This window comes from Choloepus didactylus, chromosome 12 (genome assembly GCF_015220235.1).
Source record: "Choloepus didactylus isolate mChoDid1 chromosome 12, mChoDid1.pri, whole genome shotgun sequence".
NCBI classification, from domain to species: domain Eukaryota; kingdom Metazoa; phylum Chordata; class Mammalia; order Pilosa; family Megalonychidae; genus Choloepus; species Choloepus didactylus.
In genome coordinates this window covers 93,942,600-94,058,036 of record NC_051318.1, presented here as the reverse complement: position 1 = coordinate 94,058,036, position 115,437 = coordinate 93,942,600, and the positions used below count along the sequence as shown (strand labels likewise).

Sequence of the window (115,437 nt, the reverse complement as noted above, 5' to 3'; positions counted from 1 at the left end):
TGTATGCTAACTATATAATGTTTCTAAAAGTATACTAAATGTCTGTTAAGACTGAGCTGAAGGAAGGAGAAATGGGAAATTTTTGCTGTTTATTTACAATGATTCTTAGCTGTTTTTAATTCAATGAACTTCTTTTATAATTAAAATTTGTTAACCCCTTTTTTTGACATTGGGCAGAAAAAATCAGTAAGGAGTTCATGTCGACCATGTACCTAACCTCTTGGAGTTAGTAGCAAAAACATGCCACTTCAAGTCTGCAGCTAAACTCTGGCGTATTTTACAAAATTCTTAGCCTCCGTCTGACCATAGTAACTTTCAAATTATATTCAGTTTCATTGCACTGTAGAATAGATAGGCTTTAACATTCTCAAGAGATTTTGCTTCATTAATCATAATTTTGCAAATATATTTCTGAAGCACTTTGCAATCCTTTATAGGAAAAGGAGTTGACTAAGTATAAGCTGTTGCCTCTCCACACTGCACATATTTGTGAAAGTTCTGATGATTCTAAACCCAAAAGGAACCCACATCTTCCCATTATAGTCAGGGTTACAAACATCCAAGAACTTCTATCACTAGTGGCTGACTTCATCTTTAACTTCATCACTAGTCTAATAATGGTGTACTACTTTATGGTGTTTTTTTTTAAACATAATACTTTGCATATAGTAGATAATAAATGCCTCTTGCATTAAAGAAGTGACCTACTGAGATTCACTCATTACTTACAGAGTTCTCATGGTAAGTGTTACCTTTTTTTTTTTATGCGATTGTATTGAGATACAGTCAAACACCATGTAATCCATCCAAAGTATATAATCAGTGGCTCACATTATCATCACATAGTTATGCACTCATCACCACAATCAATTTTAGAACATTTCATTACCCCCCCAAAAAAAATAAAGAAGAAAGTCCAAAACATCCCATACCTCTTAATCCCCCCTATTACTGACTCCTGGTATTGCTGTGGTACATTTATTATACTGTTGATGAAAGAGTATTAAGATATTACTGTTAATTATAGTTCATAGTTTGCAGTAGGTACATTTTTCCCATATACCCCTGTATTAACTCCATGTAATAGTATTGTACAATTTGTTCTAGTTCATGGAAGAACTTTTTTATATTTGTACAGTTAATCACAATCATTGTCCACCACAAGAGTCACTGTGTTATACAGTCCCATGGTTTAACCTCCAGCTTTCTTTCTGGTGGCATACATGATTCTGAACATCCCCTTTCCACCACACTCACACACCATTCAGCACTGTTAATTATTCTCACAATAATGTGCTACCATCATCTTGATCCATTTCCAAATGATTAGGTTCAACCTAGTTAAAAATTCTGCATGTATAGAACAACTCCCCATTCTCTAGTCTCATTCTGTCTCCTATAACCTAGTCTAGATTTTATGTCTGAATTTATGTATAATTAGTTTATATTAGCAAGATCATACAGTATTTGTCCTTTTGTGTCTGGCTTATTTCACTCAACATGATGTCCTCGAGGTTCATCCATGTTGTCACGTGCATCAGAACTTCATTGCTTGGTATGTTATCTTGACCTTGTAGCTGGAGAATCTTAAGGTCCCCAAAAGATGAACTGCTCTCTCCAGGTCACTAAGGATCAGTGAGAATTGGGATGAGATTACCGCATGTAGTATTTCCTACTAATCGCTCTATTCACCAGCTTTCTCTTTTATGCTTGAAGAAATCAAGCCGCTGTCAGCTGGTGTCCAGTTCCGGCTGAGATCAGTGGTTTTGAATGGATCATGGTACCAACAGTTCATTTAGCATTGCACATGCTTGTGGGCTTGGTTCAGGCCCAAGGGGAAGGATAAGAGACATTCGAAGTCCAACAACTGCCTGGACTGATCTTGAAAAGGATTGTTGAACTGCTACCCATCAAGCAGGTATTTTTCTTTCAACCATCCCATTCCCTAGGCCTCTACTCCTTGTATATAGGGAATGAGGCCAAATACCAATCATTGCAAATGGGTTGTTACAGCTGCTATGAAAAATGAAATGATCTAAACTTACATGATATCAGATACATTATATTAAAGACAAAGGTAATAGTCAACGTTCACTGCTTCCTAATTATTTTACTGGTATCCGAGCCCTTGAGGTTATTTACATCTATTGTATCTGTATGGTAGAAATATTATATAATGATGTGCTCCTGTGCATATTCTTCCCAATCCACATTGAGCGATGTCACAGTGGTAGCTTGAAATTAGCCACCTTACACCACAGATAACAACAAATGCCACAAATCAGGGCTTGTTTTCAGCCACCACCACCCTCCCAAGAGTTAAACATTTACCATTGTGCCTAATTTGCCATTTTGCAACATTGGCTAGGAGGGAAGGAAGAAATGATGGAGAAGATTCTCTGAAATTGCTCACCGCCCTGGAGGGAGCATGCTTATAAGGAACTTCACAGGATTGCAGAAGGGCTTCAGCTGCCCAAAGCTGAGCCATAAACCATCAGCCCCTTGGACACTTTGATAGGAAGGAGGCTCAGCCTCGGGTGATCACCACAGTTCTGCAGTCAGGGTTTATATGGGAGACCCGCAAATTCCCTGTACCGTGCATCTGCTGTGGTCCCACAAAGATCAGAATGCTCTGGGGACATGCTTGGCTTGTGGAATTAGTTCAGCCTCCAGGGAACCGCGATAACCATCTAGAACTGAGCTGACCTGTTTCCAAGCACAACTTTCCCCTCTCAGTTTTCACATTCTTCCCAGTTTTCTGTAGCCATCCGAAGACCAAATCCCAGGGCATGTAGAAAAATGGGAGATTGCTATTAGATCCATTTTGGCTTGGATGGAAACCCCAAAATAAGAATGAAGTTTATTTCTCTTATATAAAAGTGCAAATAACTGATCCATAGCAGCTTCTATATTCTAGGCAGCGGATGGAGCAAAAGACAGAAAAGTGAGCAAAGGGAATGCAGAGTTGTCTCTTACAGAAGGCTTCTGGAGCTGCCATATGATACTCGGCAAGAGATTAGTGACAAGGCCTTTCTCGGCAAGAGATTAGTGACAAGGCCTTATCTGGCTGCAAGGGATTCTAATGCTAAAAATTCTATCAGGGGTGATATATGGGGAGGGCGGGGCAAGATGGCAGACTGGTGAGCTGTATGTTTTAGTTACTCCTCCAGGAAAGTAGGTAAAAAGCCAGGAACTGCGTGGACTGGACACCACAGAGCAATCTGTCTTTGGGCATACTTCATACAACACTCATGAAAACGTGGAACTGCTGAGATCAGCGAAATCTGTAAGTTTTTGCGGCCAGGGGACCCGCGCCCCTCCCTGCCAGGCTCAGTCCCGGGGGAGGAGGGGCTGTCAGCTCCAGGAAGGAGAAGGGAGAATTGCAGTGGCTGCTCTTACCGGAAACTCATTCTACTGATTCAAACTCCAACCATAGATAGACTGAGGCCAGACACCAGAGACTCTGAGAGCAGCCAGCCCAGCAGAGAGGAGACAGGCATAGAAAAAAAACAACACGAAAAACTCCAAAATAAAAGCAGAGGATTTTTGGAGTTCTGGTGAACACAGAAAGGGGAAGGGCGGAGATCAGGCCTTGAGGCGCATATGCAAATCCCGAAGCAAGGCTGATCTCTCTGCCCTGGGCACTTTTCCTTAATGGCCCTGGTTGCTTTGTCTATTAGCATTTCAATAACCCATTAGATCTCTGAGGAGGGCCGTTTTTTTTTTTTTTTTTTTTAAATCCTTTTTGCTTTTTCTAAAACAATTACTCTAAGAAGCTCAATACAGAAAGCTTCAAAGAATTGAAATTTGGGCACGTCAAGTCAAGAGCAGAACTAAGAGAGCTCTGAGACAAAAGGCAATAATCCAGTGGCTGAGAAAATTCACTAAACAACACAACTTCCCAAGAAAAGGGGGGTGTCCGCTCACAGCCACCATCCTGGTGGACAGGAAACACTCCTGCCCATCGCCAGCCCCATAGCCCAGAGCTGCCCCAGACAACCCAGTGTGACGGAAGTGCTTCAAATAACAGGCACACACCACAAAACTGGGCGCGGACATTAGCCTTCCCTGCAACCTCAGCTGAATGTCCCAGAGCTGGGAAGGGGGAGCAGTGTGAATTAACAGAGCCCCATTCAGCCATCATTTGAGCAGACTGGGAGCCTCCCAACACAGCCCAGCAGCCCAGAACTGCCCTGGGGGGACGGCACTCACCTGCGACATAGCACAGTCATCCCTCAACAGAGGACCCGGGGTGCACAGCCTGGAAGAGGGGCCCACTTGCAAGTCTCAGGAGCCATACGCCAAAACCAAAGACTTGTGGGTCAGTGGCAGAGACAAACTGTGGCAGGACTGAACTGAAGGATTAGACTATTGCAGTAGCTTTAAAACTCTAGGATCATCAGGGAGATTTGATTGTTAGGGCCACCCCCCCTCCCCGACTGCCCAGAAACACGCCCCACATACAGGGCAGGCAACACCAACTACACACGCAAGCTTGGGACACCAATTGGGCCCCACAAGACTCACTCCCCCACTCACCAAAAGGCTAAGCAGGGGAGATCTGGCTTGTGGAGAACAGGTGGCTCGTGGACGCCACCTGCTGGTTAGTTAGAGAAAGTGTACTCCACGAAGCTGTAGATCTGATAAATTAGAGATAAGGACTTCAACTGGTCTACAAACCCTAAAAGAACCCTATCAAGGTCAGCAAATGCCACGAGGCCAAAAACAACAGAAAATTATAAAGCATATGAAAAAACCAGACGATATGGATAACCCAAGCCCAAGCACCCAAATCAAAAGACCAGAAGAGACACACCTAGAGCAGCTACTCAAAGAACTAAAGATGAACAATGAGACCCTAGTACGGGATATGAAGGAAATCAAGAAGACCCTAGAAGAGCATAAAGAAGACATTGCAAGACTAAATAAAAAAATGGATGATCTTATGGAAATTAAAGAAACTGTTGACCAAATTAAAAAGATTCTGGACACTCATAGTACAAGACTAGAGGAAGTTGAACAACGAATCAGTGACCTGGAAGATGACAGAATGGAAAATGAAAACATAAAAGAAAGAATGGGGAAAAAAATTGAAAAACTCGAAATGGACCTCAGGGATATGATAGATAATATGAAACGTCCGAATATAAGACTCATTGGTGTCCCAGAAGGGGAAGAAAAGGGTAAAGGTCTAGGAAGAGTATTCAAAGAAATTGTTGGGGAAAACTTCCCAAATCTTCTAAACAACATAAATACACAAATCATAAATGCTCAGCGAACTCCAAATAGAATAAATCCAAAAAAACCCACTCCGAGACATATACTGATCACACTGTCAAACATAGAAGAGAAGGAGCAAGTTCTGAAAGCAGCAAGAGAAAAGCAATTCACCACATACAAAGGAAACAGCATAAGACTAAGTAGTGACTACTCAGCAGCCACCATGGAGGCGAGAAGGCAGTGGCACGATATATTTAAAATTCTGAGTGAGAGGAATTTCCAGCCAAGAATACTTTATCCAGCAAAGCTCTCCTTCAAATTTGAGGGAGAGCTTAAATTTTTCACAGACAAACAAATGCTGAGAGAATTTGCTAACAAGAGACCTGCCCTACTGGAGATACTAAAGGGAGCCCTACAGACAGAGAAACAAAGACAGGACAGAGAGACTTGGAGAAAGGTTCAGTACTAAAGAGATTCGGTATGGGTACAATAAAGGATATTAATAGAGAGAGGGAAAAATATGGCAAACATAATCCAAAGGATAAGATGGCTGATTCAAGAAATGCCTTCACGGTTTTAACGTTGAATGTAAATGGATTAAACTCCCCAATTAAAAGATATAGATTCGCAGAATGGATCAAAAAAAATGAACCATCAATATGTTGCATACAAGAGACTCATCTTAGACACAGGGACACAAAGAAACTGAAAGTGAAAGGATGGAAAAAAATATTTCATGCAAGCTACAGCCAAAAGAAAGCAGGTGTAGCAATATTAATCTCAGATAAAATAGACTTCAAATGCAGGGATGTTTTGAGAGACAAAGAAGGCCACTACATACTAATAAAAGGGGCAATTCAGCAAGAAGAAATAACAATCGTAAATGTCTATGCACCCAATCAAGGTGCCACAAAATACATGAGAGAAACATTGGCAAAACTAAAGGAAGCAATTGATGTTTCCACAATAATTGTGGGAGACTTCAACACATCACTCTCTCCTATAGATAGATCAACCAGACAGAAGACCAATAAGGAAATTGAAAACCTAAACAATCTGATAAATGAATTAGATTTAACAGACATCTACAGGACATTACATCCCAAATCAACAGGATACACATACTTTTCTAGTGCTCACGGAACTTTCTCCAGAATAGATCATATGCTGGGACATAAAACAAGCCTCAATAAATTTAAAAAGATTGAAATTATTCAAAGCACATTCTCTGACCACAATGGAATACAATTAGAAGTCAATAACCATCAGAGACTTAGAAAATTCACAAATACCTGGAGGTTAAACAACACACTCCTAAACAATCAGTGGGTTAAAGAAGAAATAGCAAGAGAAATTGCTAAATATATAGAGACGAATGAAAATGAGAACACAACATACCAAAACCTATGGGATGCAGCAAAAGCAGTGCTAAGGGGGAAATTTATAGCACTAAACGCATATATTAAAAAGGAAGAAAGAGCCAAAATCAAAGAACTAATGGATCAACTGAAGAAGCTAGAAATGAACAGCAAACCAATCCTAAACCAAGTACAAGAAAAGAAATAACAAGGATTAAAGCAGAAATAAATGACATAGAGAACAAAAAAACAATAGAAAGGATAAATATCACCAAAAGTTGGTTCTTTGAGAAGATCAACAAGATTGACAAGCCCCTAGCTAGACTGACAAAATCAAAAAGAGAGAAGACCCATATAAACAAAATAATGAATGAAAAAGGTGACATAACTGCAGATCCTGAAGAAATTAAAAAAATTATAAGAGGATATTATGAACAACTGTATGGCAACAAACTGGATAATGTAGAAGAAATGGACAATTTCCTGGAAACATATGAACAACCTAGACTGACCAGAGAAGAAATAGAAGACCTCAACCAACCCATCACAAGCAAAGAGATCCAATCAGTCATCAAAATCTTCCCACAAATAAATGCCCAGGGCCAGATGGCTTCACAGGGGAATTCTACCAAACTTTCCAGAAAGAACTGACACCAATCTTACTCAAACTCTTTCAAAACATTGAAAAAAATGGAACACTACCTAATTCATTTTATGAAGCTAACATCAATCTAATACCAAAACCAGGCAAAGATGCTACAAAAAAGGAAAACTACCGTCCAATCTCCCTAATGAATATAGATGCAAAAATCCTCAACAAAATACTTGCAAATCGAATCCAAAGACACATTAAAAAAATCATACACCATGACCAAGTGGGGTTCATTCCAGGCATGCAAGGATGGTTCAACATAAGAAAAACAATCAATGTATTACAACACATTAAAACTCGAAAGGGAAAAATCAATTGATCATCTCAATAGATGCTGAAAAAGCATTTGACAAAATCCAACATCCGTTTTTGATAAAAACACTTCAAAAGGTAGGAATTGAAGGAAACTTCCTCAACATGATAAAGAGCATATATGAAAAACCCACAGCCAGCATAGTACTCAATGGTGAGAGACTGAAAGCCTTCCCTCTAAGATCAGGAACAAGACAAGGATGCCCGCTGTCACCACTGTTATTCAACATTGTGCTGGAAGTGCTAGCCAGGGCAATCCGGCAAGACAAAGAAATAAAAGGCATCCAAATTGGAAAAGAAGAAGTAAAACTGTCATTGTTTGCAGATGATATGATCTTATATCTAGAAAACCCTGAGAAATCAACGATACACCTACTAGAGCTAATAAACAAATTTAGCAAAGTAGCGGGATACAAGATTAATGCACATAAGTCAGTAATGTTTCTATATGCTAGAAATGAACAAACTGAAGAGACACTCAAGAAAAAGATACCATTTTCAATAGCAACTAAAAAAATCAAGTACCTAGGAATCAACTTAACCAAAGATGTAAAAGACCTATACAAAGAAAACTACATAACTCTACTAAAAGAAATAGAAGGGGACCTTAAAAGATGGAAAAATATTCCATGTTCATGGATAGGAAGGCTAAATGTCATTAAGATGTCAATTCTACCCAAACTCATCTACAGATTCAATGCAATCCCAATCAAAATTCCAACAACCTACTTTGCAGACTTGGAAAAGCTAGTTATCAAATTTATTTGGAAAGGGAAGATGCCTCGAATTGCTAAAGACACTTTAAAAAGAAAAACGAAGTGGGAGGACTTACACTCCCTGACTTTGAAGCTTATTATAAAGCCACAGTTGCCAAAACAGCATGGTACTGGCACAAAGATAGACATATAGATCAATGGAATCGAATTGAGAATTCGGAGATAGACCCTCAGATCTATGGCCGACTGATCTTTGATAAGGCCCCCAAAGTCACCGAACTGAGCCATAATGGTCTTTTCAACAAATGGGGCTGGGAGAGTTGGATATCCATATCCAAAAGAATGAAAGAGGACCCCTACCTCACCCCCTACACAAAAATTAACTCAAAATGGACCAAAGATCTCAATATAAAAGAAAGTACCATTAAACTCCTAGAAGATAATGTAGGAAAACATCTTCAAGACCTTGTATTAGGAGGCCACTTCCTAGACTTTACACCCAAAGCACAAGCAACAAAAGAGAAAATAGATAAATGGGAACTCCTCAAGCTTAGAAGTTTCTGCACCTCAAAGGAATTTCTCAAAAAGGTAAAGAGGCAGCCAACTCAATGGGAAAAAATTTTTGGAAACCATGTATCTGACAAAAGACTGATATCTTGCATATACAAAGAAATCCTACAACTCAATGACAATAGTACAGACAGCCCAATTATAAAATGGGCAAAAGATATGAAAAGACAGTTCTCTGAAGAGGAAATACAAATGGCCAAGAAACACATGAAAAAATGTTCAGCTTCACTAGCTATTAGAGAGATGCAAATTAAGACCACAATGAGATACCATCTAACACCGGTTAGAATGGCTGCCATTAAACAAACAGGAAACTACAAATGCTGGAGGGGATGTGGAGAAATTGGAACTCTTATTCATTGTTGGTGGGACTGTATAATGGTTCAGCCACTCTGGAAGTCAGTCTGGCAGTTCCTTAGAAAACTAGAGATAGAGCTACCATTCGATCCAGCGATTGCACTTCTCGGGATATACCCGGAAGATCGGAAAGCAGTGACACGAACAGATATCTGCACGCCAATGTTCATAGCAGCATTATTCACAATTGCCAAGAGATGGAAACAACCCAAATGTCCATCAACAGATGAGTGGATAAATAAAATGTGGTATATACACACGATGGAATACTACGCGGCAGTAAGAAGGAATGATCTGGTGAAACATATGACAACATGGATGAACCTTGAAGACATAATGCTGAGCGAAATAAGCCAGGCACAAAAAGAGAAATATTATATGCTACCACTAATGTGAACTTTGAAAAATGTAAAACAAATGGTTTATAATGTAGAATGTAGGGGAACTAGCAGTAGAGAGCAATTAAGGAAGGGGGAACAATAATCCAAGAAGAACAGATAAGCTATTTAACGTTCTGGGGATGCCCAGAAATGACTATGGTCTGTTAATTTCTGATGGATGTAGTAGGAACAAGTTCACTGAAATGTTGCTATAGTATGTAACTTTCTTGGGGTAAAGTAGGAACATGTTGGAAGTTAAGCAGTTATCTTAGGTTAGTTGTCTTTTTCTTACTCCCTTGCTATGGTCTCTTTGAAATGTTCTTTTATTGTATGTTTGTTTTCTTTTTAACTTTTTTTTCATACAGTTGATTTGAAAAAAGAAGGGAAAGTTAAAAAAAAAAAAAAAGAAAAAAGACAAACAAGGAAAAAAAAAAAAAAAAAACAAAAACGATGTAGTGCCCCCTTGAGGAGCCTGTGGAGAATGCAGGGGTATTCGCCTACCCCACCTCCATGGTTGCTAACATGACCACAGACATAGGGGACTGGTGGTTTGATGGGTTGAGCCCTCTACCATGGGTTTTGCCCTTGGGAGGACGGTTGCTGCAAAGGAGAGGCTGGGCCTCCCTGTATTTGTGCCTAGGAGTCTCCTCCTGAATGCCTCTTTGTTGCTCGGATGTGGCCCTCTCTCTCTGGCTAAGCCAACTTGAAGGGTGAAATCACTGCCCTCCCCCCTACGTGGGATCGGACACCCAGGGAAGTGAGTCTCCCTGGCAACGTGGAGTGTGACTCCCGGGGAGGAATGTGGACCCGGCATCGTGGGATGGAGAGCATCTTCTTGACCAAAAGGGGGATGTGAAGGGAGGTGAAATAAGCTTCAGTGGCAGAGAGATTCCAAAACGAGCCGAGAGATCACTCTGGTGGGCACTCTTGCGCACACTTTAGACAACCTTTTTTAGGTTCTAAAGAGTTGGGGTAGCTGGTGGTGGATGCCTGAAGCTGTTAAACTGCAGCCCGGGACCCATGAATCTCGAAGACAGTTGTGTAAGGGTGTAGCTTATGAGGGGTGACAGTGGGATTGGGAATGCCATAAGGACCAAACTCCACTTTGTCTAGTTTATGGATCGATGTGTAGAAAAGTAGGGGAAGCAAACAAACAGACAAAGGTACCTAGTGTTCTTTTTTACTTCAATTGCTCTTTTTCACTCTAATTATTATTCTTGTTATTTTTGTGTGTGTGCTAATGAAGGTGTCAGGGATTGATTTAGGTGATGAATGTACAACTATGTAATGGTACTGTAAACAATCGAAAGTACAATTTGTTTTGTATGACTGCGTGGTATGTGAATATATCTCAATAAAATGATGATTAAAAAAAAAAAAAAAAAAAAAAAAATTCTATCAGGGGTAAGTAGCAGTTTACCATAGTTGGATGCTATACATCTAACAGTAAGGGATCAATATTTTTGCCTAGAGAATGAGAAAGAGATTTTTGGTAGGGTTCTTAATTACTTACTTGTCATTAATCCTCAACAATTGAAGTAACTAACCCTGAGAAAATTTGAATCCAGCAGGTCAGGGTGCAAAATGTACCATCTTTAAAAAAGAAATTATTTTTGACTGGGGAAGGCACGCATATGGTACAAAATTCAATAGGTATCAAAGGTTATGCAGTGAAAAATCTCTTACATCTGTTCTTCTCTCCATACACAATTTCTTTCCCCAGAGGTAACTATTGTTACAGTTGCTTCTTTAAAAAGAATTTTTCCAAAGATAATGTATGCAAATATAATCATATATATGCACCCAAGAAGGGCCATCATAGGGAAGAAAATGGGAATATTTAGCAAACAGTTATGCAGTCTACCACAGTCCTTATCATTATTTTGCTTCATTCATAGGCCTCTACACCAAGATTATAAAATGACAATGAGAAATGCTGCCATTTAAGTGGGTCCCAGATTTAAGAGGCCACGTGACACTAATTACACTATTTACACAGATATTGTTATCAGCAGCAGGGCCACCGTGGCAGACAGACTATTGTGACTCGTAAGGACCTTTGGTGGCGGATAATTAATCATGGTTTCCGTAAGAATGAAATAAATGGACAACCTAGTAAAATATCATTTGATCTACAAAATTAGAAAGCATCAGGTAAGCAGAGGTCTCATTTGGACCGCCATAGTCATCGTGGCTCCCCACCAGCTCCAAGACTTGAGCTGGTTCACAGACCTGGAGCCTTTGACACTGTCACTAGTCTGTACTAAAAATCTCTCCTCATCCCCTAAGGTTCCCATGGCCATGGCCGGGGAAGGAATATACTTGGATTCTTTGGGGACTGATGACCATTCACTTTGAATTGATGCTCATCTCTGGGACCTGTATGTGTCAGATTAGCCTTAGGTTATGCTTTAGTAACAAGCATCACCAAAAATCTCAGCAGCTTACAACAGCAATGTCTTTTTTGCTCAACCTGCGTGTCCCCTGCAGTTCAACTAAGGCTGTTTTCACTCGAAGATCCTGCTGTGGCGCAGCCTCTATCTGCAACACTGTCACCTATGTGGCAGGGAGAAAATACATCGTAGCAAAGCATACATTGACTCTCAAAGCTTCTGCTCAGAAGCGGCGTGTACTACTTCTGTTCATATTTTATTTGCCCAACCAAGTCCAATGATAAGACTGAATGGAATAGGGATGTGTGGCTTTTCACCAGGGAAGGAATCTGAATATTTAGCAAGCTGCAATACAGTCTCCCACCTAGGGGATTTCCTCTTACCTCTCCATTGAAAATGCTTATTTGACCTGTGCACAAAGCAAATGGGTTTGAGAGAATGAGACCCGTTTAGAGATTATAGTAAATGTAACCAATTGCTGCTGCTGTTCCAAATACATTATCCTCTCCATTGAAAATGCTTATTTGACCTGTGCACAAAGCAAATGGGTTTGAGAGAATGAGACCCATTTAGAGATTATAGTAAATGTAACCAATTGCTGCTGCTGTTCCAAATACATTATCCTTACTTGAGTAAATAATGTGGACCTTGGCACTTGCTGTGCAGCTATTGATCTGGAAAATGCTTCTTTTCCTTCTATGTTAGCAAGCTTCTCTGCAAGCTGGAGCAGGGACAGCAGGGCATGTTCAATATTTTGCTCTTTATAGAGAACTTGATGGTCTCAACATCCCACAAAATGTAGAACTGGTCCATTATGCATGCTGAGCAGGTGAAGTTTCCAGGAGTCCAGCAGTCTGAGGCATTTTGGATATCCTCATCTGTACTGGTTTATCTATTATGTCCCCCAGAAAAAGCCATGTTTTTGATGCAATCTTGTGGGGGCAGATGTATTAGTGTTGATTAAATTGGAACTTTGGATTAGGTTGTTTCCATGGAGATGTGACCCACCAACTGTGGGTAATACCTTTGATTAGATTATTTCCATGGAGGTGTGGCCCCACCAATTCAGCCTGGATCTTGATTAGTTTACTGGAGCCCTATGAGAGCTCAGACAGAAGGACATCAGTGCTGCTGCAGCTTAGAGATACATTTTGAAGACAGCCATTGAAAGCTGACATTTTGGAGAATGCCATTTTGAAACACAATCTAGGAGTAAGCAGATGCCAGCCACATGCCTTCCCAGCTAACAGAGGTTTTCCAGATGCCAATGGCCTTGCTCCAGTGAGGGTACCTTATTGTTGATGCCTTACCATGGACACTTCATGGCCTTAAGACTGTAACTTTGTAACCAAATAAACCCCCTTTATAAAAGCCAATCCATTTCTGGTATTTTGCAAAATGGCAGCATTAGCAAACCAGAACACCATCAAAGTGAAAATAAATCAATGCACTGTGTATCTTCCACACTAGAAATGAGTTAAAATACTTGATGGGCGTCTTTGGAGGTAACATATAGCACATTTGAGTGCGCTGCTTGGAACTCATTTAACGAGTAACTTTTAAGGCTGCCTGGAGCAAAAGATATGCAGCCAGTCCAGGATATAGTGCAAACAGCAGATTGGAATGCTGTACAGGGCTTCCAGCAAGCCCCATATTAAAAATCACAGCACAGACCTCTGGGCTTTTTTTGTTTTTGTTTTTGAGAAGTAGCTCTTGTCTTGTTACTAGACCCTGGTAGAAACTGAACCTTTGATAGTGTGACCTGAGCTGCCCATCCCTGAATGGGGTGCTATTGGCTGCACAAGTCATGAAATTTTGTGTGCATAGCAGCACTTTGCCAGCCAATGGAAGTGGCATGGTCTAGGCAATACCAAGCTTGAGCAGTTCCTGAAGGTGCCTGTTAGTTGCATTAGCAGGAAGCCCAGACTTCCATGGCCTGGAGTTCTGCTGCACTGCCCACCCCCATACCCCCCAACCCCCAAGGCACAGAGTTCTGTTGCACTGCCCCCTCCTATGGCACGGAGTTTTGCTGCACTGCTCCCTTCCCTGGGCCAGACCTATGGCACCATGAGACTGTCCCTAAAGCTGTATGACAGAGGAAGGAAAAACATGTGCCTAACTTACCTATGGTTCTGAGCAACATACTTGCATGACCTAGAAGTGGACTGCTAGAGAGTGACAGCCCCAATCAGGAGTGTCTCTGAGAAAGAGTTTGAAAAGAAAAGCTTCTATATTCAGATCTTCAAAAATACATATATACTGGCAGAGCTGGGAACCCTGAGTGAATATCATGGACAGGGTAGTCACTATCCATGAGCCCCTTCAGATCCATTGCCAGTCCGTGTGTGCCTTGCTCTGTGCTTTTGGATGCTGGCTCCACCTGTGCATTGTATAGCCTGACTTCTAGCTGGGTGTAACCTATGAAAAACTCCAGCAGGAGCGTGGGGGTAGGGGTGGGGGTGGAGATGGCATATCAGTCAGGGTTCTCTAGAAAAACAGAACGAATGGAACATAGGTATGTAATTATTAAGAGATTCATCTTAAGGAATCCAATCATATGATTGTGGAGCTGAAGTCTGTAGGGCAGGCTGGCAGGCTGGAAACTCAGGCAAGAATTTATGCTACAGTCTTCAGGCAGACTTTCTTCTTTATAGGGCAACTTCAGTTTTTGCTCTTAAGGCCTTCAGTTGGTTGGATGAGGCCCACCCACATTTTTGAGAGCCATCTCCTTTACTTACAGTCAACTGATTGTAGATGTTAATCACCTCTACAAAATACCTACACAGCAACACCTAGATTAGTGTTTTCCGAAACAACTGGGCACCATAACCTACCCAAGTTAATGGACAAGATTAACTGTCACAGAAGGGACAGAGAATGGGGTATTTTTCTCATGCTCTCCCTGCTTCACCACTAAGTCCCTGGCAGTAACCACGTCCCTCAATGATCACAGCTCCTGCCAAAGACCCCTCCTCCACAGTTCCCATTTCCTCTGGGGTCTGCTTCTTAACCTTATGCCTTTTCCCCCAGGGGTGGTAATAATTTCCCACAGTTGCTAGTCTCTAAGTGTCTCAACACCCATCCTTGGTCTCCTTAACTCTGCCCATAACTCTGTGATAATGTCCTTTATTAAAGTTTCTTCACTTGAACCATCCCAGGTAAATTCTGTTTCTTGGTGGCACCCTGTCTGGATACAACCTTTTCATTCTATCCACCATGTTTCTTAACCTCTCATATTTTCTATCTCCTTGTCTCATGCTGTATTTGGAGAAGTTTTTTTATATCTATTTTCCAGTTTACTAATTCTTTCTTCGACTATTTCCCCATCTATTTTAATTCCAGCAATAATGTTTTTCACTTTTAAAGTTCACTTTTAAGTTCAAAAGCTGTCAGTTTGACACCAGTTTGTTGGTTCTTCTGTGATAACTTTCTTCTATCCTCTAAGGTGATGGATGCTCAAGTCTGGCTCCTTGGGATGGATAAGGAACTGTGTGTGGGTGAAAAAACATTCTCTTAGTACAATTAACTTGTCCAAAACTGTGTTCATCATCCTCTGCTACCCTGTCTTCTTCTCCTGTGTTCCTCCATTGGTGAAGGACACAACCATATGTCCAAGCCAGACACCCTGATCATCCCTCCAGTTTACTTAACATTCAGTTAAACCTCAAGCCCTGTGCATTTTATCTTCTTAACTCTTCCATTCCTCCTCCTGTATCCATCTACACTGGCTCTCCTGAGTTCAGGCCTCCTAGATGACAGAAACAGCCTCCCCTCTATGCCTCCTGGCGATGCATGAATTCTTCTGCAGGTTGTGATGTTTCTCCAGGGCCAATCTGGCAATGTCTTCACTGCTCATTCTCCTCAGCATATTGTCACACCCTATTCACCTCCTTGGCGTCATCTCTTGTCACTTTTCCAACTACCAACCCTAACCATATTGTAAAATTTTGACTTCCTGAAAATATTCTATATTCTCACTTCTAGGCATTAGCACATGTGGTTCCCTCTGGCTTTAAATGGTTTCTCCTTCTCTCTTTTCCTATCAGTCTTTGTTCATTCAAAATATATTTGTTGAATATCTACTATATGCTGAGCACTGTGCTTAGAGGTCCTCTCCTCTGGAAAACCTACGCTGATCCCACAAGAATGAATTAGATGCTTTTCTTCTGTGCTTCCTGTGATATCATCCTACGCTAAGTTCAATGATACCACATCTTATGTTGTATAGCACTTTCCAGTATTTGTCTCTCTACCTTTCCAGATTTGTAAACATCTTAAAGGCAGATATTGTTCTTATTTAGTATTAAATCCTCAGACCAGTGCATAACCTGGCACATAGTAGATGCACAATAAATATTTAGCAAGTGAAGGAATTAATGAATGAGTAGGTAATTGGTAATTTTTTTTGAAGATAAAAAATCGATTCCAAAATCGTACCAAGCACCTATTACAATAAAGTAAAACAAGAAACAGTGGTGTAAGATCCGCACTGATTTTTCACATTTGATCAATTATGTGATCATACGCTAACTCTCTTGCCTTTTGTTTTCACAATGTGGTCGAACACTGGAGAAATTCAAGGGGCAAAAATGATGAGATTGTATATAGACAATGCAGCCCTGGAGAAACTAAAAGACAGTGTGTATTTTTTGTTCACTGTCACAATGATCTTGCTATAAATATTAAAAATATTCATAAGGTATGATTAAATTATTTTTCCAAATACAGAGTTAAACACTAAATGATTTTCTTAGTCACATTTTTGTTTTACTTTGTTCTCCCTTTCTATATATTGGACTGAATTGAGATCTAGGAAAGTAATGTATTATAGATTAGCCATACTAGAGCTCAGAATAGCTATCTTTTAGATCCTGCTTTTAAAATCCATGAACATCCCATTTCTGCTACATGGTATGCAAATAGTTTCCATCCTTTAGTTTCTTAGGAACACATTTAATTGTGTTCATGTGATTTTAACTATTTGTTACTTCATTTAACCTCCTCTTCACTTACTATTTTAACTCTTTATTGGTATTGGAAGGAGAAGAGAGAACTGACCTGGAGCTTGGACAAGCTTACTCTGTCCTGGGCAGGTAGGATGATGGAGATTGACAAGAAGAAATTTTAATCAGATAAACCTGACCTCCTAGCTTCACCACCAACTCGTGGTGTGTCCTTGGCAAGCTGCCCACCCTTTGGGAGACTTAGGTCTCTACATTCTATTTTTTTTTTAACTTTTTATTGCAGTAATTGATACAGAGCACAAAAGTTCCCATTTTAAGCACATTCAAGTATACAATTCAGTAGTATTAATTATATTCACAATATTGTGCTACCATCACTGACATCTATTGCCCTCCTTTTTCATTTCCTCAAGCAGAAACTACTCATCCATTATGTTATAAGTCTATCTTCCCACCCCACTGTCTACTCCTAGTAACCTATAAACCATCTGACTCTATGAAGTTTGGTTCCTCTAGGTATTTCATATAAGCAAGATCATACAATATTTGTCATTTTGTGCCTGGCTTACTTAGCTCAACATGATGCCTTCAAGGTACACCCATGTTGCAGTGTGATTGGTTATGTTTTGAGATCCTTAACACAGTACAACACACACACATAACAAACATATATAGGAATACTTATGTAAATATGTGCATCATTATAAACAATGCATATTAATTTAAAAGATTTTTTTAAAAAAAGAAAATACAAGCAAAATTTAAGCGTAATTTAAAATGACTGCCTAACAGTACATCAAGCAAATTTACCACAGTTCTATATGAAAATTATTTCCAAAGTTTTGTTGGTATCTGGTGAATGAATATCTTTGTACATAAACCTTTTTAAAAATATTTAAGATTATCAATTTATAAAAAAGTCCCAGAAGAGGAAGTAAAAATGTGAGCATTTTAATATTACTTATTTATATTCCCAAAAATGTTTTACCAATGTTTATTCTCATCACCCACATGTGATAATGTTTTTATTGCACTTGTTTTAGTTTTATTACCAGCAAAGATGCAGGTCATGGTTTTTGAGGTTGAAATCTTGGAAGATAACTATGCCTCTCTTTAAAATGTGCCTTGATTCTGAATGTCCATTCTAAATTGTAAGCTGGGGTCCATTTGTCCATTCCAGGGCAGTGATTTTTATTATTATAAAATAGTCTTGGCTGCTGTTTAAGTTGTCAAAATTTAAGGTGACATAAACAGTTAACCGATGTGTGAATGAGAAATTGATAAAGTGAGTCACCAAGGAAATAATGTAAAAAGGTAAACAGATCTCCAAACACTTGTTGAAGCTATAAAAAACCAACACCAAGAATCATTTTGATAATGGGCTGGAGGTTGTACATAAAGAAAGTCAGCAATTCCAAATGAACGAGCTCTGAAAATTCAGGAGGCAGTTGCAGACGTGCAGGTGTGCGTAAAAATATTTCCTTTTAAATTATTCCATTTTTTGACTTTAATGTGTTATAAACAATGAACTAAAATGGAGCCTGATCTGAGGAGCCTGTGTTAGGTGCCATGATTTAGTGTTTTAGCACTTCAACCACTATTGTAGTAGAATAGAAGGTAACAAAGTTTCAGGTCTCTTCCTCTCAGAGGTGTTCCTGTGAATCATTTATCCTTGCCCTTGGGACACATTTGCTAAAATATCTCTCACCACAAAGTACTGACAGGTTCAAGTATTCAAATTGTATGTCTGCCTCATGTAGCTCACTTTCCTTAACGTTAGCGTAGGTGGAAAAGAGAATGTCTTGTCAGTCATCAGGGGCAATCCCAGGTCTGCCTTTTACTAATCCTGGTCACAATCATTCAGGGTTCAGTTTCTTCATTCATTAAATGAGGATAATAGTAATAGCCACCAAATTCCTCCCTGGGTTAAGGCGAGAGGCGAGAGGTGCTTTGTAGACTAGAGCATCAGCTATTCTTGCTATGCCACCTTGGCAGCATGGATCCTTTGAGGGGTTCAGGTTTTTGTCCTTGAGTAGGGCTGTCAGCTGTGCCTCTTTGAATTACCCACTGTAAGGAGGTCTTTGGATCCCCATCTCCTTCCTGTTCTCCCTCAGTCCTTGCCCAGGAGCCCCATTACCCCTTGCCCCTCAGGCATTTCTCCATTTCCAAGGGGTCTTTTTCTAAGACATCAATGGATGAAAAGCCCTAAGAAGCCAAGAATGATTCTGGAATGTGGAATTTCAAGTACTTGGAGCAGATCATAAGGGAGTTTCACCACGGACTCTGCCTTACAGCAGCAAATAGTAGGATATAGAACAATCTTTCTCAAACTGGAGCCTGTGGACAGCTTTTTAACATATGTGCTTTTGTTTCAATATGCTCTGAAAAATACATATGCAGGCCTCACTTCTGGAGCCTGAGCCTTGTAACAGGTCTAAACCTCTGAGACCTTCTTGCCTGAGAAACCACTGAGAAACACTTGGAGAGGACCTGAGATGAGGTGAAGATGGAGGGATACTCAGCTATGCCCCAGGCACTGTGAGCAGAGTCACAAACATCAGTGAAATTCCTGACCCCCGAAATCAGGAAAGCTAGTGATAAAATGGTGAGGGTTTTAGGCTAGTGTGCTAGTTTGAATGTATTATGTCCCCCAAAACGCCATTATCTTTGATGCAATCTTGTGTGAGCAGACCTATTAGTGTTGATTAGATTGTAATTCTTTGATTGTTTCTATGAAGATGTGCTCCACCCAACTGTAGGTGATAACTCTGATTGGATAATTTCCATGGAGGTGTGGCCCCGCCCATTCAGCATGGGCCTTGTTTAGTTCACTGGAGCCTTATAAAGGCTCGGACAGAAGGAGTGAGCTTGCTACAGCCAAGGGGGACTCTTTGAAGAATGCACAAAAGCTGAGAGAGTAGCTGCAGATGAGAGACAGTTTGAAGATGGCCATTGAAAGCAGACTTTTGCTCTGGAGAAGCTGAGAGGACAAACACCCCAAGTGCAATTAAGAGTGACATTTTTGAGGAACTGCAGCCCAGAGAGGAATGTCCTGGGAGAAAGCCATTTTGAAACCAGAACTTTGGAGCAGACGCCAGCCACGTGCCTTCCCAGCTAACAGAGGTTTTCCGGACACCATTGGCCATCCTTCAGCGAAGGTACCCAATTGCTGATGTGTTACCTTGGATACTTTATGGCCTTAAGACTGTAACTGTGTAACCAAATAACCCCCTTTTGATAAAAGCCAATCCATCTCTGGTGTTTTGCATTCTGGAAGCATTAGCAAACTAGAACAGCTAGGATTTTTGGATTTGTTTTTAGGCAGCAATAGACAGCAGGAACAAAACTATCTCACTGTTGGCAAGCACTCACATTGTGTCCAATGTGAGTGTCCTATTATGTGTACTTTTTAAAATTTGCATGTGTAAATATTTCTCTAGTATAGATTCTCAGAGATAGACTTGCAAGATAAGGACTCTCATCTTTCTCTCTCTCCATTTCTCCAGCTTCTGTTTTGATGGTGTTGCAAATCTCCCTCTAGAAAGAGCATGTATCAACCCCCATCAACAGTGTATAAAATTGGCCTTTTCCCTCACCTTCCTGACTGCCTTTCACAATTCACTTCATTTCCCTGTGTTTCACTGGCTTATCTCTAAATGGGAGATCATAACCCCTACATATAAGACATCAAAGGTGAAATCTGAATAACATCTTACACACAAAATGCCATCTATGTGATATGGTGTGCTGGTTTGAATCTGTTATGTCCTCCACAAAAGCCATGTTCTTTAATGCAAGCTTGTGAAAACAGACTTTTTAGTCCAGGAACTGATTAGGTTGTTTTCATGGAGGTGTGACCCCACCCATTCCAGGTGGGTCTTAATTAGATCACTGGAGTCCTTCAAGAGAGCTCATGGAGAGAAGCTGAGAGAGACATTTTGGAGAGAAGCTAAGAGAGACAGAGGTTGTCTCTGTCAACCTTGACAAAGGTATGTAATCCAGAGGTTGCCCCTGGGAGAAGCTAAGAGCTGACACAGACCCAGATGCAGAGAGACACTTGGAGGTACAGACAGAAAGACATTTGGAGATGCCAAGCTAAGAGATGAAGCCCACAGTTTGTCCCACAGAAGCTAAGAAAAGGGTCCCCAGATGCTTAGAGAGAAACACCCCAAGAGAACCAAGCAGAGAGCTGAGAGAAGCTAAGAGAGACAGAAGCTCAGAGACATTTTGGAGAAAGCCATTTTGAAACCAGAACCTGAGCACAAAGGCCCAGCAGATGCCAGCCATGTGCCTTCCCAGTTGACAGAGGTGTTCCGGATGCCATCAGGCTTTCTTCAGTGAAGGTATCCTCTTGTTGATGCCTTAGTTTGGACTTCTATGCCTTAGAACTGTAAAATTGTAACCTAATAAATAGCTTTCATAAAAGCCAATCCATTTCTGGTATTTTTGCATAATGGCAGCTTTAGCAAACTGGAACATGTGGGGACTTTGATCATTTAGGGACGAAACCCCCTCCGACCTCATCTTTGTTCTGTTCCCGAAGTCAGTCTTAATAATCCCGCCTTCTTGTTCTGTCTGTTTCTCTCACACACAATCTGATGCATATGCGTAACTTGTAAGTGCATCTGTATAGATAGATGCAATATGAGTGTTTACTGTATCAATTTGAATGACTTTATGTGCCAGTTTGAATGTATAATGATTCCCAAAATGCCATTATCTTTGATACAGTCTTATGTGGGCAGATGTATTAGTGTTGATTAGATTGTAATTCTTTCAGTGTTTCCATGGAGATGTGACCCACCCAACTGTAGGTGATAACTCGGATTAGATAATTTCCATGGAGGTGTGGCCCTGCCCATTTGGTGTGGACCTGGATTAGTTTACTAGAGCACTATATAAGCTTTGACAGAAGAAGCAAACTTGCTACAGCCAAGAGGGACACTTTGAAGAATGCACAGGAGCTGAGAGACGAGCTGCAGTTTACAGAGCAACATTTTGGAGATGGCCTTTGAAAGCAGACTTTTGCTCCGGAGAAGCTAAGAGAGGACAAATGCCCCAAGAGCAACTGAGAGTGATATTTTTGAGGAACTGCAGCCTAGAGAGGAACATCCTGGGAGAAAGCCATTTTGAAACCAGAACTCTGGAGCAGTCACCAGCCACATGCCTTCTCAGCTAACAGAGGTTTTCCAGATGCTATTGACCATCCTCCAGTGAAGGTACCCTATTGTTGATGACTTACCTTGGACACTTTTTGGCCTTAAGACTATAACTTTGTAACCAAATAAACCCCCTTTATAAAAGCCAATTCATTTCTGGTGTTTTGTGAAAAGGCAGCATTAGCAAACCAGAGGACTTTATGTGAACAATTACCAGTACTTTAATGAAATAAATATATTGTAAGGATTGTACTAGAAAATTAGAAACTGTAGTTATAGTTGTCATTTCCTCTAGTGCTTCTGGGAATAAGTTAACTACCAGCTGGAAACTGGATGATATTTGCCTTGGAGTACAGATTATAAAAGTGCATCCACTATAAGAAATTTGTACTTTTTTGGGGGGGAATAGATAGTATTTGTCCATAACAGAAAAGAACACTAGATCAATCAGTCTGAAGCAGAAGGATTCAGGATATACTTTATGCTAGTGCTCTGCAAACTTAAAACACCCATACAAATTGCTGGTATTCTGTTTCATTGTCTCCCCCCACTACCTGCTAAAGGAGGTCCCCAGTGGCTTTTAAGTTCCCCTCAGTTTGTCTGGAAGCCTATGGTTCCTTGTTGATGAACGAGCCTAGGCAGGTTGTCCTGGCTGTTTCTGTTGTGTCCTGTGACATCACCAGTCCCCTCCCACCACTGCCCCCTGCAGAGGCAGCTGCTGACTGCTAATCCCCCCTTAGCTCCCTCAATTCCTTAATTCACGAATAGACTGGGTGTCATTGTGCTGTATATATGCCTTGCTTGGTCCTTCATTTGGGCTCCTGGCAGCTGATTAAACATCCAGCATCAGCCCCAATTTTCTCCATGGGTACCATAACCTCCATTGCATCTTTTTAGCACCAAGAGTCACAAGTGGGTGAAGATATTTTAAAGAGTTAAAAATAATGTTTAGAGGAAATCTGCCCTGGAAACACATTTTTGAGGGGAGAGAGATTTTATATTTGCCCTTTGAAGGGTGATGTCATTCAAAACTTCCACAGGATTAATTTTATTTTTGAGATTTGTGGCCCTAGAGATCAGTCTGGTCTTAGAAAGAGAAAGTGCTTTTTAGTAAAGACAAATAAAACAATAAATAGAAGTTCTCTAAATAGCCACAAGAGGACTTTCAGTTGTGTGATGGGGAAATGATGCCCTGAAGTAAGTTTGAATATTTTTTTTACAATAACTTTTTTTTGATTATAAATGTGAAACTCATTGCAAAAAAAGAAAGAAGAAAATAACTATCAGTAATCCCAAACATCTGTAAATACTTTGAGAGTGTTTCCTTCAGCCAATAGGATCATAGACTATTGTTTCATTCTTCTGAATTACAACCATTTTTCCAAATTGATAAATATTTCCTACAACATGATATTCTAAACTCTTTATTTGGAAGCAATTTTAAACTTTAGAGAAACTGCAAAAGTAGAACAGAGAGTTCAGGTATGCCCTTCATCCAAGATACAGTCATCAAAACCAGGAAATTAAATGCTGGTACAGCACTAGTAACTAACCTGCAGACTTCATTTGAATTGTGCAAGTTTTCCCATCGTCCTCTTTCTGTCCTAGGATCCAGTTCAGGATCCATGAGGCACTTAGTTTCATGTCTCCTTAGTCTCTCCCAAGTTACAACAGTTCCTCAGTCTTTCCTCTTTTTCATGACTTTGACATTTTGGAAGAGTACAGTTTAGTTATTTTGTAGAATGTCCCTCAATTTGAGAGGGTTTGATGTTTTCTCATGATTAGGGTGAAGTTTTGCATTTTTTGGCAAGAATACTCCAGAGGTCATATTGTGCCCTTCTCAACCCAGTACGCTGGAAGTTTGAGATGCTGCTGCTAACTTTGATCACTTGGTTATGGTGGTGTCTGCCAGGGTTATCCACTGTAAAGTTCTACTACTCCCCTTGGTAATTAATAAATATCTTGGGGGCAATAATTTGAGGCTATGCAAATTTCTGTTTGTTCTCAAACTTTCACCAACCAACTTTAGTATCCGTCCTTAAATCTTGCCAGGAACAATTATTCTTGTGGTGTTCTAATGGTGATTTTCCATTTCCCTCATTATAATTTGAATTCTTCTGTATGGCAGAGTTGTCTCTTCTCCCTCATTTATTTAATCAATCATTTATTTATATCAGTATGGCCTCACGGGTACTTACTTTATTCTACAGGCTGCGACCCAATACTATCGTTACTCATTTTGCTCTCAAATCCACACGATATAAATGGCAGAATAGTATTCCGATTGCATGTCTGTACCATGAATTAGTGAATAAATTCTTCAGTGTTGGACATTTAAGCTCTTTCCAGTTATTTCAGACGATTGATGATGTCTATTATATAAATTTTATGTGATTGCAAAACTGGTTTTCCAACAGGGGAATTCCTGGATGTTCGGAAAGTTTATTCTCATGGTTTTGATCAAAGCAGGAACAGCGTCAAGTCAACAAGGAATCCACACACTCTAGAGACTCCTCCCAGACTATACTGCTGTAAGCAGAAAGGCGACGGATCCCGGAGCTCACGAAAACCCGGGCCGGAAGGGTCACTTAACACATTGATCAATACCTAGAACAACCCAAAACCATAAAGTTATTGACGTGGAAGAAAACACTTCCGGTAGGGGCATTTCTACTTCCGCCCGGGCCTGCAGTCTTCACCTCTTACTTTTCCATTACCAACGGATGTATTAGTTCCCCGTTTAAAGCCACGTCTATACTGGCGTTGGCCCCGCCCACACACGAGAGAAGTGTTTCCGGGTCGGGCTATTCGGGCCGTCCCCGCCCCGCCACCGGTGCCGCGCTGGAATCCCCGCTTTCCCGGAAGTGGCCGGGGTCTCCCGGTTGGGGTCCGTTACACGACGCCGCCGCTGCGGGCCGCGGGGGCCGTGACGATGGCCGAGGCGGCGGAGCGGGACGCCCGGGAGAAGCTGGCCTTGTGGGACACGACGGCTCCTCTGACCGACCGGCAGATGGACTCGGTGCTGGAGCTGAAGGCGGCGGCGGAGAATCTGCCCTTGCCGACCGAGGTGAGAGGACGGGCGGGGCTGGGTGTTTTCCCGGGCGGGCCTGCGGGAGGTCTGCCTCTTCCCGGCCTCACCGACCCCTGCTTCGCATCTCTCTTGGCTGCTTCTCGGTCCCGGTGGCAGCTTCGGTCCTAGAAGCTGTCCCTCTACAGGCTGTCGTGCCTTGGGCCGCCCGCCCTCGCTGACCTTCTCCTCCCTCCCGGGATCGCGTGCGGGGGTGTCCGGCGGTTGGTGCCAGACGGCCCAGACCCTCCCGTGCGGCGTGGGACGGTTGGCAGGCGGCCTTGTCGATGGGGTCCTTGCAGTCGCCGAGTTGGTTACTTGGGGGGCAGCCTCCCATGGATTGCTCTTCGTTTAGCACCTTCATGAGCATCCCAGCTTCTTTTTTTTTCTTCATATGGAGGGCCTTGGAGAGACCAAAACTTCCTTTTGAAGTGCGGTTGCATTCATCACACATTGAGCATAACCTCCTCTCAAAAAAAGTGCATATTATGGAGATAAGATATTTCTGATCTGTTGCAAAGCAAAAAAATAAAATAAAAATTTTTTAAAGTTGGGTCAGTACGTTAGATCATACTGATTTTCGGTTTTAGGTCATACGTTTTTAATCCTAATAACCCGTTTTGTGCATTTTATTTTTCTTTTGTGTGATTTAGTTTAAATAGTTATCATAGCAAGAAGTACGTTTTATTATTGATGTTTGGCAAACTTTTTGTGGTTTAGAAGGATTACTTTATAAATGGAAATGGTTGCTTTTCATGTTGGAAGCATTCTTTTTACACGGTTTGGAATTGTGGTCAAAGGCAGTTGAATTTAGAGACTACCTTTTTTTTCTGTCCTCAAACTTCAGAAGCTAAGAGCTTTGATTTAAAAGTTCTCTTCCCTTTCACTGTTGCATTCTCTGCCATAAAATACAGATGCTCTTTCTTGGGTCTTTCTGTCTACCTTTAGGATGCTGTTCTGGAAATGATTCTGCAATAAATGAAGAAGCAGGCAGAGATTTCTTTGGCTCACTCTAACAGTCTTTCATGCTCTGGATGAAAGTTAGAAGTTCTGAGCATGACGGGAGAGGGTTTGGAATGTAATAAGTGGAATCTTTTTATATTCAGCCCATTTTCCGTATTTATGCAACACAGTACTTACCAGTAGGGTCACACGGTCATTTAACATATAGCATGTGCCTACTCTGGGCTAGGAATTGGAGATAGATGAGTAAACAAGATCCCTGGTCCCATGGAGCTGACATTGTGGTGTTGGTGAACATGTATAAAAAGAACAGAGAAGGTAAGTTAAGATAGAGATTCATGATATAAGGAAATAAAACAGGATGGCGGGCGTGACAGAAAGACATGGGGTGTACCTTTTTAGGTAAGGAGGGAAAGCCTTTCTAACAAAGTGAGGGCTGCATCATGGAAAGCAATAAGCCAGCCTAGCAGAGACTAGAGAAAGAACATTCTAGCTGCAGTCAAATGCAGTGCAAAAGTCATGGGTAGGGGGTGAGCTTGACATGTTCAAGGATCTAGCGAAGGTCTTCTGGTACACCCAGTCTTGGCATGGGATACCTGAGAGTGAAATTGGTAGCCTGTTGCTTACCTCTCCTGGAATTTTCAAGGGGAAGGTTCTCATTGCTTTTCAGCTTCCAGCAGCCCTCTTTTCCCTCTGTTTTAAGTTTATACCTCATGTGAAAACTTTCCGATTGAATTTCTATCCCTGCTACCACTCCTTTAACACTAGGGCTGGAAAAGGATGCCTCGATACTTTTCATTTTGTCTAGCCAGCATAGCTGCAAAGGATTTTCTGCAGTATTTCACAATTTTCACAAGATAAATTGCTTTCTGAATGACTGGAACTGGGCAGATTAGTTGAGTAGCAAGAGGCCAACTAACTCTCAGTAAATATCATAAATGTGTTAAGTTCTTTAGAAAACAGCTTTCTCTTTTATGAAGAGGAACTAGTTTTATCTTGGGAACATTATAACTTTTTGTTTGGTATTAGATAGACTAATTTGCAGTAGAGTATTAGGTAGACTGTTTTCTTGTACCTGGGGCTTTTTTTTTTTTTTTTAAGTAGTGAAGGCTGTTTTCTTTCTGCGGAACTTAGTGTAACTCTTTTTTTCCTTTTTCTTTCTGCTGAACTTAGTGTAACCCTTTTTTTCCTTCTTCTTTTTTTGAACTTAGTATAACTCTTGGTAAAATGCTAACATAATTTACCCTTAACTGGGAGGTAATACTGTTAGGGGGTTGCTTTCTTAGAGACTTTATGACCTTAGACATGATGTTTACTTTTTCTGAACCTCAGTTTTCTTCTTTTATAAAATGAAGATTATAATAGTACTTATGTCATGGAGAGTTGTGAGAATTAAATGAAATCATGTATGTAAAATACAGGTGGCAAGTTGTTTACTGGTGTTATATTATTAAGCACCATAAAATAATAGTTAGATTGCTGTCATCCTGAGCTGGACTAGGTGTCCCTCAGACCAAAGGTAAGAAAAAAAGAGGTTGGTACCCTCAGAAAGGCTCTGGGCCTCCATCCATACCTCTTCAATGGTTTGCTCCAAAGAGAGAAAGTAACATGAGGTTTCATTTAGGGACTGATTGATCTGATCGATTCTAAAAGTGATTTTTATTTCCAACTCACAACTGTGCAAGAAGTAAAGCTTGGGAGAGAAAGAAAGGTACGCTGCTTTTTTTTCTTCCTGGCCCTGCCCAGCTGGCAAAGCTTGATAGTTTATAGTTTATTGTAGTTGTTATTGAATATGCTAGTGCTCTGTGTGCATCCTGGGAACCTAGATTTGTGGAAGCCCCGAGAGACAGTGGGCAGCATTCCCTAATTGAGTGAGAGGTAGGAATAGGGCAGGGTTTGTGACTACACCACACTCCGTCTTTTTTGCTATTCGATTCCAGGTGCTTTGAGAAGAAAGGATAGCTGAGCAAATACACCTAAGGGTGGGGGGATACTTTTGCTTTTCAAAAGCAACTTGTTTTGCTACTTTAAAAAATTATTTATTTGAAATTGTTGCAGTGTGGCTTTTCTCTGGCTTGGTTTGAAAGAAAATGGTTTTCTGTTAGTGACAACAAGGCAACTGGAAGCCTCTTCCTGCTTCTGGTATTTGAAAAGTAGTTAGTATTTGCACTTGAAGTAATCAAATAGAATGGTCTTTCATAAATTCAAACCATTGTTATATTTATTCACAGCATCTAGATTACAGAATTTATCTGGAATATCTATAATAGCTTCTTAAATATTGAGTTTTCATATGATTCCATTTTCTAAAGTAAAGTAGAAAATTAACAGGTTTTGGTTCGAGGTAACAGGCCAAGCACACATGTAAGACACCTCTGGATCAGTTGGAATTGACAGTAGTAAATGTGTGGCATACCTAAAATTGAGGAAAGTATCAGTGGACCTGCAATTGGGGCACATTTCTGGAAGCCAGGAAGCATATGGTGCCATTTTAAAATCAGCCTTAAGACTTAATCAGAGAACAGGATGAAAATGTTATAAACTGTGACAATCTAAAAGGAAATAGCATAGGAGACAAAATTTGAGAGTAAATATGAAAGTATAGAGGTACTAATTTCTTCATTTTACGTAGTGGTAAGTCAGTAGATATGACCTAAAATTGATGAATTTAAACAGAAAAGCTATAATTCTGTTTTTTAAGAGTTGTGGAATAACCATCAAAAATATTGAAAATGGTTAAACTCGTTGAAAGTGGGGGGTGGGAGGGAATTTTGTTTTTTGCTTCTGATGATTTGGATCAAAAATTATATTCCTTTATTTTGAATAATTTTTGTAAAAGAAAGATTGATAAAAATTGGGAATTATCTATTTGGTTCTTGCTATCTTTAAAGTTCTTCATTCTACTCTGAAATTCCTTAAAAATATTTCCCAAATTATAAACATTGGTATGCCTCAGAGAAGAATTGTAAGGGCAGAGAAGAGGGAAAGAAAGGAGACTCACTTTTCACTTAAAGATCATTCTGTACTCTTTGGACTTTTTAAAATAATGAATCTGTTATAGTTTAATGACAGTTAAATATTTATGAACTAAAAGAGAGTAAATTCATTCTTTTATTTATATTCTGTTGGAAACAATTTGAAAACCCTGCAGGTTAAACAAAAAGAGCAAGGCATATATAGTATACTGTTAAAAAAAAAGGTGTACTTGTATACACATAGACTATCAGGAAGGATATGTAAGAAACTAGTCACTTTATCTGAGGAAGGATCTGGATGACTGGGGAATGGGTCCTGGGGAAGGAGACTTGTCACTGAATATCCTTTGAATTCTCTGCCATTTGAATTTATAACGTATTCAAATTAATAGATTTATTACAAATTTATATGATATTACAAATATTACAGATGACTCTGGAACAAGAGGAATTTTACTTTGTACTTGCAATTTGTTATATATTACAAGGTAGTACCAGAATTATGTGGTGTAAGGCCTCACGAAATCTGATAGGAGAATATAATTATTACATTACTTTTTTATAATTGAAATTTATATTGAGACAATTGTAGATTCACCTGCAGTTATAGGAAGTAATGCGTAGATTTCCCTGTACATTTTACCCAGTTTTCCTCAATGGTAACATTTTACAAAACTATAGTCTGTATCTCAACCAGAATATTGGCATTAATCTACATTACTTTTGATTAGAGATGGTTGTAGGTCTAAGTGGTAATAGAGGTCCTCTGTGTGTTTTCAGTTTTTTTAGTGGTTGCCTGGGGTCTATAATATACTTCTTTAATAAATCAGCACCTTCCTTTGAAGATTATAGCACATCATGTATAGTATAAGAACCTTACAATGGTATGTTCCCAATTCTTCCTTCTCGTCTTTTGTGCTATTGCTGTCATACATCTTACTTCCACATGTGCTCTAAATCCACAGTACATTGTCCCTATTTTTCTTTAGGTTCAACAGTTGCTTGTCTATATGACTACAGGTGAATTAATACCTGGCCTGTATTTAGTAGTGGAGAACTGGAAAGCACTATCGGTCTCCCTCTCATGGTGTCAAAGTGAGGCCTGGCCGGTGGGGCTCTTCCAAAACTGATGGGGAGCTCTGAAATTCCTTCTCTTCAGTTGTAATTTCAAAATTTGTCAGCAAGAAAATGTGGGTGAGGTATGCCTCTGTGGTGGAAATGGTAGAAGGAAGTAATGTTTATTGGTAGTTAGTTCTTGGGTGTGATTTGTTAAACTTGTTTTGGACTTTGAGGTCAGACTTTTGTGTTAGGTACTGGGGAAGGTGAGTGACTTTCAGCAGCACACAGTCTTTTCCTCTGCCTGGTGGAAGTTCACACGGGGTCGAAGAAAGAAAATGTGTGTGGATTAGCACAGATTTACCCCCATTTTTAGAAAGCTAATTCAAAAAGCATAGCTTACTATGGAGACGCCAGCATCATGTTTACACATGTCAGGACTAGCATTTAGCATACATAGTCTAGATATAAGTGTTAGTATTATATGCTGTGCATTAAGTTCAGATGACTTAATGGAAAATATTCTTTTCTCTTTTAAAACACCTTGAATGGAAATCTAACCTTGAGTTAAGTTCAGAGAATTAAAAAATTTCAAGTTATTGAAATATCTTTGTGGCTCTTTTTTTTTTTTTAAAGCTCCTAGTGGAAGACTTGTGCAGTTTAACATCCCAGTCCCTGCCTGTTCCACTGACATCAATAGTGCCTGAATCTACAGAAGACATTCTTTTGAAGGGTTTTGCTTCCTTAGAGATGGAAGAAGACAGGATCGAAACTGCACAACAGGTGACTGGCAGTATCTCTTCTAAGGATGTTTGATGTGTTTTAGATGTCTGAAGACAGGGCTAAAAAAAGGTCCTTGTTAAAAGTTCTGAGCATTTAAAACTATAGTTAACATCAAATCCTTCTAGAACTTTCTTGATTTTGTGTTAGTTGTGTTTTAAATCTACCTGTTGCCAATTATATTTGCAATACAGATATAAACATAAATATATAAATAAAAATATGATTTTCCAGGTTTAGATGCTGATTATTACATTTTTTTAAGTTCAAATATTTTATGCCCTTTTGACTATTTCCAGTGTATGTCTTTATTAACCTATCTCTGCAACACACACACACATACCCCTCTGCTTGTTGCTAGCAAATCCCCTTTTTTTAAACCTGTAAAGTTATTTTTCAGTAATGTAGCATGTGCAGTCTTCTCTTGGGGTTTGCATATTCCTAATTGTAAACTTAAAATGTATAGCAGTTTCTTCTATTGCCTCCTCTCTCTCCTCTTTTTGTCCTTTTAAGGATCAAAGCTGAGGCATCTACTAGGTAAAACATAAAGCAAACGTAATGGATTGCGTATATAGTAGGCTGAGAGAAGGCAGTGTTGCAAGATGGTTTTGAGCTCTGGTTCTTGGGTTAGGCAACCTGGGTCTGGAGGTTTGCTCCACCATTTACATCTTTGTAAGCTTAGCCAAATTACTAACCTCTCCAGTCTTTAGTTTCCTAATCTGAAAACAAGATAATTCTAGTACCTATCTCATAGGCTTTTCTGAGAATTAAATAAGATAATGCACATAAGTGCAGCATGTGGCAGGCACACAGTTAAGTGCTCTGTAAATGATAGCCAAGGCACTTGGCAAGCCTAGCATCTGAGAGAATAAAGCATACCCTTGACACTGAATCCCACTTGAGAACTGTAGAAGGTAATTTTGCACCATGACTGTGAACTTATTTGAACTGTTTTAAAAAAAGTCTTCTGGGTTGAGTTGCACCTGTATGTTTCTCTTCAAATTTTTTTAAAATCCAATTTCTTGAGGTATAATTCACATGCAGTAAAATGTACTTATTTTAAGTGTACATTTTGATAAGTTTTGACAAATGTATATACTTGTGTAGCTACCACTGTAATCAATCTATAAAACATTTCTTCACCCCCAAAAGATCTCTTATGCCCATTTAAGGTCAACTCCCCTACCTCTTTGTAGTAATTGATATTTTCTTGGTGGTATGGCCAGAATTCAAATCCAGGTTTAGCCAATGCCGGAGTCAGTGTTCTTCAATGACTGTTATATTATTGCTGCATTTGTCTTTTCACAGTTTTCATTAGATAGCATTAATGTTGGTATTCACCCAAAGCACTATGTTTGCAAATTTAGCAAATTAGCAAAAGGACATTAACTTCTTAGGAAGAAATATTTTCTTACATATTGTATCTCTCTCTCTCTCTCCTATTTTCCCATTTGACCCTGAATATGGACTGTGATTTTCATATTGTTTGCTTTTTCATTATATGGATAATTGAGTATGCAGGTAAATGATCTTCTCCTGGTTTTAAACTAATTTTTAATGTCTGAGCCCCCCAAAATAAAACTTTGTGTCCACCCTTTTGACTTGCTGTTCAGCACATAACCACTTTTCATTCCATTTGTTTTGGTTTTGTTGACAATTTAATACTCTTAATTTCCAGTTTTTCTCATGGTTTGCAAAGCTCCAAACTCAGATGGATCAGGATGAAGGCACTAAATATAGGTATGTGGCTCTTGCAGTCATTGCTATCCTAATTTTAAGGTCACAGTCACAAAATTAAGGTACAAAGAAAAATCCACCAGCGACCTTTTCTTTAAGAATAACCAGGGAGAGGATTTGAGCCATTCCAACTGGTATTGGAAGTTGTGCGATTGAAAAAAAACGGTATCATAATTAGTAGGTTAGGAGGGACAGGCATTGGATTAGGTAACTCTAGGAAAGATTGGGTTCGAGTGGGTGTTTTAGGTGAACTCTAAGAAGTGTTTGTTGCCTTCCATTAGAGAGACCCAAGAGACTTTATTCTTTAGGGATGGCCACTTAGACTGCGTTGTCCTGTTTGTGTATGTCGATGGCTGATTTCCTTTGTTGCTTGTGGTACCAGCAGTTTGCCTTCGTAAGTGTCAAAACAGTTTATGAGATAGCTTTTGGTACACTTCTGAATATAATCAACTCTGTGAGTAGATCAGACTTTCTTTCTGAAGTTCAAGCATTTGGGGGAAAAATGAGACTTTGTTGTTTATTAATGGTGCTTATTGGGGGAAAATATTGCCAATCCCCTTTTGGTTCTGTTTTCTAGACAGCTGAGGGATTACTTGTCTGGGTTTCAGGAGCAGTGTGATGCTATATTGAATGATGTGAACAGTGCTCTTCAGCATCTGGAGTCGTTGCAGAAGCAGTATCTTTTTGTGTCCAATAAGACAGGAACCTTACATGAAGCCTGTGAGCAGCTCCTGAAAGAACAGGTAATTTGGAGGAGAGAGGGTCAGTAATTGTATTTAATATTTTATTTTTACATAGATGAATACAAGTGAATTTTAGTATCATGTACTTCTCCAAATGTGTATTGAGCACTGCTCTGCCTGAGGCCCTTTGCTAAGCATGTGGTTTACACTTTGATAGCCGACTTTTATTCTAAATAAGCCGATGTGAACAGGGTAGAGCTTGCCTGTATTAGGGGCGGTTAAGAGCTCAGTACCATTTCTTAGTGAAGAGGGTATATTAGTTTGGTCTAGTATATCTGTTCTTCATTGTTGACACTTTTCAAAATGTCCTAGTGATTGCAGTAATGGTGGGGTTTCCGAAAAGATCCACTGACCTAGTTTGCATTTAAACGTGTGACTTAGAGATAGAATACTGCTATATGTATGTTTGTGTATTTTAAAAAAGTGGTCATTTATTGTTTTATGAAGAGAACACATTGAATTTACTGTAATTGTCGTTGCCTGTTTTAGTTCATGATTGAAAAAATCTTTGAGATTATTCTGAAATCTTGTGTTTAATGTAAACCCATATGTCTAATATAAATCTGTTCAGTGGAATTTTGAGACTGGAGTGTTAATTCTCATATTCTTATAATAATTGATTTTTCTTTTTTAAAACAATGCAGTCGGAACTTGTTGATCTGGCTGAAAACATTCAACAAAAGCTTTCCTATTTTAATGAATTGGAAACTATTAACACAGTAAGCATTGCTTTTTCCTTTTTGTAAAGTTAGTGATTTTTATTTTGTGTTTCCCTTTAAATATATAAATTGACTTGAGTGACATGCTAATTTAGCAGTTTACTTTGATGATGGATATTCTTGTTTTAGCCAGTAGAGATCCATTACCAGTTTAGATTTTTTCAAATATGATTTTATTATTATTAAAACCTCCTGGTTGGTTACCTATTTTAGAATCTTATTTGTAAGCTATGAAGAGTATATGAAGAAATAGTCAATTTAAATCTTAGTGTGGTTGTGTTACTATAATAGTATCCAAAAACATTTAAAAAAAATAACTAATCTTGTGTTTAGTTTTAGAAAAAGTATAGTTCTCATAAAGCCTACTTGTATCCCAAAGTATTAGTCCCAGTCAGGATTGCTGTATAAATTACGTCTCTATGTCTCTGGCTCATAAATTAATCATACTTATTATATGTAAATCATAAATTATAAAAATTACTAAACTGATCTTAACTATTATAATTTACCAAAGAAATACAAGCCAAACTAGTAGCTAATTAACAATGGAATGTAATGGGAAATAGTTCATCACCTCATCACCAAACTTTTTGTATATCAAGAAGTAATTGGATGGTAGTATTTTACTTTCATAACGTTATTACTAAACATTAGCTAATCCTTTAACCTTGAGAACATCTCCAGTACTTGAAAGTGGAAGAATTATGTATGGGAAAGTACTCAGAAATGGGATAGCTAGATACTTGATGTATTATTTTAATCTAACATTGTTCAGTGGCATAATAAAAATCTTTGCTAATTCACGAAGAGCCCCAATAAGAGTCATTAGGAATAAACTGAGTTGACTCAGTATTCCTTCCTGATTTTCCCTTCTTTACTGTTAAACAATGGGTTACATTGGAGGATATTTTGGGGACTACTAAAATATTTTGAAAGGCATTAATACAATTGGGTTATATCCAAAAAGTTAAATGTACTAATTCTAATACATAATTTTCAACTTTTATCTATATCTTTTTTGTATATATGAATTAAGATTGGATTGTTTTTTCCTTTAAAGAAATTGAATTCCCCTACGTTGTCTGTGAACAGTGAAGGATTTATACCAATGCTGGCCAAGCTAGATGATTGTATAGCATATATCTCAGCTCATGTAAGTTATGTTATTTCTGCATACTTTTAAGAAATCTTAACATCCCTATTATATTTCTCCTGCTATAAGGTAATTATTTCTTCTGAAGGGAAAGTATATCTGTAATATACTTAAAGAAAAACTGTAGTAAGTTCTTAATGGTTATCAGTAGTGGTGTAAAAAGCACTTTTAGCTCTTGAGGCAACCCCTGGAATAAAAAGGAGACCTGGCTGACCCAACTTTATCCCGCCTAAAAGTATGAGCCATTTTTGTATGTTGACCTCCTGATGTGCTCAGTACTTCTTTGGAAACAGAAAGTGTTACTTGGGGAGGAAATAAAGGGACAAGCCCTTTGATGTAATCACCCTCTGTTTCTATCCCCTCAGGATTTATGGCTGGATTTATTTCCCCCAAACTCAATTCTTTTCCTAGTTGGGCCTTATGTATTATTTGCCTTGAAGTCCTTGGGATGTTGAAAGTATATTTTGGTAAAAACTGCAAATACTTATTGAGCCCCTACTATGTGCCAGTCATGGGATTTGGCTGTGGACAGGCCGTTGCAGTATTTGTCTTCACAGAGCTACTGATCTACCTAAAACCTTCTTTGCATAAAGCAGTAAAAGTTTTCATTAAAAGTTTGTTTTGTCAATGTTTGTGTCTTCTTTTTAAATTATTCTCTTTTTAGCCTAATTTTAAAGATTATCCTGTGTATTTACTGAAGTTTAAGCAATGTCTCTCTAAAGCATTGCACCTTATGAAGACATACACTGTGAACACACTACAGAACCTCACAAATCAGTTACTAAAAAGGGTGAGTTAACTGGACTGAATAATAGGCTGCTTTTTATTTTTGATTCCTTTATCTTCCATAATCTTAACCTAAGACTAGTACTTTGTAATTCTCAAAAAACTTTACCTCTCGACTGCATTTCAGGTTTGTTTTTAATAGGGAAAAATGGCTGTATTATCTATACCCATGACTGTATTATTTTCAAAGAATATTTAGCAGTGTGAGAAGTGTCTAATACTATCTGATAAGTAATAAAGTAAGATAAGAACTGTCACTTAAAACAATTTCTTTTCTATCTTTTTAATGAAAATTTTGGAGGGAAAGACACCAAAATAATAACAGTGGTTCTATCTGAGTGGTGAGGGATGATTTAAATTTTCTTCTTTACATTTTTTTGTATTTTTCGTAATTTTCTACTTTTAACAATTGAATGCCTCTTAAATGCCTGGCAGTGCACTCGGAACTGTACAGTAATGAAAAGGAGCAAGCAAGATCTGTGCCCTCCTGGAGTTTACATTCCAGAGAAATAAGCAGAAGAAAACAAGCAAATTACTTAATTACAAATTGTAGTAGATGCCACATGGAAAATTAACAGGAGGTTAGGGTAGAAAATAAGAGTAAGTCTAGCTAGGGTGGTCATTGAGCACATTTCTTTCCTAAGAAAATAAAACCATAAAGGTCATATATTTTATTTTTTTAAGTTTACTTCCTAAGGAACATGGACCATCTTGAGCTTTCAATTCAGAGGCACTGATTTTGGGGTTACTTTTGCAACCCCCAAATATGGTATTCTACTCTTCACTTTTCTCTTTGCTAACACAAAAGCCAGACAATATAAGTTTTCTATTTTGCAGAATTTTTGGTAAGCTCAGGAAACTAATTATCTAATAAGTACTAGTACCTACTGTGTGCTAGGTGCTTTACTATTGAGCCACTCACAATCTCTATGAGGCCGATACCATCCCCCTTTAATAGAGCCACCGAATCCACTGAATCTCGAGGTTAGCAACTTGGCCAGTGTCCCACACTCAGTATGTGACCTGAAATCAGCTGTGTTTATCTCCAAATTCATGTTACACAAGGTAAATGTTAACTATAAAGGGGAGCAAGAGGGCAATTCTCCATAATTAAATTTATTTCTAATTTGTAGCAATAATAATATTTAATCTCTTTTCTAGATTTTCTCTCTGAGCTATTGGTTGGTATACAGGCAAGTGGTAGCCATAGGGAATGGTTAGGGTCATGTTTTCTGAATAATTATTTGTTTGGTAATTATCTTTGTCTTTTCCTTCATCGTGTTTCTTTAGGATCCTTCATCGGTAGCTAATGCAGACAATGCCTTTACACTATTTTACGTGAAGTTTCGAGCTGCTGCCCCCAAAATCAGAGTAAGTCTGTTGGCGTAAGTTGGGCATTACTTTGAAATTTATTTAGCCAACCTTTTGGAGTCCTATTGTATATCAGGCCCTTTGCTAATACCAGAGAAAGGAACATGAATGGTAGATAGACATGGACCTCCCTTATTACAGCAGTGTATCTTATAGGTATGTCCAAGGTGCTGTAAGGCCACAGAGCAGGAAGTACCTAGCTCTTCCTAAGGTGCTCAGGGAGAGGTCTAGCAGAAGATGATACTCAGCTTAGAAATTTCACCAGGAGACCTTAAGGGGAGTGATAAGGGTATTTCATACAGAGAAAACAGCGTGTATAAAGAAAGCGGTAGAGACATTAAATAAAGGCATTTTGGGAGAATTTTATATATAATTTGTTATAAGGGGATCAGGGGACATTAGTGGAATGCGACTGGAAAGAAGATAGGAAAGATGGTAAAGACCATCTCATGAGGGGTGTTACATATCATGCTAACTCAGGAAGAGTGGAGAGTGGAGAATCAATGAAGTATTTTAAACACAAGAGTGATAACATGAATTTCCATTCCAAAGGATAAGGTATGGTGAAAGATTTGAGACAGGGAGGTTTAATTAACAAGGACGATTTTGTAGTAGTTCAGAAATACGGGTTGAATTAAGACGTTGGTAGTATATTCCTTGAAGTTGGGCATATGCACCTTATTTATTCACCTTAGCATAGTGTCTGGTACATAAAGAAGTGCAAAAAGTATTTATCTTTGTTTAAGTGATTGGAAATGGAGAAGGGAGAGATAGATACATGTGTTATAAATTTTTATATTTTATAATACATCCAGGATACACTTGACTGGAGGTGGAACATGTCTTTTCTTTCCATTCATCCCTTCCTTCTTTCCTTCTTGAAAGGCAGTTGTAATGAGTTGTTTGGTTGTTGATTTTTGAGCTTGGAGAAGCTTAATTTTGATTATAGAAGATATGGAAGAAGAGTGGATAATTGGTGGTATGAGGTACAGATTGTACAGGTACAGTTGATTACTTTTGCTTATTAGACAAATACAAATGATTAATTTTTTTTTAGAAAAGAAATGATATAGATAAGGGGTCTTAGTGTGGTAGGTGAATATAAAATGAGTTTATAATTATTAGTGGCTATATACCATTAGTAACCAATTAGTATATGTGACAGAGTGCCGTTTATATAATTCATAGAAATACTTAAGTAGAAATAACCTTAATAGAAGTATAAGGATGAACAAAATGACAAAACCAGACAAAAGCTCATTAAAAAATTGAATAAATGGTAAGCCCATCTTCATCTTGTTCCTGGTTGGGGAGATTAAATATTTTTAAAATGACAATTCCTCCTAGTGCAGTTTATTGGTTGCAATGTAAACCTAGCAAAAATTCCAATGGGGTTTTCATTTGGATGATCCTAAATGATCCTAAAATTCTTCTGGGACAGTAAATAGAGAAGACTAAAACATTTTGAAAAATATGGAGATACTGATTCAAGAATCACTGACAGATCATTGGAGTAGAAAATTGTAGAATTTAAGGAAACATCCCAAACCAAAGAAGAAGGGTTGGAGTTTTCTACAGATAGTTTTGGGAACATCTGCTAAGTATTTGAAAAAAAAAAAAAATGAAGCTCTTCAAGACTTCATTATCAAAATATATTCTAAGTTATCTAAGGAGTTAAGTGCAAAAATGATAAGCAGACCATGCAAACTAGGAGAAATTACTGGAAAAAAATTACCAAGGAAAAGACTAAGGATATAAATTAAATGTTCTAAATTTTAAACAGTGAAAGAAAAGGCAGCAACTGGAGAGAATATTTACAACAGACAGGTCAGAAGGTTAACAGCTTTAATATATTAAGAGTTCTTAGAAATCAGAAAGATGAATGCTTAATGTAAAAATGACCACATTACTCACAACAAATGTAAATGGTTAATAAATACGGAGCATGTTTAACCTCATTGGAAAACATACTCAACTTAAGGTTAGGTAGCATTTTTGACCTGTCAGAAGTGGGCAGATTAAGTATTATAGTCAGTGCTTTTGAGGATTTGGTGAACCAGTGCTGATGGGGATGTAAATTGATTCCTTTCTGGAAAACATTTTAGGATGGATCAAAAGCCTCAAAAAATCTCTCTCTTTTGACCCAGTGTGTCCCCAAGACCACCCATCCCCTGGTTTGATGAGTCCCTGGGAAGTCTAGTCCTACTCATGGCTGTTATCTGTTACAACGAAGGGGTATGTAGCACAGTCAGCACGGGAAAAACGAACATGAGGCAAAGTCAGGGAAAACCAGGTACAAACTTCCAAGAGCCTTCTCCCAGTGGAATTGCACAGGACACACTTAATTTTGTTCAGCACCAAGTTGTGACATGTGAAATGTTGTCAACCAGGGATCCTGGCTGAAGACTCAGCGCCTGGGGTTTTGATCAGGGGCTGGCCATGTAGGTACCCTCTGCCTGGCATGGACACAAATTCCAGGCCCCCAGAAGGAAAGCAGGTGTTGAACATAAACCATAGGGTTTGCAGAAACAATTTAGGCACGGTGAGCCATTTTTATCAAGGAATGGTGGGAACTCACTTGAAGTCCAAGTTCCTACATGCCAGCCAAGGGCCAACCTTGTACAGGCCTTTCAAAGGATAGTAGTCTCAGTCCTGCTATGTTAACTTTTCTGCATGCTCAGGAATTCAAGATATTGGCACCTATTAACAAACTATCTGAGATCTAAACAAACAATAGTAAATACTGATCGCTTACTGGGTACCAGACACTGGGCTTAGTGCTTTACATATATTCTAACATTGAATCCTCACAACAGTCCTGGGAGGTAGGTACTATTATACCAGCTTTGCGTCTTCGAAAGTGAAATCTCAAGTGAAATCTCAGTTTACCTGGGTTCAAACAGCTACTAAGAGATAGAACTGGCACTCAAACTCTGGTGGTTATACTCCAGGCCCAGAGCTCTTAACCACTGGACTAATTTTTAGTTACCAACCTAGATGTTCTAACAGTAGAAGAATGGTTGACTTATGGTCTACTCAATGGAATATTATGTAGCCATTTAAAGTGATGTTTATATTTGTAATGATAATTCATTGCGTGTTTGCTAAGTGCCAGGCACTGCTAAGGCTTTCATCTAGTATTGGAAATCATTTAATGATAGGAAAATGTTTGTGAAATAATATTAATGGAGAAAAGCAGATTATAAGCTGGATATATAGTATAATTCCATTTTTGTTTAAAATGAAAAAAAGAGAAAACACATGCATATAAAAAACTGAAAGAAAATATTCTGAAATATTCAGTTATTTTTTGCTATTAGAAGTGATTTTTAGGGTCTTTTAGCTTTTTTATATTTACAGGTTTTCTAAGATGAACCGTTATAATCAGATGCTGTTATAATCAGAAAATTAACTAATTTAAAAAATAACCAAAACAGATGAATTTTTGTTTATTTTTCTTCATTCTGCAGACTATTATTGAACAAATAGAACAACGATCTGAAAAAATCCCTGAGTGAGTATGCAGAAGTTCTTCAATTTCTTAATTGCTTTCCCCTTGAAGAGCTTTTTCCCAAAATAGTTATGTCCATGATATTTTCTAAGCAATTACCTTGCATACTATGCAAGATTTTTCTTGCAGCACAATTTATTTTGGAAAGCATGGTCACAGACCTGACGTAGGGGAGTTTTCATGGCAGCTCTTTTTCCCATAAGAGGATTTCCTTCTCATTGGGTAGTTGTAAGGTTCCTACTCTTGAAAGATACATCTTTCTTTGAAAGATAAAGGTTTTGGTGCTACAGCACATTATGGTTTGTTCTGGTTTAATATGTATAAATATTTCCAGCAGATTTAATGTGGGCAAATGAGAGGTGACCATCCAGCTTTAGAAGTTTGGCAACCTATTTTGGGATTTAAGATCATATTTAATAAACATATTTGAAGTCTAGAGTTGATTCTCCAATCTCATTTGCTTCCCATCAGATACCAACAACTCCTAAATGATATCCACCAGTGTTACTTGGATCAGCGGGAGCTCCTTTTGGGCCCGAGTATTACTTGTACTGTAACAGAGTTAACCAGCCAGAATAACAGAGATCATTGTGCCTTGGTAAGTTTCTGCCTGTCTTGGTTTAATGTTAAACCTTCCTCTGAGCTATTTTGATACCCTAGAGCTATTCCTGGGCGAGGAAGTTTTGGGTTCCATTATCACCAAACTTAAAAGAATTTTTCTTTCAGTTATGATAATTTGTTTGGTAACTAACCTTTTTTAACTTGGCAAAATAGTCTCATCTTGATCTATTTTTTGAGGTAGGAAGATTACAAGTAAATATTGTTTCTTGAAAGATGAGGTTTCAAAGTATGTAGATACCTGTTGACAATTTAATTTTAACTTAGCTCTTGTTGCAGAAGTGTTTTTTGTTTTGTGTGGTTTTAATTTATACTGTAGAAAAATACAGAAAGTTTCTTTTTTTGTTACTACCCTCTACTCAACTAGAAAAAATAGTTTATATTCATTGTCCAAAGTTCAGAAAATAAAGCATTAAAAAATCACCTGTAGTCCTCTTATGCAGTACAGCATTGAAAACCAACTATTTTCTGTTCTTCAATAAGTTGTTTTATTAATATATATGCATAATCTCTTTACAAATGAAGTGTAGGGTTTATTTCATAAATGCTGGAAACGTGTGTCTTTAACAGTTAGTGATACTTGTTTACTGCAGGTTCGCAGTGGCTGTGCCTTTATGGTCCATGTCTGCCAGGATGAACATCAACTCTACAATGAATTTTTTGCAAAACCAACGTCAAAATTAGAGTAGGTGGTAAATGGACTCAAACGCTTGTTTATAAAATTTAATTTGCTAATGACCATAATGTATTATTCTGTAATTACCTGCACAGTGTTTTAACCAACCATATGAAGAACATAGCCAACTTACGTTTCTCTTTTCAGATGTTTAAAGTTTGTCAAAATACTTGGTATATGTCCCAAATACTTAGAGTTTTATTAGTACTATCTCGTAAGTATTCATGAATTTTTAAACTGTCTTTCCTGGGAAAATGATACCATTTGATTCATGGTGAAGTAGAATACAAAAGAATAATTAAGTCTACTAAAATATATATTTTTTATTGTTTTAGACTGGAAATGTACAAAATTGTTGCTGAAGCAAATAAAATTTGTAATGAGTTGACTCATCTTTTGGTTGGGGCAGCTAATTTGAATTGACTGTCAAGGATTGTTTATTGATTCTGAGCTTTTAAAGCAGAAAAGTTTACAGAATTACTCTCAACCTTTTACTTTTTGTTCTGTCATGCTCTCAGAGACTATTTTCCAGTAGATATTTACCTATTAATTTTAATGGCTAAAAGAAATCAGTGTGCCTTCATATTGTTAGAGAGTCCTGAGAAGATGATTGCTTCTAATAACTGTGTTTTCTTCCTTCTTTTTAGTGTACTTTTGGAGAAACTGTGTGTGTCATTGTATGATGTCTTCAGGCCATTGATCATTCATGTTATTCACTTAGAGACTCTATCAGAACTTTGTGGGATTCTTAAAAATGAGGTGCTTGAAGATCATGTGCAGAACAATGGTAAATGATAAATAGAAATGGTCTTTTAAGTTATATCTGTAGTTCAGATTGTATGTTGAAAACTAGGCCCCCTCTAAAAAATATTTAATATTTTTTGAAACCTAGGTTGAATTCCCTGCCCTTTTGAATCAAGAGATCTTTATTCTGTGACTGAGGGCAAAATTTAAATGGGGAAAGAATTTAATGTGTGGGGCAAATCAGTAATTAAAAAATTATAGTCACTTTCCTTTCTGGCATCTGGATATCCAGAGGGACCTGACCCTCAGTTTTAGGTTAGGCATTTCTGGTACACTAGGTACACTATTACCAGAATACATAAAGTGATTGACTGTAATGCATACTCTTGATTTAAAAGCAGGACTCATTTTAGCATACATGCAGAGTAATGAGTTATCTTTTTTTTTTTAAATTTCAAAAAGAAAAGTAATTTTCTGGAACAGCTTTACTTTATCCATCTGATACATTTCTCATTATTTGATTTAATTGTCCTAGAAAACGTGATATTCCTAATGATACTTAGGTCTCTTTATATTTAAAGGTACCCTTCTCATAATCAGTCATTTAACTGGTAGAAATCATCCCCCACCCCCACCCCCCGGCTTTCCTTAGGAGACAGTGTGGGTTTGTTGCTTTTCCCAAGTTTCTTGTACTGCTGCTTTTAGTTAATTCTAAGATGCACATTTTCCCACACTTTAATGCTTCTGAATTTAAGATGGCTTCCTTATTAATGTGAATATTTCATGTGATTGTATAGGGTCACCAATCTTTCAGTCCTTGGAAAGTTGTTACTGAATTACTGATGTGTCTTAATATTCATGGCATTTTAGAAATGAAGAAATATGATAGAAACTCATATCTTGTTTAACTTTTACTCATTTTTCTTTGGGAAAACGTTAAGAAGTCATTTAACATCTATGGACTCAATTTACTTGTAAAATGGAGATAATAATCCTATTAATGGACTGCCTTAGCTATCTCTCAGGATTGGTTTGAAGCTATAGAAAATCATACAAATAACTCTTACAAAGCACTCTTAAAATTGCGATTTTATTATTCATATTAATAATAGAAGTCATTCCACAGAGTTCCACCAAGAAGGTGTATGAGCAAATTTATTTCTCAGGTTTAAAAATGAGGAAATTAAAATGACTTTTTCTAAGCATTGAGTCCTAGTGAAATAGAACAGAACCACAATCTCTGAAACAAAAGTGGCTCCTATTATTTTTGAACAATTTAGTAATATTTTTGCTTGTTTAAAATACAGTGTTTTCTAATTTGAAAGGAATGGATGATTGCACCTTGTTTTTATTAGCTGAACAACTGGGAGCATTTGCAGCTGGAGTAAAGCAGATGCTGGAAGATGTACAAGAGCGGCTTGTTTACCGAACCCACATCTACATCCAGACTGACATCACTGGCTACAAACCTGCTCCTGGAGATCTGGCATATCCTGATAAGTTAGTGATGATGGAGGTAGGGTCTCCTTACTTGATCTGCCCCTCCCCCACAGCTTCTGGATGCTTATACTAGTTCAACTAGGATTTTTCTTTTTAATTATGACTCAGAATGTAAAATCAAGATAAACTTGCCATAATATCATAAGAAATGAAATTTTTAAAAAATCTGAATTTACTTCACAGAGTAAGTCGAACAGAAATATTTTGTTAGGTGGTCTTTTTTTTTTTTAATTTTATTTTGAAATAAATTCAAAGTTATAGGAACACTTGCAAAACAATACAAACCCCGTACACAGAACTCCAGCATACCCTGACCCCCCTCCCCTGATACCCCAATCCACCAACTTCAACATGCTGTCACACCGCCATTTCTCTTTCCCTCCCTCCCTCCCTATCTATCATCCATCATCTGTTGCTCTGTCTTCTGAACATATGAGAGCAAGCTGCACACATCCTTGAACAAACACTGTAATTCACATATACAATTCCCATGTACAAGAACATTCTTTTATGCAATCCCATTAAGTGCAGCTAAGATGTTCAAGAAATTCAACATTGATACAAAGCTTACCTTCTATATTTCTTTTTATTTTTCTTATGTCCCAACTGTGTCCCTTTGAGCCTCCTGTCCTCCATCCTCAGATCCCATCCAGGATCATCCTTGGCATTCAATTGTCATCTATTTAGACTGTCTTTTTTTTTTTCTTCAGTTGTAGAAACATATATACAGCCTAAATCTTCCCATTCCAACCCCTCCCTAGCATTCCATGAGTGGGGTTAATCACATTTAGAATGTTGTAATGCTATCACCTTCCCACCATCCATTACTAGAAATTTCCCTTCACCTCAAACAGCAACCCTACACTCATTTCTTAACTCCCCATTGCGCCTTCCCTCACTTCTCGTAACCCATACTCTACTTTTCATCTCTATGGTCATATTCTCTGATAATTTCCTTGTGTTTATTGTGGGGCTTAAAATTAACCTCTTAAATCCATAACAATCTTGTTTTTCTTTGATACCAGCTTAACTTCAATAGGACACGTAAACTATGTTCCTATACTCCTCCATTCCCCCATCTTTATATAGTTCTTGTCAAAAATTACATATTTTACATTGAGTCCAAAACCACTGATTTGTCATTAGAGTTTCTGTATTTTATATCATGTAAGAAGTAAATAGTGGAGTTACAAATAAAAAATTATTGACTTCTATTTGTATTCCATCATGGTCAGAGAATGTGCTTTAAATATATTCAGTTATTCAATTGTTGTTGTTTTCTTTTTTTGAATTTATTGAGGCTTTCAGCATATGGTCTATTATGGAGAAAGATCTGTGATCACTGGAGAAAAAAGTGTGTCCTGGTGATTTGGGATGTAAGGGTCTATATATGTCTGTTAAAATTCTCTATATTTCTCTCTTCTTTCTTTGTTTCTCTGTCGGTAGGGCTCCCTTTAGTATCTGAAGTAGGGCAGGTCTTTTATTAGCAAAATCTCTCAGCATTTGTTTGTGAAAAATTTAAGCTCTCCCTCAAATTTGAAGGAGAGTTTTGCTTGAAAAAGTATTCTTGGTTGGAAATTTTTCTCTCTCAGAATTTTAAATATGTCATGCCACTGCCTTCTCGCCTCCATGGTGGCCGCTGAGTAGTCACTACTTAGTCTTATGTTGTTTCCTTTGTATGTGGTGAATTGCTTTTCTCTTGCTGCTTTCAGAACTTGCTCCTTCTCTTCAGTATTTGACTGATCAGAATATGTCTTGGAGTGGGCTTATTTAGATTTATTATATTTGGAGTTCGCTGGGCATTTATGCTTTGTGTATTTATATTGTGTAGAAGGTTTGGGAAGTTTTCCCCAGCAATTTCTTTGAATGCTCTTTCTAGACCTTTACCCTTCTCTTCCCCTTCTGAGACACCAATGAGTCTTAAATTTGGATGTTTTATTTTATCTATCATATCCCTGAGATCCATTTTGATTTTTTCGATTTTTTTTCCCCATTCTTTCTTTTGTTCTTTCATTTTCTGTTCTGTGGTCCTCTAGGACACTGAGTTGTTGTTCAACATCCTCTAATCTTGTGTTATGAGTATCCAGAGTCTTTTTAATTTGGCCAACAGTTTCTTTTATTTCCAGAAGATCTTCTATTTTTTTATTTACTCTTGCAATTTCTTCTTTATGCTCTTCTGGGGTCTTCTTTATGTCCTTTATATCCTGTGCCATGTTCTTCTTCATGTCCTTTATATCCTGTGCCATGCTCTCCTTCTTTGATTGTAGTTCTTTGATTAATTGTGCCAAGTACTGTGTCTCTTCTGATATTTTGATTTGGGTGTTTGGGATTGGGTTCTCCATATCGTCTGGTTTTATCATAAGCTTTAAGATTTTTTGTTGTTTTTGGCCTCTTGGCATTTGCTTTGCTTGATAGGGTTCTTTCAAGTTATAAAAAATACCAATCTAATTTTTCAGATTTGCAACTTGGTGGCATGCACTTTCTCTAACTAACCAGCAGCAGATGGCATCTGTGAGTCACCTATGCCCCTCAATTCAGTTCTCCTCAACATTGTCTTTGTGGTGTGTGGGGAAATGATTCTTGTGGGGTTCAATTGGTGAACTCAGTTTGGGTGTGTAGTTGGTGTTCTCTGCCCTGAATGTGGGGCATGTGTCTGGGTGGTTAGGGAGGCAGGGCAGCTTTAATAATCAAACCTCCCAGGTGTTCCTGGAGATTCAAGGCTGTTGCAAGAGTCTAAGCCTTCATTTCAGTTTTGCCCCAGATTTTCTCTGCCGCTGACGCACAAGTCCCCGGCATTGACGTAGCATCCCTGGGTTTTCTGAGCGGGCCCACCTCAGCTGTGATCTTCCAGGACCTCTGCTGAGGGAAGGCTGTGCTACATCACAAGTGCGCACCGTCCCTCAAGGGAAGCCCCGGGCCGCCAGGTTGTGCAGTGGCGCTCCCAGCCTGATGCAAAGATGTCTGAATGGGACATCTCAACCCCCACCTTTTCACACAGCTGTGCCTTCTCTGCTCCAGGACAACTAGCTGTGTGTGCACCCAAGGCCACTGTCCAGGGCTGATATTGTGGCATGTGCGCAGTGCCATGGGATACACTCCCCATCACACTGGGTTTCCTGGCGCAGCTCTGGGTTGTGGGTCCGGCCCTGGGCAGGAGTGTCTCCGGCCTGCCGGGGAGCAGGCTGCAAGCAGCGTGGTTTCTCTCTCCTTTTGGCTCTCCCCTCTGCACCCCTGGCCCTGAGGGAATCAGCGACGGTCTGTCCTCCATCCCAGACACTGAGAGGTTGGCACAGCCTGCTCCTGCCATGCTTCACTGTATGGTTCTCACCGTCGTAACTGCAGCTGCTCCTGGGTTTTTTTTTTTTTAAAAAGGACTAGTCCATATCCAAACGCCATCCCCCAGTTTCCCCAAACCGCAGCGCGGCCGCGGGACTTTTCAGCCAGCTTACTCACTCGTTTCAGGATGCAGACTCCCGGTTTTACCAAGTGAATGGCCCCGGTGGTTTTAGCAGACCTTGTCCATTTGGTGCATCACTGGACCTGGTGTTCTGGGTCACTTTCCGGTTTTTATCTAGTATATTTCATGGAGGTGTTTTTTGCCCTGTCTCACCTAGCCGCCATCTTAGGTTCTCCCTGTTAGGTGGTCTTTTAAGTTGTGTTTTATAAGCATTGTTTAGTACCCACCCCTTCCTGCCCTGCTTTCCAGGGAATACACGTCATCAATTTTAAATTGAAATTGTGCTCCGTGTGCTTTTACTTTTTTCTTTATAAGTGGCATAGAAGAGGACTGATAGCATTGGAACCATCATGGGTGACTGTAACGTGGTGACTCACTTGTAAAACTCTTGTGGCCATCTCCATCTCCTCAAAATCATACTCTGCTGAGGTCCAATCTGTGATTTGGAGACTTAGATTTATTTCACTGATCTTTATGTATTGTCATTTTCTTTGAATACTGGACCGAGTTTAAATAATGACTAAGATGTTAGTGCTAAATCAGAATTAGAACCTAGAACTTCTTCAGTGGAGAATTTCATATATAAGCAAAAAGAGAGTAATGTAATGAATTGTTTTATACCATCACTCCAGCTTCAGCAATTACCAATCCGTGACCAATCTTGTTTCATTTATATCTCCCTTACTCCCCCTCTTCATGGATGTATTATTTTGGAGCAAATTCCAAACATTTCATCAGTAAATACAAAGTAAGTAACTAAAAGGGAAGGAAGGGCTCTTTTATTTTTAACACAACCATGATACAATTATCACACCTAAAAACATTAATTATAGTTCCTTAATATCACCAAATATCCAGTTGAGTCTAGGTTTTTTTTCAGACTCATCAGTTGTTAATGTTTTACTATGTTTACTTAATCACTGTGTGTGCACCTCCACATGTGTGTTTTGTTTGCTGAACCATTTGAAAGTAAGTTGCAGTCATCATGATACCTCACTCCGAAATACTTAAGTTCTTATTCCTCTAAGAATAAGAACATTCTTCACATAACCACAAGACCATTTTTGTGTCTAAGAAGATTGACATTAATTCAGAATATAATTTATACATAGTCCATATGCAAACATCCTCAGTTGTTCTGCATATGTCTTTTATAGGTGGATTAAAAAAGAGAGGGTGGTGGATCTAGTCAAGGTTACTGTGTTGCATTTGGTTTTTATGTCTCTTTAATCTCTTTAAATCAAATCTGAACTCCCCTTTCCCTTTTTATATTGTTTTTTGTTTTTATTACATGACTTTTTGAAGGACCAGGTCAGTTGTGCTGTTGAATGTACCTTGTTTTGTATTTGTCTCATCATTTTCTCATGATTAGATTCATGTTCAACTTTTCCCCCAAGAATACTACATGACTCCTGTTGTCTACTTCTTACCTCATCACATCAAAGACGCATAATGTCAGGTTGTTCCACTCTTTGTTAATGTGGTAACTGCTAGCTCTCTCCATTATAAAGGCACATTTTCACCTTTGTAATTAACAAGTAATGCTGCGATGATGCTTTGAGACTAGGTGAGTCCCCCAATGACTCTACCTGGTGATGTAGGCATCCACTGGTGATCCTTCCCTGCACCAGTTATTGTAGTAGGGGTTGTAAGTGGTGATTTTCATATTTGTCATTCCTTCTAAGTTTATTGTTGGCATTCTGCTGTGAAAAAATTTATTTCTATTCCTCCCTCCCTCCCTTCAGTCTCTTATATCACTGTAGACTAATGGATTAAAAAAATCAGTACATTATAGTCCATTACCATAATTAATTCTTTTTCATGCTCAGATTGTCCCAAATTTGGCCAGTGGGAGCCTCTCCAGGCTGGCTCCTCTGTCCTTGTGACATGTCCCCATAGTCTTTGTGTACTTCCTTGCTTTCTTGCACAAGATGTCCCAGGCACTCACCTTGTACATTCCTTGCCTCAGACCTAAATTTAGCTATTTCTCCAAGAAGACTTTGTTCCTTTAAGGAGGAAGGAGCTAGTATTTAGGAACCAGGATCTGAGTGGTCAGTATGTTCATTGCTAGAGGGGTGTCATTACTTCTAGACCCCTTTAAAGGCCAGAGCTAGAAAATATCAGGAGTTGATACTGAAACCTCGAATTTAAATTCAATTCCATAGGGTTCTTCCTTATCTTCCTGCATTCCATATTTGAATCTTCCTTTTCTCATAGAAGAAATCTTGGTTCCCAACACCTTCCATCTATGTAATCATTGGCTTCAAGTTACAATATGAAGAATTGTTTCAGAATTATTCCACCAATACCGTAACCAACAGCAAGCTCCTAAGTTCAAGATTTTTGTACTTCTTTTGTTCTTAGAAAATATCTTCCTGAGATATACGGATTACTGTCAGACTTAGAGCTCTGATTCTAAATATAGACCTGCAGATTTCAAACGAAGGGTGGGATCTCATTAGACTGGGTTTTTTGCCCTGGTAAGGTTGCCATTTGTGTGGTGTAGGGAGAAGTGGAGAGTCAGACAGACCTGGGTTCAGGTCCTAGTTCTGTCAGTTAGTAGCTGTTACTTAGCCTCTACGAGTTAAGTTCCATCGTTTGTAAACAGACATAACAAGACTGAGCGTGCTGGGGGTTGAGAGAGTAGGATAATAACCAGGAAGCCCTTAACCTAGTAGAGATACAGTCAACAGTGGCTCTTGTCGGTGGCCCCTTGAAGCATTTTAAAAACTTAACATTTGACTGTTTTAAAAGCAGCCTTTAATTCATTCATTCCTTTTATAATGAGTGAAATATCCAACCCATCAGCTTTGCTGTTTTTTTTTTTTCGAATAGGAGTTGAGCTTGTTAGTGAAGGTGAGTGTTGATGTCTATGCCTTTCCTCTTTCTTTATTCAAGTTTTATATGAAGAGGGCTGTCTTTACGAATGTGACTTTGCTGCTTAGCTGATTAAAATTACTTGATCTAATTTGTTGGAAAAATTTTCTTACATAAAAATATACTTTTAAAAGCAGTGGGGTAAAAATTGTCAGTGGCCTGGTTATTTTATTTGAAAAGTTTCAAAGAAAATTTTCATGTGAATGAACTTGAAAATGTCTCTTGAAGTCATTTTAAGTTACTGTGTTTCTGATAAATTTTTTAAAAGGTAATCTAATTCTTGCCAGGCTTATAAACTATTCTTGCTAATTGTCATTGGTTTACAACAGGAGTGATGATGGACCTAAACCTATTAGTCTACAAGAAATAGATAAAACTACATTTTTTCTTGCGTGTCAAGCCTACCTGTTGTCACTGAGTGGCAGTCTCTGTTGTTAAGTGTTAGTGTGTGACTCAGGTGTTACTCTGTTTCTATTTATACTGCTTCCACTGGATGTCGCACAGCCTCAGTTCCTTTAAAAAAAAAAAGACTTTTTTTAGAACAGTTTTAGATTTACAGAAAAATTGAGAAGATAGTACAGAGAGTTGCCATATGCCCTGCACCCAGTTTCTTCCCCTATTAACATCTTCCATTAGTGTGGGGCATTTGCCACAATTAATAAGCCCATATTGATATATTATTATTAACTAAAGTCAGATTTCATTACTTTTTACCTCATGTACTTTTCTATACCAGGATTCCATCCAGAGCTGCTGTCTACTATATTGTAACACATTATGTTTTGTTGTCGTATCTCCTCAGGCTTCTCTTGGCCATGACAGTTTCTCACACTTTCCTTGTTTTTGGTGACCTTGACAATTTTGAGGAGTCCTAGTCCAGGATTTTGCAGGATGCCCCTCTACTGGAATTTATTTGATGTTTTTCTCATGGTTAGACTGGGGTTGTGGGTTTGGGGGAGGAAATTCACAAATGTGAAATACCATTGTCATCACATCATTTCAAGGGTACGTACTATCAGCATGACATATCACTGTTGATGGTGACCTTGATCACCGCTCTCTCATGTAGTGTTGTGAGGCTTCTCCACTGTAAAGTTACTCTTTCCCCACTTTCCACGCTGCACTCTTCGGAAGGAAGACACTGTGGGCGGCCCACACTTCAGGAGTGGGGGGTTGCGAAATATCTACATAAATCATTCAGAATTTTTCTGCTCAGGAGATTTGCTCTTCTGCCCCATTTACTTATTTATTCCATCATTTATTTCTATCAGTATGGACTTGGCGTATTTATACTTTGGTTATAGTCCAGGGCTACTTTATTTATCTTCTTGCTCAGATTGTTCCAGCTTTGGCCATTGGGAACCCCTTCAGATGGCTCCTGTGTTCCTTTGACCTACCCCCATCATTTTAAGTTTTTGTTTTTGTTTTTTAGCACTTCCTTCTTTCCTGGCACTCCAAGATGCTCCAGTCTCATCTTGCATGTTTCCCACCTCAGTCCTAGACTCAGCCATTTCTTCAGGAAGCCCTGGTTCCTTTTATTGGAGGATAGAAACCGAGATTGGGGTGCTGGGTGTGCTCTGTGCACTCTGTATTCCTGGAGTGCTGTGCCTTCTGAGCCCTCTCAGCTGACAGGGCAGAGAAACGTGTGTCTGTAGCCATTTCTGTCACTCTGTGTCTTTGCAGCATTTTAACTTAACGTAATTTATTTTAGTACCCAGATTGATAAATGTGTAGAGTGGGTATGTATGTTTGTGTTAAAGCTAATAGGCTTGAGATATACCAGCCTGTTTAATTTAACACGCTTACTTATTGTACAAGAATGTTCTCCTAAGCTTTCATCCTTTCCTCTGACTTCTGTTTAAAATTATTATATTTCAAGTAGTTACATTACTTTTTTATATGTAAATTTATAATATATAAAATCAGCCTTGTAGGATCAGATATTATGGTTAGATAAGTCATCTGGTGTTGGGGCTGTTTGGTTTTTATTCAGCTTTTGTATTCTGCAGGCTCATAGTAGGGAATTATCTTTCGATGTCTGCATATTATTCTGCAGAGCATATGGATGGTACACTTGCAGGGTTGCCTTGAATCTGAAGGCCTCAAAATGGATATAATGAGGACTAGGTCTGTTTCCCAGTCCAAAATGGGGAATTTCAATCTTTTCCCCTCCACTCCCCTCCTCAGTCTTCATTATGAATATCAGTTTTTATATTATAGATGGAATGCCTGTTTTAATAGTTTTGTCTGATAGAATGTCAGTTTATTGTCTAACATCCCCCACCCATGCCCAGTATAATTTAATGATGTATTTAGTGTATTTATTCAGTCATTTTGTGACCAGTATTCTTTTTTTAATTCAATTTTATTTAGATATATTCACATACCATACAGTCATCTAAAGTGTACAGTCATCTGTTCATAGTATCAAGTAGTTGTGCATGTGTCACCACAATCAGTTTTTGAACAGTTTCATTACACCAAAGAATAAGAATAAAAATAACAGTAAAAAAGGCCATCCCAAACTTTCCACCTCCTGACTCCCCCCCATTATTCATTTAATTTTTGTCCACATTTTTCTACTCATCTGTCTTTACACTGGATAAAGCAACTGTGAGCCACTAGGTTTCACAGTCACACCGTCACACCATGTAAGCTACATAGTTACATAATCATCTTCCAGAATCAAGGCTCAGAAGAATCAAGGCTACTGGGTAGCAATTCAGCAGTTTCAGATATTTCCTTCTGACTATTCCAGTACACTAAAAACTGAAAAGGGATATCTGTATAACTCATAAGAATAACCTGTAGAATGACTTTTCAATTCCATTTGAAATCTTTCAGCCACTGAAACTTCATTTTGTTTCATATCTCTTAATCCCACTATGCTGGGTCAAGGCTCATCCCCAGGAGTCATATCCTGTGTTACCAGGGAAATTTACACTCTTGAGAGTCATGTTCCGTGGAGGGGGAAGGGCATGATTTTACCTGCAGATTTCGCTTAGAAAGAGAGGCCACATCTGAGCAACAAAAGAGGTTCTCTGGGGGAGACTTACGCACTATTATAAGTACGCTTCGTCTTTCCTTTGCAGCAACAAGCTTCATAAGAGCAAGCCCTAATATCGAGGGCTTGGCCTTCAAAATTGGTAGTCTCCAATGCTTGGGAGAATTCTCCCCAGGTGGAGAATTCCCCAGGTGGAGAAGTTTAATATTGCCACATTTTCCCCCTGTCCCTCAGTGGGGCTTTGCAAATACATTTTTTTTTTTTTTTTAAATTCAGTTTTATTGAAATATATTCACAAACCATACAGTCATCCATGGTATACAATCAACTGTTCACAGTATGATCATATAGTTATGCGTTCATCACAATCTATTTCTGAACATTTTCCTTACATCAGAAAGAATCAGAATAAGAATAAAAAATAAAAGTGAAAAGAGAGTACCCAAACCATCCCCCCATCCCACCCTATTTGTCATTTAGTTTTTACTCCCATTTTTCTACTGATTTTTTTTCAATTTTTTAACTTTGTTTATCAAAAAATTAAAAACAAACAGGCAAACAACCACCAAAAAAACCCCACAACATTTCAAACAAAGCAATGGATTAAGGAAAACAAATAACCTAAAATAACTACTTTGCTTCCAATATGTTCCTACCATACCCCAAGAAAATTAATAAACCATGTCCAAACAGAGGAGTAAGAAAAACAAATAATCTAAAATAACTACATTGCTTCCAACATGTTCCTACCATACCCCAAGAAAATTAACAACCCCTAAGAAAACAAAGGAATAAGAGAAAAAAAAAACCTAAAATAACTCTATTGCTTCCAACATGATCTTACTATATCCAAGAAAGTTTACAAACCATAATCATTCCTGAGCATTCCCATAACATTGAGATTACCCTCCATAGTTTATCTGTTCTTATTAGATTATCATTCCCCCTCCACTACTTGGTATCTTTAGGTCCCCTACATTCTACAGTATAAAACATTGTGCATTTTTCACAGAATTCACATTAGTGGCAACATACAATATCTCTCTTTTTGTGCCTGGCTTATTTTGCTCAGCATTATGTCTTTTTTTTTTTTTTTTTTTTTTAATCTTCATTTTATTGAGATATATTCACATACCACGCAGTCATACAAAACAAATTGTACTTTCGATTGTTCACAGTACCATTACATAGTTGTACATTCATCACCCAAATCAATCCCTGACACCTTCATTAGCACACACACAAGAATAACAAGAATAATAATTAGAGTGAAAAAGAGCAATTGAAGTAAAAAAGAACACTGGGTACCTTTGTCTGTTTGTTTCCTTCCCCTATTTTTCTACTCATCCATCCATAAACTAGACAAAGTGGAGTGTGGTCCTTATGGCTTTCCCAATCCCGTTGTCACCCCTCATAAGCTACATTTTTATACAACTGTCTTCGAGATTCATGGGTTCTGGGTTGTAGTTTGATAGTTTCAGGTATCCACCACCAGCTACCCCAATTCTTTAGAACCTAAAAAGGGTTGTCTAAAGTGTGCGTAAGAGTGCCCACCAGAGTGACCTCTCGGCTCCTTTTGGATTCTCTCTGCCACTGAAGCTTATTTCATTTCCTTTCACATCCCCCTTTTGGTCAAGAAGATGTTCTCCGTCCCACGATGCCAGGTCTACATTCCTCCCCGGGAGTCATATTCCACGTTGCCAGGGAGATTCACTCCCCTGGGTGTCTGATCCCACGTAGGGGGGAGGGCAGTGATTTCACCTTTCAAGTTGGCTTAGCTAGAGAGAGAGGGCCACATCTGAGCAACAAAGAGGCATTCGGGAGGAGGCTCTTAGGTACAACCATAGGGAGGCCTAGCCTCTCCTTTGCAGCAACCGTCTTCCCAAGGGTAAAACCTGTGGTAGAGGGCTCAACCCATCAAACCACCAGTCCCCTATGTCTGTGGTCATATTAGCAACCATGGAGGTGGGGTAGGCGAATACCCCTGCATTCTCCACAGGCTCCTCAAGTGGGCACTGCATCTTTTTTTTTTTCCTTGTTTTTTTTTTTTTTTTTTAACTTTCCCTTCTTTTTTAAATCAACTGTATGAAAAAAAAGTTAAAAAGAAAACAAACATACAATAAAAGAACATTTTAAAGAGACCATAACAAGGGAGTAAGAAAAAGACAACTAACCTAAGATAACTGCTTAACTTCCAACATGTTCCTACTTTACCCCAAGAAAGTTACCTAATATAGCAACATTTCTGTGAACTTGCTCCTACTATCTCCATCAGAAATTAACAGACCATAGTCATTCCTGGGCATCCCCAGAACGTTAAATAGCTTATCTGTTCTTCTTGGATTATTGTTCCCCCTTCCTTAATTGCTCTCTATTGCTAGTTCCCCTACATTCTACATTATAAGCTATTTGTTTTATATTTTTCTTTTCTTTTTTTTTTTTTTTTAACTTTGTTTATCAAAAAATTAAAAACAAACAGGCAAACAACAACCAATAAAACCCCACAACATTTCAAACAAAGCAATGGATTAAGGAAAACAAATAACCTAAAATAACTACTTTGCTTCCAATATGTTCCTACCATACCCCAAGAAAATTAATTCAAAGTTCACATTAGTGGTAGCATATAATATTTCTCTTTTTGTGCCTGGCTTATTTCGCTTAGCATTATGTCCTCAAGGTTCATCCATGTTGTCATATGTTTCACAAGATCGTTCCTTCTTACTGCCGTGTAGTATTCCATCGTGTGTATATACCACATTTTATTTATCCACTCATCTGTTGAAGGACATTTGGGTTGTTTCCATCTTTTGGCAATTGTGAATAATGCTGCTATGAACATTGGCGTGCAGATATCTGTTCGTGTCACTGCTTTCCGATCTTCCGGGTATATACCGAGAAGTGCAATCGCTGGATCGAATGGTAACTCTATATCTAGTTTTCTAAGGAACTGCCAGACTGACTTCCAGAGTGGCTGAACCATTATACAGTCCCACCAACAGTGAATAAGAGTTCCAATTTCTCCACATCCCCTCCAGCATTTGTAGTTTCCTGTTTGTTTAATGGCAGCCATTCTAACCGGTGTTAGATGGTATCTCATTGTGGTCTTAATTTGCATCTCTCTAATAGCTAGTGAAGCTGAACATTTTTTCATGTGTTTCTTGGCCATTTGTATTTCCTCTTCAGAGAACTGTCTTTTCATATCTTTTGCCCATTTTATAATTGGGCCGACTGTACTATTGTCATTGAGTTGTAGGATTTCTTTATATATGCAAGATATCAGTCTTTTGTCAGATACATGGTTTCCAAAAATTTTTTCCCATTGAGTTGGCTGCCTCTTTACCTTTTTGAGAAATTCCTTTGAGGTGCAGAAACTTCTAAGCTTGAGGAGTTCCCATTTATCTATTTTCTCTTTTGTTGCTTGTGCTTTGGGTGTAAAGTCTAGGAAGTGGCCGCCTAATACAAGGTCTTGAAGATGTTTTCCTACATTATCTTCTAGGAGTTTTATGGTACTTTCTTTTATATTGAGATCTTTGGTCCATTTTGAGTTAATTTTTGTGTAGGGTGTGAGGTAGGGGTCCTCTTTCATTCTTTTGGCTATGGATATCCAACTCTCCCAGCCCCATTTGTTGAAAAGACCATTATGACTCAGTTCAGTGACTTTGGGGGCCTTATCAAAGATCAGTCGGCCATAGATCTGAGGGTCTGTCTCCGAATTCTCAATTCGATTCCATTGATCTATATGTCTATCTTTGTGCCAGTACCATGCTGTTTTGGCAACTGTGGCTTTATAATAAGCTCCAAAGTCAGGGAGTGTAAGTCCTCCCACTTGGTTTTTCTTTTTTAGAGTGTCTTTAGCAATTCGAGGCATCTTCCCTTTCCAAATAAATTTGATAACTAGCTTTTCCAAGTCTGCAAAGTAGGTTGTTGGAATTTTGATTGGGATTGCATTGAATCTGTAGATGAGTTTGGGTAGAATTGACATCTTAATGACATTTAGTCTTCCTATCCATGAACATGGAATATTTTTCCATCTTTTAAGGTCCCCTTCTATTTCTTTTAGTAGAGTTATGTAGTTTTCTTTGTATAGGTCTTTTACATCTTTGGTTAAATTTATTCCTAGGTACTTGATTTTTTTAGTTGCTATTGAAAATGGTATCTTTTTCTTGAGTGTCTCTTCGGTTTGTTCATTTCTAGCATATAGAAACATTACTGACTTATGTGCATTAACCTTGTATCCTGCTACTTTGCTAAATTTGTTTATTAGCTCTAGTAGCTGTATTGTCGATTTCTCAGGGTTTTCTAGATATAAGATCATATCATCTGCAAACAATGTCAGTTTTACTTCTTCTTTTCCAATTTGGATGCCTTTTATTTCTTTGTCTTGCCGGATTGCCCTGGCTAGCACTTCCAGCAGAATGTTGAATAACAGTGGTGACAGCGGGCATCCTTGTCTTGTTCCTGATCTTAGAGAGAAGGCTTTCTGTCTCTCACCATTGAGTACTATGCTGGCTGTGGGTTTTTCATATATGCTCTTTATCATGTTGAGGAAGTTTCCTTCAATTCCTACCTTTTGAAGTGTTTTTATCAAAAAGGGATGTTGGATTTTGTCAAATGCTTTTTCAGCATCTATTGAGATGATCAATTGATTTTTCCCTTTTGACTTGTTAATGTGTTGTAATACATTGATTGATTTTCTTATGTTGAACCATCCTTGCATGCCTGGAATAAACCCCACTTGGTCATGGTGTATGATTTTTTTAATGTGTCTTTGGATTCGATTTGCACGTATTTTGTTGAGGATTTTTGCATCTATATTCATTAGGGAGATTGGCCGGTAGTTTTCCTTTTTTGTAGCATCTTTGCCTGGTTTTGGTATTAGATTGATGTTAGCTTCATAAAATAAGTTAGGTAATGTTCCATTTTCTTCAATGTTTTGAAAGAGTTTGAGTAAGATTGGTGTCAGTTCTTTCTGGAAAGTTTGGTAGAATTCCCCTGTGAAGCCATCTGGCCCTGGGCATTTATTTGTGGGAAGATTTTTGATGACTGATTGGATCTCTTTGCTTGTGATGGGTTGGTTGAGGTCTTCTATTTCTTCTCTGGTCAGTCTAGGTTGTTCATATGTTTCCAGGAAATTGTCCATTTCCTCTACATTATCCAGTTTGTTGCCATACAGTTGTTCATAGTATCCTCTTATAATTTTTTTAATTTCTTCAGGATCTGCAGTTATGTCACCTTTTTCATTCATTATTTTGTTTATATGGGTCTTCTCTCTTTTTGATTTTGTCAGTCTAGCTAGGGGCTTGTCAATCTTGTTGATCTTCTCAAAGAACCAACTTTTGGTGATATTTATCCTCTCTATTGTTTTTTGTTCTCTATGTCATTTATTTCTGCTTTAATCCTTGTTATTTCTTTTCTTGTACTTGGTTTAGGATTGGTTTGCTGTTCATTTTCTAGCTTCTTCAGTTGATCCATTAGTTCTTTGATTTTGGCTCTTTCTTCCTTTTTAATATATGCGTTTAGTGCTATAAATTTCCCCCTTAGCACTGCTTTTGCTGCATCCCATAAGTTTTGGTATGTTGTGTTCTCATTTTCATTCGTCTCTCTATATTTAGCAATTTCTCTTGCTATTTCTTCTTTAACCCACTGATTGTTTAGGAGTGTGTTGTTTAACCTCCAGGTATTTGTGAATTTTCTAAGTCTCTGATGGTTATTGACTTCTAATTGTATTCCATTGTGGTCAGAGAATGTGCTTTGAATAATTTCAATCTTTTTAAATTTACTGAGGTTTGTTTTATGTCCCAGCATATGATCTATTCTGGAGAAAGTTCCATGAGCACTAGAAAAGTATGTGTATCCTGGTGATTTGGGATGTAATGTCCTGTATATGTCTGTTAAATCTAATTCATTTATCAGATTGTTTAGGTTTTCAGTTTCCTTATTGGTCTTCTGTCTGGTTGATCTATCTATAGGAGAGAGTGATGTGTTGAAGTCTCCCACAATTATTGTGGAAACATCAATTGCTTCCTTTAGTTTTGCCAGTGTTTCTCTCATGTATTTTGTGGCACCTTGGTTGGGTGCATAGACATTTACGATTGTTATTTCTTCTTGCTGAATTGCCCCTTTTATTAGTACGTAGTGGCCTTCTTTATCTCTCAAAACATCCCTGCATTTGAAGTATATTTTATCTGAGATTAATATTGCTACACCTGCTTTCTTTTGGCTGTAGCTTGCATGAAATATTTTTTTCCATCCTTTCTCTTTCAGTTTCTTTGTGTCCCTGTGTCTAACATGAGTCTCTTGTATGCAACATATTGATGGTTCATTTTTTTTGATCCATTCTGCGAATCTATATCTTTTAATTGGGGAGTTTAATCCATTTACATTCAACGTTATAACCGTGAAGGCATTTCTTGAATCAGCCATCTTATCCGTTGGTTTATGTTTGTCATATTTTTCCCCTCTGTCTATTAATATCCTTTATTGTACCCATACCGAATCTCTTTAGTACTGAACCTTTCTCCAAGTCTCTCTTTCCTTTCTTTGTTTCTCTGTCTGTAGGGCTTCCTTGAGTATCTCCAGTAGGGCAGGTCTCTTGTTAGCAAATTCTGTCAGCATTTGTTTGTCTGTGAAAAATTTAAGCTCTCCCTCAAATTTGAAGGAGAGCTTTGCCGGATAAAGTATTCTTGGTTGGAAATTTTTCTCACTCAGAATTTTAAATATATCGTGCCACTGCCTTCTTGCCTCCATGGTGGCTGCTGAGTAGTCACTACTTAGTCTTATGCTGTTTCCTTTGTATGTGGTGAATTGCTTTTCTCTTGTTGCTTTCAGAACTTGCTCCTTCTCTTCTGTGTTTGATAGTGTGATCAGTATATGTCTCGGAGTGGGTTTATTTGGATTTATTCTATTTGGAGTTCGCTGAGCATTTATGATTTGTGTATTTATGTTGTTTTGAAGATTTGGGAAGTTTTCCCCAACAATTTCTTTGAATACTCTTCCTAAACCTTCACCCTTTTCTTCCCCTTCTGGGACACCAATGAGTCTTATATTTGGACGTTTCATATTATCTATCATATCCCTGAGGTCCATTTCGATTTTTTCAATTTTTTTCCCCATTCTTTCTTCTATGCTTTCATTTTCCATTCTGTCATCTTCGAGGTCACTGATTCGTTGTTCAACTTCCTCTAGTCTTGTACTATGAGTGTCCAGAATCTTTTTAATTTGGTCAACAGTTTCTTTAATTTCCATAAGATCATCCATTTTTTTAATTTAGTCTTGCAATGTCTTCTTTATGCTCTTCTAGGGTCTTCTTGATTTCCTTTATCTCCCGTACTATGGTCTCATTGTTCATCTTTAGTTCTTTGAGTAGCTGCTCTAGGTGCTGTGTCTCTTCTGGTCTTTTGATTTGGGTGCTTGGGCTTGGGTTATCCATATCGTCTGGTTTTTTCATATGCTTTATAATTTTCTGTTGTTTTTGGCCTCGTGGCATTTGCTGAACTTGATAGGGTTCTTTTAGGATTTGTAGACCAATTGAAGTCCTTATCCCTAATTTATCAGATCTACAGCTTCGTGGAGTACACTTTCTCTAACTAAGCAGCAGGTGGCGTCCACGAGCCACCTGTTCTCCACAAGCCAGTTCTCCCCTGCTTAGCCTTTTTGGTGAGTGGGGGAGTGAGTCTTGTGGGGTCCAATTGGTGTACCAAGCTTGCGTGTGTAGTTGGTGTTGCCTGCCCTGTATATGGGGCGTGTGTCTGGGCAGTCAGGGAGGGGGGGGTGGCTCTAACAATCAAATCTCCCTGGTGATCCTAGAGTTTTAAAGCTGCTGCAATAGTCTAATCCTTCAGTTCAGTCCTGCCACAGTTTGTCTCTGCCTCTGACCCACAAGTCCTTGGTATTGGCGTATGGCTCCTGAGACTTGCAAGTGGGCCCCTCTTCCAGGCCGTGCACCCCGGGTCCTCTGTTGAGGGATGACTGTGCTATGTCACAGGTGAGTGCCGTCCCCCCAGGGCAGTTCTAGGCTGCTGGGCTGTGTAGGGAGGCTCCCAGTCTGCTGAAATGATGGCTGAATGGGGCTTTGTTAATTCACACTGCTCTACCTTCCCAACTCTGGGACAATCAGCTGAGGTTGCAGGGAAGGCTAATGTCCACGCCCAGTTTTGTGGTGTGTGCCTGTTATTTGAAGCACTTCCGTCACACTGGGTTGTCTGGGGCCGTTCTGGGCTATGGGGCTGGCGATGGGCAGGAGTGTTTCCTGTCCACCAGGATGATGGCTGTGAGCAGACACCCCCCTTTTCTTGGGAAGTTGTGGTGTTTAGTGAATTTTCTCAGCCACTGGATTATTGTGTTTTGTCTCAGAGCTCTCCTAGTTCTGCTCTTGACTTGACCTGCCCAAATAGCAAGTCTTTGAAGCTTTCTGTATTGGGCTTCTTAGAGTAATTGTTTTAGAAAAAGAAAAAAGGATTAAAAAAAAAAAAAAAAAAAAAACGGGCCCTCCTCAGAGATCTAATGGGTTATTGAAATGCTAAGAGACAAAGCAACCAGGGCCATTAAGGAAAGGTCCACAGGGCAGAGAGATCAGCTTTTCTTCGGTATTTGCATATGCGCCTCAGGGCCCTTCCCCTTTCTATGTTCACCAGAACTCCAAAAATCCTCAGCTCTTATTTTGGAGTTTTTCGTGTTGTTTGTTTTCTATGCCTGTCTCCTCTCTGCTGGGCTGGCTGCTCTTAGATTCTCTGGTGTCTGGTCTCAGTCTATCTATGGTTGGAGTTTGGATCAGTAGAATCAGTTTCCGATAAGGGCTGCCACTGCAGTTCTCCCTTCTCCTTCCCGGAGCTGACAGCCCCTCCTCCCACGGGACTGAGCCTGGCAGGGAGGGGCACGGGTCCCCTGGCCGCAAAAACTTACAGATTTCGCTGATCTCAGCAGTTCCACGTTTTCATGAGTGTTGTATGAAGTATGCCCAAAGTCAGATTGCTCTGTGGTGTCCAGTCCACGCAGTTCCTGGCTTTCTACCTACTTTCCTGGAGGAGTAACTAAAACATACAGCTCACCAGTCTGCCATCTTGCCCCACCTCTGCAAATACATTTTTATTCCATACCTGAATTCCTCTGTGACCAGTATCCTTGAACCTTTATTGTATAGACTGTTTGGTTTAAGGTTACCAGTTGCAGTAAATGTGCTGGCTTTGTTTTTCCTTTGGTCAGGGGTTGGGGCATAAGGGGGATCTGGCTGTGACATCTGCATACCATTTAGGGAGTGGCTATACCTTCTGGTTTCTGCGTGCAGAACGAGAGCGCTGACCTGGGCATCTCCTCAACAGTGTTTGATGCATTCTTTTCAGTAATAGCTAGATCTTCATTTCCTGTGTACCTCCTGTACTTCCACCTTTATAACCAATGTAAACTAGTGGAACATTCATTACTAACTTAGCATTGAATAACCAGTGTATATGGGTTCATATTCTTTAGACAGTGGAAAAGTATACAATTTTAATGACCATAAGTTCATTTTTAGAAATCTGTTTCAAAAGGAGAATACTATAGCTGTTCTCAAATAAAGAAAAATCCTATTTGGATTGACTCGTCACTTGAATAAAAGCATTTCTGCATTCAATTTCTGATTTCTGCCATTCAGTCTTAAATGTGAATATGTTAGTTTGTAAACTTAAAGTCAGAAAGTATGCTTCTTATATGAGCCTTTCTTGTTTGCCACTTTAGCAGGTATATCGTATAGGTTCTGAAATGGGGTGAAAAGTCTATGTATGGGTTTATGAGAATAGAGACACTCTATACTAATCTAATTTTTTCATTTCCGTGTGTTGTTAGTTTTGGTATAGTTCTCTTAGTCCATCTAATTTATTAATTAGTACTTTTTTTTTTACTTTGTAGAAAGAACTTGTTCGTATTGCCAAACACTATGGAAAACTATACTTTAATATACCTTCTCATTTCTCTATGCAGCAAATTGCACAAAGTTTAAAAGATGAACAGAAGAAGGTACCTTCAGAAGCCTCGTTTTCAGATATTCAATTAGAAGAAACAGAGTCTAACAGTCTAAAAAAATCTGGTATGTTGTCTTATAATTCCAATATTTAGTCATTCATTTAATAAATCTTTATTTAGGACTTGTGTCCTAGGCATGTAAAACAGCTCTTGCCTTTGAGGAGCCCCAGAGTTTAGTGGGGGGAGGTTGACAAGCCATAGATGTAATTCAGTGGTAAGTGACATGTCAAAGGGGTGCCCAGGGCATTCTTAGACCGTGGAAGAGCCATCCAAGTTACAAAGGGAGGTGAGCCTTGAGTGCAGGGAGACAAGCTTGCTGAGAGTTGTGGCACCTGACACCTGCCATTATAAAGATGAGTATGAATGAACCTGGTGAAGTAAGGTTGTTTAAGATAGATAGGGTAGGGTGTTGGAAGGCATGCAGAATGGAAGGACTTGACCATTTGGGGGAAGTCAAATGGTTCGGCATGCTTGGACACAGGTTGTAGGTAGGGAAGGAGCAGGTAAGGCAAGCCAGATTAAGAGGTCTCATGTGCAAATCTTAGAATTTTGAGCTTTTAGAAGGTAGAGTGAATCAGCAAAATTGCGTGATTGGATTTACGTTTTGTAAATGTGTTGAATGACTGGGACTAGGTTAAAATATTGCTGACAGAAATATATGGGATAACTTGAATTGGGGTGTGTTTTATGCAAGGAGCAAAATTGTCCAAGAACCACCCTGGGCACTCATGAGTTAACTAAATAACAAGCTAGATACGTAGAATGACACCCCCTAGCTGTAAGGGCAGCACCCCAGATCAGCTGTCCATGGGATTGTTGGTTTCTTCCCTCTCACTGGCAGGAGCGCTGTAACATTCCACGGGTTTTAAAGGACTTACCTGTCTCAGAATCCCCAGGTTTAGAGTATCTGCTATTCTGAGTCAACTGTATAAACAGTAGGTACCCCTGATCCAGACTACCAAGCAGCCTGGGTGTTCCCCATCTGACAAGATCCTTTGATCACATTTGCCGTGGGCAGGGTGACCCGCAAGCAGGCCTTGGCTCTGGTGCACCTCTTTGAGTTAGTAGAGATTCTAGTGCACATCTCTGCCTTGCTTGTGCTGCCCTTGTGACTTTTCCCTTCCCACGATAAATCTTTTTTAACTTCTGCCTGGCATTGCCATAAGATTGTTGGCAGAACTCTAGGGGCTGGGTAGGAGGTTGTTGCATTTTTCCATTGTGAAAGATAAAGATAGTTGGAATCAGCGGATTAACTGGGAGTTGGAGAGCAGTGCATAGATGAGGGAGGGATATGGATGGATCAGTAGAATCTGCTGACACACAGATGTGGGGACTGAGGGAGAGGTGAGTCAGGTCCTAGCAGGAAAGCCGAGGGTCTGTGTTACATGGATCCAGAGCTCTGCTCCCAGTACGGTAGCCACCAGCCACTGAGCTCTTGATCTGTGGCTGGTCCAAATGTGCTGCAAATGTGAAATACAAAGTAGATTGCAAAGATAGTCGCAAAAAAAAGCATGGAAGATATCTTAGTAATTTTTTTTAACTTTATAAAAAAATTAAAACAAACAAAAAACATTTCAAACAAAACCGAAACAAAGGACTAAGAAAAAAACAAATAAACTAAAATAACTACATTGCTTCCAACATGTTCCTACCATACCTTAGTAATTTTTTAATACTACATGTCAAAATGATATTTTGGTTATGTTGGATTAAATAAAATACATTGCTAAAATTATTCTACTTGTAGTCTTTTTACCTTTTTTAATGTGGCTACTGGAAAAATTAAAATAATCTATGCAGCTTGCATTTATTGCTTACATTGATTTTTGTTAGACAGCACTGCTCAAGAGGAGGACTGGTTCAGAGAGAAAGATTTAGGGTTAGCTGATGCAGTGAACTTGTGTAAGAGCCCCCAGGACAGAAAACAGGGATCATGGCAGAAGCCTGAGGAGAGAACCTTAGCAAATGCTGACATTTAAGGAGCAAATGGAGGAAGAGGAATGTGTAGAGCAGACAGAAAGAGCAGCTGGAATGGTCAGAAGCAAGCAAGGTGACAAGATGTGGTGAAAGCCAGAGGAGGGAGTGGTTGGCAGAGTAGTTTGAGGAGACAGGTGAGAAAAAGGGAATCACGAGGACCTTGTAGCCAGAGAGTGGGATACTATATTTTAAGAAGTACTGAAGTATGCTTACTTAAGAGGTGGAGTAGTTCGGAATAGTAAGTAGTGGGTCTCTGTGGGTTAAGAGTTGCAAAGATGGAAGTGAAGGTCATTGGAGTTGGGGAGGTCAAGGATCTTAAAGGAGCCACATGGGTCATCTCTGCAGTTATTGATGTCACTCTGAATGGTGATAGAATTTGGTGTGGAAAGCAAGATCTGAGTCAGGTGGCAAGGAGGGCAAATAACATAGAAACACTTCTGGTTCCAAGGTGTGTCAAGGTGAGAGAATAAGAAACCTCCCGAAGAGAGGTCTTTCAGTGACATGATGCTCACTCGTATGGTAGCACTAGGCGCCGCGGCAGGTTGGTGGAGGGGCCAAACGATCAGTACCTTCAGAAAGCACAGACTTTGTGCACTGTGGACAGCAAGTGAGGAGAGGAGGTGACGCTCACGGAGGGTGACGGGGGACACATGCCTGAGGGCCATGGCAAAGCTGTGTTCCTGGGTTTTCTGCTCCTCGGAAGAGGCATTTGTTGGTGCACTATATAAGTAAACTTTTCCCCAGTCAACTGTTAAACAAGAAAGTAAATAAATAGAAATCGAGTTGACTTCTGGCTTTAGAATACTTACACATTTATTGCACTAAACTTTTATTTGGGAGTACTGTTATTGGATCAGTGTTTTGAAGGACAGATCCTGCAGATATCTATCATAACCCTTAGCAAAATTCTAGAGACACTTAATCTTCTAAATATTCTTTGATATAATTTATCTAGTTTTATCTTTAAGAAACTTCATGCCAAGTACATATCTTAGTTTAAAGTAGGGGTCTTACGGAAGAGCTTTAAAAAATTGTACAAATATGTGCTTTTGAAAAAACAATTAAGCTTTCGGAGCTATAAATTGAAAGTGGAACCTGCAACCTTCCCCCTCTCCTTTCCCCCATAAATCTACTCTGCAACCTCCAGGCCTTCTAAGCATACGGGGAGCTAGCTATTTAAGGGAAAAAAAAAAAGGAATTGTACTTTACTTATTGTTTCGTAACTTGTTTTTTTTTTTTAAACCAGTATATCATGGATATGCTTTTATTTTTTATTATTGGAAAAATTTCAAATGTACAGAAAGTAGGAAAAAACTGATGCTATGAATGAACTCCCATACCCATCACCTGGATTCCACGCTCGACATTCTGTCACTTTATATGTATATTTTTTGCTAATCATTTTAATGTAAATGATAGCTATCATTGCCACTTTAGCCTTGAGTTTGTCAGTATCTGTCCAAAAAATAAGGACATCTCTTAATAACCATAAACCATTATCACACTGACAAAATTAATAAAGTTTCCTAATATCCTCTAATACCCAGTCCATATTTAAGTTTCCTTCTAGTCCCCTAAAATATGTATTACACCTGCTCCACTTTCATGATTCATTTTGAAATCTGGCCCCTTGAACCCAAAGTGATGGTGAGTCCCTTACAAAGGTTTCTTTTTGCACCCTGCGCTAGACTTTCCGGCACTTACCAGAGCCTGTCCTTTATGACCTGTTGAGGGGAAGCCAGCGTTGGTCACTTGGGAATTGGAGATACTAAGCAGGCCTGTAAGTGATACAACTTAGAACACAGAAGGCAGGTGTTTCGGTTTGCTGAAGCTGTAGGAATGCAATATACCAGAAATGGGTTGGTTTTTACAATGGGGATTTATTAGTTTACAATTTTACAGTTCTAAGGCCATGAAAATGTCCCAGTTAAGGCATCAAGAGGGTGATACCTTCTCTGAAGAAAGGCCTCTGGCATCTGGGGTTCCTCTGTCAGATAGCAAGGCACATGGCCGGCGTCTGCTGGTCCTCTACTCCCGGGTATCGTTGCTTCCAGCTCCTGGTTGCAGTGGCCTCCTGTCTGAGCTTCTTTGGGTAGTCTCTAAGCATCTCCGGGGCTTTTCTCTCTCAGCTGTCTTTGGGATTTTCTCTTTGAGCTCTCTCAGCTTTTTCTGTCCTTTCTCCTCTCATAAAGATACCAGTAAAAGGATTAAGAACCACCTTGAATGGGGTGGGTCACATCTCAATTGAAATAACCTAACCAAAGGATCCCATCCATAGGAATAGGTTAAAAGAACATGGCCTTTTCTGGGGTACATAATGGCTTCAAACTAACGTGACAGGCAGTCAGCTTTGATTAATCTTCCTATTTAAAATTGCTTTATTTTCTTGTCCCCCCCCCATTGTCTCCCCTTTGCCACCACATGACTACATACAGATCTGCCCCTTTTAGTGGCTACATGGTATGCCACAATATGAGTGTATTGTTCATTCATTCCACAAAGATTTGTTGATCACAGGGAGAGGCAGTATGGGTTGAACATGTATGAGGCTGGTATGTATATTTGTATATATTCATGTGTGTTCTCACTTTTTGGGTCTTACTTGTTGCTGATTTAGATTTTTTTAGGGCATTTGTGGTTAAAGGTGAGACTAGAAAAAAATTGATGGCCCACAGCTATTGCTAGCTGATGAGAACAGTTTATAGTTGTCATTCAAATTATTTTAAGACATTCACAAGTGTGAAATGTATTTTCTTTTCCATTTGGGTTGTAGGTTCAACAGAATCCCTCAATCCTAGGCCCCAGACCACAATTTCTCCAGCAGATCTTCATGGAATGTGGTATCCTACAGTTCGGAGGACTCTTGTCTGCCTCTCCAAATTATACAGATGCATAGATGTATGTATGTTAATTCTTGTACTTCACCTTAAATTGCTTGCTCTTTGAAATGTTTTTTATTTTAATTTTATCTTGGTATAATATTTTATTTAGTATTCCTAGAATCATGTAATTTTAGATACAGAGGTAACCTTAAGGTCAGTCTAATTTAGGGCTTCCTAACCTGAACATTCTGTAGGCCCTTAGAATTCACTGATGGGCTTCGAGGAGTCTGTGAAACCTTGAAATTGTGGATAAAAATTTGTATTTATATTTGTATTTGTATCTTTTTGAGAAGGACTATAGCTTTCATGAATTCTCAAAGGAGTCCATGACCACAAATACATTTGAAACTACTGATTAATTCATCTGCCCTAGTTTACCAGTGAGGAAAAAGTGCTACAGGAAGGTGAAGTGAGCCCAGTGTCACATAGGTATAATAAAGTCAGTATTGAATGCAACTACTTTAATTTAGTTTTGCACTCGATTTGAATCAGCATCCTTATCAAGTAGTAGTAAGACTGCACCTCTTTCAAGCCATCAGAGTACTAAGTTGTAGTTTGTTGAAATTAGTGGTACTTTTTTTTAGCACCAGCTTACTTAGACTGTATTGATTTCAGTTATCAGTGATTTTAAGTTCTCTGGTTTAGTGATATCATTATCATTCCCTGCAAGATCAGATTTGTCTACGTTTACTATGTTTATTACTCGGTGTACTGGTGAACCAAAATAATTTTTAATATTCAGTGGTTTTAATTCATTTTGTCTTTGATTAATATACAATATTTTTTTAAAATGTCAATATTATTGACTTTGTCAACACCTTCAATCTGTATCTGAGCATTTCCAGAATAATATATTTTTTCATATGACAAGCTGAGGAACTCGGAGATGAGCATGTGTTGTATGTAGCTTTTCTAATTTCAACAACAGGATATTTAGCCTGATTTGTTTCATTATTTCAACACTGTTGATTGCTATGTATTTCGGGCCTTAATTACAGAGGTGGAGAAGTGAGTCACAGTTGATAAGGTAGGAAATTGTCAGAGTCTCCCCAGCAGCCGCCTGCTCTCTTGAGCAGTGATATGGTCTGAGTGAGAACATTGCACTGTAATTATGGTGTCCTTTCAGGCACCATTTTAAAAATGTATTCACTTGATCGTGACAACTCAGCTGCATATAAAGAGAGACATGATTAAGGGCAACAGCCAGTTGTCCGTGGATGTTGCTTCTTAAGAATGTGGTCCAGAAGACGTATGTGCACTGTCCCTCACGCTGTCGAGCTGTTCCGTGCCTTGAAGTCTCCTGGCTGAACAAGGTGCACTGTTGTGTCCTTGGGTCACTATTCTGTATCTGTTGCAAACTGCACGGTGGCTGGGGTGGGTGCTTGGAGATTTTGAAATTCAACCAGAAGTGCCCTTTGCCCAGTTCTGGGACTTTTAGGGGTCAAGCCCAAACACCTGTACAGAGTTTGTCTATCAGCCTTTCTGCCCAGCTGCGGAGATCTTTTCCAGAGGGAGATTTGGACATCTGGTGTTTTTTCTTTCCCCGGCTCCCCATCAGGTATACTGAATGATGGTACCAGGCTGGCAGTCAGAAATTTCCTACGGTGGACCTGGGATCCCAAGGGAAACCTGCAGGCAGCATATCCACCCAGAACCCATTGTCATCCTAAAGCCTAGTCTCCTAGGGGGACTAACAGGGATTTTAGGCATAGACTTGTTAGGCCCAGGGTCCCTCTGCCTGTTTTGGTCTTCGGCCTTAGGGCTGCCTATTCTTTTTTCACCTAGCTCACATACAAATCTTATCCCTCTCTACCTTATAGTCAAAAGTGAGGGAGGCCAGATCCAGTGAAAAGCACATTAACGCTGAGCAGGGGAAAGAGGGTCTGAGCTGCCCTAGTTAGCCTTCCTAAAGCAGTGTCCGTGTCCCAGCTGGGGGCAGCCCTGATCTCTTCCTCCTGCAGTCACCTCAGGGGAATCAAAGGAGAGAGAAACAATACAAAAAGAGAATAACATCAAGTAAGAGACCAGGGCCCCGGGGGCGCAGGGCTGTAGCCTGATAGTATGGATCTTGCTCAGACCCATCCATAGCAATTCTGTCTTGGGTGGAATGGAGGGCGAGGAGATTGCAGGGTCTGTTAGGAGACCCGGCCCTGACTGACGTGGCACACCTTCTGGGAAGATAGAGAAATGGTGAAGTTAAATTGAGAATCATACTTCACATACCATTCCGTAACCTGATTTTTTCTCATAGTAACTGCACAGTGTTCATAACTGAGTTGAGATCAGCTCCGCATTGCTGAGCATTTAAATTACTTCCCATTTTTGCTGTTTTAAATAATACTGTGAGGAAGAGCTATGTGCATGAATCGTGGAATACTGTCCTGATTAATTACTTGGGATAAAGTTTTAGAAGTGAATTTACCAAGGCATTGTTTTGAAGTTGGTTGTAGAGATTTAAAAAGCAGTCCCATACCACGAGGTCAGGTTGGCGTGAGGGCTTCACGAGGTCAGAACTGCATCGGCCCTGCTCCCAGCGTCTGTCACCAGGCCTGGCATGAGCTAGGTGCTCTTGCATAGTTGTTGCAGAGTCACATGATTGTCTCAAGAGATGAGTGCAAATTTCAAAACTATATATCCTGGTCTAGAAAAGTTACATGCGATTAGAAAAGTCCAGGAATAAAGTAATCCAACAGAGGGGGACAAGCAAGCATTCTTTGTTCCCTGTGTTTGCAGCCTTTTTTCCTTTGTTTTATCAAGTGCTTCAGGCTGATGTTTCTCTTTTCCTCCACCAGAGGGCAGTGTTCCAAGGACTGTCCCAGGAAGCCTTGTCCGCCTGCATTCAGTCATTACTGGGAGCATCGGAGTCCATCAGCAAAAACAAGGTTTGATGAAGCGTTAGGGGAAATCTTATTACCTATGATAATAATGTATAACAGAGCACTTTATCTGTAGTCACAGAAGCTGACTGCCATTTTGGCAGTAGAATTTGTTTAACATGATTTAATTTTGAGGTCCTTTGAGAGAAGCTAGTATTTTATTATAGTGCTAAATAAAGACTGTATGGCATAAGAGAGTGCAGATTATGCTAAAGTGCCAGAAATGGTACTTAGGTTATAAATTCTGTAGGATAAAGGCCTCTTTTTGTAGTCTTGGCAACTGCAGAAGTGGTGGGCTGTTGTTTCCCTGAAATACCAAAAGTGTTTTTAAAGGAAAGTGGCAATTTGTAATTATCCATATGAAGACGTTGTACCTAGTATAGATGGCCTCACTTAGAGGAAATAGCAGTCAATTTTGAGGCATGGCAGGTGTGGTCTTTTGGTTTAGTGAAGTAGTTGTCATGACTCCTCCTTTGTGGCTTTCGGTTTTTAATCAAGAAGGGATTTGGGGCTGAAATCTTCTGGCATGTTCTTCTGACATGGCCTCTGAGATTTTTTTTTCCCCAAGAAACATTGTTGAAAGTGTTACTTTGCTTAACTCACTACTTAAAATACCTGTTTTTTTGTTTTTTTTTTAAACCTGTTGCCTGTAGGGAAGGAGCTGTGGGGGCTATTTCCAGCCAAAATTTCATTGCTGTTTGGAGTGTTCAGACTTCGTGACTCTTTCTGGATTTGCAAACTTAATTTCTAACCTCAAGGCTTTAGATTAAAAAAAAACAACAAAAAATCTCCCCACAAAAAGATTTGCTAGAGAAGCTCTGCTTTTATTTATGATTGCTGCAACCTCCAGTTCATGGACTGAAGAGTTGGAATGAAATTTTGATATGGGAACAAGAAGAAGACAGAAAGTTAAATTACAGACAGGCAGTTTTAAGTCTTTAAAAAGTACTTCCAAATCTGAGCTAAGTAACCTTAAAACAGCTCTCACTTTTTTAGATAATAGGTGAAACTAGGAAACATATCTAATATTAGGGAAAAGGTTAAGTAATCATGACACATTCCCTACAGTGGGCTTTTACACTGCTATTAAGTTTCTAAAAATGAAACCATCAAAATTTAACTTAAATATATTAAGACCAAAAAATCCAGAGGCTACGGTATGATTTTATGTAATGAAAAAATGCACTGAACAAAATATGTAACAGCAAAAACTTTTAGGTGACTGTGAATTGTTTTCCCCCGTTCCTTATACTTTATTTCTCAGATTTTCTACCATAAGCATGTATTTCCTAAATGGTCAGGAAGGGAAAAATGACTAAAAAAATATTTCATGTGATTCTGTCCTGTTGTACCACTGTCCTCTCTTTTTTAAGGGAGGCACAAAGAGCCTTTAGATTATTCAGTCTTTTGTGCTCCTTACTTATAGGCCATCCTCTTTTAATTTTAATTAAGTATGTATGAGGAAGCCCCCAACTCAAACTGGTAAGCATTAGCTTTCATTTACATGGCTCAGTTTGTGTACTGTTGCCTTTCAGCTTTTTAAAAGTGACCAGTGAAAATGACTTCCTGTCTTAGAGACTTCTCTGGTTTTTTAAGGCAAGAAATTGTCCTAGTATACGTAACAAATGAGTTTCAGTCTGTGCTAGGCATTGTGCTATTTAACTATTAATTTGTCAAAAATCTATTTTAGTAAATTAACATGATAATATTTGCTAGACTAAAACTGCTTTAATAAAGCAAGTGAAATCTCTATTACACAGTTTTTCCCCATCAGAATGGTTAGTTCTTTTAAAAATAGAGCACATATTTACGTTACTGTATGTAGCATTTCCTATTATCTGATATTCTGTGTTCCAGACTGCAAATTGAGTTTCCATCCTATCACTCACACTTATATTGATAAGAGGGAGAAAGAAAGAGACCGGGAAGTCACATCGTTTAGTAATCCCTTTGAAGTTTATTTTGCTTACTGAAGGACAGTAACTCTTTTCCCAATAAGTATAATTTCATGAGAAGTATTTCAAAATTAGATTCTGTCTTGAATAACAGTAAGAAATTGTACACACAGTGTTACTCTTGTTAGTATACAGACCGTTATCCTGAAATGAGAGCTTGATTATTCACTAATCAGGGATTGGGCCAGAGCTTTGAGAATTAAGCTTGAATCACAAGACTGGGTAGGTCCTGACAGGGCAAAAAGAGACACAGTGACCGTCGGGGTGTAAAGTAGTTGGTACTCTGTTTGTGGCAGGATAATTCAAAATGGGAACCTCACATCATTTTACATTTGGGGGGCCCTTTTGTGCTGTTGTGGAACTTTGAGCATTTCTGCTGTTCTGGATATTGACACCACTTTAGGCCAAGTAGTGAAAGCTGGCAGTGAAACTCAGAAGCCGCGAGAGGTCAGAGTCCTCCCTGTGCTTCCAGCGCTTTCCTTCCTGTGTCATGTAGGTGCTAAGCTGCCTCCCCTCTTCTACTTCTGCACCAAATTGCAATATATTTGACTTCTTTTTCTAAATGTGACATTTTCCCGCCTTTTATCCGACTTACTTTCCTGGATTTACTAAGTAGAGCAGATGAAAGGGTTAATAAGCATTTGAAACATGATTTTTCCAGGTAATGCCTAACGAATGGGTAGTATGGGAGAGTTTATTGTGCAACAGAGGAGTGTTGATACCATAAAGTTAGATTAAGGGCCGTAAACGTAGGTAGATTAATGATTGATGTTGTGTTGTGTGTGCTTATGTTTTTATCTGATCTGTGATAATATCCATTTTATTTTTCTGTTTTACAAATTTAGACTCAGATTGACGGACAGCTTTTCTTAATTAAGCACCTTTTGATTCTTCGTGAACAAATTGCTCCATTTCACACTGAATTCACCATTAAGGAAATTTCCCTGGACCTCAAGAAAACTAGAGGTACTTCATTGTCCTGGCTGGCACAGTTGGGTGTGTTTGACCTGTCCAGATGTGTCAGTACAGGTTATAGGTTTATTTTATGTTCATTTGCAATTTTATTTTGCATGCTTTGCTTGCTGATCATGTTACTTGTTCATACTAGGCTGAGCTGTCAGCATCCTCATTGCTTCTAACTTGCTGTATTTTCTTTGCAAAGGAAACTTTATCTGAACATTTCTATTTATAACATATTGTTACTTCTCAGATTCTGTCTACATATTACCAGAACAAGTTAAAAAAAAGAAAAAGTCAGTTTAATAGCTACTTACAATGTCAGCCAGTTGAGATGACTTCAGACATTGAGGTGACAGGTTTGTCAGTTCATGAAAATTCAATTAGCCAGCTGCGTAAAATGGGAAGAGTACTTATCTAAGAGTCTGAAGAAATTGGATTCTGTTCCTGGTCCATCATTTCCTGGCTCTTGTGGGGTGTGGGATGGGTCCTTTAGCTTTATTAACCCAGCTCGCTGGTAGGTAAAGTGAGCATAATCAACTTATCCCAATACCTTCACCAGTTTATCAAGATCATTAAGAATGAAAATGTATGTTAATGTGTTTTGTAAGCCTAAGGTGCTTAAATAAATCTAAGTGGTATTATTAAGAGAGCTGGTTGTTAAGTAATTGTGTAGATTTGGTGTTTGAGTTGGTAGTAGACATTAAGTCATCCTGGGAAAGATGATTCATCCATCCTGACATTTTGTCTCTGACTGGAGATGATTTGTAAAAGATCAAAAGGAGTTATTTTCCAAGATGTTGATCTTAAGCAATTAAGGCTTTACCATAAATGTTCCCCATTTTTTCTTAATTACTTACAAATTTATCTGAACTTCATCTTTTCTTAATCATTTCCAAGAGAAAATAAAGCTCTTATGTCTTAAGCTATCCATTTATGTAATGAATTAACTTTTCTCATACATTGGGAGAATTGAAAGCAGGTTTTTAGTTCTCTAATTATTGTGCTTATACTGTAAGTGGACTTGATTTAACTCATCTGAGAGCCAAAGTGGTACACTGATGAGTCATATTAAAACAAGTTTACTCTTTTTCCTAGTACTCTCTCCTTTCTACCACAAAGGGTACCTTTTGGTTCTCTAATGCTGGGATTTGAGTAGTAAGCCTGTGCGTTATTCATATACTTTGCGACTCTTTTTAAAATGCCAGTCTTTATATATGTATGAATCTATTATATATATTTATACATGCATATATATGTACATATATAAAATTTAAAGTATATGTATATTTAAAAAAACAAAACAAAACAAAAAGACTTATTCTCATTAGAAACTTCTGTTTTCTGACTGTTCCAGTTTATTTCCTTCTTTTCTTTTGGTATGAGGTGTGGAAGTAGTTCTTTTACCCTAAAGTATAGCAGGCTGATTATAGTCCTGTCCTTACTTAAGTGATGGGTTAGATAGAGATGGGTTGATTCTTTCCTTATTTTTTTCCTGATTCATCATTTGTTTCTGCTTGGTTCTAGTGAAGATCCACTGAGGTGTGAGAAAATGAGATATCCTCAACTTTTGGCAAAATTGTTTTAAAGCATGTTTTCCCTCAGATGTTACGAAGCATATGCTATTTGTTCCATCTATTGCAGACTGAATATTTCAGCTGTAAATATTGTAAAAAAGATAGTAGAAACAAAGGGTTTCTTTGTTTGTTACTAAAGCTTTACCCGGAATACTGAATCGGGTAGTGAGGGGTTCTTTTTCAGTAAGACCAGGGTCAAAGCACTAGGTACTTTTGTGGTGTGTACTTTCAAAACCAGGATCAGAACCATGTCAAGCTTTACTTTCTTCAGCTGCAAAGCAAAGCAAAGAAATGGTTGTTTCTTATTCTCACTTTATAATACTTGCTCTCTTTACTTTTAAGCCTCTAACCTCTCATGACTAACAGTTATATCTTATTGCATTTGAACATCGATGAGACCTTAGTCAGTACTTTGGACAGATTCTAGTTAGTCTGGAGGTTAAGGGTTAAATATGTCCTTATGGTGTATTCTTCCTTGCTGACACAGTAGTTTATTCACTCTGCTTTAAATGAATAAATTTCTGTACCAGCCAGGATCTTAACAAAGAAGCTGGGTAAGTATGTGATTTTTTTTTTTTTTTTTAAGAAAATCTTTTTCTTACCCTAAAAGTAAAGCAGTGAAAAATTTCAAGTGTTAATAATTTTAAAGGAAAGACTATTTATCATTTTTCTTTTCTCTGTAAGTGAATAATTGAGATTAAGAGCCATTTTGCAATTCTGTCTTCGAGAAAAGTAAATATGTTTGGGAACTGTAGCCATCATTGGTGCTCATCTCACCCTCATCCTTTTATGGAGGAGAGTTGGTGAAAATGAAACTGCTTTTTGTATTGTGGTGGTAGAGAACCAGTGTCTGTTACACCCTGACACTGGAACCAGGCTTTCCCTTGGAAACAGTACCTGTTGACTGGATGAGTGATTTTGTTTCACAGATGCTGCATTTAAAATCCTGAACCCTATGACTGTTCCGAGGTTTTTTAGGCTGAATAGCAACAATGCCTTGATAGAGTTCTTGTTGGAGGTGAGAAGGAGTCTGTTTCATTGGTGGTGGGGGGTGGACTACATTTGTTATGTCTGATAATTTCTAGGCACACCAAAACAGGAGGGAATTGTCATCTTCTTTTTAAGGGCACGCCTGAGATAAGAGAACATTATCTTGACTCTAAAAAAGATGTAGACCGTCATCTGAAATCGGCCTGTGAGCAGTTTATCCAGCAGCAGACCAAGCTGTTTGGAGAGCAGCTGGAGGAGTTCCTGACAAAGGTATAGATGTTGCTGCCTGCTTGTTAATGTAATTTTGAATTCCTCCCTGGATTTTTAAAATTACCCTCTTGTTGAGGACTCTGTCAGGAGGAGATAGTAAGCCTGAGTCTTCATGATTCTGTCCAGGCAAAACCTTTTTGTTTCCTGTTGTGAGAGCTTTTTGATTTGAGGCCTTTTAGATAGGTTTGCAGAGGTTTTAGATTTTAAGATAGTGTGCACATTTGGCAAAGCTGGTTGTAGTGGACCCCCCATAGTAAGCCGTGCTCTGTTTACTCACATTGTGGTTGTCTGCCTGTGACAGTCCTATCCAGCAGGGTTCCTATGACTGGAGACGGGTGATTTACTGTCCTTTTTGTTTTACAAGCTAATGCTCCCTTCCATTTGCATGGATAATATAGAATTGAAGATTTTGTACCATTACATTGTTAATCACTAGATATATGGATTTATAGCAATCTCTCTCTCTCTCTCTATCTCCTAGCTAAAATCCATCAACTGGCTAATGCTAGCCATGAGAAAATCAGATCACAGCTATTTGAAACTCCTGATTCAACTTAATCAATTTTAAATTTAAACTTCCTAAATAAGGACTTTCTTGCATCATAAAGATGTTTAAAATGTCTTAAAATTAAATTCTGTTTATTAAGCCCTTACTGTCTGTACAGATGTGTATTAGATAGAGGACCTCATTTTAAAAAGAATAAAAATAATAGCAGCCTTTTCCCTTCAATTTACTTAACTGGTCTTCACTGGGGAGCTAAGACACCTATACACCACCAGGGCACGGCTAAACAGATTGTTGGCAGTGTGTTGCTGGGCCCATCAACACTAACATACCTGAAGCATGTGAGAAAGACGAAAGATATTAGTTTTTAAAATGATTAAAAATACCAAAAAAAGTAAACATAGGACTGTTAAAAAATAGACAAACCACTCTTTTATCATTGGCAGACATCACTTGTATAGTGGATTTCAGTCTTTTAATGCTCACCAAGTATTTGGGATGTGTGTGTTCAAAATTTAAAGGAGGGGTGGTAGAACTATTTCCTCCTGGGTTTTGATTAAAAATGTTGTTCAAGTATTGAATCTTTGTAATTTACAGAGAAGGTAGAGTTTTTATTGAAATTATCCTGTTTGAAAACTAGCATGTAGATTGTAGTATGTATTTTTGAGATCACCTCCATGTTAGGACTGGATATATTGATACTGGATACAATAGGAAATATTAGAAATGGCTGTTCTTCAATAACAGCAGCAGAGTGCATCTTCTGAAAGAAGCAAGCTGATTATCATGAAATCTAGCATTAAAGGGTCTCTGTACGGTTTTTCTAGAAATCAAGAAAACAAAATTCTCAACCAGTTGTCTTTGTTGACCTTAGGGTAAGTTTGGCAAATTTGGTATAGCTCTGCAATTTGGAAGACTGCGGACTGAGGAAATAGAGACTTGTTCTGGTTTGCTAATGCTGCCATTTTGCAAAATACCAGAAGTGGATTGACTTTTATAAAGGGGGTTTATTTGGTCACAAAGTAACAGTCTGAAGGCTGTGAAAATGTCCGAATGATGGCATCAACACAAGTACACCTTCACCGAAGGAAGGCCAATGGCATCTGGAAAACCTCTGTTAGCTGGGAAGGCACGTGGCTGGTGTCTGCTGATCCCAGATTGTGTTCCAGCTCCTCTTTCAGCTCTTGTGCATTCTCCAAAGTGTCTCTCTTGGTTACAGCACCTCCTTCTGTCTGTGAACACTTTTATAGGACTCCAGTGATTCAATTAAGACCCACCCTGAATGGGTGGGTTAACACCTCCATGGAAATTATCCAATCAAAGGTCTTGCCCACAGTTGATTGAGTCACACCTCCATGGAAACAATCAAAGGATTCCAGCCTAATCAACACTAATACATCTGCCTCCACAAGAGTGCATCAAGGAACATGGTGTTTGAGGGGACATACACATCCAAACTGGCACAAGCCTCATGTAGAAGATATTTATTCCAAGTCTGAATAACATAATGGTTCTCCACTGACCATGCTACGTGGCTACAGTGGGGATCCTTAGAGAGCTGTTCGTGGTCCTTTTTTCACTGTGGAGTTGGCAAGGGGAAAGGGCCTGCCCCTAATCGTCACTGTAAGGCCGGGCCCATCCCACCCTGATCATTCTTGTGATGCTGTTGCTCAGATAATTGCAGTTGCCTCCCTTTTCCTCTTTTAAACCTGGTCCCTCACTGCTGCTCATTGAGTTTCTAATCCAAATACTTAATGGATACTAGAGCTTAGAGCATTGAGTGCCCCTTTTATGTCATCTTACTCCATTTTCAGGTCCTTTCCCTTTTGGTGTAGAGAATGAGTCAGAGAGAAAAAATACACTATACATGCACGTGCAGTGTAAGGACTAGAGTTCACACAGAAACATGTGCTCATTTAAGACAATGTTTCTGAGAATTCATGGACCAAACATTTTTCAGTTTTTACCTGCTGAATATTACTAGTGTTCTGAAGAACAGGGAAAGAGTAAAATGTTTTAAAACTTAAAAATGTTTTTCTTTAAAGGTAAACCTCGGCATTACTATCTGCAAATGCATACTCTTGTGCCTCTTTTATTGTAGTTGTCATTTTATAAGGCAACTAGTGCTTATACCTTTATAAATGATTGAAAAATCACATCTATAGCTACAGAAAAGAAACAGCATTTCATCTTTCATTTGAATGTATGTTTGGAGGTCTGAATATATACTGTTTGGACTTAAACTCATCAACAAAATGTCCTCAGTTTGTTTCTAAGTTTGGACTGATTTTTTTTGTATATGGGTTGGCAAAATAAAACATTTTGCCCATCATAGAGATCACTTGGAGATTTCCAGAAGACTTGCTTATGATCATAAGGACCTGGGTGTGATTCTCATCCTACATCAACTGTTGTAAATTGGCCTTTTTGTTTTAGCTCTTTCCTGGGGCTCACCTTGATGAGAAGCTCCCTTTTCATGAATTCTCACTGTAACCCTAGTTCCTGGAGTAAGTAAAGTCACTTGATTTCACAGGTTGAAAAACTAAAGGTTTGCACACTGACCCAGAAGAGGTGAGGTAAACATTTCTATAACACCCTAATCTGCCTGTCATAAACATCCTTCCTGTTTTTTTTGTATAATTAATGGTCTTTTGTAAGAAAAGTAAAGTTAGTACTGGAAGACCGCTGCTCTGTTGCCTCATTCCCTGCCCCTGGGAAAACCACTTTTCTGTACATGCTCGGATGGCCCAAAGGAATATAATACTGTTCTGTGTTGGGGTTGGGAGTTCATCTGAAAGCATGTGGGTCAGATTATGTTCTCTCAAGACTTCAAAATTGTCAACACTTTTTTTTTATTGTTCCGGAATTTCATTGTACTGAATATTTCTTGAAACAGACTTTTCAGTAGGTCTTGGAAAGATAGCAGATGTAGTAGAAAGAGCATAGAAGTTAGAGACAGGGAAGCTGGGTCCTGGATCCACTCTGCCACCTCCTAACTGAAATCATAGACAAGTCACTGAGCTTCTCCAGGGCTCGGTGCTCTAATCTCGACAGTGGCCCATGCCTTCACTCGGAGAACTTTTGATGTTATTCCAAAGTCGTGTTTGTTTTCATGACATTCTCTCTGCCTTTGATATAATAAGAAAAAGGTTCCATCTTCCCTGAAGATTATTAGGAGGACCAAAATAAGATCACAAATGCCAGTGCACTTTGTAACTGTGAGATGCTGCAGAAATGTGTTTTATTGTGAAACATGACAAATTTGAGGTGAAGATTTTGTGTTAGCAAAAAATCTGGATTAAGACGTTTTAAAGAAAGTATAATTTCAGGTTTATAGCTCAGCTAAAAGTTTCTCCCCGGTAAGCCCAGTTTATGCTAAAAACAGAGACTTATATTTAGCCATATTCATTTTTTTCCAAGCAGTTTGCTCATTTGCAAGTTTCTTCTTAATATTCCCTCTGAAGTGTTACTGATTTCCTCAGCAACACCATACATTTAAATTTTCTCTTGATGTAGTGCTTGTAATAGAATATGACCTATGAATTCAATTTCTCCTCTTAAGGAGTTATATAGCCTAATAGGAAATCAAGATAGAAAAATATGTAAACATTAAGACATGTACAACAATGTAAATATTTATATACATAATCCAAATAATTGCAGAATGTGCTATGAGAGAATGGATTTGTGTTCATCCTGTAGGGTTTTAAAAAAAGATTGGGCTAATTGGGGAAAACTTTTGAAGAAAATGCCCCTTGAGGTATGAAATGGTGATAAATGATCTTTTAGTAAACACTAATCAACAAGTGAGTTTGTATTTGTTTTTAATATAAAAAAATTGTAGGTTGAGCCTAAATATCTACCATTGTGAAATTGGTTAAATTCTGGACAATCAGTGGAATAGTAGATAGTCATTACTATCAAAACATGACTGCTGGACATGGAAAAATGTTCACAATATAGAGTAAGTGGGGCAATAAATTTACAGAACAATATGTTCCCATTTTTTGTAAATATATATATGCTTTAGTATATTTATATATTTGCAGTGGGAGATATTTGGGATAAAATATACTGATATATGGATAGTGGTTTTCTTTTTACATTGTCTAGTTAATCTAGAATCATATGTATAATTCCCTTTTGGAAGCCGAGTCTCACAATAAGAAAGAAAGACATGGAGAGGACTTGAGTGACAGGAGAAAAGGGGTGATTTCATACAGAGCTGTCCAGGAGTGGAATTGGGGCTAGGATGAGATCTGGAGAGATCTGAGTTGACATGCTGCCTAGTCTGTGTTCATCCTCTGTCTAAAATGTTTGTGTGGCCTCTGTATGAGAAATGGAAAGAATTGATGCTCAGGTTTTTCACATGAGACTTTCCAGTGAGCCTGAGGTCATGGCCTGGACCTTTGGCATTCAAAAATCCACTGTTAAGAAATGTTTTTTTGCCATTTCTGTCCCCACTTCCACCATAATTTTCTACCTTAAGAACAGTGTTGCCCCAGCAGCTAAATGAGGTTTTGTTGGATTCACTTCTCTGTAAAGCGATGCTGAAGCGCGATGAGAGATGAGCAAGTAGGTGGGATGGTTCCGAACATTAGGAGATGGGCGCCGTGAGTGGGCCCGTGCCTCCAACTCGGCCAAGTGTCCCTTTTGATGTTATTCCAAAGTAGTGTTTGTTTTCATGACATTCTCTCTGCCTATGATACAATAAGGAAAAGGTTCCTCTAGGTATGTAAAGTAGATTTTGTCCTGCTAGGGTGACATTTTTCTAATAGCATACGATAATTTAATATCTATTAATAGTCCACATAAGGGGAGACCCATTTTGTGTTGATGTTTTTCTAGGGCATTTTATCTTCTTACCCTGAAATGTTTTAAGACAGGATGCCTCAGTATATTAATAAGGTTTTCTATAAGGCAGTCTGTGCTAATATATATATATATGCCATTGCAAAACTCCAAGAAATCACAAAATAAATTTTACTTAAAAAATTTTTTATTAGCTGTAAAAGATTATGAGATAAGATAATCAGTTTTTTCCTAGGTTTACACATTTTATTTTCATTATGTTTTAATGAGTTTGAATGATGTTGTCTATTCTCTGAGAACTGTACCTGTTTAGTTTGTCATTAAACTTTCTTCTTTTTGTCTCCTCTACCAGGTTTCAGCATTAAAAACAATGGCCAGTCAGGGAGGTCCCAAGTATACTCTCTCACAGCAGCCTTGGGCACAACCAGGTACTCAGATTTTACTATTTTGTGTTTCTTTCTTAAGATGTTGGTTAATTTGCATTTATATAGTCCTTGCTCTGAAAGCTCAGAGTTGGTTTCCTAATCACTCTGGGATATTAGAGTCTGGATTAATGCAAGATTCAATTATTCAGTTTGGGACTGACGTGTCTTAATTGGCTGTCACTACTTGCATTTCAATAAGCATTCCAAGGAAGGAAGAATAAATAACAATTTATCCAGTTGAAAATAAAATGTGCCTTAGATGGAAACACTTTGAATCCGCTGATTCCTGCACAGCCAATTTCATTGATGAAAATATTGTATTTGATAGGATGAAATTGTCAAGAGAATGCTGCTGTTCTCAAGTATTATCTGAAGAAATGTTGGGCCGTTATCTTGTTCCATGTTTTATGCAGGTTACTTCCTTTGTTTGTTAATGTTTTAGAGTGTATGAAAATAATTGTAAAACTTGAGGTATTGTTTGGGAATTGACAGACATCATTGTCTGTTGAGACAGATATGCTTGAGATGTTCCCAGTCTTAACTCTTTACTAAATGTACATTTTTATCTCAGTTTTACTCTTTACTAAATGTACATTTGTGTGTGTGTGTGTGTCTTTACCATTAGATGATAGACATTTAAATCATGGCTGACTTTGTGGGTTATTTCTGGTATATTTTGTGGCATAAATTGCCATTAAACCAAAATAAATCATTTTGTTAGATTAGCGTTTCTGCCATCCACTGGTCTATATTGTAGTAGGAATCCCTTGAAGCTAGAAGGGCAAAATGGTGAAAGAAGCACTGTTTTAATTGTTGGTGAACTGCGTCGAGGTTGAAGGCAGCCCTTTGCTCATATTGAGAAAGATCCAAAGACTGATTCTGGTTTAGCATCCATGCAAAATTGGCTGTCCACAGGCTCCCTAATCTGGAATCAATTTTTATTGTCATTGATTGTCCTTGTTGAAAGGGTATTATGCCTGTCAGGTATTCATTTTCTTTGGGGAAAAAGTATTGAAGCCATTCTAAGACTCACAAATTTTCAGTTATTGTTAATGCTACAGGTTAATTTGAAGTTGAACTAATGAGTTGAGAGAGTAGCTGTGCAGCTCTTAGGAAGATTTGTAAATGTAGAGAATGATCCTAACTGCCTTTGAAAGGAAGACAAGATTATGTTTCAGAGATTTGTCTTGTGAACTCTGATGATGTCAGTACAGGTTTGCTTTGATTTGTTTTTTTTACAAATAAGTTTTGTGACATGCTCTAGGCCTTGTGTTTACTGTGATGGGGATGTTGAATGCTCTGAGGTCACTGTTGGATTTTAAGCAGTGAAATAGGAATGTACTTGTGGCAGTCCATTTTGTCAGAAGATAGGAAACCAGGTTCTTTGACTGACTATACTGGAAATTCTAAGCACATTTTACCCTCATGTTAACCATCTATTCTGACTCTGCACAGTCAATAAACAAACCTTCAGCCATAACTCAGCATGGTTCTTGAAGGAATTTTGATGATCTTTGGATTAATTGGAGGCTTTGTCTCAAGGTTTCACTTACTCGTAGGGCTTATTTAGAATTAGGAGCTGATTTTTATTTTGAACATTTCTGCAAATGAAACTCCTGGCTGCAAAAAAATCTTCTTAAAATAGGTAGAAATCAGCAAACAGGCATAGGCATATATAGTACAGTCAAGCCAGGTGCTTGATGCATAATTAATATATTGTTCTTTCCCTTTCGGAAGGATCCTCTTTCCCTCAAATAGGGGCTGTCATTTTCTCCAGTGGAGTCCTAGGAGAATCCACAGTAATGGGTGTATTGTACTCTTAAGCATTACTAGAATTGTCATCAGTGAAGCAGGACAAGATAAAAAGGAACTGAACAAAGGACTTGAGATGGAGGTTGAAATCAGGCTGTGCTGTTTTGTCATTTAGCCAGTTTCCTTTCTTTCCAAGTGAGGAGACCTTGGTGGGTATAGCAGTGATAGTTCAGTTCACCTAGCCTCACTTAGCCTCGATGGAGGGGAGGAGTCGGTGTTTCTCGATCTGTAATACATGAAGCCCACGCTGAGTGTCAAAGAGAGATTTATGGGTCACTTGGGGTAGGAGCCTCTAGGTTAATCTCGGGACCATCTGGGGCCTCTCTGCCCTGGAAATCCCGCCTTATTAGTTCATGCAGAATTGATCAGGTTCTCTGGGATCATCCCATGATAAACAAACTCACAGGAGAGTGAATTATAAATTAGAATGCTGATTTGTTAATTTACTCTGGGGAACATACCTTTTTAGGAACTAGAGGACTGACTTTCTAGTTACTAAAGGTCTGAAAACTGATTTAATGATTCCTGAAGAGTGATTAGTGATGAATAGAGAACCGAGTGCAATTTGAGTGTCCTGGAAGTGCTTTCATCTATTTTATGAAAAATAAGCAATTTTTAGATTGTTTCAAAAATAACTCCTGGATTCTTTTATTTTTCCTCAAGGGTGTTGGCCCTTTCTTACCCTGCCCTACCTCAATTAAAGGAAAAACAAAAACATTTTTACATGGTCTAAAATTTGAATTGTAGGAAAGTACAAAATACAAAATGATTATACTTTCTACCTCCAAAATGTTTCTCTCAAAGGTAACCTCTGTTAAGTGTTTCTCTCCCAATATTGTTTGGAACTGGTATATATGGACTTAAAAAATGTTACACAAGCGAGACTGTACTATACGCCTTGATTTTTTTCACTTATTATGTGTCTCGGGGCCTTTTCTGTATCAGCATATCTAGCTGTACTCCTTCTATTTTTAATAGGTACAGGGAATCTTGCCACTGTATCATTTCTTTAATGCTTTTCCTCCTAATGGAAATTTAAATTATTTTCAGTTTTTGTTTTTCCCGACACTGCTTTAATGAAAATCCCTCTTCAGACCTACTGAACTGGGTATTTTGTGAGTAAATGCATAGAGTGAATTTCTAGTAGTGGAAATGTTAACTGAAAGAGTGTGTGTGTTTAAAATTTGCTAGTTACCCTTATATCCCTCCAAAGCACTGGAACCAAGTAGTTTTCCCATCAGCAGGGGATGAGATGCCTGTTCCCCATACCCTTGCCAAACGTCAGTATCCTTAAGCTTAGTAATTTTTGCCGATCTGAAAATATCTCATCATTTTAATTTGCATTTCTTTAATTATGAGTGAGGTAGAGCATCTTTGAATTCGTTAATCAGCCTCTTCCTTTGTAACTTTCTAGGAAATTCCCACTTTTAAATTCTTCCTCCTGATTACTACTCTTCTTTCCCATGTCACCACCTCAAACACTACACCGGGTAACATCGTTATTTCAGTGACAAGTTTCTGTAATTCTCTCCTTTTTCTGATAATGCAGCACGAGAAAGTAACGAATGGGTATTTAGATCCCCTTAACTATGTATGGGTATTTTCTGAGTGATCTCAGCAAGATGGTTAGAGAACATCTCAGTGTGAGTCAGTTCTGCAAATGATTCATTCATTATGAAGCGATTCTTATGAATGTCCTTCTGAGAATGCCTTTTTTTTTTTTAACCTTATCTCCTATTTCCAGATCCCAAAAGTACCATATTACAGCCCTATGAATGTCCTGAAATGTACTGGGGGAGTTCTTTGGCAACCTTAGCCCTCAGGATTAGAATTTTGTATATAATACACACTTTACTACTTTTTATAGGGCTCATGATACAAGTAAGCAAGAAAAATGAAAGAAACTCTTTGAGGGAATAGTGTTTCTTTTGCTGATTCCCTCTCTCCTTACTCCCCTCTGAATTCAAATGGAAATGTTCTCTTTCTTTGTGACACTAACAAGGTTAATTTCTTTCCAGCAAAGGTCAGTGACCTTGTGTCAGGTGCCTATAAGACAATAAAAACAAATCTGCCTCTGACATTGAGAAGTATGTCATTGTACCTATCCAATAAAGATACTGAATTCATCTTGTTTAAACCTGTTAGGGTGAGTATCATGCACATTTATCTGTATGTTGGCCATTCTCTTCAGGACATCTTGCTGTGTCTCCTGTTTTCCTCTCGCTATACACATTTTAAAATGTTGGTATACTGTTCCTGTGCAGTTGCTGAATAATCACTGTGACTCTTGAAAGGTTTACAAAGTTGGCATCTGTCTGGTGCTCTTTTTTTTTTTTGAGTTTTATATTTTGTTATCTTCCAGAGTAGAAATTAGTAAAAAGTCAACAAAAAATCAGCTTGTGGTTGACACTTGGGAGAGCAGGAGTTATGTCCCATTCTACTGCAAGTCTTGGAAATAAATGGCTTGCAGTGGTTGCCACGGAATTAAATGTCTGAGCAAAGTTAGGACTTATAACTTCCAGTTCTGTGTTGAGCTCACATCTTTAGCCAAGCCTTTGGTTGATCTTAAAGTACATTTTATGTGTCTGGAGACTTTTATTATCTTTCTTGTAAGAAATTGCTGCTGAGAACTCTTATTATTCTTATGGGGCGTGGGGTGGAGGGGTGGATAGGGCTTTCCAGAATTTAGTTTTTCCAGGAAGTATTATCTGTCATGTCTTATGTTGTGCTAGCATGTGAAATACTGAATACAAATTAGATGTCTTTGAAAGACACATTTCTTCCACTTGTTTTGAAAATTTTCATTATGATTTAACATCCTAAGTGTTTACGATGACTACGTATGTGTTCAGGGACTCACGTAATATGATTTCCTCTTTTTTCTAAGAATAATATTCAACAAGTGTTCCAGAAGTTCCATGCTTTGTTAAAGGAAGAGTTCAGCCCTGAAGATGTCCGGATCATAGCTTGTCCTTCTATGGATCAGGTAATCCATAGACTGAAGCTCCTTGTTACATTGTATTCCTCCTCGGTTATTTTACTTGAATAGAGAGTTTTTGAGTAACATTGTTTTTATTTTTAATTTTAAAAAATTGTTATTATTCTGATTAGCAGGAATTTAAACTTTGAATTGCTCTCTCTAACTTTCTAGGGATTGTTTTAGAATCTTTAATTGTTTCTTTATTATTATTTTTATTATAGAAGTTGTGGGTGTACAAAACAATCACACATAAAATACAGGATTCCCATACACCATACCATCCCCAACAGTGTACCCTGGTGTGGAACATTTGTTATAATTGATGGTAGCATTTTAAAAAGTAATTGTCCTTTCTTTTTTTAACAGTAGTTACCTTTGTTATCATAGATGAAAGATTATTAAAATCATACTATTATCTATCATCCATAATTTATATTAGGTATATTTTTTCCCATTTACTGCCCTTGCATTAGTATTGTACATTTGTTACAATTCATGAAAGAACATTCTTATACTTGTACTATTAACTGTAGTCCGTCATCAACAGTAGGGTTCACTGTGTACAGTCCTATGTTTTATCTTTTAATTTTTATTCTAGTAATATATACATCCTTAAGTTTCCCCTTTTAACAACATATACCTCTGTAGTTCAGTGCTGTTGATTACACTCACAATAACGTGCTACTGTCACCACCATCCATTTCCAAACCTTTACCATCAACCTTAATAAAAATTTACAGGTTCAGCATCAACTCCCCATTCTCTAACCCCAGTGTATCTCCTGGTAACCTGGATTCCAGATTCTAACTCTTCGAGTTTGCTTATTATAATTAGTTCATAACAGATCATACAATATTTGTCCTTTTTTGTCTGGTTTATTTCACTCAACCTAATGTCCTCAAGATTCTTCCATGTTGTCACACACACCAGGACTTCATTCCTTCTTAAAGCTGAGTAATATTCCATTGTATGTATATACAACATTTTGTTTATCCGTTCACTGATGGACACTTGGGTCACTTCCATCTTTTAGTAATTGTGAATAAGGCTGCTGTGAACATCGGTGTGCGAATGTCTGAGTCCCTGCTTTCACTTCTTCTGAGTATATACCTAGTAGTAGAATTGCTGGATCATATGGTAGCTTAGCTTCCTGAGAATTGCCAGACTGTCTTCCACAGAATGTGGAATGTCTTCCATATTTGTATTCCCTCTTTGGAAAAATGTCTATTCATGTCTTTTGCCCATTTTTCAACTGAGTTGTTTGTCTTTTTATTGTTGAGTTGTAGGATTTCTTTATATTTTCTGGATATTAAACCCTTATTGGATATTTGGTTTCCGAATATTTTCTCCCATTGAGTAGATTGCTGTTTCACTTTGGTGACAAATTTCTTTGATGCATAAAAGTTTATTTGCAGATAAACAAATCAAGGCAGACCAGCATTGGTGGGTCTACTTTATACTTAAAGCCATGTTTACTGGTCCCTTTGAAATCTTAAGACTTTTATGCTCATTCTGTGTTTGAGGCTCTAAGCAACTTTTCTTGAGTATGGTATTCCATAGCAGAACTAACATAATCTTATGCTGTGCTTTTCAGGTGAACCTCCTACTATCAGTTTCTAAGTAGCCAGCCCCGTTGGCGGTCCACGTACATAGCGTGTCCTGCAGGGGGTGCCGGGGAAGCTTTGCACCTGCAAATCGTTTGTAGTAATGTCCCTGAGAACTACACCAGCCTGTGCTGCTCAGAGCTGACTACAGATTGAAGTGTAAGCAGTGATTGGAAGATTGGTGTTTCTCTTTTACAAACATCAAAATGCCAAAGATTAATCTGTGAGCAGTGATAACTGCCTCATTTTAAATGATCCCAAGAAATGTAAGCTTTTAAGAGGTAACTGGTGGGCATGCGGCAAAATGGTTCTTGGAAAAGATGTGCAATGAAAATAGGTTACAATGAGTCATGCGAAGAAGAACCCTCCAGAAATACAGCTAGTTAGAAAGCTTCTAAGAGTAGGATTTGCTGAAGCGTGAAACTGCATCACTTTTAATCACTGAGCATTCCACAGTGACTGTATTTTTTTTACTTTCAGAAATGTATTCTACACTATATTTAATGTTTCTCCTATCATTTTGAAGTTTAGTTTGGAGTAGATTTGGATGCTTCTGAGAACACATTCTTCTTTCCTGGGAATTCAGAGTGCTGTTTTTCTCTGTGTTTGATGTGGAGGTAGTGTAAATTCGCAAGGACCTTGAATAAGGTCCAGAAGCCACTCCTTGGACAGCCAGAGATCTGCAGCCGCCTCCTTATAGACATGGGCAGTGTCTTTAATGAGACAATTCACAGCACAGTAGTTGGTGTCTGTGAGGTGTCTTAAACTTGCCACAGACAAGAGAGCAGGAAACCTGATGAGTAGCATGACTCACGAATGAAGATTAGGGTTACCAGCTTTGGTCCACTGCCTTGTAGCAATTCTTTAAAAAGTGATCTCTGTCATGTCCGTGTATTCAGCTGGCTGTGCTGTGTTCCAGCATTTGCCATCCTGGTCCTGTGACAGCAGAATACGTCTTACTAATGTCTTTATCTTTATAAAGATGACCAAGATCGAATACCTACACCTTAAAACCTACCACATGGGGTCAGGGATCATAACCTACGTTTTGCACATCTATGCATTGTCCTACAAATACATGTTTCCTGATTGGATTGGTTTTGCATCCATTGGGATACTGACTGTAGCCTAGCTTTTGGTCCAAAAGTATTTTGAATTACTCAAACACTAGTCTGGAGGTGGCTCGGGAATGTAGCCCGCAGACCCTGTGATGCAGTCGGGCACCGGAACTCCTTGTTGAGTAATGGTGGCGGCACTTTTCATTCCCTTAAAATGGACTCTTCCCCGGTGTGTAGGCGGGGGGCGTGTCCCGGTGTCTGTCATTTTTCACAGGTCACGTGTTTCTTGATTCAGTTTAAGTTGGTGAGGGATGTTGCTTGATAGGGCTTATTACTCCATATTCTGGAAATGTAGAAGGTAAAGAGGAGTCCCTATTCATTCTTTGAAATGAAATGAATGAATTAGATTGTACTTAGTTCCACTTGCTATTTTAAATACATGTTTAATGACATTGTAAAATAATCCAGTTTTGTGTACCATATGTACATTTGATTTTTTAATAGCCTTTCCAAAGAAATGAGGGCATGATTATTGTACAGTACTGTGACTGATTTAATCTGATGTACAGAACAGAGTGTGTTCTTAAGGATAAAAATACTTATCAGCACTTGTTCTTGTGTTCTGAATCTTTTATTTCTGAAACACTCAAACACCTTACAAAGTGCTGAGTCGGGGTAGTGCGCCAACCTGTTTGCTAAATGAATATTTGTTTAAATCTGTACAGTTTCAAGTGTTTACTTACACAAAAAGTGTACATACTTTCAAATAATTAATTTAAAATGCTTTATATTATTTGGCTAGAAATTGCTGTTTTTAATAAATGTGAATTTTTTTAAAAAATAAAGATTTTTGCTTCCTAGTTTGTTCTCACATGTCTGTTGGGTGTATGGATTCTTTTTTGGGGGGTGGGTGGGTGGTTAAATTGTTTAATTGAAATTTTTGCTGAGATAATTGTAGATTCCCATGCAGTTGTAAGAAATAATACAGAGAGCTCCCATGTACTCTTTACCCACTTTCCCCCAGTGGTAACATTTTGCAAAACGATGGTATAATATCACAAACGGGATATCAACATCGATACAATCCACCAATCTTCTTCAAATTTTCCTAGTTTTACTTGTTCTTTGTGCTGATTCTTTTGGCGAGAGAATTATTGAAACATATATTTGAAGCATCTTAATGCTCATTAGTTAAAAGACAGTTTCTTTGTTTGCAAAACTGCCAGTGCAAATACTAGTATTGAAATTTAGCATTATTTTGAAAGCAATAAAAGCAAATTTATATTTTAAATTCTCCTTTGTTATTACTTAGGAGTAGGAAACAGTAGTCAGTCTTAGCTTTTAAAAGGGGGCCATTTGTTAAAGGAATCCTGGGATCCTTAATGAGAGAACATTACTTGCCAACTTTTCTCTTCTCAAATGGTAACTCGGCAATTTCATTGCTTTCTTTCTGGAGCCTTTTTCCCTGGGTGGTTTTTCTTTCCCAGCTTGTTTATCTTCTGCTCCTCATTCAATACACAACCCTCTCAAGAGGAAGCGGCTCTGGAAACACCAAATTGAGTACATGGTACCCCAACAGCCATTTAAATAGTCCTATGATGATTCTTTTTTTCCCTTTTGAAAGTAAAGGTTTTGTTTTGTGTTTTTGCTTTGTTAAACTTTTTTTTTTCTGATTATAAAAAAAATATGTTCTCTTTTATACAGTTGTGATGTTTGAACTTTTAACATAAAGTGTGAATTCTTTCATAAATGAACCATCAGAGGTAACCACTGTAAAATGTTTGGCATGTATCTTCCAGATTCTTTTCTTTATATATTCTAAATAATTTTGTCTTACAAAATTAGGCTCTTTGTGGACATTTTAAATGAAATCAAGTGGGTTTTTATTAATGTATACACACACATGCACACAGACTCCTATTGAACTTTTTGAAAGAAAGTGAGTGGTAGATGTGACATTTTACCCGATTACCTCTGAATACTTCAGTGTCTGTCTTCAAAGAATAAGAACCTTCTCTTACATAACACCAATATCATCAAACAAACAATTCAATAATATCTAATAAGCAGCCCTTGTTTGTGTTTCCCCGACTGATTGATCCAGGTTCACACATTTCACTTGACTGTCATGTCTCTCTTCGTCCCTTTTAGTTAATTAACCAGGCCTCTTGTATGTTCTGTTTGCTTGTTTTTATGACATAGCTTTTCTTTTTTCTTAAAAGAATCTAGATCAGTTATTTTATAGAATGAACCACAGTCTATATGCCTGAGATTCCTTGTTATTAAATTCACCATACCGAACTGCAGAATCCAAATTTGTTTCAAGTATGTGGAGCATCTGCCAAGATAAGACACATGCTGGGCCATAAAACAATGAAACAAACAAGATCCACAGCAGTGCTTTGCAACAGGGACCATCCCTTCCTCCACAGGGGACATTTGGCAAAGACTGAAGACCTTGTTGTTTCTCAGGACTGGTTTGGGGATGGGGGAGTCTGGGGTGCTACTGGCATCCAGTGGGTAGAGGCCAGGGATGCTGCTAAACTTCCCACAATGCAAAAGAGAGCCCCCCACAACAAAGAATTAACCTATGCAAAATGTCAGTAGTGCAAAAGTTGAGAAACTCAGCTATACACAATAGCACAACTCCCCACTTCCCCTGTCCCCCCATTCTCTAGCACTTGCTATCCCTCACCTGGCTCAGTTGTGCTCATACCTGACACATGGTAGATTTTGCTTGTTTTTTGCCTGTCTCTCCTGAGCCCAGGTTGTAAGCTCTGTGGGGAAGGAGCTTTGTGGTGTTCCTCGCCCTGCATCCTAGCACCTAGAATAGTGCCTGCAGTAGGTGCTCATAAATGTTTGTTGAATGAACAAAAGAATGTACTCTGGCCCAAATCACGTAGCTTTTGCTACACTATCCCGTTACTATCAAGGCCTTGTATTCTCAATCCCAAACCGCTCTTCAGTCTCCTCCCTACTTCCAGTGCTACTGCCCTGGGTCAGATCTCCGTTATTTCTTGCTTGGAATATTGACATTTCTTTACTACAAGAGCCCCGTCTTTTTAGCAACCCCATCCCCACCCCCTGCCATCTTTGCTCCTAGAACACAACAATGTCAGCTTTCAGTGGTCCACAGAACTGGCTCATTCAGGCCACTGCAGTCTGTCCCACCTCTTCCTCTCCTCCTCTGTCAGACTTCTTGAGTGCAAGCAACAGAAGATAACAGTCTTGACTTCAGCAGAAGAGGACTTTATTGGAAGGTTGGGAGTCCCAGGAGAAAGATAGAGGCTGGAGAACCAGAGGGTTAAAAGCAGGAAGCATCACAGATGCCTTTATTTTTTTCAAAGCAGAAAAAGGTGGTCCAGATCATTGCCACTGCCCTGGACTGGGCATCACCACAGCTGCTTTCTTCTTGGTCCAACTTACTTGCCATGGAGGAGGGGAGGATTGTCTGGACTTGCCATGCTTCAGTTGAGGGCTGGAGCAGAAGGAAGAGAATCATTCTCTGTGCCAGTTATCAATGTATTGCTCTCAGCTCCAAATCCACCTTTCTATTTTCTATTTTCTTTTTTTTTTTTCTTTTTTTAGCTCTGCTTTGTGATGCTGTGATTCTGGAGTTGACCAAAAACACTTTGCCTGCTGGGGCAATATTAGGCTTTGCCGATAGAGGGCACTGGAAGCACATGGCAAGGCCTAGGGGAAGGCGCGGTGTGTGTGTGTGTGTGTGTGTGTGTGTGTGTGTTTTTGGTGGTCCTGTTTTTCCTTTTACATTGTGTGTGTGTGTGTGTGTGTGTGTGTGTGTGTGTGTGTTTTTGGTGGTCCTGTTTTTCCTTTTACATTGCTGCTGGTGGCACTCTCCAGTGAGGTTTTCTGACATGCCAGTAGGATGCTTCTTGTGAACCGACTTGTACACCCTAGCGGCCCACTTCCTGTATAGGAGCTCCAGTTCCCTGCCACCAAAGTGAATTTCTCCCACCGCCCAGCAGGCTGCGGCCACATCCTCTCCAGCAGCATCTGAATCTCAGCCTTGGTTGGGTGGGGGGCGGGGAGGGAGGGAGGGAGAGGAAGAAAGAGAGCTGCATCCTGCATTTCCTGTTCCTGTATTTCTTAGCATCCTTTTACCCCTTTTGGTATTAACTGATTAATACTTTTTTTATTTTAAAATTTACCTGTTCAAATTACTGGTGTGGTTTCTGTGTTCTGATTGGACCCCGACTGATACCTCTTTGGGTTTCCCTAGTAGGAGGCAGGGCACTGTTGCCCACTAATAAATACAAATTGGCTTCCTTCCCTCAAAGGCAGGGGGGCTGGAGGCTGGACAGCCAAGAAAAGATACTTGTCTGACATGTCTCCAAACCTCCTAACTTCTTTCTTTCTGTGTCTCTGCCCATGCTATAGAGGGAAATACCAGCAGGCACCTCTTCCTCCCCACATCGCCTTCCTCCTTGGGCTCACAAATGCCAGCTCCTCAGAGGCTCCCCCTGACCCTCCCCTCGCCTCTAGATGCCCCTTCTGCACTTCCGTTGCAGCAAGTCAGGCCTCCATAAAGCAACTGTTTCATTGTTTTGTCAGCACTTGCTTCTCTGTACGCCCACGGTGTAAGCCCCCCACCCACCCGGAGAGCAGATAAGCTGTCCTTTCCTCTTTGTCTCCTCAGCACAGAGATAGTGTATTTGTTGTATGACCTAATTAATCTCTTAGGAAATACCCTTTCAATGGGTGCTGGAAGAGACCCTGTTTACCTTTGATTGAGTTACCCATCATGAAAAGCCTTGTGTGGAAGCCACAGTCTTTTTAATAAGCAACTCAAATTAGTTCATTTTCATTTGTAAGAGAAGCAACTTCCTTGCCAGGTCATTGAAGACAAAATGGTACTGAGGCCGCGAGGATTTATTTATTCCTGTCAGAGATGCATGCCTGGGGGTGGTGGGTGGTGGGCAGAAACATGGAACAGAGTGTGTGTGACCTGGAGACTTCTAGCTCCTGGCCATCTGGTCGACCAGTTCCACTGCTTTTACCGTCTATAAGGGGCTGCAATTCACTGCCTTAGGAAAACAGTCCCCAAGTCTCTGTGTCATTCAGCTCAGCCTGTGATAACGCGTGGGACAGCAGTCACGGGAGTAGCTAGAAGTCCATCTTCCCATGTGAACTCTCCTGTTTTTCCCAGTGTTGGCAACAAATGAAAATATTTTAAAACGGGGTACCCACCAAACAAACCACCTCTGCAAGCCACCTGTTTCCAACCCCTGTCTTAGTGGAGTGAGATGTCCAGAAGTTCTGGGAAAGGAGAAAGCCCGGGGAGAGGAGGCGCCAGACAGTCTGAGCCAATGTGTGCTCAGCTCTGTGCCGATGGCTGTACCCACACTCTCTCCTTGAGTCCTCACTCTAATTCTGTGAGCTGTGTTCTGTTTTTGATCCTTGTATAGACGAGGGAACTAGTCACAGAAGGGTCCACGGCCTGGCCCGGGGTCCGACAGCTGCTGAGTGGTGGTGCCCAGACACAAAACTAAGGTTTTATGCTTGCAAGGAGTCATGCCTCTTCAATTGCACCACAGCTGCCTCGCATCCTGGGGTGTGGGGAGAGGGTGCAGGAGCATGGGGTGGGTGGGGGGTGGGGAGCACAGAAGCAGCATGGCTGAAAGAGGGTGCTGTGCTTGCGACAACTTGTTTCAGAGGCCCACAGAGGAGCTTCTGTCTTTTGATGCCTGCTGAGGAAAAAGTGTTTACATGCATCCTGAGCAGAGGGGCAGAACTACCAGGCCAGAAAAGACACACACAAACGGTGCTGACGTGTAAAGGTACGCCGCGGCAGAGCTCGTTTATCACAGACAGCTCATTACCTGGCAGCAAAGAAACTGCTGTGTTTTCGTGGGTTACCCATTTACCAACGAGGGGTGGTCGAGGAATGAAGGTGACTGCCTACCAGCCATCCCCTGCCAGCCTTTCCGCTCCAGCCCCCCCCCTGCTGCTCACTTGCTGCAGTCTGGGGCGATGCCGAGACATTTGGTGGTGGTTGGTGGTAGGCAGTGTGAGACGGGCAGGGAAGACCCGGGCTCCGGCTGTCCGCAGTAGGGAAGGATGGCAGCCAGGACGAGCTGGGGAAGGGGCTTCCTGTTCCAGTCTTGGTTTAGGCTGGAGCTGAAGTGGTCCTGGGGAGTTTGCAGGAGTTCCCAGGATGTAGGAAAGTCACACTGTAGGGGTCTGCCCAGCTCCTGAGTCATTCTTTTCTAGAAACAACTGTCCCTCTCCATGCTCTGGCATCAGCTGGGAGCCAGGTTTGTGAGAGAGAATCCCAACCTTCCCTAACACACTGGATTGGACCTGGGCTGGTCTTTACGGTGGGCCAATCGGAGACCAAGGGGTATTTGAAATTGAAAGAGAGAGAGAGAGAGAGAGAGAGAGAGAGAGAGAGAGAGAGAGAGAGGGAGAGAGAGAGAGAGATCAGAAAGCAATCTGTTACATGGACTTTTGCTAGCCATGTGGACTGCGATGCATAGAAAATGTGTCTTCAGAAATGGATGAGAAATAGAAAATCCTATTTCCTAGTCTATGTTCTGGAAGCCTTTCAGTTCCCAGTCCCTCCTGAGGCCTCCTGCCCCTGCATTCTTCTATCCAAACTACGAATTTTCCCGTTTGCTCTAGCTGTTAGAGTCGTTGACTGTCACTGGCGACTGAAAGGCTGTAGCTATTAGCGTGAGTTTCATCTGGGCCCTTCTGGGCTCCCAGGTGGCTCCTGCTTTGCGGGACCTGGTGCAGCCTGGCGTCAGATGGCGCTGGGGATCTCTCCCTGCTGTGGCCGTGGCCGGGGTGGAGAGGGGGTGTCCGTGATGAAGTCAGGGGTTGTGAGAGTCTCCCAGGGCAGCACAGAAAATGAGGTCTGGGGTTGAGACACTTCTTCTAGCCTTAGAATGAGGCAATTGTGTTCCGTTCAGAAGATAGGGAACGGGGGACGGGTCCCCTGGGTGTTGCTCAGGGGGGCTTCCAAGGACCCTTGCGTGACCAGCAGCCCAATGGACTGGCCTTGGGTGCTCCTGGGGTTGGTGCAGTGCAAGGGAGTGGGAGAAGGGCAGCGGCCCTTGGAGAGGCCTGGAGCCTTTGAGAGAAGGCACGAGGGTGGAGAGTTGGAAAAAAAAGATGCCGTCACCAGAGTGACACCACTTGGCTGTTGGATACTTCCGATCTTCACCACCACTTCCTCATGCGTGATCCGGGATAAGTCATTTGGCCTCCACGGCCTGGAGAAAGTACCTCCAATGTCACAGAGCCAAATGAGACAGAACTTGTATCAGGCCAGTGCAGAGCCTGCCTGGTTCATCGCTAAGGGGTAGCGTCGGTCACAAAGAGGAGGGGCCCATTATGGGTTGATGTGCTTCCCCCCACAACAATATGCCAAAGTCTCATCCCTAGCACCTCAGATCGGGTCCTTATTTTGGAAATTGGGTTGTTGCAGATGTAACGAGTTGTGCCAGTTTGGATATATTACGTCCCCCAGAAAAGCCATGTTCTTTAATGCAATCTTGTACGGGCAGACTTATTAGTCTTGATTAAGGTGGAAACTTTTGATTGAATGTTTCCATGGAGATGTGACCCACCCAACTGTGGGTGAGAACTCTGATTGAATTATTTCATGGAGGTGTAGACCATGCCCATTCACTGTGGGTCTTGATTAGTTCACTGGAGTTGTTAAGAGAGCTCAGGGGCCAACACAGGTGCTGGTGCTTGGAGATGCAGAGAGAAATGTTTGGAGATGCTAAGCTAAGGGATGAAGCCCAGAGTTTCCCCAGAGAAGCTAAGAGAGGACTCCCAGATGCTTAGAGAGAAATGCCCTGGGAGAAAGAAGCAAGGATGCACAGGAGCTGAGAGAGAGGAGTGAAGACAGAAGCCCAGAGACATTTTGGAGAAAGTAATTTTGAAACAACCTGGAAGCAAAGAACCAGCAGATCCCAGCCATGTGCCTTCCCAGCTGACAGAGGTGTTCCGGACGCCATTGGCCATTCTTCAGTGAAGATATCCTCTTGTTGATGCCTTAGTTTGGACACTCTTATGGCCTTAGAACTTTAAATTTATAGCTAAATAAACCCTCTTTATAAAAGCCAAACCATTTCTGGTATTTTGCGTAATGGCAGCATTAGCAAACTGGAACACGAGTTAAGATGAGATTCTACTGGAGTCAGGGGAGCCTTAATCAGACAGATAACTGGTGTCTTTATAAGAAGGGAAGAGACACAGAGAGAGGGGGCTCGGTGAAGATGGGGGCAGACATGGGGACTTAACGCTGCCACAAGCAGCCTGGCTGACACCTTGATTTCTGACTTCTAGGCTCCGGGACTGAGAGAGACTAAATCTCCAGTGTTTAAAGCCACCCAGCTTGTGCGACACTTTGTTATGGCAGCCAAAGAATCGAATACAGGGGCTGAGGAAGCTGAGTAGGGCTGTGTTTCTGTAAGCCCAGGGCACAGCGGATGCTCAGCCTTACCCGCGAGATGCACATTTGGAAACCTCTTCCCCAGAGATGCCCAGACGCGAGGGGCAGGGCCAGGGGGGCACTAACTGTTGCTGACCCTTAGCGAGTGGTTTCCACAGGCCAGCGACCAATTCCAGGTACGCTACGGGCACGGGCTGATAACCCTCCCAGCTCTGTGGAAGTAGCTCCTGTTACTGGGCCCATTTTACAGATGAGGAAGCTGAGGCACTGAGCTGCCTGCTCAAGGTCCCACAGCCGACGAGGGGAAGAGCTAGACTAGGGTCACAGGCTGTCTGCATCCTGGGTCAAGACAGGGAGTCCCAGAAGGCCACAAAGCAGACGTATTGCTGACCAAAATAACTCGCTGCTGATGGCACTGGGGCAGGGCGGGTGACGAGATCATAGGTTCAGTCAGCTCCCTGAAAAAGCTTTCTTTTTAAAACCAAGGCGATGTGATGGGTCCTACATTGCAAACCAACCCTCAGAAGCCCAAGACAGGTCTCTGGGGGGCAGGGGGTAGGGTGAGGGGGGTTCCTTTGGTGTTCCGGAAGATTCCCCCCCTTTCTGGGGGCTTTCAGGAGCTGCTGGAGAACCCCACAGATATGCTGGTGCTGAGGCTGTAGTAGTGCCCAGACTTCTGCCTTGGAAGATTCTCGTCAGCCGGCAGCAGCCTGGCGGACTCCACGAAGTCCTCCAGATCCGGCACGGTCAGGAAACACAGGATCTGACTCATCTTCCCCAAAAGGACCTGCATTTTCTGAGCCGTTGAAGCAAGTTCCACTTCCAGGACTTTTTGCTTCTTCATTTCCTTCAGAGTTTCTGGGTTTATGAACTGTGGGGATTCACAGAAGGGTGGGGTGAAGGTGGGGGGCTGCTTTCCCCCCTGTCCCCCCTGCCCCTCTCCTGGGCCTGGACCCCTGGGGGACACGAGCAGGATTTCCCGGGAACCCTGAAGGCCTTTCTGCTGCTTCCCCAGACACACACACCCCGGTCAACTTCCACTTTGCACCCCCTTCAGGTATGTCCGGTTTTTTGGGGGGTGAGGCACTGCCCCTCACCAGGGCCACATCTGCACCAACTCCTGCCTTGGTCTGAGGCCTAAAGAAGGTGAAGGACAGGGTGTCCCAGGTGGGGAAATCATCAAGGTACATACTGATCTCTTCTTTGTCTTTGAGGTTTCCCCACTTACGAAGTGTTCTCACCCACAGAAACTTCCCAAAGCCCTACAACTCACACACACTTTACAGAAGACAACAGGCTCAGAGAGGGCAAGCGGCTCGCTAGCATCACACAGCGATGGAGGGGGCCAGGTGCGGAGTGTCACGTTCTCCCAGTGCCCCCCCCCAGGCTTGTCCCTGCTGTGGTTGGAAGGTGAAGGGGGTTGCAGAGCCAGGAAAGTGTGTGTGTATCCTCCTGTCCCTGCTTCGCTGGCTGGGCAGCTCTGGGAAACCCAGAGCAGGGGAGGAGATTGGGGTGTCCTTATTTGGCTCGCAAAGTAACCAGCCTTGCCGGGGTGGGGGGAATTTGGGGAAGACTGGCTGTCCAGGGTGCCCAGAACATTCACTGTTGGTGGTGGGTTGACTTATGTGCCCCCCAAAAGCTCTGTCCACACCTGGGAAGGTGACCTAATTTGGAAAGAAGGTTTTTGTGGCTGTAACTAAGTAAAGGCCCTTGGGCTGAGCTTGTCCTGGGTTTAGGGTTGACCCTAAACCCAATGGCTGTGGTCCATAGATGAGCAGGGAGAGGGAGCTACGAGACCCAGAGGAGAACTCCGTGTGAAGACAGCGGCAGGGGATGACGGGCAGCTGCCACCAACCAAGGGAGGGCAGGATTCACCAGAAGCTGGAAGGGACAAAGAGGGACCGTCCCCTGGGGCCCGCCGACCCCTTGATTTTGGGCTTCTGTCCTGTAGCACCGTGAGAGGATCCGTCCCTATTGTTTTGAGCCACCCGGCTTGAGAGTGTCTGTTAGGACGGCCCTAGAAGCTAAGACTCTCCTGCTGCCTTCCACCTTCCAGGGGTGTTTTGAGACAAGTGCACAGGGACGCCAGTGGCAGGGCTGGCTTGGGGCCCTGTCCTCTCGCAGGGCTGATGCGAGAAGCAAATGAGTCGTGCCAGCTGGCCGATTTGTCTTTTTGCCCGGCTGGCAGCCGAGCTCCTTGAGGGCACCTCTTTCCCCTGAGCTGATTCTCAGGGCACTGGGAGGTTAAATGCGTGCCCCTGGGTGTGGACAAGCGGCAGGTACCTGGAGGTGGCCTTGTCATTCTATGGGCTGGTGGGACGTGGGACTAGGCTTGGGGGGCCGGTGGCCTGGACAAACCAGCAGGAGCCCTTGTGCGGGGGGTGGGGGACCCCTGGCCTGGCTGAGCGTGGGGTGCAGGGAGAGCTGAGGCCTTGCCTTGAACTTGGTGCCCAGGTTCAAGCGAATCTGCCTCTGATGGTGGGTGGAGAAGCAGAGGATGATCTTGTCCTGGCTCTTGACCTGCACCTTCACGTACTGGTTGATCTCCAAGGAGATGGGCTGCACAGGGGGCGCGTGGACGTGCAGGTTCAGGTTCCACCAGTTCCAGGCCTTCTGGCCTCGGCCGCGGGCGAAGTAGAAGCCCAGGTTGCGGCTCAGACTCAACCTAAAAGGAGAAGCCATGTCAGGCGGCCCTGGGGGCCCCACAGCCACTCTGGGCCAGAGCAGAGCCCCTGTGCCTTCCTCTCCCCTCCCTCCTTCCCTTTCCCCAGCCCCCCTTTGACCCCGGAAATACGCACTGCGCTGGGCTGCGCTGGGCCTCACCCGCGGCCCCACAACCCCCAGGCCCACTGTCCTTTCGGTCCCTGGGCCAGGCCTGCTCTGTGCCTCTCACGGCCTTTGCCTGGCTGTTCTGGAAGGGTCTTCCCAGCCCTGCTTAGCCTTCGGGTTTCAGCTTAAACGTCACCTCCTCAAAGATATCCTTCCTGACCAACTTGTTGAGTTCCCCGTATGACTCTCTGTCCCATGTTAATTTCCTTCATCTCATTTACATATATACACATATACATACACACACACATACATATACATACACACCTGTATACATACACACATATACCTATACACACATACATACATATTTACATATATACATATATATAAATATATATACATATACATATATACAAATACATGTATATACACACATACCTATGTACATATACACATACACCTATACATATACATACATGCACATCTATGTATATACACACATGCACATACATACACATCTACACACCTATATATGTACACAAATACATATATGCACATATACATACATGCATACCTATGTACACACATACATATATACATACCTATGTACATACACACATACACCTATACATACATGCACACCTTTGTATATACACACATGCACATACATATACATATACATACCTAAATATGTACACAGATACACAAACACACGTACATATACACACATATACATATAAACACACCTATATACATACACACGCATACTCATTTATCGTCTATTCTCCCCCCACTGAAATGTCACCCCCTGAGGGCAGCGGCCACGCCTGCCATGCTCACTGCTGGATTTCTGCCGGATTTCTGCTGCTTGGCATTGAACCCAGCACCCACATAAATACGCGTCAAACGAGTGAGTGGATGATGGTGTTTCTTCCCATCTGTCCCAAGCCTGACCTCTAAGTGTTGACCCTTTGAGCTGTCTGTCCTTTCTTGACAAGTCTGTCCTGCCATATCCCTCTGGCCCTTTGACCCTGTGAGAATCAGGGCTATCGGAGCGACAACATCTCTCAGGAACTGAAGGAGGAAAGGAATTGACGCTGAGGTCCGGGTTAGTCAGGAAAAGCCCGGGCTCCTCAGCCAGTCTATCCCACCTCGTCTGGGCCCGCTAAGGGTGGCCTTGTTCACTTTCAATAAGCAGGATTTCTCCCTCTCCTGTCACCTGCCCTTGCCCAACAAGCCAAGCACACACTTGTACATCCCTTCGCCATCCGGCCTCAGCCTGTCCCACCTGGTGCACAATGATGGAGCAAACACCTGGGCTCTGCCCTGCTCTGTCATTTGCAAGCTGTGTGTGTGTGGGCCCATTACTTAACCTCTCTGTGCCTCAGTCTTCCCAGCTGTAAAGTGGAAATGTTAACAGTGCCTTCCTCACAGCATTGCTGTGTGGGTAAGATGCCGCCCCTTTGCGGGTTTTGAGGATCCCTGTGAGGCAGGTAGAACCCACCTACCAGAGCCCTGAGTGCAGGCAGACCTGGGGCCGCCCGCCCACCCAGAAACCTGGTGGGAAGTCTGTTCTGAGAGTCCTCAAGTTGGGGAGCTGAGGTCGGGGGTGCTGTTTCAGTCTCCGCAAACCCAGGAAACCACACCCGCGAGATGGAGCCTTCTGTCTGGCCTGAGGAAATGGGGGGTGCATGGGAGGGGGTAGCCCCAAGATTTGTCCCTTCCTTGAAACAGCCCAAGGCACCACCAGGAGCTCTCGGTTAGTCTCAGGGTGGAACGATGAGGGCCGGGACCAGAGAAGCTCTGGAAAGTTCTAGCGATGAGCGTCAGGTGCACACTGGCCTGAACAGCTGTGATTCCAGGTGACCGGGAGGGGAGGGGTCTTCCTCCACAGAATATTTCCAGAAGTGAAAATGGTTAAAGTCCTGACCGTGAACCCCTCAGAGACCGAGCCCTTGTGTTGCGGGAGAACGTTTGTCCCTGGCTGAGGGGCCTCCGCGGTGAGGAGCGCGGTGGACGGACGTGCGTAGCCAGACGACTGGCACAAGGGCAAGGGAAGACGACGGCCACGTCTCCGGGGCCTCCCCTGCTGGGCCTGCGGGGAGCAGCGGCTGTGCCCTGGGCGGGCGGAGGGAAGAGGGGACGCTTGGGGACCCCCACTGGGCGTCCCGGGTCTGCCATGAGGGGAGCTCCCAGGGCCACGTGCCGTGATCTCTGGGGTCCTCTCCAAGCCCAGCTGAGTGGCTCTGGACCCCCGGAAGCTTCCCTGTTCTGGGCAGTTCCCTTCGCCCCGGCTGGAGGAGGAACTCAGGGTTAGGAGGGAAAGCCGCCACAAGTTCCTCCAAGTCTTGAAAACCTTCCAAGGGCCAAAAGTCAGTGAGCCCCGATGACAGAGATGGGGGGATGAGAAGTTAGGGGTTCCTGGACCGCAAGGGCCTCGAGGCCTTGACGGAAAGCTGTTCTGGGAAGAGAACCAGAACCCAGAACACCTGGGTCCATTTCCTTTACGAGGCTTTCCCAGGCCTCAGCAGTGGTCTTGGGGTGTGAGCACCACCAGCCAACCTCTCCTGGCCGAGGGGCGGGCGGAGGGTGGCTTCCTGTGGCTTTTCGCGAGGGGACAGGGTGGACTCCCTCCGAGTCCGCTGTCTTTATCTTACAGGCTTGAGCAGAAGACAAAGGTGGTGGTGGGCTGCTGCCAGCACCTGGTGGGCATCAACCCCTTTCCCCAGACTTCCAGGCACCGGGAGGGCACGCGGGCCTGGGTTCCCACCCCCAGCTGGCCCGAAGCATCACTGGGAATCTTTAAAAAAAAATGCAGATCCCCAGGCCTCACCCCAGACCGACTGAATCAGAAACTTCCCCTAAATCTGAGCAATCATCTTTGCTTCAGTGTTGATAGGCTGAGATTCAGGGATAAAGATAAAATGAGGGTATCCCTTATATCCCCTATCTGATAATTTTTTATAAATGCTTTTTTTTCAAGACTAAGCCAAAATGTGGCAAAGCTTTTCACCAGTGATTTTATGTGTAACTCATGGCCAGTGACTTATCCTTTCCCAGGCCTCAGTTTCTGCATGGATAAAATGAGAGTAATTTCTTGATTTCTCCAAGATTTCTCTCCTGGCCCTAAAATGTGATGTCATATGGAGAAGAGGCTCTTCTGTATGTAGCCTGATGATAATTAACAGAGACTCTCACCCCTACTGGCCTTGTGCATTTGGACTTTGTCCCCATCCTCCACCATCAGGCACCATTCCCTCAGCAAACCGCCCTCAGAGCAGGGCAAATGTCCCCAAGAACAAAGAAGTTATTGAGAAATGGTATTTCAGACAACCCATAGCAGAGAAAATAGTCTTAAAAGCCAAGACCTGGAGAGTGAAAAAAAAAAAAAATATATATATATATATATATATATATATGTATATATATATATATATATATATGTATATATATATATATATAATTAAAAAAGAAATGTTAATTTCTGGTGGGTATGGTAGGAACAAGTTCACAGCAATGTTGCTATATTAGCTTATTTTCCTGGGGTAGAGTAGGAACATGTTGGAAGTAAAGTAGTTCTTTAAAAAAAACCAAAAACCAAAACCAAAACAAAACAAAAAAAAGATATGTTTGGCTTTGACTATCAAGAAGAAAGAAAGGATAAAGTTGAGCCAAGATAATAGGCATCTCCCATCATGACCATTTGGGAAGGGAGGGGAAAATCCTGAAATGATGGAGTGCTTACACCGAAGTGACCGAGTTACCATGAATTGGTAAGATTCAGCTTTCCACCATTCCCAGAAATGGGATCTTAAGAACTAACTTTGGTTATCATGAAATGTTTAGAATTTGCATTTTTCACTCTTGTATTGGCGATGATACGTTTGTCTCCAAAGCACCCACCGAACCCTCCACTCTGAGGCACCCAGAACAGAGAGGGACTGGTTCTTTCTTAGACAACTCTCAGAAGAGATCTTTAGGAGATGAAGCCAATAGGGTGTGGTTGTTATGATAGGACAGTGTAACCTTTTCTGAGGGCAGGACCCTGTCTTACCAATCCATGGTTATATCCATCCCCATTTCCAACGTATGGATGAAGGAGTTCCCAAGTGTGAGAGAGACTGACTTACCTGGCAAGGGAAGAAGGCAGGAACAGATTGAAAATCAAATCACACTGCTTATGCCCGGGCAGAAGGTGTTGGGGGCACGTGACCCAAGCTTACCAGATGTCTTTGTTGTCATCATAGAACGTGGCGTGGCCAGAGTTGTTGATTAGGGCCCGTATCCAGGTTTGCTTACTGTCTTCCAGAATGATGTATGTGAACACTCTGACGTTTGTTCTGAGGATAAGCATGGCCAGGTTTCCTGATGGGTAGCTGGAAGAATGTTAAGGCACAAGTGGTCCATTGGGATCCCCTAGAAGGTCCCTGAAGAGGATGCGGGGCCTCAGTCAAAGCTCCACGCCCCAGCCCCCTTTTGAGGCACCAACACGTTTCAAGGTGAGTATCCCGGTGCTCCAGTGGATACTGTATTTGGCCTGTTCCATCAGGAAAGAGAACTTGGAAGATACCCTCATTGGGGTAGAGAATTAATTTTCCTTCACCGTGATGCACCTGGGAAGAAAAGACAAGCCTATGAAAAGTGCAAAGGAGCTGGATCTCCCAGTTCAGAGTCCGGCACTGTTCTAGAGTGCTTTGGACTTCATCTACTTGGTCCCCAAATGCTCCCATATTGTCCTGCCACCATTACAATGAACTTTTTGGGAAACACCAGTCAGGAAACCTCACAGGGCCTCAGCTGACGTGTCTGGAGAAAGACGTGGCTGCACTGGATCAGTGTTGAGTGTGTGAGTTTAGATTTTAGACTATTTCAATCACTCTGTCGGCTGTTAGTATATTCAGGTTTTTTTTTATTTCTTCTGCAACCAGTTTTAGTGAATTGTATTATTCTGGGAAATTGTTCATTTTGTGTAAATTTTCAAAGGCATTGTCAAAAAATGTTTAAGTCACCAAATGTTTAAGTAAAATCTCTACTGTGTAATTATGTTCCTGTTTTCATTCTTTGTATCATTTATACCTTCTCATTTTTTTTCCTGGATCTCAAATGGTTAGAAGGTTTGCCTATTTTATCAGTCTTTTTCAAAGAACCAGCTTTCGCTCTTGTTCATTTGCCTATTTCTTTTTGTTTTCTATTGTATCAATTTCTGCTCTTATTATCATTTATACCCTTTAATTCCTTGAATTGAATGCTGAGCTCATTACTTTTCATCTTCTCTCTCCTCCTGCTTCTTTAATATAGGCATTTAAAGCTGTAAAATTTCTCCCCCCTGCCCCCAAATACTGTTTGGCTGTTTCCCAGGAGTGCAGATATGTACCTTTCATTCTCACTCAATTCTAAATATTTTCAAATTTCTAATATGATTTTTTTCTTTGACACACTAGTTATGTAGAAATGTGTTTTTAAATTTGCAAATATATGAATTGCTTTTGGCTATATTATTGTTATAAGCGCCATGATTGTTATTAAAGTGCATTAGTCTGTATGATATCAACTCTTTAGTGTTTGCTAAAACTTGTTCTGTGGCCTGGAGTGTAAATTTTCACGTATGCTTGCAAAGGATGTAAATTCTCCAATTGTTGGGTTATGTTGGGTGTTTGTGTGTGTGTGTGTGTGTGTGTGTGTGTGTGTGTGTACATATTCATGCTAGCTTGACTTTATTAATAATGTATTCAGATCTTACATATATCATTTTTGGATGTGTGCTTAAACTCTCAGTTATTGAGAAAGCTGTGTTAAAATATTTTACTATGATTGCAGATTTGTTAGTTTCTCCTTGTAATTCTGTCTGCTTTTTGCTTATGTATTTTGAGGCTTGTAATTAGGTACATTTAAGTGTTGAATTGTTATACCTTCCTGATACTTTTTCTTCTGTTATTATGTAATGACTATTTTTAACCCTAATAATGATTTTTGCCTTGAAGTCTATTTTGTCTAGTATTAATATTGCTACACCAGTTTTTAAAAATTAGTATTGATTAGTAGTGGGTCTGATATATATATTACTTTCATCCTTTTATTTTCAAAATTCTGGTGTCTTTATATTATAAATAATATATATTAAGATTTTATAATACTGCATTCTCAAAAACTTTGCCTTTTAAGTCATGTTCAGTCAATTTACATGTGTTATGATTGTTGATTGCTACCATCTTTATTTTTGGGCTTTTTGTCTGCCATTCTTTTCTTTTTTTCTCTTTTCTGAGTTTCTAGTGGATTGATTTTTAAATTTCTTTTTTTAGAAGCTGTCTAGTCTATATATTTTAATGGTTGCTCTTTTTATAGAAATAGGAATACTTATTTTTTCACAAAATTTAACTCAAAATGGATCTTAGACCTAAAAATAAAATTCAAAGTTATAAAACTTCTGGAAGATAACATAGGAGAAAATCTAGGTGATCTTGGGTTTGGTGGTAAGTTTTTAGATACAATGCTAAAGGGATGATCCATGAAAAAATAGGTAAACTGGACTTCATTAAAATTTGAAATTTCTGCTCTTTGTAAAAGACTGTTAAGAGAATGGAAAGACAAACCACAGACTAGGAGAAAATATCTGCAAAACACATATCTGATAAAAGACTTGTATCCAAAATATACAAAGCCTTCTTAAAACTCAATAATAACAAACAACCCAATTAAAAAATGGGCAAAAGATCTGAACAGACCAAAGAAGATATACAGTTGGCAAATAAGCATATTAAAGGGGGCTTAATATCATATTAAGGATGGAATTGCAAGTTAAAACAGCAATGAAATACCACTACACACCACTAGAATGTCTATAATTTAAAAAACTGACAATGCTAATTGCTGTCTAGCATTTAGAGAAGTAACAGGAATTTTCTCATTCATTGCTGGTGGGAAAGCAAAATGTTGCAGCCACTTGGAAGACAGTTTGGCAGATTCTTACAAAGCTAAACATAGTCTCACTATAAAATCCAGTGATCATGCTCCAACTTACTTAGCCAAATGAGTTGAAAATTTATGTCCATCCAAAAGCTTGCACGCAAATGTTTATAGCAGCTTTATTCATAATTACCCAAAGTAGGAAGCAACCAACATGCCCTTCAAAAGGTGAATGGATAGACAAACTGTGGCATATACATATAATGGAGTATTATTCAGTGATACAAAGAAATAAACTATCAAGCCATGAAAAGTCATGGAGGAACCTTAAGTGCAATCAGTGAAAGTGAAAGAAGTCAGTTTGAAAAGGCTACATACTGGATAATTCCAACTATATGACATTCTGGAAAGGGCAAAACTATAGACAGTAAAAAGATGAGTGGTTGTCAGGGATTCAGGGGGAGAAAGTGAGGGATGAATAGGTGAAGCAGGAAGTTTTAGGGCAGTGAACTGGTCCATGTGATACTTCAATGGTGGATACATGTAATTATGCATTTGTCAAAACCCATAGAAGTGAACATATGACTTCATTTAATAATAATGTATCCATTAATGACAAATGATGTTCATCAATAGTAATTGAGGTATCACATTAATGTAAGATGTTAATAGGGGAAACTGTGAGTGGGGGAGAGACAGGATATGCGGAATCTTTCTGTTCTAACAACTCAATTATCTGTAAATCTTAAACTGCTCTAAAAAATTAAGTCTTTTAATAAAAACAAACATACTTGACTTTACAAAGTTTTGAGCTAATCACTATCTCTGCCTCCCTCTGGCATAATAAAAGAATCAAAAAATGTTTTAACCTTGATCACCCCAGTATTTTACCCAGTATTTTAACTCTACCTTGATTTTACACCCCTAAGATTTGCCCACATATACCAATTCTTTACACCATCGATTGTTGCAACTCGTTCCCTTCTGGATTCAATTTTTATCTTCCTAAATGACATCCTTTGGTTGTTTTTTCAGTGACGGTCTGTTAATAAGTTCTCTCAGTCTTTGTCTGAAAATGTCTTTAGTTCACTTTCACAATTGAATGAGAATTTAGCCAAGTATAGCATCCTAGCTACTTTCTCTTAGCAATCTGAAGATAATCCATTGCTTTGAATTTTCTATTGCTAGTGTTAAAAATCTGTTGTCAAACATTATTTTTTCTAGGTAATCTGTCTTTTCTTTATGAATGTTTTAAAGATCTTCTCTTGACCTCTGGTCTCCTGCAGTTTCACTAGGATGTGCTTATTTGTGGATTTTTAAAAATTTATCCTGCTTGAGTCTCATTGTGAATCATGAATATGTAGAGTCATGCTTCTACTCTTGAAAAATTCTCAGCCTTACTTTTCCAAATAATGCCTGTTTGCCATTCTCTCTGTTCTTTCCTTCTGAAACCCCTATTAGATGCACCTTGGGTTTTCTCTTTCTTTCCTCCTTTATATGTGGTGGGCCATCCCCAGGTCTGTGGACCAGTGAGGCAATAAGCGATAGAAGAGGAGCTGTGTATTTGCAGAATAGCTGAGGTCACTTTTATGGTAGTTGGTCGATCCTTGAGACATATGGGTCTCCCCCAGTCTAATGTCACATGGGGGAGGGAGCCATACTTCTCCGACTGGCTGCACCTCACCATGGGGGCTTCCTTGACAACTGAGCCTCAAGCTTATTAGAATGAGGAGCCAGGGGGACAACGGGGAGCTGTGCCTGCATGCTCATTTGTATCCATATAGCACATAGCCTTTACATGACTTGTTTGCTGATTTAGTAGTAAAGAAAATTGAAAGCAACCTTGAATTATCCTTCCAAACCTTGGCCTAAGTCACTCATATTTTTTCATCTCCATGTGTCTGGGAAATTGCTCATATCTAGTTTTTGATTTATGAATTTTCCTTTCACTGGTGTCTAGTCTTCTTTTTAACCTAACCTTTGACTCCTTAATGCCAATGACTACATTTTTCATGTCTATAAGTTTTATTTGGTTCTTTTCCAGATCTCTATTTTTTTCATAGTGATTCTCCACCCCAACACCTCGTGTTTGCATTCCCTTTTTTGTTTCTAATTATTTAAAATATTCTAACTTTTATAGTCTCTTTGAGATTATTCTATCGTATGATGCTTTAAGGGGTCTAATCCTGTGGTTTGAGGTGTTGATTGAGTTTCATTTTTGATGGATGCTTCATGTGTTTTGTAATGTTGGATTGTGAGCTCTACTTTGGTGGGCTTTATCTATGTCTACACTGTATGGCCTGAATTAGAAGCACATCCTTCTAAAGTAGTTTTGCAATGGCTTTTACCAAGCTCCCCAGGGTTATCATTGCTTTGGGACCAGTTTTAATGTGAATTCAGCATTTTGGGGCTCCCAGATCATATAGGTAAAATAAGACTTGAACCCCAACTTGTCTGAAGTCTGTGGTCATAATTTTTTATTATTTTTAATCATATTTTTAAATTGTAGAATATAACATATATACATAGAAGTGATAAATTTCCAAGTAAAATTTAACAAGTAGAGAACAAATTTCAAAGAATATTTTAGGTTATAGTTCTACAGTTTCAGTTATTTCCTTATTGTGAAATATAACATCTATGTACAAAAAAGGTACTATCTTTCAAAGTTTGCTTTAACAAATAGTTATATAGGAAATTTCCAAAGCTGTTAAGAGTTATAGTACCATAGTTTCAGTTATTTCCTTATTGTGAAATATATATACAAAAAAGTGATAGCTTTCAGATTACAATTTAACAAGTAGCTGTAGAACAAATTTCAAAGGATGCTATGGGATACAGTTTCACCACTTCAATTCTTTCCTTCTAGCTATTGTGATACCCTAACAACTAAGAAAAAGAAAATTATGTAAAGATTCATTATTCATAATCCTTTGTTAAATTCCATCTTGTCTGTTGCTACCCCTTCCTCCAGTTTAATCACTTTTCTGATCTTCAGGGATGTCTAGGCAGTGACCACCCTAACTTGCTCATGTTGAAAAGGGGTGTCAACTTTATGAGAAAAGGGGACACATCTAGTTGATGTTCTTGAAGAGGTTATTGCCTCTGGGTTTGGGGACTTAGCTGGCATAGGAGTTTTCCGAAGAATTTAAATTTCTGAATGAAACTTAAGTTAGTGAATGAAACCTTTATAGAGTCTCAGATAGGAATCTGGTGTTCTTTAAGGTTTTTTGGGACTACTGTTGACTTGGGCTTGTCATACTGTGGTCATTTGGCATATCTAGGTGAAGCTTGCATAGGAGTAACCTCTGGGACAGCCTCTTGACTCTATTTGAATTCTCTTAGTGACTAAAACCTTATTTTGTTGCCTTTCTTTTCCCCGCTTTGGTCAAAAAAGTGTTCTCAATCCCTTGATGCCAGGGTCAGGCTCATTCACACAATCCATGTCCCATATCACTAGGAAGACTCATTCATCTGGGGGGTCCTGTCCCGTGTTGGAGGGAGGGTGATGAATTTATTTGCATAGTTAGGTTCAGAAAGAGAAAGTCCACATCTGAGCAACAAAAGAGGTTCTCTGGAGGTGACTCCTAGGCATATATAGATGGGCTTAGCCTCCCCTTCACACCTATAAGTTTCACCCAAGCAAGCCTCAAAATCGAGGGCTTGACTTATAAAGTAGGGGATTCCTAAGCTCACATAGCATATGTTATGTCCACAATAATCCATCCATATCTCACATTATCATTACTAGTCGTACAGTCCTCACCTCTCTCCGTTTTAAACAATTCTCATGACCCAAAACATCTTGTAGCTCTTGCCAGCCCTTAATTATTTGTCCCTGGTATTTGTGTAGTACTAGTACGGTATTCCTATTAATTATAGTTTCTATAATTTCTTAAAGTAAACAATTATTTTTTTTCAGCCAGAGGCCAGGAACCAGGCTGAGCAGACAAGCTTCCTTGATGACTCTTTGTGACAGTAGACAGATATTTTTTTCCTTACACATGTATTCACTGGGGGTATAACCCTTTGAAGGTTGGTATAACCCTTTCAAGTTGATGTGATTTATGTGCAGGGTCTCAGCTGCAACTTCATGAATCATGTAAGCCTAAGGCTTTGTATCCTTTCCCCATACTGATGTTAAAACCCAAGCCCATAGATTGTCAAGACATGTCACCCTTTTTTTCCAACACACACACTTACCACGGCATTGTTAGTTCACACTTTTGCTCTCATACACTCTGCTCTGCCTTTAAAAGGATGCATCTTAACCATCATCTCAATTTCCCAGGTGTTTGTAGCAGGAAGACTTTTCAGGTGATCTAGTTTCCCATAGTAGTCTATCTGGAGGGCAGATCAGTGATTTTCAAACTATTATTTCTATCAGTCAAAGAATCCTTTGTTCATGGAAAGCCTACAGCAGAATGCCAACATCTAAAAAAACTAAAAGTAAGAGATGCAGCTCTGTTTGAAGAGGAGTTGCTTGGGCACTGATTTTTAATGCCTAGGAGCTGGGCATCAGAGTGAAAACCACTACCTAGATGACAATGGGCGTAACAGCAAACACATAGTGTGCTCTTTCCCAACCCCAGCACTGTGCTCAAGCTTTATTTCTCACAACACAATGGCCCTACAAAATAGGCACTATCATATTCTCATTTAAGAGAGGCTCAACCACTCACACAAAGGTATTCATTGATCAGAATCTGAACCCAAGCCTGCGGTCTCCCTAGTGGAAACCCACTACCTCCAAGCATTAAGCTCCCGTCCACCACAGACATTTAGTCTACAAATTGCTGCTCTTTTATTTTAATCCAGAAAAGTGTTTTATAAAGACACTGATGGTATTCCTCACAGCCTAATAGGAAGCATCTACACATTTCTCATGGGAAAGGGTACTTGTATTTTATGTCTTTTTTTTTTTTTTCCAAAAGCTTCCCCAAAGCCAACGTTTCTTGGGATACAATCTGCTTGCCAAGTCTGCTTGTCACAGAATGATGTTTTTCCCAATAAGAAGGACCCCATTGGAAAAGCAAATCTCTGACAGAGGTAGAACTGGTACATTTTCCCTCGATGGGAAATATGTAATGAATGTCATGTCTGAAAACATAAAACTCATTACCATTTGCTTTGGGGACAGAGTATGTGGCGAAAGGCTTAAAGGTAAGATGGAAGAGACTGCTTCTCTGGAATGACCTTCCCTCGGTCCTTCTAGGTAGCCAGTCCCTGTCCTGGGTGAGAGCTGCTCTCTGGGGTCAATGCCTGGCTGCCGTCGAGCTGCTGGGTCCTGGGCTGGAGGAGATGGACTGTACCTGAACACCACCACATATTTAGAAAGAGCACAACTTGACTTAGCAAACTACTTGGAATTTATTGCCAGCTTAAAAAAAAAAAAAAAAAAAAAAGAACAAACAACAAATGGGAAAATACCCCACTTCCTTCTGAACCTCATGAGGCTCTTTTGCAGCCTGACATGGATGGGAGGCTAGCAAGGCCCTCCCTGCTTAGAGATCTTGGTGAGAACCTTCCTGGAGGCTGCAGTGATGACATTTTAGATTGTCAGGAGGAAGATGCTACGGAGGCAAAGGCTTCAAGGCAGGGCATGTCATGGTGGGTGAGAGGAAAAAGGAGTTGGCTAACCCAACTGGAGCAAGACGCCAAGTAATCGTCCTTGGTTTGCTGGAAGTGAGCCCAGGGGGATGAGACAGCTAACAGCTTAAGTAAGAACTTTCAACAACCTTATTATGGTCTGCTAAAACCTGTAGAACCCTGGGTTCTCCCTCAATTCCTGTTTCTACAGGAGTTCTGGCTGCACCCATTGAAACACCCAGGCCCAGGAGACGAAGGCACAATTGAACGTCCCACTCCTTCTCTGGAGGCCAAGACAGACTTGCCTTGGCCAACCGCACAGCTTTCCTGCTCTATCCCACTTTTGCCATTGCTTTAAAATGTCTGATTGCTCTTTCTCTTAGTCCCAACAGTTTTCGTTTTCCTCTGGGCACATAGGAGGGGTATAGTTCCCAGGCCCCTTTCAGCTGGGTGGGACCCATACTGGACAATGGAATTATTTCTTGCCCCTTGTCCCACTTTCTGTCCCTGCAACTGGAAATGAAGAACTCTAAGATGAAGGAGACCCATGAGGAAAAGAGCCCAGATCCCTGAGACCCAGCTTGGAGGAGAGCCACAAGACCCAAATCACATGTGATGTGAGCGAAAAACAGGCTTCTGTTTATTAAGCCACTTAGCTTTGGGAATTATTTGTTTCGACCATTGATGAACCTCACCCTGACTAATGTAAGCTCTGTCATCTAAAATTTTCCAGGTCTCACTTTCTTCAATGGTAATGCGAGGATAGAAACACCACACTTATTTTCCACAGGGTTGTTGGGAAAAGGTGAATTATATGTAGAAATGCTTTATAACCACTACAGTGTCACATAAATATTAGTTATTCTCACTAGTATTGTTGCATTCTCTGATTTAGTAAATGGTGACATAGCATTTACTCAGTCGCTCAGACCAAAATTCTTGGGTTCACCCATTAGTCTTCTCTTTCTCTCACATCCCACATCCAACTCAACAGGAAGCCCTTGTGATCCTTCCTTCAAAAAATATCCCCCAAACGGACCACGTGTCACTACCTTTACTGCCAACCACCCTAGGAGAGGTGCCCATTGCCTCTCATTTGAATTGCTCTCATGGATCCTGACTGGGCACCCCCCCATCTCCCTTCCACCCCAACCCAGAGTCTATTCTCCACACAGCAGCCAGACAGATTGTTCTGTTCCTGTCCTGCTCTCAAGGCTCCAATGACTTCACATCATCCTGTGGCTAAAA

The 115,437-nt window shown here is 40.0% G+C and overlaps 1 protein-coding gene across 1 annotated transcript; it reads left to right on the top strand.

Moving 5' to 3' along the window:
- The first annotated feature begins 24,878 nt into the window (after nucleotides 1-24,878).
- On the top strand, nucleotides 24,879-91,345 carry COG3 (component of oligomeric golgi complex 3). The gene is made up of 23 exons (XM_037799993.1): nucleotides 24,879-25,148; nucleotides 30,779-30,925; nucleotides 32,601-32,662; nucleotides 33,237-33,402; nucleotides 34,047-34,121; nucleotides 35,182-35,274; nucleotides 35,939-36,064; nucleotides 37,351-37,431; nucleotides 40,902-40,945; nucleotides 41,414-41,540; nucleotides 42,154-42,245; nucleotides 42,884-43,023; nucleotides 44,336-44,496; nucleotides 63,779-63,884; nucleotides 68,571-68,695; nucleotides 71,472-71,561; nucleotides 74,356-74,476; nucleotides 76,974-77,062; nucleotides 77,170-77,304; nucleotides 82,974-83,049; nucleotides 86,877-87,004; nucleotides 87,746-87,844; nucleotides 89,433-91,345. Exons 1-23 carry the CDS (start codon nucleotides 25,014-25,016, stop codon nucleotides 89,460-89,462), a joined length of 2,448 nt encoding a protein of 815 aa, XP_037655921.1. The 5' UTR covers nucleotides 24,879-25,013; the 3' UTR covers nucleotides 89,463-91,345.
- Nucleotides 91,346-115,437: the final 24,092 nt, after the last annotated feature.

Excerpts from the sequence above, each read along its gene's own strand:
- COG3 (XM_037799993.1), top strand. The coding sequence starts at position 25,014 with ATGGCCGAGGCGGCGGAGCGGGACGCCCGGGAGAAGCTGGCCTTGTGG. Across the intron at positions 30,926-32,600 it reads GGATCGAAACTGCACAACAG|TTTTTCTCATGGTTTGCAAA; the intron begins GTGACTGGCAGT and ends CTTAATTTCCAG. Across the intron at positions 35,275-35,938 it reads TAGCATATATCTCAGCTCAT|CCTAATTTTAAAGATTATCC; the intron begins GTAAGTTATGTT and ends TTCTCTTTTTAG.